At 35.6% G+C, this 144,179-nt stretch overlaps 8 protein-coding genes, 1 long non-coding RNA gene and 2 pseudogenes across 13 annotated transcripts; 4 read left to right on the top strand and 7 right to left on the bottom strand.

The window, feature by feature from the left end:
- Positions 1–20,858: 20,858 nt before the first annotated feature.
- On the bottom strand, positions 20,859–22,553 carry LOC142608707 (uncharacterized). Its single transcript, XM_075780398.1, has 3 exons — positions 21,811–22,553; positions 21,381–21,488; positions 20,859–21,085 (listed from the first exon to the last, which is right to left on the bottom strand). Exons 1-3 carry the CDS (start codon positions 22,551–22,553, stop codon positions 20,878–20,880), a joined length of 1,059 nt encoding a protein of 352 aa, XP_075636513.1. The 3' UTR covers positions 20,859–20,877.
- Positions 22,554–31,235: 8,682 nt separating this feature from the next.
- On the bottom strand, positions 31,236–35,440 carry LOC142610056 (putative glycosyltransferase At5g03795). The gene is made up of 4 exons (XM_075781768.1): positions 34,891–35,440; positions 33,304–33,566; positions 32,359–32,707; positions 31,236–32,133 (listed from the first exon to the last, which is right to left on the bottom strand). The coding sequence occupies exons 1-4, from the start codon at positions 35,218–35,220 to the stop codon at positions 31,456–31,458; spliced, it is 1,620 nt and encodes a 539-aa protein (XP_075637883.1). The 5' UTR covers positions 35,221–35,440; the 3' UTR covers positions 31,236–31,455.
- Positions 35,441–48,782: 13,342 nt separating this feature from the next.
- LOC142610275 (beta-galactosidase 15-like) lies at positions 48,783–53,833 on the top strand. Its single transcript, XM_075782056.1, has 18 exons — positions 48,783–48,944; positions 49,262–49,357; positions 49,468–49,580; positions 49,715–49,781; positions 49,868–49,960; positions 50,194–50,337; positions 50,531–50,619; positions 50,694–50,799; positions 50,930–51,017; positions 51,206–51,324; positions 51,416–51,574; positions 51,663–51,877; positions 51,963–52,066; positions 52,209–52,318; positions 52,406–52,678; positions 52,771–52,982; positions 53,064–53,340; positions 53,438–53,833. The coding sequence occupies exons 1-18, from the start codon at positions 48,783–48,785 to the stop codon at positions 53,540–53,542; spliced, it is 2,532 nt and encodes an 843-aa protein (XP_075638171.1). The 3' UTR covers positions 53,543–53,833.
- A 15,298-nt stretch (positions 53,834–69,131) lies between these two features.
- On the bottom strand, positions 69,132–71,468 carry LOC142610277 (uncharacterized). The gene is made up of 5 exons (XR_012839797.1): positions 71,006–71,468; positions 70,482–70,614; positions 70,250–70,301; positions 69,900–69,981; positions 69,132–69,383 (listed from the first exon to the last, which is right to left on the bottom strand). It is a non-coding gene; the product is annotated as an uncharacterized LOC142610277 (long non-coding RNA).
- A 451-nt stretch (positions 71,469–71,919) lies between these two features.
- LOC142610273 (TMV resistance protein N-like) lies at positions 71,920–82,420 on the bottom strand. The gene is made up of 6 exons (XM_075782053.1): positions 81,689–82,420; positions 75,696–76,797; positions 75,257–75,523; positions 74,737–75,165; positions 73,407–73,787; positions 71,920–73,311 (listed from the first exon to the last, which is right to left on the bottom strand). The coding sequence occupies exons 1-6, from the start codon at positions 82,180–82,182 to the stop codon at positions 72,490–72,492; spliced, it is 3,495 nt and encodes a 1,164-aa protein (XP_075638168.1). The 5' UTR covers positions 82,183–82,420; the 3' UTR covers positions 71,920–72,489.
- Positions 82,421–93,500: 11,080 nt separating this feature from the next.
- Positions 93,501–95,637, top strand: LOC142608705 (beta-galactosidase 15-like; annotated as a pseudogene).
- A 395-nt stretch (positions 95,638–96,032) lies between these two features.
- LOC142610276 (beta-galactosidase-like) lies at positions 96,033–97,601 on the top strand (annotated as a pseudogene).
- Positions 97,602–98,515: 914 nt separating this feature from the next.
- LOC142610274 (pentatricopeptide repeat-containing protein At5g03800) lies at positions 98,516–102,267 on the bottom strand. The gene has a single exon (XM_075782055.1). It carries the CDS (start codon positions 102,216–102,218, stop codon positions 99,453–99,455), a length of 2,766 nt encoding a protein of 921 aa, XP_075638170.1. The 5' UTR covers positions 102,219–102,267; the 3' UTR covers positions 98,516–99,452.
- A 2,247-nt stretch (positions 102,268–104,514) lies between these two features.
- On the top strand, positions 104,515–119,732 carry LOC142610208 (E3 ubiquitin-protein ligase UPL7). 5 transcript variants are annotated; one of them, XM_075781965.1, is made up of 16 exons: positions 104,515–104,649; positions 105,192–105,314; positions 106,039–106,279; positions 107,407–107,999; positions 108,612–109,392; positions 109,489–109,610; positions 109,692–110,026; positions 111,185–111,463; positions 111,554–111,806; positions 113,091–113,261; positions 113,340–113,432; positions 114,021–114,128; positions 115,126–115,242; positions 117,678–117,767; positions 117,912–118,008; positions 119,256–119,708. In XM_075781965.1, the coding sequence occupies exons 1-15, from the start codon at positions 104,626–104,628 to the stop codon at positions 117,993–117,995; spliced, it is 3,414 nt and encodes a 1,137-aa protein (XP_075638080.1). In that variant the 5' UTR covers positions 104,515–104,625; the 3' UTR covers positions 117,996–118,008; positions 119,256–119,708. The 5 variants fall into 5 exon arrangements, with proteins under 5 accessions (XP_075638080.1, XP_075638078.1, XP_075638079.1 ...); XM_075781963.1 differs by having other exon boundaries at positions 108,612–109,610; positions 119,256–119,732; XM_075781964.1 differs by having other exon boundaries at positions 109,489–110,026.
- On the bottom strand, positions 118,524–121,000 carry LOC142610209 (GDSL esterase/lipase At5g03810-like). The gene is made up of 5 exons (XM_075781966.1): positions 120,658–121,000; positions 120,439–120,569; positions 120,096–120,329; positions 119,244–119,499; positions 118,524–118,967 (listed from the first exon to the last, which is right to left on the bottom strand). Exons 1-5 carry the CDS (start codon positions 120,893–120,895, stop codon positions 118,777–118,779), a joined length of 1,050 nt encoding a protein of 349 aa, XP_075638081.1. The 5' UTR covers positions 120,896–121,000; the 3' UTR covers positions 118,524–118,776.
- A 2,388-nt stretch (positions 121,001–123,388) lies between these two features.
- LOC142610653 (threonine dehydratase biosynthetic, chloroplastic) lies at positions 123,389–130,732 on the bottom strand. The gene is made up of 9 exons (XM_075782528.1): positions 130,181–130,732; positions 129,407–129,586; positions 129,050–129,319; positions 127,632–127,838; positions 127,177–127,425; positions 127,025–127,095; positions 126,653–126,770; positions 124,045–124,179; positions 123,389–123,928 (listed from the first exon to the last, which is right to left on the bottom strand). The coding sequence occupies exons 1-9, from the start codon at positions 130,661–130,663 to the stop codon at positions 123,788–123,790; spliced, it is 1,854 nt and encodes a 617-aa protein (XP_075638643.1). The 5' UTR covers positions 130,664–130,732; the 3' UTR covers positions 123,389–123,787.
- Between the last annotated feature and the right edge of the window lie 13,447 nt (positions 130,733–144,179).

Raw genomic sequence — 144,179 nt, 5'->3', positions numbered from 1 at the left:
TTTAAGATCTTATGGGATGAACTTGTGCATTATCAATCTTTCTCTGCTTGTACTTGTGTTTGTACCTGTGGTTCTTAACGAAATCAACTAATGCTCAGCAAAAGGATTAAGTTTTTCATTTCCTTATGGGACTCAATGACAGTTACTCTACTGTTACTAGTCAAATCTTGATCACTGAGCCACTACCTGCTTTAAACAAAGCCTATTCTTTGATCCTACAAGAAGAAAAACGTAGGCAAGTTGGTCAAGCTGATTTGGTCATTGAACCAACAGCTCTGTATGCTAATAATTCTAATCAAAAGGGCTTTCAAGGTCATCAAGGTTGGAATCAGGGTGTGACTCATGGTGGAAAGAATGGAAATTTAAAGAAGGACAGGCCAATGTGCACTTACTGTGGTCTTGTTGGTCATGTAGTTGATAAGTACTACAAATTACATGGATATCCTCCAGGCTATAAGCACAAAGGGAATGCAGCATCTGCTAATCAAGTTTCTAGCAGTGGCAATTTTGGAAGCTTTCTTTGCATCAATGGTGGATTTAGGAATGTTACTTCTCAACCTATGCAAAGTTTTCCTACTCAACCTAATCTGATGCAGTGCTCCCCACAGCCTCAATTGTCCATGCCCCAGTCTCAATTTAGTGCACCTTAGTGTCCCATCACTCAAAGTCAATGTGAACAACTACTTTCCTACCTTGCTTCTCAGTCTTTCAAGGAAGCTAATGCCTCTCAGCCTTCTCACCAAGCAGCTTCAGTCTTATCTCCACTAACTCATACCACTCCTAATGCAAGTCCCAGCTCTTCCATGCCTTATTTTGCCAATTTTTCAGGTACTCCTTTTTGGTTACCCCCCAATCTTTCTCATTCTATTTTTCTACTAGTATAATAGATAGGCATCCTTATAAATCCAATGATTGGATTATTGACACCGGTGCTTCAGACCATATGGTCCATTCAGTATCTTGCTTGTCTTCCATTACATCCACAATTAACACTTATTTCTATTTACCCAATGGAGAAAAGGCTTTAGTTACTCACATAGGCACAGTTCATATCTCAGATCAACTTACTCTTTATGGAGTTCTCTGTTTTCCTTCCTTTACTTTTAATTTCATATCAGTTAGTCAACTCACTAAAACATTGTCTTGCTATCTTGTATTCTTTGGTGCTTTTTGCTTTATCCAGGACCTGGCCAATTGGAACATGATTGGACTGGGTAAAGCATCAAAAGGCCTTTATCTACTACAACCAAATCTTCCATCATCATTTGTTCTTGCTGCTTCTTCACAGATACCAGTTTCACTTGCTTTTGTCAATGTTACTTCTGTCAATAATACTTCTGTTTATAATGCTGATTTGTGGCATTTTCGTTTAGGGCATCCTTCTTATGCCAAAATGTCATTGCTCAATAAATTTGTATCTGGTTTGAACTCTAATAAAGCAATTTGTTGTGATATTTGTCATTTTGTCAAACAAAAGAGATTGTCTTTTCCTACTAGCACTCATGTATCTCATTGCCCTTTTGATCTTGTGCATTGTGACCTTTGGAGATCTTTTTCAGTTCCTACCATTGAAGGTTACAAATATTTTCTTACCATTGTGGATGATTACTCTAGGTGTACTTGGGTTTATTTACTTAAATCTAAGTTAGAAACACAAGCTCTTATTGAACAGTTTTCCAACATGATTGAAACTCAATTTGGTGCAAAAATCAAGTGTCTTAGAAGTGATAATGGCACAAAATTCTTTATGAAAGATTTTTTCAAATCCAAAGCATCTTGCATCAATTAACTTGTGTTGAAACTCCTCAGCAAAATGTTATTGTTGAGAGAAAGCATCAACACATTTTAAATGTTGTAAGAGCTTTGAGGTTCCACTCTTCTTTGCCTTTGAAGATGTGGGGTGATTGCATTCTTATTGCAGTCTATCTTATAAACAGACTGCCCTCAAAACATTTACACAATAAAACTCCTTTTGAAATGCTTTTTAAAACATCTCCTTCGTATGGCCATTTTAGGACTTTTGGTTGTCTATGCTTCACTTCTACTCTTTGTCAAAATAGACATAAGTTTGCACCAAGACCTAAGAAATGTGTTTTCCTAGGATATCCAAGTGGTATTAAAGGGTACAAGGTGATGGATTTGGAGTCTAATTCCATCTTTGTTTCTAGAGATGTGATTTTTTATGAGACTATTTTCCCTTTTGCATCTGGTTCTCCCTTTTCAATTTTTTCTGATTCTATCTCTTTAGATTCTACTTCACCTTCTTTTGTTTTCCCTCATTCTGTTCCTGATTCTTCTATTTCAGATTCATTGTTTTTAAATGACAATAGTGTTTCTATTCTTGATTCTGTAGACAATATTTCTGCAGATCAGATTCCTGCTTCACCATCACTTTCCCCATCCCCTCATGCTTCTCCTATTCTTGATTCTGGTCATGCTCTTATTCCTATGTCTGTTTCTAGGCCTACTTCTCCTTTGCCCCTTAGAAATCCACCAGACCACATAACCCTCCATCCTACCTAAAAGACTATACCTACAAATCTGCCACTTCCCCACATTTTTCTTCTAAACCTTCAACTGGCCTACCTTATGACATATTTGCTTGTCTTACTTATTCTAATCTCACTAAGCATTACAAGCAATTTGTCATGGCTGTTGATTCCACCTTACTAGACCCTACTTCCTTTCATGAGGCAGTCCAATCTCCTGATTGGAGAGCTGCCATGGATAAGGAAATTGCAACTCTAGAACTCACAAATACTTGGACTTTAACCACCCTTCCTCCTGGAAAGGTTCCTATTGGATGTAAATGGGTCTATAGGACTAAGTTTAAGTCTGATAGCTCTATTGAAAGGTATAAGGCTCATTTAGTTGCTAAAGGGTATACACAGAGGGAAGGCCTTGATTACACTGACACATTTTCTCTTGTAGCCAAATCAATCTCTGTCAGAATAGTTTTATCTTTGGCTGCTGTGAAAGGTTGGGTTCTTCATCAAATGGATGTGAACAATGCCTTCCTCCATGGTGATTTGGATGAGGAAGTTTATATGAGTCTTCCACCTGGTTTTCACAGCAACGGGGAGTGTGTTTCTAATCCTAATTGTGGTCCTTTGGTTTGCAAACTCAACAAGAGTCTCTATGGTTTGAAACAGGCTTTAAGAAAATGGTTTGCCAAATTTTCCTATATATTGTTGAATTTTTGTTTTGTCCAATATAAGGCAGACTACTCTCTCTTTACCTACACTAAAGGTTCTTCTTTCATTGTTTTACTAGTATATGTGGATGACATTTTGCTTACTGGCAATGACCCTGGCTGCATTATTGATTTGAAGCATTTGCTTGACACCAAGTTTGGACTTAAAGACTTGGGTTCTTTGAAATATTTTTGGGTCTTGAAGTTGCTAGAAGTGACAAGGGTATAAGTCTGAATCAAAGGAAGTATTGTTTGGAGATTTTACAATATACGGGCTTCTTGGGGTCTAAACCACTTAGAAAACTTGCATCTTTAAAAGGATGTAGGAAAGTTGTTGCCAGATGCAAGTCAATACAGGAAGTTGATTGGGCAATTGCTCTATCTCACTCTAACCAGACCTGACATTACCTATGCAGTGCATAGGTTGAGTCAATTTCTGGCTGAACTAAGAGAGCCTCATATGTTGGCAGTCAATAGAGTACTCCAGTATTTGAAGGGGACACCAGGCAGAGGTCTGTTCTTCTCTAGCAACTCAACAATGCAAGTGAAAGCATTTTGTAATGCAGATTGGGCAGGCTGCCTTGATACCAGAAGGTCAATCACAGGTTACAATGTGTTTCTAGGGGATTCATTAATCTCTTGGAGGTCCAAAAAGAAAAGTACAATCTCTAGGTCTTCAGCAGAGGCAGAGTACAGGGCAATGGCTACTACAACATGTGAAATTGTGTGGGTTCTTTGAGAGATTTAAGGATTGATCATCCAAATAGTGCTCAGCTATTTTGTGACAACTAGGCTGCATTGCATATTGCAGCCAATCCCATTTTTCATGAAAGAACAAAACATATAGAGGTTGACTGTCATTTGGTAAGAGACAAGATAATAGGGGGAGTGATTAAGACCTTCTATGTATCAAGCAAATTTCAAACAACAGATATATTTACCAAGGTTTTAGGACTTCCAGCCTTTAGCAGATTGGTAGATTGCTTGGGTTTAATAGATATTTACTCACGAAGTTTGAGGACTTCAACTAGTCAAGTTTGTGATCTTGTGGATCATGACTTGAGGGGGAGTGTTGAGAATAAAGTCAAGAACGAAGGCATGAAGGAAAATAGCACAAGAAAGAAGAAACAAGAACACCACAGTTGCAGTGGTATAAAGCCAGAGCAAAACGACAGTGTTTATAAAGAACCTAAGAAAGGAAAGTTAAAATAAACGGTGACGTTTCATTTAAGTGATTAGTACGTGAGGTAGTTGGCACGTGAGAAAGCTAAGTGTTGTACAGCTGTCAAATACACATTGCTTAGTTTGTTAAAAGTTAGTTAGAGTAGTTTGTTTTCCCTTTTTAGCTTTGTAACGTGTATATAAGGCAGAGCCTCAATGTAACGTAATTACTTTTACCATTTTAATCAATTCAATCAAAGATTTTCTCTCAAGCAGTTTCTAGAAGTTTTTTTCAATACAAACAGACATGTAACGAACTTTATTTGACACATTTTAGATTTAACACAAACTAGCTAGGAAATGTGGCGTAATATGAACTTTATGTCCCGTTCAAAGCAAAAAAAAAAAAGTAGCCGTGGAAGGAATACAAACATGTTCTTCAAGAATACGTGACAATTACCATGCTGTTTAAGCCAAGAAAAGTTCATTTTGATTACTTGACAGTTACCTCGTTTGTGTTGTAAGATTATCCCTTGCTTTTCCAAAAAGTCTAATCCTTTTTTTCTTTTTCAAGCCTTCTCTCTTTTCTTTTACGCGGGTAAAACCAAAAAACAAATCGAATAGATTTTACTTCACATATGTCCTGTTACGGCCATATATATATATATACATGATTGTGTTTAAAATTTCTATTAATTTTTTTTATGAATACAATAGAATTTTAATTTATAACATCCATTTCATGATTATTGCTTTTTGGTTGAGTTAATTTGAATTATTAGTGGGTTTGAGTTAGTCCATGTTGGAAATAAAAGAGAGATATTACCTGACTTTTCCTTGAAAATTACACAATATGATTTTAGCAATAGAGGTGGCAGAGATGAGATATGGACTAAGTCATTATCTTGAGACAAATTGTGCCGTTTATGGTATATCCGATGTAGTTAGACAAATAGTTTCTGCACGCTGTCTCAGGATACAACAGCCCAACCACTTTTGCTAATTATCCTTGCGAGCCTACATTGCTCATAGAATATAAGCTCTCTATAGTACTTTATTTTCCCAAAAAATTTAGTAAAAGATAAAATATTTTTGTGAATAGTAAGAAGCAATAGATGGTAAGTGTTTAGGACAATAATAAAAATTGTTTTTGAAAGTTGGTAGCTTTGTAATTCAAAAATAATGATGTATTTTAAAACTTTTATTTCTTTCCATATATATAGAGCCAGACATGTAATTTGTCCTTAACCAAAGAATAAAAAGGGTTTGATATCAATTAAATGGTCATAAAGTTATTGAAATCAATATATAATTAAGAGATTAAATTCTATAAAGATGGGGTGTAAAATTCATGTTTTACACCATCTAATAAGTAATTGCCACATCAGCATTTTACTTAAAATTCAATACATCCTACCACATTTAATAACATCTCGATAGATTCCCAATTTGGTTGGATTTATATATGGGTATTAAAATTGATTGAGTGTGATTGTGTTTATTCTTAAATATGTGATAAGATGATGTGACATGTTGGGATTGGAGGGGTAAAACATGGGTTTTACACTATGTCTCTATAGAATTTAATCTCTATAATCAATAGTTCTCTCTCTCTCTCTCTCTCTCTCTCTATATATATATATATATATATATATATATATATATATATATTATATAAAAACCGGACATGAACTTGTCTTTGCCAAAATCTATACGTTGAAAGTAATTGAATGGAGTCATAATGCTATTGAAAATAAATGTCCCATAAGGTGGCTGAAAATTAAGTGCCAATCCATTTAATACAATTTCAAAATATACATAAATATTGCCATCTTTTTTGACTTTCCATTAAACCAAATAGTAAGCACTTGTGTATATAAGGTAACTTATTACAACATAAAATAATTCAACAATAGCTGTATATGTAAGTGCTGAAAAAACCTTCCATATATGATGTTACCATATCATATTTAAATAAGAACGATTAAATACAAAACGTTTGGAATGGAAAGTATATATATGTAATAAAACCAAATAGGCTGGCAATTAATATCATGTTAATGTTTAGAAAATTTCTAATTAAAACAATTGATAATAATTATTCAAATTTTGAATTATATTTGAATTATAATATTTAGCCATTAACGTATCTGACATTAAGGAATAATTGATTTATTCAACTCACATAAATGAGTATTAATATAAATATGATTTTTTTTTTATAAAAATATTTAATAGTTTAATTAGTAAAGACTCTGATAGTTAAATAAGTTATGAGTTGATTCGGATCAATATGGAAATATCTCATTAATTAATAACAAGCCGAGTGTATAATCGGCTTTGGTTTATGGATCTCAATTATAAAAGCAATGTTTTTTGTGTATCCATACTCTAATACCATCCAATACCCACATGGTAAAATAAAATGAAGGATAAACAAGAGCTGCATTAATTTACACTTATGGGGGAAATCTAAAGTCACAGCTGACCAAAAAAATATATGTATTTTTTCTTGTTTCAGTGATGAGATTTATATGGGACAAAGGTGACAGCGACAATAGTTTGAAGTCGGTATGGCATGTAGTGGTATATATAATATCGATGTTGGTTGTGGTAAAATACTAATTAGATAAAAACAAGTGGTCATAGATTCATAGCTAGTTCTACTCCATGTTCAACATCACTGTGGTCCTTTATGAATTAGTACTCACCGGACCAGTCAAAGCAGTGTACACTTCAAAAATAAAAAAAAAGGCCTCTCATTTACCATTATACTGCCTAACTCAGATGGAACCTCTGATGATACTGATCCGTACTCTGTCATATATACATCGATGTTTCCTTTGTTTGATCGAATCGAACCTATTAACTTTAATTGAGAAAGATTCAAAAATATCCTTTTTTTTTTTTTTTTGATATGCAAAAATATCCTTTCGTTCCATCTTTTTCTTCATTAATGATTTGATTGTGCATGCGTTGTGGTCCGCGTAAAGTATGAAAGATTTCTGGCGATGGTCCATGGTCTTTCAAGCTTCTGTTTCTTTCTTTTCTTTTCTTTATCAAAAAAAAAAAAAAGCTTCTGTTTCTTTCCTTTCTTTTAGATGTGTTTGCAAATGAGGTAACTAAACTAATGAATTAAAATCATGAAAATTAAAAGTCTTATTGACGAGTAATTATTGAGTACTTTTGAAATACTATAAATGCGTATTTTTCTTTCTAATAAGGTTTTACTGATTAAATTTATAATGGGACCCACAATTCATATGAGATGAGAAAGTACACATTTATGGTACTTTCGAAATATTCAGTCATTTTTCCATAATGACATAGGGTTTTTGTTTAATCAAGGGAAAAATTAACATAGATTTTTTTTGTGATTTTTTATTTATTTATTGGAATCTAGACTCAATACTAAATAAATTAACGGGTTTGACCAGTGGCGGCGCCACATATAGGTCAGGGTGGTCCCAGGACCACCCTGACCTGAATTCTTTTTTTTTTTTAATATATATATAATAAAAAAAATTTATTTATCTACCTATAAAAAAAATTAAGAACACCCTCAAAAAAAAATTAGAAACACTCTCAAAAAAATTTTATGCCAATAAAATTAAATTTTGGTAGATTATTTGTTACATTTTGGCTGGTACCAGTTTTTAGAAGAAAAAAAAAAAAAAAACTCTTAAACTGACAAACTCGTCAGCACAACATGTCATTACTTGCGTCGAACGCCTAAAAAACAAATCTAACTATCGCAAAGGTCGGCTTCTTCTTCTTCTTTGCTTCGTCTCAGACGTTCTGCTAGTCTACCTCTTCTTTCTTTTTTTACTCTAGTTTTTGCTTTATCAAGTTTTTTCTTTAGTTTACTTTTTAGACTTTTAGCTTGCTCACCCCACCCACATGACAAAGCTTTGGAAATGACAAAACTCAAAAAGCTAACAAAAGATTTTGATTTCAAATTTATTTATTGAGTCTTGCCTCTTCCCAATATGATATACATATATACACTCTTATTGTACTGTTTTTTGTTGTTGTTTTTCATTATTCAATTACATATTTATTTTAATATTCTAAAACAAAAATTGTTATGTAATAACTAAATGATTTGAGTGTCAAAAAAGAAAAACTAATGATTTGTTTATTTGAGTTTTACTTATTTGGATCAATAATTTTATGTTGTATAAGAAAATATAAATATTTTTTTTTTTATTTTTTTTTAGAAATCCCGAAACACCCTGAAACGGTACGTCGAAATAGATCGGTACCAAAATATTTCGTTCTACTAAACAAACCGAAACAAGGTCCAAAACGGTATTCATAACATTGCTTTCAAGCAAAAAGAAAAAGCTAAAAAAAAATTTGAACTAAAATCTAAAAAATAAAAAAATTGTAATAGAAAATCTGAAGAAAAAAAAAATTGTAACAGAGCAAGCCCACCAAGGAACACCCTGAGAAACAATCCTGAAGCCGCTACTGGGTTTGACTTACCTTCAGTACTTTTTAAATTAGACATATCTTTTTGTTTTAAATATACTATAACAAGTGATGGTGAGTTTTAATTTACACATTTTATTTAGTTAGTGAGTGACGTGATAGTCCCTCATTAAAATAAAATGAGATTTTAATTAAAAAATATATTGGAGGTAAACTAAACTTAAATTAACATAGTTTTGTTTTGTGTTTTTTTTTATTGGAATCTGGACTCAATAATCACTACTTATTGTAAGGGGGAAAAAAATAGAAACTTGAAAAGGTTCAGTAAGTAGCGAATAGGATAAACATACAAAACATAACAAAAGTCTTATTTATTGATACTAGTTATATGAAATTTGATAATTGTGATAACTATTAATATATATTTAGTATCCTTGTGTTTGTATATATGGAACTTTATATTATAATATTAGAAATTTATTATAGTTGTGTTTATATATGAAACTATATATTCTACTATTTCTATTAGCAAATATATATATATATATATATATATATATATTTTCTTCTATTTTAAGAAAATGTGATCCGGTAAGATTTTAATGTAGTATTTAAGTGTAATGCTAGGACACAATTTTTGCCACAACTTGCTATGTGGCAAGTTGTGAGCAGTAGAGGTGTGGACCTACCATTTTACCTTCACCGTTCACAACTTATCACATGTCGAGTTATGACAAAAGTTGTGAATTTTTTGTGTCTCTAGCATTTTCTTGGGTTTAAATATGAATAGAATATAAAAATAAATAATAAAATAATAACGTGTAAAGTTATGAGACTTCAAAAACTTATGTTACAAAATATTGTGAGATCAACCAAAAGTCAAAAATTTCAGTTTTAAAGATATTTAGAGTGTGTTTGAATGAGTTTATTCTTGTTGGTTTCTTTGTTTAAAAAATAATTTGTGTGATTGTAAATAGAGAACAGAAGACTTTAGAAAATTTTAAATATTTGATTTAAAAAAAAATGTAAATAATGAAGCTGGCCACTATGAAAATAAATGAGTTGGTACTTTCCCAAACTTTAAAGGCATGAACTCCATGGACCCAGGTTTGAGCGGTCCCAAGGTGAAAAAGGGTAGGGTTATATTCTCGATTGTCAAAAAAAAAAAAAAAAAAAAAAAAAAAAAAAAAGAAGAAGAAGAAGAAGAAGAAGAAGAAGAAGAAGGGCACATAGCCTTTACTTCTTCTTTTTATGAGGGACACACAGCCTTTACTTGACAGTTGACACATTGATTTTTAACTTTGCACACATAATTTGCTTTGGCATGTCTAATTTTCCCCCGCATTATTGGTCTAGAGTAGTCTAGAGTCTAGACTGTAAAAGTAATTTCATAGTCACAGTCTACATCAAACCTAACGCAATTATTAATGTGTCTTACTTAGACTAATTTAATGATCATATTGAGAGAATGTAATCAGCTAATCATTATACATTTGTCACTAAGCAAGAGTTTTTTTTTTTTTTTTTTTAATTTTTTTGTTGAGAAAGTTGTCACCAAGCAAGTTGGAGGTTCCTAATACTTAGAAAATTTCTCTAATTAGGAACGAGTTAATCAACATTATTATATTCCCGATAAGGATGAAGCATTATAATAACGTTGCTTAACTCCTTTCTTTACAACTTGCAAAAGTGTACCTACCGAGCAAGAGTAAGATTTTTATTCCGGTTTGTAAAATTATCTACAACAATTTTTTTTTTTAATACAAATTTTCTATACAATTTTTTGTAAAGCTGAGTATTTTAGTTTTAAAATTTGTTTACAAAGTTACAACTGTAGCTCTATAAGAGACCGCAAGAAGAAAACTGTAGTCAATGCACATGATCAAAAATTGATAGTGAGAAACATTAGGCATACTATAAATTACAAGTGGATAATAAAACAAATCAAAGACAAAATATCCATGTTCATCCAAGTGACAAGATTCTGTTGCAACTTGTATCGTTGAACATTGAAAAGATGTGTCAATCAAAAGATGAAGCAAGGTTGTACATAAGAAAAATTGGTGACTAGTGACTTATATATTATAAGTTTACCTATATATATATATATATATAAATATATATAATAGCACATGGCTATGTATGACTCATTTTTGGCAAAACATTTAGGTAATTCCATCAAATTGCTAAGGGATTCAAAAATTGAAAGATAGTGAGAAAGTTCTACGATTCTCATAACAAAAATGAAGAAAGCACTTGGTACAAAATTTATAGCAGAAGCTTTTCAGAAAAAATTGAGCATTCCTTTTCATAATTTTTATTGGTATAAGACGAATGAAAATAAATTTGAAGAAATGACCTTAAATATTCTTTGGGCACCAACCCCAAATCGAATAAAAAAGAAGAAGAAACAATTAAGGGCTATTTTGTAGCATGTTTTTCAAATAGTTTTTATCGTTTAAGAAAAATAAAAGGTTCATTATGGTGTTTAATTGAGTGTTTTTTGTTTTAGTTTTTGAAAATTATTTGCAAAATTACACTGCTGAGAATAGGTTAAAAAAAAAAAAAAATCAAAACGATGTTTTCAAATTTGAGATATCTATTTTTTACAAATTGTAAAAAAATTGAATCCTAAAGTTCTTAACCATTTCTTCTTCCTAGTTTCTAGAGGCAATTTTGATTGTAAATCAAAGACTCAGAGCTCCTTTACCTAACAATCACCCTTCAAATCATAACAATTGCATTAATTCTTGTTGGTCACGGGTCAAAACTTCTTTACTCTGTCGACCACTTTGAGATCGAAGTCGATGGGTGCTTGATTCTCAATGGGTTAAGAGTTCTCTGCTCACATTTGAGTTCTCTATTCAAAATTTGATTTCGGTGATGACGGGTTTATGGGTTTCCTGATCGAAGAGGTTAGGTGCGAGTTGTTTCTATAATTGAATTGAGATTTTATTAAGGCAGTTGTGATGTTATGGTGATGAATTTGTAACATAGACTGTGTCTTAGTGATGATTTGTACTTTGAACTTCCAGTTTGGATATGTTGTTCATTTGTTGTTTATGGAAAGAACAAATTTTGGCAACAAATTTTGTTCGGGCCTAAAGTTATATCTCCATTCAATATCTTTTTATAAGATGTGAATTTTGATAGATCCGTTATTGGATTATATTCTTCTAATATTTTCCATGTTTACAAAATTTTCAAAAGATTAAAGATCAATAACTATGTTATCAATCAAATGTTTAAATTTTAAGTTTTTGTGGTATAAAATTATGTATAAAAAATAAATTTATATATCGAATAGTAAATAATATTTAATTGGCATGAAATTTGACATGTGTGCTAATAACAAAAAGTATATGAAATTCAATGATTAGATTTTCAAAATATTTTTTTAGACCACAATCAAGTTTGTTGCCAAATTTTGTCTGGCAAAAGAAATTACGAACAATCTTTTTTACCTATTCATCTAACTTTTGCAAGCAAAAAAAAAAAAAAAAATTACGAGTTACAAGATAACAAAAGGGTTTTTAATTTTAAAATAAAAAAATTTGGTTCCAAACGCGTTTGAAGTTATCTTACTCTAACCCATGATATGACAATTGAAGAAACTATACATGTGTAGTTTTTAGTCATGAGAATTTTTTAACATGTTATGTGACTTATTTAAAATTAAAATTTCAGTTTAAAATGGCAAAAATCAATTTTTAGGAAACAATCTTAAGATCAACTTTTAGTTTTTTAGGGCACGTTTGGTACACTAAATGACGATTACAATAAGAATTACAATAATTATTACTATGAATAAAATGTATTGTAATGGAATAACTAAATTTATTCATAATCATAAGTTTGGTTATGAGTTGTAACATCAAAATTTAACTTAAAATTTATTTTAGGAAATATCTTACTCATACAATTATATTTATTTAAAAATTAAAATTTATTAAATTTGAGAGAGGGATGAGTTATTTTTTATGATTTATTATTTTTATAATTGTTATGTGTATATTGGAAGTTGATTTATTTGGAAATATATTAATTAAAAAAATTATTAATCTACTAAGGAATCTATTACAACCCCGAGAGGAATAGTTATTTCTCATTTTGAAAAATAAATAATCATAAGGAAGACTATTCCTTATAATAAAAACTATTCCTTGTAATAAAAACATAACTAAATTAATGAATACCTAAATTATAGGAATAACTATTACGTTACTGTATATATTACAATTTACCAAACATGCACTTAGTGTTTTAAGACATTTTCCTAACAATTATTGCCATACAAACCCTTTAGGGAATGTTTAGTATGTCACTATAGATCCTGTAATGGAATATCTATTTATTATGAATGACTATTTGGTTATTTGTTATATCTATTCCTTACTTAGTAATAAAAAATGCAACTTTCCATATGCACATAAAAATTATTAAAATAAAAAATCATTAAAAAAAAGTATCTTTTTCCATTTGCACAAACTTTCCAAATGGCCAATTAATTTCATTCTAATTTTACAACCAAAGGTATGAATGGTGATAACTAATAGTTTAAGCTCTATTTGGTATACTAAACATGCCCTTACGTTTTGTTTGTTTCGACATTACCATTTTCTAGAAAATGAATCATTTTTTTTAAATATTTGGTAGCAAGTAACAACTTTGAAATGAGTTGGAAAACTTTTGCTTAACTTCCTTTATTTAGAGTAGCAACTTTTTAGAGAACAATTCTATCTCACGTGAAGCTAAATAAGAAAAATAATTATATCTATGTGAAACTTTTTTTTTTCTTTCTTCTCTAGAAAATTTTAGTGGAAAACAATTTTATCACATGTCAAGAAATATATTTTTTTTACTCATTTTTTATACTACCAAATATAAGAAAATGTGAAAAATTATCTACACAAGGTTTTTCATTATTGAAATATTGGAGTTTGAGCGTGAACACTCACATATTCCTATTGTAATGATCAATATATTTTCTTATTTCTCATTTTTTGAGACTTGTGTTTATATCAATAATGCTTTATCAAATTTTAACCGTCAAAATTTTGGTAATTTAAGCATTATAGAACCCACCCAAAATAAGTGAAAAAATAAAATAAAATAAAATAAAAAGTGGCCCCAGACGCCAAAATCAATCAATTCTTCTAGCTCTACTCCTCTATGGGACCTCAAAGCTATCATCTCTGATATTTACTTGCTGCTCCCCCGGTTCTCCCATGTTGTATTTAATTTTTGCTATAGTGCCTCCAAAGGCCTAGCTGGCTAGCCCATTCACTTGCCGATTGGGCTTCTTTTTGTTCAACATGGAGACCTCAATTCATCACATCCATCCATAAGTGCGTTTTTATTGATTATTTTGGGCAGGTTCTCCTCTTTTTGTTGGTGCCCTTTGTTGGGTCTCGTGATTAATGATATTTATTCATCTTAATTATTAAATAAAAAAAATGGTCAGAAACGCTCAGAAGAGTTTGATAGCTTAATTGGTTAAAACTTCTTAACGTTTTCTATTGATACATTCGAAATTTAAATCCATCATCTCTTAACTATCGAACTATGAAAAAGACAATGGTCACATACTACGTGACATATCATATGAATTATTAAAAACTTGTGGTGGTAAAATAACGAGATAGTACAACTAATATTTTTAGGACCACATCGAAATATCCTGCCCTGTAGTGGGTTGTTAGCTATAGACAAGCTAGAATTCTCATGTAAAAAATGAAAGAACACTCCAACATCAATTTCACGATCATCAACATGGTCCCGTAAGCTTTCCCAGCACCCAATTGTGACCCAATGAAATGAAATTTTATAGCCACTCATTTGAACCAAAACTTTTCCTTAGCAGATATAATAGATGGAGAAACTTTCTTGAGCCAAAATTTTGTCTTAATTAGTAGAGATAAAAAAAATATATATATGGAGTACATTTATTTACTAATACCTTAGCATGTACCTCTGGTGATTTGCCTTAGCCTTCTGGCTATGAATTTGTATTTCTCAGGTGAGCCCAGATCATAATTTGAAACTGCCCAGTAAATATCCTTCGATAAATACCAGGCACTATCCCACAACATTTTCAATAGCTCCAAATTGGCTGATCTAGCCAAAACTCTTCTGCTCTCTCTGTCTCTTGGGGCAGCCTAAAAGCACCGACTACAAGCATGTCCAAGACTCAACAAAAAGCTGTCTCAATAGTCAATTTTCAATTCTCACCACCTGAACATGTGGTAAAGAATAAAGATCAAGATTCTGATTTGAACATTTATTTATTTAACAAGTTTCTGATCTAATCAGGAAGGTAATATAATAATCAGCATATCATTAACTAAAACTGTCGGTATTACTTGGCACTTTTGGGTACAGTCAGGTGTACTATTAGTTAGTTCTTATCTGTCAGAGCAGTAGAGTTTTAACTATAAAGAATGAAGTACAAATAAGATATGCTTATTTTGTTTTTGAATATAGAGGCAGCAAACATTTAAAAATTGGACTAACGTCTTTGAGAAATGACAACACTCAAGCTCAACACTGACTCAATGAAAGAAAAAACAAGAAGTACGAACATCTTTTACATAGAATATAGATTGACAGCGCAATTGAACATGTTCAAAATAGGAATTGGGAATTAATTATTACAAACATGTCCAAGTCTGGTGCCTCATGAAAGGGTTGAGGACTTGATAAGTTAAACGAATTAGGGAGAGTCAAGTGCCTCATGAAAAGATTGAGAATGCTATGGTCATCATCAATCAATTTGTTGTTCCAACAAAGTGATTCTGTTCTTACGATTGAGCCTCTCCCCAATGAATGAAGAAACCTATCGAATACTTTTCCCCAGCCAATGCATTGGGCATATGTTTAGAGAAGCCAACGAAGTGTGGATGCTATTCAACGGTATTGTAGTCATAAACTGTTTTTACTGAGGTTTAACCTCTGCTAGCCCTTGATCTGGCTGCTTTGTACTTTTACTCTCTTTTTTTTTTTTTTTTTGGGGAAAAATACGTTATGTTCACTCTATTTGTTTCAAATAAAATATTTTACATGTAAAATATTTTCAGTATTTGTATGACTAGTAAAATTTTTCAACCAAACCACCAAAATTGGTGGCTCAACTAATGGAGTCACTAGTGCCAAAGGTCAAGTGACCGAACTGCCGCTAGGTGGTGTTTTTGGTGACCAATGACTTTTAATTATTAGACCAAAACATTAATTAATTTAAGTCTTAAATATATATATAGAACGCAAAATGTTGAGATTTCATGTCTTGCTCTCCGGGCCAACTTTTAGAAAATCTCTCTCACGCATGAAAGCAACTAAATTGGAGTTTAATTGATAAACCAGTGATTATAAACGTCTTTGTTTTTTGTTTTTTGTTTTGGTTTTGCAGTGTCTTGATGTTTGTCATTGCAACCTCATATCTCCATTATTTTTCCAAAAAAACACTAAGATCGCAATTTTTCAACACAACACATCATTGCGACCAAAGAATTCATCCCCAACGTTTGTCCTTGAATCATTTAATTAGGAATGAAGGCAAGTACAAAGCACATGTGTTAATAACACACTGTTTATGTTCCAATGTAATCCTGCAACATATCATTTTCGACCCCCCACTTTTTCAAAACCCCATCGAGTCATCTCTTAATAAAAACAACCTTCCCGAAGTGGAAACATCTTTTTTTTTAAAGTCAAAATGCCACTTGTTTTGTTTCCCTGGAAAAATTCAATAAAAGAACAAGTATCAAGTAGACACACTGGCCCATATGATGGCTTTGGATATGAACAAGCACTTGTTGATATCAAAAATTAAACACAAGTAGACATAACCTTAATTCTATTCTTAAATGGGTAGTGACAATTTTATATCAATAAAGTTAATTTTTTGCAAGATTTTTGACCAATTTTATGAGGTGTATAGCCAATAAAACTAACTTTTTAAATTTCATTTGTCAATTTAGTACTATTTTTAATCATTTTATTAATTTATACTAATTTTTTTTAGATGAACTTCACAGTAAACCATCTTAACGAACACTTACGGTGCAATTGAGGCCAAATGGGTGATGTATACATGGCCCTCCATACGAATCTGAATCACTGCAGCAAAGTCATCAAGTGAATTGACGACAAAAAGGAAGGCAATCATCAAAATAAGACAAAGGAGGCATCAATGCAAATATTGTTGAGTGCTATAGTCGCAGTTTCTAGATGTGTGGCACATTATCCTAATCCATATATATTTCATTAGAAGTGACATCTTTTACTTAACCCAATTCCAAATAAAATAAAAGTAGAGAGCGGCAGTTTAGAATAGCATTTTTCTTTTTAATTTGTTGTGTTCTTTTTATATATGTTGGTAAGTCTTAGTCTTTCAAATCTCACTTTAAATAAATTAAGTACTTTTATGATATCCTGGAAAATCATCAATCAATTCTGATGAGTAAGTAATTATTAGTTAGTAAGCCTCTTTTCCAGGGCGAAAATAGGAAACTAATTTCATTTTTTAAACATTATAATTAGTAGGCACTGTTTACAAACTATATTTTTTACTAATATCTCGAGTTTAAGAGACTCGATTTTGGTTTAGACTCAATTTTGGGGGCCAAAATCGAGTCTCCAAGACTTGATTTCCATGGTCTGATCACGTTTGATGTGGGATTTTGTCTACATGGCGTCCACCTAGAAATCGAGTCTTGGAGACTTGATTTATAAACCAAAAAAATTTCAAATCTCAAGTCTCTCATGTACAAGCCTGGAAACACAGAAATCCTAGCACAATGAAATACCAAAATTTTTTTAAAAAAAAATCCCAGAAACACAACAATTTCTGGGTTTCTATATTTTGACTAAAAACTGAAGTTGAAAACCCAAATAAGATCAGAGAGAGAAAGAATCCGAGGAGAGAGAGCTCACCTCACCTCGCTGGGTCGCGCGGCCTGGGTCGGCGGCGATGGGTCTGTGGCGGCTGGGCTTGTGCAAATCAGCGTGGAGGAAGAAAGAAGCAGATGGAGAGGTAGTAAGGAGAGAGACACGGAGAACAGATGCACAGAGTAAATGAAATGCAGAAAAAAAGAGGGGACATAAATCGAGCCTTAGAGACTCGATTTCCAGGTGGACGTCACGTGGAAAAAATGCCACATCAGACGGGATCAGACCATAAAAATCGACCCTCAAAGACTCGATTTATAGGCCCAAAATCAAGTCTTTTAGACTTGAGATGTTAGTAAAAAATATAATTTTGTAACAATGCCTACTAATTATATTGTTTGGAAATTATTTCTAATTTCCCATTTTGGCCCTTTTTCCAGCATAGTCATGGTATTGTATGTAGTGTGAAAAGATTACTTGTCTGTATCTCCCCTCCCTTTCACTTATTAGTGCAGTAAACAAGCCCGGTTTTAGATCCAAAAACGTGCTACATTTTATTGGGTATTTTTTTTTTGATTTGGGTATTATATGTTCAATTTTGGCTTGATAACAAATATAAAATGTTTAAGTCAAGTTTTAGTTTGAATTAAGTCTATAAATTATGTTTGAGCTTAAGCTTGCTAGATGGTTTAAAACCTCGAGCTCGCTTAATTCATTAGTCAAATTGAGCTCAAGCTTAATATCAAGCTCAAACTCTGACTTAATATCAAGCTTTTAAAAGTACATACAAGTATTTTATCAAACTTATATTAACCATATTATTAAACCAATTTTCATTTGGACATGTGGTCCAATTCCTAATTAAATAAAGGCGTACTAAAATATTAATTTATTTTTCAAACCTATATCGATCTTATTACCAAGATCATAAACCAAACAAGTTAATTCATTATAACTATTTTTTCATGCGCTCGACTCATTTATTAAACGTCTAAAATTAAGGCTCAAACTTAACTTATTTTTAAACAATCAAATATGAAAGAGTTTTTTACCAGCCTTTAGAGGAGAATCATACAACCCTGTGATGCATATAATTATCTTTGTTCCCTAATCTAACAACCTATAAACAGATCATAATTTAATTTAGACTAGGAATCTAGGATCCCAAAATCAAAATTTCATTTTTGTCATCTAAGTTAGATCATATCTCAATTCAGACTAGGAATCTAGGATCCCAAAATCAAAATTCCATTTTTGTTGTCTATGTTTCAAAGTAAGTGAGCTTTTAGATTATGGCTATAGGAAATTCTTTACGAACATGAATTTTCTCTATTCCTGGATATTTTCAAAGTAGGTGTTTCTCTGTTCATGGATCTTTTCAAAGTAGGTGAGCTTTTAGATTAGGACTTAGGAAGCACGGATGTGAATTCAAGTTTTGGCGCAAGTGCGGTGCGGCAACACAACAATTTTTGAAAAAATAGGATACCAATGCGACAAAATACGTTTATTAATAAATTATTTAATATATTTTTATTTATATTTTCTATATATTATTATGCATTTTTTTTCTTCATATAATGATAAACATATAACAATTTAAGAGCATTAGTAGATAATAAAGTGAGAGATAGAGGGAGTCTGAGGGAGAGTTGGACTATTGGAGCCATGGGTTAGAGAGAGAGAAGAAACGGAGAGAACGAGAGACTTTGAGATGATTTTATGGTTATTTCTTTAAAGTACACTGTCAAAATGATGTGTTTTGATGAAATATTTTACATTTTTTAAAACAACTATTTCGACCTATATCAGATCAATTTGGGGCTTGTTTTGGCTCGTTTTGGACCAAATCAGACTATATCAGCCCGAATCAAAAATGAAAAAACAAAAAATTCGACCACGGACACACCGCATTTATGCATATTCACTTAAGTGTACTGTCAGCCCAATGGACGCACCTATGGGCTCTAGATTATGGCTATAGGAAATTCTTTCTAGATTATGGCCATAGGAAATTCTTTACCAATAACGTAGAATTTTCTATGTTCCTTGATCTAACGAGTTGTGAATTATGAACGGTGTCATATCTCAGACTAGGATCCCAAAATCAAAATTTCATTTTTGTCTAAATTTCAAAGTGCGTGAGCTTTTAGATTATGGCTATTGGAAAATCTTTTTTTTTTTTTTTTTTTTTTTTATGAACATGGCTATTGGAAAATCTTTATGAACAGATGGGACTTTGAAATGATGTGAATTTAATTGTGGACAAAACAACAGAAATGCTTAGGTATTAATGAAGAGAGGAAGAAAAGTCAATTAAGGATGATTGCACAATGGAAAAAAGTGAGTCATAAAAAAAGAAAAGAAAAAGAAAGAAGATATTCCTAGTCAAAATACTGTTTGTTAATGTTGTTATACTTTCTATTTGGTAACGTTGTTTTAGTAATATGTTATTTAAGTATGGTAGAAATATGGTAATGTTGTTTTCGTAATATGTTATTTAAGTGTGGTAGAAATATTTACTAGTAAAAGAGTGTTGAGAAAATATAAAACGAAACTGTTGTTTAATAATCAGAATTTAGAATATGATGATTTTTTTTTTTCTTAACCTTCCAAGTTGGGCCTTCGCTATATTTTCTTTATTACCATCTAAAATACCACCTTCTCAAACCCAATAATGAGTTGGCCACCAGTGAAGCTATCATGGCCAGGCCCATATTTTTCATTTACCCCTTTCTTTTTTTCGAGAAACCAAACAGTGCAGCATTTTATTCAATCAAAAAGAGGAATTAGGAGTAGCAATCAAAGACATATGTGGAGAAACTCTCTTAGCTAAAGCATGATTACAGCATTTTAGCTAAAGCATGATTACAGCATTGTATCAAAAAGCATGTATTGCAGCATTACCCTGCCTTCTAGTATAATTTCTAGTATAAGAGAAAGAATAACTCAACTCAAATACGAGCCAGTAATGGACTTGGTGTTCAATAGAATGAGATCACAAGTCATATTATCAAACCTATAGAGCAACAAAATTCACTTCCAGCAACAAAGATAACAAGGTCATATTCATATATACCTCGAACTGGAAAGTGAAAAGGAACACAAACGATAGGACTTATATAAACAGTAACAAATTACACAAAAGAAAAACACCAACAGCATCATCATCATGCAAAATAACCGAATTGGTACATGATCACATCTTATCTTGGCGACCCCGCCTCAATACGTACTTTGCCTTCATCATCCAAATGCCCCACATCGTTAAAAGCCTGACCGCTAATTTGATCAGCCTCTTTCAGTTTTGAAGCTACATATCCTGGTCGGGTCTCTTCAACATCCACCTCAACCGTCCCTACTTCCCTTAATGCTCCGGTATCATCATCCAACACCACATACGCAGTAGCGGCCCTAATCCAAATAGCAAGTTCTCATTACCACCACGAAGCCAAAACACACACACACACAGCAATTCATGCCATGAAATTTCTCGCAAAACATTTTTCAAAACTTACTACAATTTGCTAAACTAGCATCTTATGATGAGAGCAAAATCACTTTCACAAACGTAACACTTTTGTTATACATCGATCAATCACAATATATTATGTCAGGATTATGACGAGAGTAAAGAAATTTGTAAAGCCAGATGATAACTTTAGCATTTGTCACTGTTGAATTATATCTTAAATGTTAATTTCAATACCTCTCAGCATCAGGCTCATTTCGGGTAGCTTCGTCCTTGTACTCCTGGCCCTTCAGCTTCAACCCTTCCATTTTCCGTCTCGCTTCCTCTGTTGTTTCGCTCAACTTCTACTGCATCATATATTGTCATTTTTTAACGAAACCTACATAGTAATCTAGGCACTGTTTGATATTTCAAAATAAATTTATAACTTTTGGAGTTGGCCATTTTTTTTATTGAAGGAGAAAAAGGGATGAATCCATAAAAAAAAAGAAAAAGAAAAGAAAGTGATCGATAATGTCTAGTACACAGAGTCAACAAAGATCAATGAATATTAGTTATTGTTTACTATGCCAAACAACTAAACAATTGTGAATTTTTTAAACGAAAAATAGTGAAATTTATTGTTAAAAAAAAATTGCGTCTGTACCACATGTATGATATTGTATGTAACTTGGTTGCCTCTTTAGTCTCTTCAGTCTTCTCCTTGACTTCCTCTTTCTTATCAGTCAAGAAACCCATAGCTCTTTTAGCAGCATCGGCAGCAGAGTCCTTAATCTCTCCAAGCTTACCCAACGTAGTATCCTTCCCCTCTATAGCTTTCTCCGCCCCGTAATCCTTATACTCACACTCACTTGCCTTTCCCACCGCAGAGTCCTTGGCTTGTTTTGCCTTCTCCGCCACCTCCTTTGCTTTCTCTGCTGCATAGTCCTTGTACTCCTCCGCCTTCCCCTTGGTAGAGTCCTTTGTTTCCCTAGCCTTTTCTGCAGCCTTCTCTGTAGTCTCTTTCGCCTTCTCAGTTGTATAATCCTTGTACTCCTTAGTTTTCTCAGCTGTAGTATCTTTAGCCTCTCTTGCTTTCTCTGCAGCTCTATCTTTAGCCTCTTTAGCTTTCTCTGCAGCTTGCTCTGTTGTTTCCTTTGTGGACTCTGTAGTCTCTTGGGTCTTGCCAACTACAGCTTTCTTTGCATGCTCGTATGTGTCATGAACTGCTTTCATCACTGACCCAATAACGCCAGGCCTTTGATCTTGCTCTTGGTGGTATTGTTGTTGTGAGTATTGTGTTTGCTCAGTCGTCTTAACACCTTCTTCACACTCTCTTCTTTCTCTGTTAACATCGCTGAGATCATCAGAGGCAGCAAGTTTCGCTGCTGCCTCGGCTCTCTCTTCCTTGAATTGCCTTGTAGACGCCATGGAAACAAATGTATTTCAGAATTATTTTTGGTTTTCAAAACTCTTTGTTGATTTGATTTCTCTAGCTACCTGTATGAGAAGCTAGTTCGTGCTTATATGTACGTATATGTGTGTATATATATATATATTTCTACAGATATAGACGATTTGATTGGTGAAGAGATGACACGTGGTGAATGTGATTGTTGAAGATGAACACGTGGCTGTGGGGAGTGACACGTAGTCTTTGCATGCATGCATGACACTGTAGTAAGAGGAATTCTAGGGGCGGATTTGGGTCTGTGCAATAGCTTCCGGGTGCAATTACACCACACCAACCCACATCAATATTTATTACTTTAATTTTTTAACTTTAATTTTTAACTCTTTCAACTTTTTTTTATTCAATGATTAAGATGATTGAAAGTTTATTTTTTGAACTTTCAATCTCAACCGTATATTACTATGGCATCAGGAGGTATTACACTTGATATGAATCCGGCTAGGGGCATTGTCGGTGCTAAGAGGTTATGTTCCACGTGTCCCCACACGTGTCATACTGGGCTTAACTCTGCTAGCTAGCCAGAGTGATCGATCTCCATCTCAATCTCATTGGTGGCCGAGTGAATAATTGCCATCTGTATATGAATCGAGCTCAGCAATATATTCCTTCATGAATACTCTATGTTCAGAAGAAGTTGAAGAAGATGAGGAGACCATTATTGAAGAAGTTGCTGTAAAATATATTTCAAAAACTTTTGCCATCAAAAGATTCAAAAACATGATTCTCAAAAAAAAAAAAAAAAAATTCAAAAACATCGATCACCTAGCTACTTGATATCTGCGCCTCTTTGCCAAACTTATAAGCAGGTCGTAGGACCTAGCAAGTGTGACCAATAGGTGGCAATGTTTGTTCATGATTATTCTTTTGAAAAATATTCAGGTCATAATATGATTCTCAATTTTTTTTTTTTTAAGCCAACTTAGATTTTTACCCTTTCTAAAGTCATTTTACTATTTCCGTCATTTGCAGGGTCGGAGTTATTGTTGGACCTGGGGGCAGTCGCCCCCCAGATTTTTTTAAATTTTTTTACTATATATATAATCTATTACTTTTAGCAATTTGTTTCAATAAAATTGCTCTTTGCTCCCTCAACAATATTATTAATATTTTTAAAAGCTATAAATATTAACTCAACAATAAAATTAAGCCTAGACATCAGCCCAAAACAAATAAACACAAGCAAAAAAAAAAAAAAAAAAAAACCTCAAATTGGATTCTAACTAGAAGGGGATTCCTAAGCCAACTTAAGGCAAGACACAATATATAATAAAAGGAAAAAACAGGGGATTTCTAAGCCACTACCAATAAAATAAAAAAAAAAATAAAAAAAAAAAACCTACAACCTAACTTACGGCAGAAGACCTCAAAACTGAGGACTTGGGTAGCAGCACTGCAGCAGAACAACAATGTAGCAGAAGCAAAGGCAGAACAGTGCACCATGCCTAACACCACCGGCCACCACTAGTCCACCGCCCAAAGGCCCCAAACCCGGTAACATTTTATCCCTCTCTCATATCTGAATCTCTAATCCTTGGTTAGTTGGCTGATTAACTTAGATTTAATCAAATGTGTTGACAGTGTTGTGAAGAAAATTGAAAGAGAAGCAGAGCTGAGAGACTCCACCACATTCGAAAATAGAAGAAGAGACTAGAAAAAAATAGTCAAAGAGAGAGAGGTAGACTCTGACTTGACTCCATCTTTGATTTTTCTCTTTCAATCTTTAATAAGGCCAAAGTTATATATATATATATATATTTAAGAAATAATTACATTTTACCCACCTGTAGTTTGCTCCTAATTTGATGTGCCTACCCGTGGTTTAAATTTTGACACTTTGCCCATATGTGGTTACCACCGTTAGTCTGTCGTTACCTACCCCATCACTTAAATGGTTACAAACACAAAAATATAACAAAATTAGAAAAAAAAAGATCAAAAAGTGATTTTCGTAAAAATATTTGAAGGCTTTATGAGCTTGAATGAGAACACTAACACAAGATTAAAAGTGGTTTATATTTACAACTCTCTCTCTCTCTCTCTCTCTCTCTCTCTCTCTCTCTCTCTCTCTCTCTCTCTCTCTCTCTCTCTCTCTCTCTCTCTCTCTCTCTCTCTCTCTACGCTTGTTGCAACACGTAAGAAACAAGCCACCCTTTCTTAGTGCAAGAGAGAGACCCACGAGAGACCCACAAGAACATGCATGTCGGCGCAAGAGAGAGACCCATGAGAACAGCTAAGATGTCTTGATGGTGAGGCTCTTCTCCAAGCGCAACAATGACTCGGATCAAAGGCAAGCAATTTTTGTATATTTTTTCTTTGGTGTTTTGAGATTTATTTCAGATTTGGGAGTTTTAATTGGATTTTGATATGATTTGGTTTGGTAAATGTTGATTGTGGTCGATTCCATTGTTGGGTTGGCTAAGTTGCGGTCAAATGGTGGTGGGTATGGGCGATGGTGTGACAAAGGAATATGAAGAAGAATGGGTGTTGTGATTGTCGTTGATTTTTTCTTTTCTGGGTTTTGGTTTGAGGTGGAAGATATTTTCTGGGTTTTGGTTTGAGGTGTAAGAGAGTGAAGAGTGGGTTTGAAAATTGTATTGGTTTTATTTGAGTTTTTTTTATTGCAATGGACTCCAAAACAAGATAAGGTTTTTATCATTTATTTATTTTTACAGCAAGACTGGGGTTTGTTAATTTTTCTGGAATTTTTTGAACTTTTTTGGGTTTTTAATTTTTGTTGGCAGGAACTTTTTTTTTTTTTTTTTTTTTTTTCCGCTAGAGCAATTGTATATGAATAGTTCATTGCTCTGTAAAAATTGGATCTAAATTTGGATTTATATTAAGTTGTTATTTTTCTTTTCTCATACAGCTTTATCATGCTTTGAGATTTATAATTTGTTGTTTGTTTGTAGTTGAGATGATAGCTTCAAATACAAGTTGAAAATCTAAGAAATTGCATAATTTTTTTTTACCAATAACACATTTTGATCTTGTTTTCTCTTAAATTTTTATGTTTTTTATATTTTGGGAGGAGAGAGACATAAAAATAGTGCAAAAATACATATTTACCCTTCTTTTTAACAGAGGTGGATAACAGGAGACTAACGGTGGTAACCACAGGTGGGCAAAATGTCAAAATTTAAACCACGGATAGGCACATCAAATTAGAGGCAAATCACACGTGGGTAAAGTGTAATTACCCCTTTTTATAATAAATGGTGGTGAGGTGGTGTCTTGTCTCTAGTCTAGTGATTAACAATTGTAAACTATGTAAAACAACACAATCCCGTTCTGTGCACTTTAGTGTAGATTTGCAGTTTTGTTTGGTAGTGATGTTGTCTTTAGTGTCTTTTGAAAAATTTGAAAGATTTTTTTTTTCAGGTAATAATTAAAGAGATTATTTACCATTTAAAAATTTGTTGGTTATTTGTTGACTACTTGTGTGCATGGTATTTTTTTTATTGTGTATAATGATTATAGATTATTGACCATATAATAACATGATAATTTCAAATTATATTTTATTTGTTAATTATGAAAAAGTCCACTACCATGTTTGATTTTTCCAAAAGAAAAACTTCAAATGATTTAGAAGCTAATAATAGTAGTGCAACATTACCAACTACTAATATTGAGGAAAATTTAATGTCTTATTTTCATAAGTAATTGCATTGTAATATCTTAAAAAACAATAATTTTATGTATTTTTCTTTGTTGATGGTTTATAAAATGAATATTTAGTTAGGGTTTCAATTTTTTTTGTTTATACTTTTGCCCCCCCCTAACTCCAAGTCATGGCTCCGTCCCTAGTCATTTGGCCCATAAAATTTACTATCTCCACATTTGAGATTTAGATCTTAATCCATGAGGTGTTGAATAATGCAAGTTCTATTGGGATTTCCATAATTATTGCTCTTTGGTTTTGAGTTTGAGAGTTGGGATTTCCATATTTATTGGTCTTTGTATCTAATTTGTGTTTGAGAGTTGAGATTGGGATTGGGATTATATATGAAAGTTTGGGTTTAGGGGTGGGTGCAAATGCGACAATTATTATTATCTTAAAGCATTTTGTGATTTAATTTTTTTTATTTAATGTTTTTGTTTTTGTTAGGCTTGAGAAAAGCGCTAATTACACTTATATCTTAGAATGCTTAGAATAGCTTGGTAACATTGCAATTGAGATTCCTTGTAATCACTTATAAACTTATGGTCTACTTTATAAACGTTCGATGTGAGATTTAGCTTACCCTCACATGATACCTATTCAAACTATCAATTACAAACATATAATTTAAGGTATTATAATCTTCTTTACTTAAAATCCTAATATTTGTTTAAAATCCTAATGTTTTCGTTAGGGCTAACGTTATACTACAGTGCCTTCAAGCCACATAATATCACTAGGTTTACTTTCATACCATTTATAACAACTCGAGTGCTTTCACTAGTCACCTCTATATGTGCTCAGGGATTCATAACTAGTCAATCTATTTATTGTATTCTTCATAGAGTCGTCATTTCTTATATAATTCTTTCTTGATGTTATTATTTAATTAGGTTGCTTTATGTTCTCATCAAGAACAAAACTAGTCTAGACTTCTCACGAAAAACAAAAGACATCTTCATATCTATTGTTATAATCACACGAAGCCTCAAACAAAATGTTGCCTTTACAAGGAGCAAAATAAGAGCAAGTTATAAATAAACCATTATGTGGTTAATGCTTTTACTTTACCAAGCCGTAAACCCACACAATAAATAAACAAATATAATATAATTATTTTTAAAGAATAAAATTCAAAATTTATATTTAAAAGTATATTATATTTTTATAAGTTTTAGAAAATGGAACATATAATCTATTTTTCATTTTGCATTCAACAACGTTATATATAATTTTAAAATTGTTTATATAAATAGAAAAGATGTTATTAAAAGGATTTCTTTTATAAAAAAAATACCACAATCAGTTGACTAATTTGAACATATCTAATTTTTTTTTTTAAAGTACATCTCCATTTCATGGAATACATGTAATATGTTACATTAAGTTTAAAATATTGTATAAATTTAGAATTGAAGCATTTTTTTTCTTTCCAAATATAAGTATAATGCTGATTTTATTGAGACTTGAATTTTAAGGTAATCTTGTGAATATTTATCATTTTTTAGGTCTCATATTCCTAATTTTCTAATATCTTTTTTTTTTTTTGTATTTTTTAGCCTAAAACTAAAGAGTTTAACCCAAATAGAATAAATTTCATACTTTTTAACCCAAAGATTAAAAAATAATAATAATTAATTGAGCCCAAAACTTAAAAGGCCTACAAAAAAAAAAAAATCAATTTAATGCCCAATTAATCCAAATTGTACCAAAATAGACCATAGTGGACAAATTGGACTAAAGTAGACAAAATATGACCGAAATAGACCGAATTGGATCAAATGACCAAAGTGGACCGAAATAGATTGAATTGGACCAAGACCGAATGGACCGAATTAGACCGAGTGATCAAATTGGACTGAGACTGAATGGACTGAAGTAGACCAAATTTGACTAAATAGACCAAAATGGATCGAAATGGACTAAATAAACCAAAATGAATCAAAATAGATTGAATAGACCAAAGTGGGCCAAATGTACACAAGTGGATCAAAATGAACCAAATTGGATCCAAGTGTACCGAAATGGACTAAAGTAGACCAAATTTGATTGAAATGCTATGTTAATATTGCTTAATAGGAGCATAGAAATAATAAATATTATATTGTTAATATTGCTTAATATCAGTTTTGAGATATTATATTGATGTGCAATGGTTTAACACCTTAGACTACACCAAGATATCAACATTTGTGCCTCTAACATAGCTGAAACGGTTTGGTTGCCTATAGTTATTTAAATATCCTTTCCAATAAACCCTATGGCACATGACTTTGCTCCCAATTCTCTCTTCAAAAAGAAAATAGATGAGTTTGGATACATTAAATATATGTGGAAAAAATTTGAGATTTAATTACTAAATTTTAATAGAACTTGGAACAAGTTTGAAATCTATATTTTTTTTAATAAATTCAGATTTAGAATAAGTACTCTCAAGTCTCAAGTCACCTTATTGCTGAGGCCAAATTCTACTCAGCTTCTTTTTCTTCTTTTCCATTTTCACATATCCATAGACATGGTAGTACTATTGCTCATAAACTTGCTAGACAGGTTAGTGATTTTTAAGTGTGGATGGAAGATATTCCTCCACGCATCAACTTTGTTCTCCTAGCTTATTTTGGTTAGGTTTTCTTTTTCCAATAAAACGGATTGATTTTCTTCTCAAAAAAAAAAAAAAGAAGTCTCAACTCAAATTTGTCTTTTCCAATTCTTAAGTGCATTGAAATGAATCAAAATAACCAAAGTGGACCGAATGCACTAAAGTGAACCAAATGGATAGAAGTGAACTAACACCCCTCTCCCCAAGCCAAGGCTGAAGCCATCTTATGCTTTGTCCAGCTCGCAAAGGCTCTCAATGTGGGAAACGTCTTGATCGAAAGAGAATAAAAACCGAGCATAGAGTTTATTCAGCGTAAGGTTGCAGAAACTCCATGGAGAAGCTATTGATCTCTTTGCTTTTTTTTTTTTCTCCTCCTGTTCCTTTATTCGGGGATGTAGAGAAGTTAACAGAGCCCCTCACCTCATGTTCTAGCGAGCTGGTCCCTCAAGAATAGGTATTGGGGTCATTTTGATTTGGGCAAATTACAATTTACTCACATGTGGTTTGGTCGAAATTTAAGTTGCCTACCTGTGATTTGAAATTTGACACTTTACCCACCTAAGGTTAAGTTAGTTAAATTTCTATAATCCATTTCTGTTAAAAGAGCTAAATATGTAATTTTGCTCAACTTTTATGTCTCTCTTCTCCAAAAACACAATAAACATAAAAATACAAGATTAAATAAGATAAAAAACTATTCATTGGAAAACTTTTATCATGAAATTTCAAACCACAAATAGGCAACTTAAATTTCAGCCAAATCACAGGTGAATAAGTTGTAATTTGCCCTTTTGATTTAGTATATGAGCCTCAAGCATTCCTTGAAGTCTAATTTCTGTGTTTGATGTTTATAAAATCTTTACCATTATTAAAAAAAAAAAAAAAAAAAAAGCCTAAAACCTCACGCACGAGCCTGCCATCAACAATTTAAATTATTATAATTAATAACCTATATGTGAGATTGTAGGCTAATTTAAGAGTGTTGTGAAATAATTGGTGTGTCCCTAAAAGGACTAAACCTAGTAATTAAATAAGACCTACGATATCATTATAGATAGATCAGTTCACTCATAATTAATACCTCAACTAAAATAATGTGATAGTATTTAATATTACTCCTAAGTGAGATAAATACTCCTAAAAAAGGTGAGATAAATACTGACCTTAATGAAATATTATGCACAGAAAATTGACATATAACTTTTTGGATCAATAAAATGAATTAAACGAAATTAAATTAATAAAAAAAAAATGGGATCAGAATAATGGTTAAAAACTGCAAAACTTTCCTAGAGTATTTTCATCAATGATTTTGGATTTTATTAAATAAAAAGGGGGGGGGGGGGGGAAGGGTGAGGGAGGAATAAGAGACTTGACTTTCTCCAATTTCATAGATGCTTATTGTAAAAGACCAGAATGAAGATTTGTCCAAGCCACTAAACACCACCATCAAAATGATCATGAATTGAAAATGGGATGGGAAGAGTTCTGTCAATTACCTATCAATTTCCTGTTTGTGGGAGTTGTAATCAATCAGGAATCATGTCCTGTTTCAATTGTTGCAGAATAAAAAGATTAGTGCATCAAGTAGAATCGGTTGACAACTTGACTTGTCCTGTTACAACTGGTGTATAATAAATTGATACAAGTGATGGTCCTATTTGGAAGTGATATTCCAACTACAATTTATATCCTTGACTGATTATTGAAAACTAGCCTCTTTTCACAATGCGTAATAATCTTCTATTTCTTTGAATATAGGTTAATAATTTGCATCTATTATAATTTAAAAATATATTTTTTAAACAAATAAAAATGATAAACTTTATAGATAAGCAGTAACCTTTAATTTCTTTTTAAAACGTGAAGGGGAAAATATTTAAAATATTAGGAATATTCTTTTTTTGAATTCAAAATGAAATTTGTTATTTGACATTTATGATACTATTTCTAAAGGAAGTTACCATTTATTAATAAGGGTTTTTTTGATAACATAAAAGTCTAATTAAAATAGATGAACTCTCTTATATATAATATAAATAATTATTCATCATTTTTATAATTAAAAAAAAAAATAGATGAATACCATCAGTTGCAACATGGTTTATCACCTTAACAGAGTACTGATAATAGTTATTCAGAATATCGTCATTTGAACATGGTTCACTAGACGAATAATTGGGTGAAGAATGAAAAAAATATCCATTACCCAAGCCACAATGGCCGTCATTTCACACAGAATCTAAAATGATAACGAATGAATTGAAAATTTTAGATAAGTTGTATTATTTACCTGTGAGGGTAAGAGTATGTTCTAGTGTCAATTGCCTACCAAACAAATACCCCTATGTTGTTATGACTTAAAAATATGCATAGTTCTTAGATGTGCGTCCAAAAAAGGACTGCATACAACCACAGCTATATTTTATCCAACAAAAGGACAAATTAATTTTTTTTTTCTTACACTTAACTAGTTAATCAAAATGTAAAGAATTCCAAAATCTAACATTTCTGCTTCTCTACATGGCCTATTGCCATTCTAGATGGTTCAACTTATAACCTTCGTGAAACTGTTCCAAGTTGATGATACACGAACCAATTACAAAATATGAACATTATTTCGGACCCTAACATTCAGTCTTCTAAGCCACACAGAATGTAGGACCATATGAAAGACATCAAAACGCTTAGGTGGAGAATGAACCTCAAAATGTCTCCTTACTTGTACCACTCTCCTTTGCATCCTAATGTACTGCCTTGTAGGAATGCTCATTAGTATTTTCTTCAAGTTGGGAACATCCTTCACAGGAACCTCAACAGAGAATGACTTCCAATTCAAAACATCACTAAATGGTAGAACATAATAATCTGAAATCAGCACAGGAACACACCCTGCATAAATGGCCTCAACAATTCTTGGACTGGCAACTTCATAGCCACTTGGACAAATGCAATACTTGCTCTTTTTCATCATGTCAAGGTAGGATACCCCTTTTGGAAGGTACTTATGCACCTGTATATCTTCGTCTTTGTTTTCCCAATGCTCAAGGAGGACAGGTCTAATGGGGCCATGGAGCCCTCCAGCAAAGAAAGCCAAGATTGGACGGTGAGATGGGGATGGACCGCCTATAAATCCATCTATTGAACCAGTTTGGAGATTGATCTCTGGAAAGGACACATCCTTAGTGGGGTTGAATCCCTCGGATGTATTAGCATTGCAAAGAACACGAATGGAGTTTTTGTGTAGGTAAGGAGTGGCACGGGACGCTTCTGGCCCCTGAAATCAAACAATAGTTGGTCAAATATTATTATCAGAACAATGGTTAAATGATTAAATTCGCTATTTCCTAACAATTAATCTTTGGAGCAAAACGTTTAGAGAAAGTGGTAATTTATCAATAATAACTTTTTAAACTTCTAGTATATGAACCTCATACTTGGACAGAAAGCAAGAAGGACTTCGTAAGAATGTTAGTTATGAAAGTAAAGCAGCTGTCCTTACCCAATCATGGCAAGAAAGCATAAAATGATCAGCTCCTAGGCTTCGATTCCAATAGGGGTATTTTCCTGAAATGATATTGACATAATCTATAACAGTGTGTTTAATGGGACCAAAATCATGTGAGTTTTGCACATAGACAAATCGGACCAGCATTGCCACACTGAAGGGAAGGAAGAACACATGTGCTTTCTCAGGATCCCTGGTTCTGAACTGGTTATTTATCTCAATCCCGTGGATTAAATTCCCTTCCGTGGAATATATGCTCTTGCAAGGACCATTATGAAACAATGGGTGCTCCCCTTCTTCATAGACATAAATCTTGAACTGCTTTTCCATTTCCAAGTAACTCCTGTAGTGATTACAGAGAAGTGTTACTGCATTAGAAAGCAGAATTAGAGCTAATATGCTCTAACTTAAAAGATCCCTTATGCAGCACTGAATGATGAGTTTGTTGTAGTAGGGCATGTTCTGTTTCATATTACATGATTGGAAAAAACCACCAACAAACTGGTAACATGGAAAGAAATTGAACATTTAATTTAATTATAATTTATAATACAAAGTTTGGATGGTACTTTTTACCCAAGAAAGTTATTGTATGCCCAACTGCTGAAGCCTTATTTATAATGTTTCATTCTTCATGAGGTCTATACCTAGTAAATGTTCTTTAATAAATTCAGTTACTTCTCAAGTAATTGAAGCCCAAGTTCAATTCTAGTGAATTGAATTGGCCAATGACTTTTGCGTCAAATGGCACCTCCATCACTTATAACGGTAGGGTGGTAGGTGAGATTGCAAGTTCATGTGATCATGTCCCTATGGGTGTGTGCCTAAATTTACCAAGACAAATGACATACAAAATTCAGACTTTTCAGTAATTTTAACAACACAAATCAACTTCGCCAAAAGAATGAATGAAAGCTTAATAAACCTCAATCGGGGTACCTGTAAAAGACATTGGCATTCCTATACATAGGACCTAGTGGAACAAAGCCAGGATCTTGAGTTTGGTTTGCACGTTTAGCTTCTCTTATTGCAGCTCGAGCTCTACTAAGACCGGCTTCAAGTGTATCTAAATTGCTGTGATCTCGTCTAGCTTTCAAGAGTGGATCAGGAGATTCGAGTACTGGGTCATAAGATTCATTCATGGGAGGAAAAATACCGGGTCCAGGCACAGAAAAATTGTAGATGCCTTCCTTAGTCCCATTCTGTCCAATTAATTTATGGTTAACATCAATAAAAAAGAAATTTTGCTTCAATCAAATTCATTTGGGTTGGGTAATTTCAATACACTTCTTACTTAAAAGAAAGCTTCAATTTTTGTCTTTAACAAATAAAATACTAAAAAAGTTAACATCAAAATGAAATGAAAAAAAATTCCAAAATAATATTCCGTTCCAATAAGAATTGAAAAATGTACAAATAACATAGATTTTTTTTTTGCTAACCGTACAAATAACATAGATGAAAGGCACAGTTGATAGACATTTCAGAAAATGTTCACTTTCTTCTATTTATTGTTTTGCAATGTAAAACGAATGCGTCACATCATGCAGGAATACCAAGTTTGCTTTTTAGCTCCACATAAAAAGGGGAATACCTTAGTTTTTTTCTAAAAAGGAAAAACAAAAATCAATGCAACGATATGAGAAGATGGTTCCTTTGGTTTCTCTATGCTTCTCTAATTCAATAGTGTCATAAAAGTAAAATCTTTAACTTCCATATTCATTTAAAGAAAAAACTTCCATATTCATTGAGAAAAAAAAAACTATAAATCCTTTGCTAGCTTAAAATCTTTTATTACCTTTTAATTACACCATTCACCAAATGCTTATCAACCTTTTTTTCTTTTTTCTTTTTTGGAGAAGAAATGCTTATATCAACTTAAGCATAACTGCTACTTTTCTTTAAAATACAAATTTGAAACAGACTAATTGTCTAATTTATTAAATAGAAAACCCAAATTATTTTCTTTTGAGGAAAATTCAATAAAAATATATAAAACAATATAGAGAACATTATTCGAGACAACAATCAAACATGCCTGCCAAAGACAACACGTTTTGACTTCACATGGTTTTACGAAATTCTTAGTAAAACAATAAACTTTACTCTGGGAAACTTCAATGATCACATATAGAATTTTTTAATGAAATTCAAAGTTTGCACTAACAAAAATCATGACATATGTAACAAAAGCAATATTACAGTATAAATTAAAGAAATAAAATTGAAGGTGGAGGATACAAATTTTAGAATTTCATATATGATAATCCATCTTCTAAGCAATATTTTTGAGATTTAAGATTGCTCAACATGGTCCTCAAAACAATTTTCTTAGTGATAACCAAAGAAGACTTTAAAAAAAAAAAAAGATTTTGCTTGTAAAAATGGAAACCAAACAAGAGTAACAACATAAAAGAGCAATTATCATAAACAGATATCATATATTTTCTTAGAAATTATATCATTTGTATATTAATTTTCTTTATAAAAAAAAAAAGAAAAAAGAAAAAAAGAAAGAGTTCTTACAAGTTGTACTCGTATAGCTTCTATAGTTTGTGGAGGAGTAGATGAGCGATTTAGCACAGAGTCATCTGAGATAGCTTCTTTCTTATCATTCACATGAATATTCTTCATAGAAGTGACAGCCCCAGCCCCAGTTGCTGAAGAAGAAGAAGACGACGACGACAAGAAAACCCAATTGGACTCTAGAGGACCCAATACAGAAACAAACCCACATGCCACAATCAGTGAAACCATACACAACAAAATCTTCACTGATGCTGATGATGATGATGATGATGATGACCACAAATCACATGCACAACCACACCACTTTCTGTCACCAACACTCCCCATGATCTCTCTCTATTAAGCTCTCTAGCTGAGGAAAGCTTTTATTTACAATGAAAACAAGAACTCCATGGATGAACTAGAACGTGTTTTTCAGATTTGAGGTTGGGACTAGGAAGAAGAACATTTGGTAATAAATGGTTGCACCACCACGCCAAGCGTCCTGTTGTTTTTGGCCTCTATTAACGAGTTCTTTCATGCAATCTTTTCCTATTTTTCCAACTCTACCCTTTCTTCTCACCGATTCCTTAATTAATGCAAAGCTTTCAACGCCAGCTGTAGAAGTAGAAGATTAATTTTTTACGGTTTCATACTTTCATGATTCATCCAATGTAACTCGCTTTTGTAGTAGAATCTAGCCACCAACAATGAAAATCATCAATGCTCTATTAGTCTATAGTGGGAAATAACAGCCACCTTCGTATTAATTCTCTAGAGATTATATTTGGCTCAGTGCATGTTTATCTTTTTACCATTTAAGGCCTAGCACCTCATCAAAAAAAAGCTTAGCACCATTAACTGTCCTCTAAAGTCTAATCTAATCTCTATGATTTTTATTTTTTTAAAATTATAGATAAATAGTGGGAAATGGGAAAGTTGGTTAATTTCGAACCATAGACATTATATACACTACAAAAAAGTATCATCTAATTTCTATGATCTGATTGTAATTGAATGGCCCAATTTGTTTTTGGCTTCAATATCATATAATAGTTCATAATATGATATGTATTATATATAGTTACAATTAATAGTAACTAAAATTATATATATATATATATATATACATATATAAGTTGAGATGTTTTTATTTAAGTTTAATATTATTAGATTCTTTTTTGAAAATTTTCAATTTAAAAAAAGAAACTATATGTTGCTCACATTCATAAATATTAATTACATACAAATGTAATAAATTATAATTGAGTCTTTTTATATTTTTTAAGTTTAAAATTCATGAATTTACACATAAAGAAATTAACTTAGAATGTACTTAACATTTAAAATATATTTAACATTAGATTAGAGTATAATTTAAAAATTAATCGGTAAAAAATTGAAATACCATACGTAAGAATCGTTTTCTTTGACAAAAAGGCGGCCATGATGCATTACTTTTGATGCGAATAGTCTGACTAAACTAGGCATTGCCACGTACGAGCAATTGATAATATTGTCTTTTTCAGAGCGGGCCACACAAACTAGGCTAACGATATAACTTACTATAATATAATATAATTGAGAAAATGTGAGGGTGTACTTCCTTTCAAAAAAAGAAAAAGAAAAAGAAAATGTGAGGGAGCCGTTTATGCTGTGCCATAGCCATAGGTGATAGGCCCCCCATAGATAAGATTAATAAAGACTCCAAATTGAAGAGCATATTCGTCTGTTTACAAATTAATAAATGCTGCTACGGCTTACATGCGTGGTCTATGTTTTGGTACATATCTCGTGCATGTCACCTCTCCTTCACAACACCAATTAAAGAGCTAGAGACTGAAGTCAATGCCTTCCCATTCCCATTCATGAATGGTTTCGGGTTAACGTATACTTTTTAAGTAATTATTAATAAATAATTTTATGAAAAATTGATACTATTTTTATTATTATGAAAAATATTAATTGATGTTTTAAGGGCATTTGCTAGTAAATCATTTTAAAAAAGTTTTTATGAGAAAAAAAACAATTAATGTTTTGAATGTATTTTTTATTTCCTATAAAGACAGTCTCAAAACTTTCTTAAAATATTGTTAACAATTGACCTACAAACACCGGTTAACAAAATTCTTTTATTAATACTAATATTATGCTTAATTAAGAATTATAATCATGTGTAAACCAAAAGAATTTTTTTATTAATTTAATTAAAAAATAAAATAGATGATAAAAATAAAGTAATCTTTTGCTTTAAGTTATATAATGAATGCATGTCCGGTAAGACTAAGGTTTTTATATAAAAAAAATTATATATAAGTCCAATAATAAAAGATGGTGGATAACTATGTAACTTAAAAAAAAAAACACTATGTAACTAATATAAAAGGAAATGCCTACAAAAACATTAAGGCTTGCATAATTTTAATTTCACCTTGGCTACAATAATCTGTATTAAGAGTAAAAGTAAAAGGATTTAACAATCATTAATCTCAAACTCTACACACACACACACACACACATATATATGAATCCATATTAGCAAAATATGGCTAGAAAGCAAGAAGAACATCATGTAAAAAATACATCTTATTATGAAATTAAAACCATTAAAAAAAAAAGCAACAACCACAAAAGAAAAGAAAAGAAAAAAAAAATCATGCGGATCAAGAAGATGAAGAAGAATTCTTTTTTTTTTCTTTTTTTTTGGAGAAGAAGATGGAGAAACATTATTGTGATTGAGAAGAAAAAAAAATTTAATCATGTCAAATTAATATCTAACTTATACAACTTGAGTAATGTACTTAATTTAAAATAATTAATATAAAAGAAACTCGAATAATTTTTTTTTTTTTTAACAAAAAAGACATAACTAATATTATTCACGTAAACCACTATATCAGCCTCAAGTACAAAATGAAGCTGTGAAAGAACATCCTCATCCATACAATAAATTCTGTTACATTTTTAAAAACCTAACCGGATTATAAGCAACCTTGTTATCTTCTCTCTTAGTATTGTTCTTTAAGCCGTAAGTAATTACTTCAAAAATATTTTGTAATTCAATAACTAATAGCCGTACAAATTTTCTAAAGGTTAGTAAAATTAAAGCAAGGTTAAACATGGAGAGACTTACGTAATAATTAGATGGTGGGTCTAACTCGATCGAGAAGTTCTCATGAGTCACATTGATATTTAATTCTACTTCACGTTGATGCTTTGACCTTTGAGTTGGAATTCCTCACCTCAATATATATGAAACTATCAATTCAAATCTTTTAGTTGAAAATATAAGGCTTACAATAATCAAATTGGCGAGTCCGATCTATTATATACAATTATACTACTGTTATTTCCCTCTCTTTTTTTCTTTTCAAGTTAAGTGTTCCTAATCTTTTTGTGATACAAGTGTTCCTAATCTTGTTATCCTATATCTTTCTATTTTTTGAAAAGATAGTTATCATCTTTCTTTTTTTTGAAAAGATAGTTATCTTATATCTAGTTTTAAGGAATCCATTAAAAAGAATGTTGATCAATTTTTGAAAGACCTCACATATGAAAGAAAAATAAATAAATAAATAATTGATAAGCACAAAACATATCTACGATCAATTTTTTTTTTTGTGTGGATGAATTACTAACTGTTTTTTATTTGTTTTTATCCATTTTATTTTTATTCTGCATTTATCTCAACCGTATTTTAATTTTTTAAATATATGGCTATTAGATGAGACTTACTTGTGGTTCTATACAAGTACAAAAGATGAACTATTGTGGGTAAGCTCAACTTTATCTAACGTGGCTACATTCTTGCTTCAGCAAAAACCTTAACAGATATCAATTGTATTTCTATTTCCCATATTCGTAGAATTGGCAATGTTGTTACTTATAACCTAGCAAAACATGCAAGACATGTCATAGGTTTTAAGGTGTAGATGGAGTATGTTCCTCCACATCTCCATTTTGTATTGTTAGCCGATTATGGTTGATTTTAATGATATTCAAAGTTTTCATTCTCAAAAAAATAAAAAAAAAAAAACTAACGTCGTTAAAATTAAATGAGGTTGTATTATATGTATGTATGTATTTTTAAATTCCCATATGTTGTAGTAGTACCGTGCATCTTTTTAGAGTCTTAGTGTTTGTTTGGTATGATTAATTTTGCCAGATTATTTTACTATTCAAGTTATTTTTGCTACTATTTATGGGTCTCACTGCACTTTTTGGTACTATTTATGGGTTTCACTGTACTATTTCGATCAACTAACTTTTTCCTTTATCTACAGTACTTTCAACAAAAAAATTTCAATTTCAGCAAAATAAGCAGATCTCAAACAGATCCTTAGTACTCGTGTATCTTGATATAGAGAGAAAGACTTACAATTAGCAACAAAAAAGTGATTATCTTATTATTTTATTATTCAACTTATTTTTGCCATTATTTATGAGTCTCACTGCATTTTTTAGTACTTTATGGGTTTTAATGTACTATTTCAACTAATTTTTACTTTTATCTACAGTATTTTTAATAAAAAAAAAATTTTAGTTTTAACAAAATAAGTGGATTCTAAACAAACACTTAGTCTAAGAATCGTAAGAGAGATCATCATCCTAACCAAAAAGAACCCTAAAAGACTTTAAAAAAACCAATTAATACTAAGAGCTTCCTTTTTATGGTTAAAAATTAAAATACAAATGCTTCACAGATGTGTACAAATGCACTAGACGCATTGAAATGTGAAAGCGTGTCCATATTTTAATGTGTTTAGAGCACTAATGCATTGTATACAAGCCGTGTCTTATACGTATTCGTACCGGATAAAAAAAAACCACGTGAGCTAGAAGCCAAAAATGTCACTCTCTTCAGGAAAGTAACATCAACTAGGACAAAAGAAAAAGAAATATTGTTTTTCATGCTGAAAAGAAAAGAAATGAACTACAAAACAACAGGCAACAAACGAGGGCCATGCATGATAGAGAAAGTACATATCATTTTCCTGAAAACAAAAGGGGATAGAGAGAGGGCACGTTTTTTCAGAGGTGCAAATTGAAATTGATCAACGTATAAATTGGGCAAAGTTGTGTGTACGTCTCGATCTCGAAATTAATTATCACATTCAATATCGTGTGGTACGCAGTCATGCACTCATGCTGCTATTTTTATTAAGCCTTTAACACACCAGCACCGGAGATATAGTCATATAAGATTAGTTTCTCAATCTCAAGTTCTCAATAACCACATTTTTTAATTCCAAAATTCCCAATTAGTGTCATTATTAGCTTTGATAAATAACATTGAAAACAAACATTTATGATATAACCCACCATGCTTATAAGAGAAAATTCGTTAAATAAGAGTGACGGGAATCTGTGTGTTAAGGAAATTAATCGAGGTGCATATTCTTGCATGAATGGTGTAGAGGAAATTGTATGTCTCCCTAGCGTAGACGGTGATATTTGGTACATAAATCTATTATGTTCTATTATTTTGTTAGAAAGACGGAAAAAGGAGAGTATAAAAACTAAAAAGTAGAACAATAGAAAATTAATACATATATTTTTTTATTATTGTGTATGTTTGATAGAAATGATAGACAAAATAAATTAAAGATTTTGTCAAAAAAAGAAGAAGAAATTAAAGAATAAAACACTATTATGCTCCCTTTTATATATAAACACACACACACAAGATAGAAATTCTACACTAGAATAATTTGAGTGTATATGTGTGTAAAGCTCCTTCCTAAAGACTTGAATCTCGATCCTTATCCCCCACCTTATAAGAACTCTGTACTTGTAAAGTGAACATCACGTCAAGATTGCGCAATGGTACTCAATATGCTCTTATTATTTAAAAAGATGGAAAAGTATTGGTAATTTTTTGCTTTTCTTCTTAATGCTAGCGGCGGCTCTAGGAATTTTTTCTAGAGTAGTCATTATGAAACTTAAATTATACAAAATCTAATTGTAGGGGAGTGGACCTAAATCTGCTCAGAGAACCTCAAATTGAAGAGAAAGTCCTAAGAAACCCCAACCGTGGAATAGGCCCTGACCCATGGGCCAACAAGGAATGAACAAGCCTCCCATTGAGAAATGATCATTTGGGTCCGTCACCAAGGTAATTTGAGGGATTCATCTTCGTGAGGAATAATAATTCTGCCAAGGAGCAGTCAGGTTTTTATTCGTGGACACCCCTTTTGCCTACCTTCTTCGGGGAACACATAGAAGAGCACGAAGAGCTCAATGTAACAATTACCTTCGCATTAATAAGCTACCTTTACCTAATGTTAGCCACATTAAATACTGAATAACTGACATGAATAGTAGAAACACTCCCCAAAAATCTATCTTCTTGATCAAGAAGTGGTAGGAGAAGGGGCTAATGAGATAAATATCCCCCTAAATCCAGCTAAAAGCTGAACAACTGGAAGATGGTGGAAGATGGCTATAAAAGGAGGAGGAGGGCAACATGAATAAGGATCCAGAAAAGACCAAGGAAAGTACAAGAGAGAAGAGTCTTTACTTAACGTGCATTTTCAATCTTGAAACTTGTCAGCACAAAGTTTCATTAAAAGTGAACTTTTGAATGATTGTTTCATTGTACATGTAGAGATTGCTAAAAAAAAGTTGGTCAGAATTTAATAAATAATTTTAGTACAATGAAAGAATATACTACACATTTTTAAGTTAATGAAATAAAACCTTCTCAAAAAAAAAAAGTTAATGAAATAAAATACAGTATTTGTTTTGAGTCATCATTTCTTTTCTTTTTTTTATATTTAGCTTGACCTCTTGAAAAATTTTCTGACACTTACAAGAAATGCCATTTCACCTGGAGGTCATTCGTTGGCAAACTGAGTTTGGTTAATCGCTTAATTGTACTTTCATTTTTCATTTTCTATGTTACTGCTTTTGGTTCTCTTCCCTTGTATAAAGTCTATAATAATCCAAGCAATTTTAACGTATGTATGGGTTGGTGACTTGGTTCTCTTCACTTGTATAAGTCTAACTCACAAGGACTAATGCTGGAGAACATGACAAGACTGATGACGTGATGATCCAAACAGATTTCCTTTTTATTATCGTCCTTACGTTTGTCCATTTTAATTATTAAAAAAAATGTCAAAGAAAGTTGAATTAATTGTTTAAAACTAAAAAACAAACAGGTCACAAGAATCTCCACCATATATACTCGATTATATACTCTTTAAGGTTTTTTTTTTTTTTTAATGAGAAACCATATATAGTTAAGGATGAAGAAATTGTATCTCACTTATCTTTGTAACAAAACAAGATTGTGAACTAAGAAAATCAGTGAGAAACAGTAAGAAAATGAGAATCAGAGAAAGAAAATGTAGAAGCAAGAGAGAGAGATTGAAAGGAAATCTTTATCAATGAAAGAGCTGAATTGATTGATTAATTACATCAAAGATACACATTCATATATATAGTTACAATTGCTGCTATAACAGAATAAATTAGATCCAAACTATGCGCTTAAATTCACAGAACAATAACTACTCAACCACAATTGCTCTTCGCGCCAATCAATTGATATTTGAACATCCCCAATACGACCCCGTATGGCACACTGTGAACACGCATTAGTCATTAATCAAAACAGTGCGCATCACTTAGGCTTTTAATGAAATGGTGCACATCATCTTCTGGGCTTTAATGAAACGGTGCGTACTGTTATTCTTTACAGTGAGCTTCATCTACTTTATTGTGAGCAGCTTCATCTTCAACATCCCCCCTTCAACGACAGGGGGAAGAATTCACCAGGAGTTTGTGTCTGAAGAGAAGGAAGGGAGGAGCAGGCAATGGTTTAGTAAACACACCAGCTAAATTGTCCCTACCCGAAACAAAACTGACACGAAGATCCTTGCAAAGAACTTTCTCACGAATATAGTGATAATCAACCTCCAAATGTTTAGTCCTAGAGTGAAAAACAGGATTGGTAGAGAGAGCAATGGCAGAAACGTTATCACACCAAATAATCAGAATATGAGAAAGAAAAATTCTGAGTTCTTTGAACAATATTCGAAGCCAAGAAAACTCGGCAACTGTAGTAGCCAAAGCTCGATATTTAGCCTCTGTGGAGGACCTGGTGACAGTGGATTGTTTCTTAGCAAACCATGAAATTGGACTACAACGAAGAAAGACTAACAAACCAGTGGTAGAAAGTCTGTTAGTTGGATTCCCTACCCAATCAGCATTTGAGAAAGCAGTGAAGGTCAAGGGTCCAGGTGAGAAGTGAATACCAAAATGTAAGGTGCCCCTAAGATATCTAAGGACATGTTTAGCAGCTTCCAAATGAGAAGAGGTAGGTCTACTCATGAACTAGCAGAGTTGATGAACACTAAATGCCAGATCAGGTCTTGTGAAAGTAAGGTATTGAAGAGCACCCACCATGCTTTTATACTCACTAGGATCAAACAAGGCAACACCAAAATGAGGCACCAAACGAGTGGAAGGGCAACAAGGAGTCTTTGTGGGCTTAGCATTTTCCATATGAAACCTATGCAAGACATCTGTAGCATATTTGGTCTGAGTGAGAGATAGACCATGCTTAGTGTGAGAAATTTGAATGCCCAAAAAATAGCTCAATGGCCCCAAGTCCTTCAGCTCAAAAACTTAACTTAGAGCAGCAATGAGAGAAGCAATCTGAGAAGGATTGTTCCCTGTAACTATGATGTCATCCACATATAACAGTAGGTAAATGAGAGTACTTGAGGACTGAAAAATGAATAAGGAGCAATCAGCAAGGGAAGCAGTGAAGCCCAAATGCAGAAGATGAAAAGTGAATCTTTCAAACCAGGCCCTAGGAGCTTGCTTAAGGCCATATAAGGATTTGTGAAGCTTGCACACAAATGAGGGATGAGCATAATCCACATAGCCAAGAGGCTGCTACATATATACATCTTCCTTAAGAACACCATGCAAGAAAGCATTAGATACATTTTGATTTGTCTCAAACTCCAATTGCAACTCATAGCAATAGCCAAAACAAGTCTCACAGTGGTAGGCTTGACAACTAGACTAAAAGTCTCATGAAAATCAATACCAGCTTGTTGATGAAAGCCTTTAGCCACCAATCTAGCCTTATATCTTGAGATAGAGCCATCACTATTAAGTTTCAGTTTGAACACCCACTTACAATCAACTAGATTAACATTAGGTGGAGCAAGTTCTCAGGTTCTAAGGACCATGTCTGTTGCCTTTGCAAAGCTTGAAATTCTACATCCATTGCCTCACACCATTTGGGATATTATACAACAATTTTATAATATGGGGGTTCAGTAAAGGTATAATCAAGAGTAGCTTTGTAACACAATCTAGACTTGGGATTAAAAATACCACTCTTTGATCTAGTTTGGATAGGATGGTGGTTGGAAGGAACTGACTGGGAGGGCAGTGACTCAAGTAAAGGATCAGATGGATGGGAAGCAATTGAACCAAGTGAGGTGGACTCAGATGGACCTAAAGGTGCAGATGGAGGGTCTGGGTGTGGTAAGGTAGGACTAGTGATGAGGTTTAGACAATCAGATGAGACACTAGGAGAGTGAGATATGGAAGTAGGACATGAACCAAGCAATGAAGGTTGGTTAGTAGAATGCATAAATAGCTTATTGGAAAACTAAGAGAGATCATAAGGTAGGGAAGATGGAGAAGGAGACTGTGATGGAAGATATGAAGAAAATGGAAATTTGGATTCATTAAAGACAACATGTCTGGAAGTATGTAGATGTTTGGTATCAAGGTCTAGACACAAATATCATTTGGTACCAACTGGATAATCGAGAAAAATGCATTCTTTGGGTCTGGGGGAAAGCTTATGAGGAACATAGGGTCTGAGATGAGGATATCAGGCACATCCAAATACCTTTAACTGAGAAAGGTCCAGAGGGGTAGAGTACAATTTGGTCTTGGGAGAGTGAAAGTTTAGCACAGGTGTAGGCAGAAGGTTAATCAATGTTATAGCAGTTTGAACTGCATAAGGCCAATAGGAAGATAGTAGTGTAGCCTGTGAAAGTAAAGTGATAGTGGTTTTAATGATGTGCCTATGTTTTCTTTCAACAATGCCATTCTGTTGAGGGGTATATGGGTAAGAAACATGGTGAGTAATGTCAAGTTGAAATAGGTAAGATCAGAACTCAGTGAAGGTGTATTCACCCCCACCATCTGATCTAAAGACCTTAATTTTGGTAGAAAACTGATTTTCAATCATGGCTTTGAACTGAACAAACTTAGTAAAGACCTCAGATTTAGATTTTAGCAAATAAAGCCAAGTAAACCTGGTGAAGTGATCAATGAACAAAACATAGTATCTAAACCCAGTAACAAAATTAAGTGGAGCAGGACCCCACAGATCAGAATGTATGAGTTCAAAAGGAGCTGAGGTAGTAAAATGAGATTTAGGAAAAGGCAAATTATGCATTTTACCATACAAACAATGTGTACAAGAAGTATTAACATGGGTACACTTATTTAAACCAATATTGGCATTAGGGAACAAATGCTTAAGAACTTGATCAAATGGATGACCAAGCCTTAAATGCCAAAGATTTTTATTGCAAAACATAAACACTAGCAACACTGTTACAAACTTTGGATGACAGAGAGAGTTATGAAGCTCTTTGAGGATAGATGGGGTAAACTCCATCTTCACTCTTGCCTTGGTAAAGGATTTTCCCTGTGGCCAAAGCCTGAATGGAAATAGTGTGTTCATCAAAATAACACCAACACTTATTGTCATGACAAATTTTATGAACTGATGCAAGATTTGATGCAATAGCAGGGACTCTAAGAACATTATTAAGATGCATTGTAGAGTAAGGAAGAGGAATAGACACATTACCTAAGTGAGTAATAGGAAGGCTTTGACCATTGCCTACAGTAAGATGATCTTGACCATTGTAAGGTTTGGGAAAGCTGAGATGGTTAAGGCTGGAAGTAACATGGTCTGTTGAAACATCGTTAGCTAGCCAAGGTTGATCTTGAGTGAGACAGGCATTGGATGCAGTGGCCATAGCTACAAGCTTGGTAGGAGGGTGCTTGCCTTGATAAGCATAGTCCATCCTATGGTAACAGTCAAGAGTTGAATGTCCAACCTTTAGTACAAATCTAACATATTGGTCCCTCTGATCTACCTCCACTAGTATTTGACTGAATTTGTTGAAATTGGTTGAAAGGAGGGGATTGAGAGGATTGACCACCATTAAATCCTCTACCACCTCTGTTGTTACAGTTGTTGCCTTTGCCCCTTCCTCTGTTGAAAGGTTGATTGAAGCCATTATTATTAGGTTTTTGATTTGTTGTTGCTGCCATAGCAAACATAGGGTTTTTGACCTCAGATCCCTCATTCAAAGATTCCTTTTCAACATTAAGCATAGTAGAAAATTCATCAAACTTTAAGGAAGTGCTTCTGGTCCTTATAGCTGACCTAAAAGCATTGTACTCCTTAGGGAGTCCCTTGAGGGTAATGTGGAGCAATTTTTCATCATCTACAACCACTCCAACAACAAGCAACTTATTTTTGACTACTTTAATTTTCTACAGATATTAATCTACAGAATCAGCTCCCTTCTTGAGATTGTGAAGCTCACCTTTAAAATTCATTACATGAGACCTTGAAATGGATGAAAATCTATTCTCCAAGACCTTCCAAACTTCCAAGGCTAATGAGCACCCTACAATGAGTGCTAGAATAGATGGAGACAAGGTTAAGCTCATGAAGATGAGTAAAGCCTTCTCTTTTGATTTCCAGATTAAGAAATCGAGATTCAGTACTGTAGTGTATACACCAGACAAATTTTTGAGATATTTCTCAGGAATCAATTGAGGCTCTTCAATCAATTCATATAGAGAGTATGTTTCTAACACCATTGTAATCTGATGCTTCCAGACTATGTAGTTAGAATTATCCAACTTGATAGTCATCATATTGGCCATTTTCGAGAGAAGAAGAAGTGGTTGATTAAGCACATTCATTGGAGAACTTGAGGAAGACGAAGATGTTGATGAAGAGGAAGAGGAAGCCATTGTTGTGCTTGTGGCTACCATTGTTGTACTCTGATAGCAGCAACAGGCTCTGATACCATGAAGAAATTCTATCTCGATTATCTTTGTAACAAAACAAGATTGTGAACTAAGAAAATCAGTGAGAAACAGTAAGAAAATGAGAATCGGAGAAAGAAAATGTAGAAGCAAAAGAGATAGAGAGAGAGAGATTGAAAGGAAATCTTTATCAATGAAAGAGCCGTATTGATTGATTAATTACATCAAAGATACACATTCATATATATAGTTACAATTGCTGCTATAACAAAATAGATTAAATCCAAACTATGCACCTAAATTCATGGAACAATAACTGCTCAGCCACAATTGCTTGTCGCGCCAATCAACTGATATTTGAACATCCCAAATACGACACCGTTTGGCACATTGTGAACACACATTAGTCACTAATCAAAACAGTGCACATCACTTAGGCTTTTAATGAAATGGTGCGCATCATCCTCTGGGCTTTAATGAAACGGTGCGTACTGCTATTCTTTACTGTGAGCTTCATCTACTTTACTGTGAGCTTCATCTACTTTATTGTGAGCAGCTTCACCTTGAACAAAGGATACTAAAAAAATACTAAAAAAAAATTGCAAAATTAAAGAACATGACTGTAAATATGTCTTACCATTGATTTAACTAAAAATGAAATTGATAAAATATATATATCTGGCCCAGTTTGTCTGGTTTCATTATACTTACTTATATTTATTCATGACTTTTTTATGTAATGCTAGACAATTTATTCGTTTAGTGATAATGTTAATGTGAAGGTACAAAGAGGAGCCAAATTGAATAAACCCTTGAACAAGGGCAGTGTGTTTATCACTTTAATCTCAACATTAATCCAATCAGTTTTTTATTTTTTTTTCTTTTTTATCCTTTCACAACAACCCTAACAGCATTCTGGCTCATTTATATTTTACATTATTATTATTATTATTATTATTATTATTATTTTGGGTAGAAAGTCTAGAAAGCCAAAAGATAAAGCTTAAAATTATCAATTTTTTATTGTAAGCTTAAAATTATTAACAATCCGATAAATTATCTAACAGAGCAACAGTAAATAAATAGACGGCCAAGAATTTGGTTAATCACCCCAAAAAAAAAATTGTAAGAGTCAGATTTTTTTTATTAAGATGGCCCAAAAAACGCAAAGACTTAAGGAAAATTGGCCCATCGACATCATCAAAATCCCAACAAGCGATAAGAAGGGTTGGGATTCCCTAGCCCATACAAAAAGAGGCCCAACTATCTTTTCAATTATCTATTTCATGGCGCACATTAAACACAGTCTTAAATATATACTTAGATTAGGTTAGAGTAGAAATTCTATCTTGTATAAAAGGAAAAAAAAATTGTTGTGAAAGAATACAAATATATATAAAATTGATTGGATTAATGTTGAGATAATTAAAAATTGAGATAAAGTGATAAACAATTTAAACCCATTACAACATCTAAGTCTTAACGATAATCTTATCTAATTATCTATTTCACATCAAATTAAACACAGTCCTAATCTAATCCAATAAATTTATCTCAAATGGACTGTTTTCTTTTTTCTTTTTTACGCTAAGATTAGAGAATTCTCAACTTATTAGGTAAAGTGTAAAAGTGTTGTATTTAAAATAGATGATTGGGTAGAATGTTTTATAAGAATTACTAATAGAACACGTAAAATTCTAATGAATAACAAATTTTGAGCTATCTATAATTCTATCATCGCTCGCACTTATCCAATTCAGTGCAACTCTTCTATAAATAAGATATATTCGATCGGTTTATTGATTATTTTTCACTTAACCTTTATGAGATTCATTTGTCACTTTTTGACAATGATGGCTTCTTTTACTAGATTTCTTTTGTTATTCACTGCTTTCTCATTGTTCATGCCTTCACTTTCTGTTGATGTTTCATATGATGGAAGATCACTTAAGATTGACGGAAAACCGAAAATTATACTTTCCGGTTCAATTCATTATCCTCGTAGCACTCCTGAAGTAAGTTGTAATCATACTATAGTGTTGCTAAAAAAATTTATTATGTGCTATAAGTAAAATTATTATTTTTTTATCATGTGTCTTTTTGTTTTTGAGGGGATTTTATTATGAGTTATAAAATTCTTTTAACGTGTCTTTTAAGCTTGGCATTATTTGGTATATGATATATTTTGTCATATAATAAATGGATCCGTGTATGTAACCATTTGAAAATCTTGGAATCACTAGGTTAAATTCTTATTGTGTAAATCTAAAATAAATTATTTTATAATCTTAAATAATTAAGTACAAGTTTAATATTTTGCTCTTAAGTACAGATGTGGCAACCATTGATCCAAAAAGCAAAAGAGGGTGGGATTGACGCAATTGAGACTTATGTGTTTTGGAATGCCCATGAGCCTCTACGTCGTCAGGTTAATTTTCTCTCTTTAATATAGTTTATATGATTTTATATGTACTTTTGAATTTGGTTTTATATGTACAAATTATGGTGATTGACATTTATTTATTTTTTATTCTATAGTATGACTTTTCAGGAAATCTTGACCTTGTGAGATTTATAAAAACCATCCAAAATGAAGGACTTTATGCTGTTCTTAGGATTGGACCATATACATGTGCAGAATGGAATTATGGGTAATAACATTTTATTTTAGTGTTTTTGTTATTATATATGTATTTATATATATATATATATATATATATATATATATATATATTGTATATATTTCTGATTTTTTTTTTCTATTTTCATTTGTGATTCGTGCCAGTGGATTACCTGTATGGTTGCACAACATCCCTGGGATTCAACTAAGGACAGCAAATCCTTTATATATGGTAATTTGAAATTTTTTATATTTATTAGTATTCATTTTTGGCTTAATTAAAAATATTTCTAATTGCTCTAAATTTAACTATTTTAGAGTGAGATGAAAACTTTTACTACATTGATCGTGGAAATGATGAAACGTGAGAATCTCTTTGCTTCACAAGGTGGACCTATAATTCTTTCTCAGGTTAGTAAATTATACTTAGTTTTTATTGTTTTCGTTAAAATTTACATATATATATATATATATATATATATATAAATATTTGCATGAAGTTCCTATTTATCTATTTTGAAATATTCATTTTATTATGACTAAGTAGAGTTATTATTACTATTATTATTTGCAAACTTATTATTGTTGTTGTTGTTATTATTATTTTTGCAAACTTATTATTGTTGTTGTTGAATGCTTGATAGATTGAAAATGAGTACGGGAATATTATGGGCCCATATGGAGAGGCTGGAAAGGAATATGTGAATTGGTGTGCTAAATTGGCTGAGTCTTTCAATATTGGTGTTCCTTGGATTATGTGCCAACAATCAGATGCTCCACAACCAATGGTATTTATTTTCCCATTTTACTATGACTAAAATGTTGCAATGTATGGATTCTCAAAAAAATAAAATAAATTAAATTAAAATGTTGCAATAAAATTATGTGTATATTTTAATTTAGCAAAAAAATATGTGTATATTTTAATTTATTATTAGTATTATTTTCACTTTTTTGAGCTCCCTTCACATTTTTATGCAGATTAATACTTGCAATGGGTGGTACTGTGATCAATTCACGCCAAACAGTCCCAATAGTCCCAAAATCTGGACAGAGAATTGGACTGGCTGGTATATCTTTTTACTATTTTCTTTGATTTACAATATATATAGGATTTTTAATTACATTGCATTTGAGAATTTAGGTACAAGGGTTGGGGCTTGAAAGATCCACACAGAACTGCCGAAGATCTTGCTTTCTCTGTTGCAAGATTTTTCCAGTATCGTGGCACCTTTATGAACTATTACATGGTACGCAAATTTTTAATTTTTGTATCGGTACAAAGTAGTCAATTTCATTTAAATTGTTTTCTAAGTTTTCTAAGTATTTAATATATTAATGAAATTCAAAATACTAATGTGATTTCTCCATCTTTGTTAGTACCATGGTGGCACTAATTTTGGACGTACAGCAGGAGGTCCATACATTACAACATCATATGATTATGATGCACCCTTAGATGAATATGGTAAATTATATATATATATATATATATATATATATATATATATATATATATATATAAATCCCTTAAACTTTTTTTCTCCAAAAAAAAAAATCCCTTAAACTTTATTGTTTTTTTTATTTATTTATAAAATCTGTTTCTTTTCTTTTTTTTTTTCAATTTTTATTTCTTTAACCTTATGATATGTGTAGGTAATTTGAACCAACCCAAGTGGGGACATCTAAAGCAACTTCATTCAATCCTAAAATCTATGGAGGATGTTCTAACTCAGGGTTCTGTGAGAGATATAAATTATGAGACTCTGGTTTCGGTGAGTGTTTTTTTTTTCTTTAAATACTTGAAAGAAGCAATTATATATCACTGATTCACTATATACATAATAAAAAAAATTTCAATTGTAGGCCACAATTTTCAGTTACCAAGGCAAATCAAGTTGTTTCTTCGGAAATGCGAAGTCAGAAGATACAACAATTAACTTTCAAAACACCATGTATACAATACCAGCTTGGTCTGTTACTATCCTCCCTGATTGCAACACTGAAGTGTACAACACTGCCAGGGTGAATGATTTTACAAAAATAATTGTGGTTAATTTTTGTTGTAATTCTTTACTTAATATATTTCTAACTACAAATTATTGTTTTATAGGTTAACACTCAAACATCAATAATGGTGAAAAAGGATAACCAAGCTGATGATTCTGAAGAACCTTTTGTATTGAAATGGAAATGGAGACCTGAGCATCATTTTGAGCACATAAAAAAGAATGGTTTTGTTGATGGTAGTGTAATGACTATTGAACAACTCTTGGACCAAAAAACTGTCACAAATGATACCAGTGATTACTTGTGGTATTACAACAGGTATTACGTTTGCTTTTGCTTCTCATTTTAAAAAATTCATTCGTTCATTCATAGCAACATTTTTATTTTTATTTTTCATTTTTAGCTTTGATCTCAAAAAGAGCAACCCAATTTGGGGTAAAGAGACAACACTACAAGTGCATACTAGTGGACATGCAATTCATGCCTATATCAATGGAAAACTTGTTGGTAAGTTTACTAGTATTTAAATTTCACCAAATCATATTGTTAATCTTTCCCTTTTGTTTAATCTATAACTCATCCATTTGTCAACCAAAGACATTATTTATATTTCACCTAATTATATTGTTTTATAACATTTGAATTTCAGGATCTCAATATGCTGATAATGGAAACTATGATTTTGTTTTTGAGAAAAAAATCAGATTAAAGGAAGGGTTAAATCACATATCATTATGCAGTGCTACAGTTGGATTAGCAGTAAGTATGATTTTCACGGTTATTTTCCTTTCTTTTTTTTTCCCTCTCTTTACATATCGTTTACCATTTAACACCCCATTTTGTTAGAACTATGGAGCAAACTTTGATATGGTACCCGTTGGAATTTCTTCTGGCCCGGTTCGTTTGATTGCCAAACAGAGACTTGATAATTTAAGAAAATTTGGGAAAACGAAGTATATTCTTGAGGACATTAGCATGGAATTGGATCATAGTAAATGGACTTATAAAGTGGGGTTGCATGGTGAAGAAGAACTAAAACTTCAAGACCCATATTTCTCACAGCACCAAAAGTGGTCTCAAGGCCCTGTGCCAACAAATAGGATGTTTGTTTGGTACAAGGTACTTTACTTTTTATGTTAAAATTTAGTCCTACACTTCAAAATTATACTAATTAATAATCTAACTCTCTCTCTCTCTCATTTGTCAATTAGACAACCTTCAAAGCTCCAATAGGAAGTGATCCAGTTGTGGTGGATTTGATGGGTTTGGGCAAGGGACATGCTTGGGTAAATGGTCATAGCATTGGTCGTTATTGGCCAAGTTACCTTGCTGGTGAAGATGGGTGTAGTTCAGAATGTGATTATCGTGGATCATACAGTGATTCAAAATGCTTGACTAATTGTGGCAAACCTTCTCAACGATGGTAATCTATCTTCTAATCATCAAAATTTTTTTACTTTCAAATGCTTCTGTTTATATTGATTTTTTTTTCCTTTCATTTTAGGTACCATGTGCCTCGATCCTTTTTGAGAGATGATGAGAACACATTGATTTTGTTTGAAGAGGCTGGAGGGAATCCATTTAATGTTAAGTTTCAAACTGTTACAGTTGGGAAAGCTTGTGCTAATGCTTATGAAGGGAACACTTTGGAACTATCATGCCAAGGAGGAAGTGCTATATCTGAAATTAAATTTGCTAGCTTTGGTTTGCCAGAGGGTGCTTGTGGATCATTTAGAACTGGCAGTTGTGAGTCTTCCAATGCTTTGTCAATCATTCAGAAGGTAAAAATCTCTAACTTCTTCAATTTTTTTTTATTTTTTATATTCCAATAAGTATTTTATCATCCTACTAAATTATAATTATTTTTATGAATTTCAGGAGTGTCTTGGCAAAGAGAGTTGTTCTGTTGATGTCTCAGAAAAGAGTCTTGGACCAACTGGTTGCAAAGCCACAAATAGGCTGGCTGTTGAAGTAACATGTTAAGAGTTGCATCGTTTAGGATTTTCTTGGATTAGTTGTGTAGTTTCGTTTTTTTTTCTCTTTTGAGGGTTTAGTAGGATATAAGTTTGTAGTTTGGTTTTTCCTCTTTTGAGGAAATAAATGGTTTTGGAATAGCAACATTATCATTTGTTTAGGTATCAATAAATTCAGTTTCGTTTTCCTCTTTTGCCAATTTAATTTTATGGCTGCGCAGTCTTTCAATTTTAAATTGTTAAATTTGTATTTTTAAACTATGTGCCTGCAAGAAATGGGGTTGCTAAATTTGTTTAATGTTAATAGTTATATTTCTGCTGCTTTATGAATATGGTATTGATCTAGCACCCTTTGGGCTGTAGATGCATTCTTTTTCTTTATCTCAATGCCAAAGGTTTTTTTTTTTTTTTTTTTTGATCCAGAGAAATAACTCTGGTAAAAATCTCCACAAGGGCCTGAGATGGAGGATGTGAAAAGTTAAAATAACTCAGGTTTTGGACTAATATTTGGCTGGACGAGAAGCTGATAATTTAACTTGCTCCTTTTCCAGATAGGCAGTTGAATAGAAGAAATTGTGATGATGTATTTAAATGTTAATAACAACACATGCTACTTGGTCTGCATAATTTTCAACTTTTATTTACATCAATCTCATTTGGGATAAACTTTTATTTTTCGCGTAAACTTTACCTTTTTCTTAATTGAACAATATTGAAATAACAAGAGATGCAAAGTTAAGATGAAGATCCATTATGAATGAACGACGATAAAAAGCTACAAATTCAATCTCCAATAGGAAAAAAAAAAAAAAAACATTATTCAAGAATTGAGTATTTGTGCAAGAGACCATTCATCCTAAAAAGAATATAGTTTCCTTTAAAGATCTGTTATGCCTTGACCATTCATCCAATGTTCAGTCATGGCCAATTGTACGCTGCTTTGTCTCAAATAACAAGCCCGAAGAACTAAAGATTTTAATAAAGAACAATGATGTACAAGTAATTCACATATTTTCGGATTAAATGAACTCATGGCTTATAAACTTGTTTGCATCATGGGCGGACTCATAAGCTGCATTTTTCTTTACATCGATCATACAGAATAATAGGATCATAGGCCACATTTCTTGATTTCACGAATTGAGTATAGAGTCTCTATTTTCTTTACACCAGAAATTGGGTTCATAGCCTAATGGAATGGCCTTTAAACCCAAATCTAGCTACTTCATGAAATGGGTCCAAAGCCTAATTCCTCCTATTTGATGAAATCATTTCAAAGCCCATATCCACTTCATTCATGAAGTAACAAGATTTGGGTCACAACGTGCCCATCACACGGTGGGCTTATGGCACTAATTTCTCTCACCTCATAGGATGGACTCGAAAGGTAAAACCTTTTTCATAAAGAAATCAAGGTTCCATTGCATCTAATTTCATGGTTTCATGATGGACTTTTCACTTAAAGTCCATATTTACACCAAATAAGTCTTTAAGTTAAAACTTGGACTTTAAGTGGACATTTGGATTGCACCGAAAGCTAAAGCGTTTTTTGTAGTTGTCATGTACTGTTTATGAGATCCATAAGTATTTTTTTTCAGCAAAAATAACTTTAAAACTGAGTCTCACGGTACGATTCACACATTTAAAAATTATTTTGCTACAGTGTTTTCAGTTTTCAGCAATAAATGGTATCTGTAGGGGCATTGGGCCCAGTAATTTACCAAGGATGGCCCAACGAAGTCTTTTGGGCTAGAAACCCAAATCCGAAGACGTCAAAATGATCTTAGAGTATCTGGATGTATCTCATAAAGAAATGTCAAATAAAGATATGATAAACAAATGACCAAGTTAGGTCCGAGGATAAGATGTGTCCTCGGATGGTTAAGCCGAGGACATTGGAAGAGAGGTTTAGTATCCCCGGGCTATATTATAAAGAATCCTACGACTACGGGAATACACAGTACACGTGGAGGACGATAGAAGGAGCGGTGGAAATATCTAAGGTAAAGCTGCTACCACCGCCCATACATTAAAAGGTCTGTAGTTGATACGCTGACTGCATAGATGGAAGGATGGGACCCCAGCATGGAGTTTGGAACTTGGTCCCTAACCCCAGCGGGCTTTAGGGAAGAATTGATGGGACAAGTATCCAAAATCAGCAGTGTAACCATGAGGTGGAAGATGATGAAGAGAAGAAGAAGAAGTATAAATAAAGGGGAAGACATACGAAGAAGAGGGAGGCTTTTTCAGTAAGAAAAAGGGCCAATAGTATATGATAATCAAGAATTGTATCCAAACTTGAGGAAATACTATTATAAATTATCCTCGGATTGTGTCCGAAGAAGAACTTTCAATCTTACTCTTGTAAACAACTCTTCATTTTGTGTCATTGGGCCCAAAGCCCGTTCTTTTCCTTGTCATCTAAACCATCCTTGAAATCTAGATTACAAACCCATCCTCTACAAATTTTATTGTAAAAAAGGCCTTTCAAGCCCATTTCCTTCCAGTTATAGTTTGGGAATTTGAATTGTGTCCTTACAATTGGCGTCGTCTGTGGGAATTTAGTCTTTAAGGAAGTTTAGAGCGTCATGGTAGGATCAGGACCACAACGCAGCGAGGAGTCCGTAGGCTCCCAGCGTGAGGATCACTCCTTGCATCCTGATCACGGAGAGAACCGGGAAGGCAGTGTACATACTACGCACACCATCAGGAGTGCGAGCCATTCACAAGGAGGAAGCAGAGTTCCTTATGAGAGGAATGCTAGGGCCATGCAGAAGGAGATCGACGGCCTAAAAAGAAAATTGCGTCACGAAAGGCTGAGGCGAACTCCTTCGGTCTCTGACCCCTCTTCGGAGGGATCCGAGGATGACAATTACGGGCAGAGATCCAGAACTCCCCCGGGTGAATCTTTTTCTTCTGGAGAGGACAATTTGCATGGGAGGCGTGGCAGAGACTACTCCTCTAGGGGCTTGGGAAATGACGCAATGGGCAAGGCATTGCACCAAATCTCCAGGTCACCCTTCACGCGCAGGTTGGAGGAAGGGAGGTTACCTCGGCGCTTCACACAACCGGCCTTCACTATTTACAATGGTCGGACGGATCCTGTGGAGCACGTGAGCCATTTCAGCCAAAGAATGGCAGTGCATTCCAAGAATGAGACCTTGATATGCAAGATCTTCCCCTCTAGCCTGGGGCCCGTGGCCATGAGATGGTTTGATGGCTTGAGGGTAGGCTCCATTAGTTCTTTCAAAGAGCTTACTAGAGCATTTGGTTCTCGCTTTATCACGTGCAGTAGAGTTCCTCGGCCATTGGATTCTTTATTATCGATGACCATGAGGGAAGGGGAAACCCTGAGAACGTATTCAGACAGGTATTGGGAAATGTTCAACGAGATTGACGGAGACTTCGATGATGTAGCAATAAGGACCTTCAAGGTCGGCCTACCGACGGAGCATGACTTGAGGAAGTCCTTGACGAAGAAACCTGTCAGAAGCGTACGTCGATTGATGGATCGCATCGACAAGTACAAAAGGGTTGAGGAAGATCAGCAGCAGGGAAAAGGCAAAGCAAAGGTTATCCCACAAGAAAGGAGGGATTTCAGGTCGGACAGATACAACAACAATAGGCCTGCAAGGGATTTTTCCAGACAGACTGGTCACATACCCCCACAGGTGGTCAACACCGTCTTTAGAGAACCAGTGCAGCAGCTGTTGGAGAAAATAAGGCATGAGCCTTTCTTCAAATGGCCAAATAAGATGGCAGGGGACCCTTTGAGACGTAACCAAAATCTCCATTGCCATTATCACCAGGAGAGGGGTCATACCATCGAGGATTGTCGCACTTTGTGGAATCATTTGGAACAATTGGTTAAGGAGGGAAAGCTGAAGCAGTTCCTGTATCAGCCTAATGGGCGAGGAAACCAATCAGGAGTGGCAAACCACGACGGCCCTTCGTCAAGACCTCCTTTAGGTACAATCAACATGATTTTTGCGGCACCTGGAAGGACTGGCTCAGCTCCTTTCAGGGTAATGTCTGTGGCTCGAACATTGGCCGAAGAGTCACGGGATCAGCCGAAGAGAATTAAGGCTAACATCCTACCAGTTCTAAGTTTCTCTGAAGAGGACAAGGTGGGGACTATCCAGCCTCATGATGATGCCTTGGTGGTAACCCTGAGGATAGGGGACTATGATGTAAGGAGGGTAATGGTTAATCAAGGCAGTGGCGCAGATATCATGTACCCTGACCTATTTAAAGGCTTGAAATTAAGAGTTGAAGATCTTACGGCATATGACTCACCCTTGATAAGCTTCGAGGGAAGAGCTGTCGTCCCAAAGGGACAAATTAGACTGCCTGTACAATCAGGCCCAGAGGTGGTAGACGTAGATTTCATCGTGGTCGATGCCTATTCTCCCTATACGGCTATTGTAGCAAGACCTTGGCTGCATGCGTTAGGAGCTGTTTCCTCAACCTTGCATGTCAAGGTTAAATTTCATTCTGGAGACCAAGTGGTGGAGTTACTTGGGAGTCAATCTGTGGCTCGACAGTGTGTCACGGCTGCAATTCTGCGTCGACCTGAGCCAGGGTCCTCGGCCTCGGCTGACGGAGAAGCATAGCAATCAAAGTCTTTTTCTGCAGCCAAGATAGATGAAGCGACATGTGAAGAGTTGGAGAAAATTCTCATAGACGATGACCCTGAGAAGTTCTTTCAGGTAGGAGTTCAATTGCCACAGGAAGAGAAAGCGGAGCTGATTTTATTTTTAAAGAAGAATGTGGATGTATTTGCGTGGAATGCGTATGAAGCCCTTGGGGTTGATCCGAGCTTCATATGTCATCATTTAAAGGTCAATCCAGCTGCTATACCGAGGAGGCAACCACCTCGGCAATCCTCCAACGAACATTCTGAAGCCGTAAAAGAGGAAGTGCTCAAACTCAAAAAGGCTGGTGCTATCAAAGAAGTGTTTTATCCTGAATGGTTAGCCCATACGGTAATGGTGAAAAAGAAGAATGGGAAGTGGAGAGTTTGTGTGGATTTCACAAATTTAAACAAAGCTTGCCCGAAGGACTCATTCCCAATGCCTCGGATTGATCAATTGGTTGACGCTACTGTTGGGCATCCTCGGATGAGTTTTCTTGACGCTTTCCAGAGTTATCACCAAATACCTTTGGTCGTAGAGGACCAGGAGAAGACTGCATTTGTTACTCCTACAGGAAATTATCATTATAAGGTAATGCCATTTGGTTTGAAAAACGCAGGGGCTACCTACCAAAGGATGATGACGAGAATGTTTGAGGCACAACTGGGAAAAACTATTGAGGTATATGTGGACGATATGGTGGTAAAGAGTAAAGAAGTTTCTGCACATCTGGAAGATCTGGGCAACACTTTTCAAAAGCTAAGAGAGTATAAATTGCGGCTCAATGCCTCTAAATGCTCTTTTGGTGTGGGATCGGGCAAGTTTCTAGGTTATATGGTGACTCACCGGGGAATTGAAGTGAATCCTGCTCAGGTCAAGGCAATAAACAGCTTACACCCACCTCAGAATCCTAAAGAAGTGCAGAGGCTAACAGGTATGACCGCTGCTCTCAACCGATTTATATCTCGGTCCGCAGACAGATGCAGACCTTTCTTTCAATTATTGAATAAATGGAAGGATTTTGAATGGACCGAGGAGTGCGCGGTGGCTTTCCAACAGCTTAAAGAATATCTCTCGCGACCGCCTGTTATGTCTCGACCAGAAGTTGATGAAATTCTGTTTGCATATATTGCAGTGGCTAACCATGCGGTTAGTTTGGTTCTTATCCGAGATGACAATAATATCCAAAGACCGGTTTATTATGTAAGCAAATCTCTGCATAAGGCCGAGCTGAGTTATTTGCCACTAGAGAAAGCTATCTTGGCGGTGGTACATGCTACACGAAGACTTCCCCATTACTTACAATCTCATACGGTTGTTGTTCTTACACAACTCCCTTTTAAATCGGTTCTGCGAAGTGCAGATTATATGGGAAGAATTGCAAAATGGGAAACTGTCCTAGGAGCTTTCGATATCAAGTATATGCCTCGCACCTCTATAATGGGGCAGGTCATCGCAGACCTTGTGGCGGAATTTGCTGAGCCTTCGCTAGAAGACTATGAAGAAAGTATGGGTAAAAAGTCAGTAGGCATGATTTCGTGCAAAGAGCCTCCATTATGGAAAGTGCATGTTGATGGAGCAGCAAATCAGAGGGGATCTGGTATAGGACTAGTTTTGATATCCCCAGAGAGAATTACTTTTGAGAAATCTTTGAGATTAGGATTCTCGGCCACCAACAGCGAAGCAGAGTATGAGACCGTCCTCGCAGGGATGAACATGGTTCATAAAATGGGAGGAAAGACGGTGCAAATGTTCTCAGATTCACTATTGGTGGTAGGCCAAGTAGAAGGGAAGCTAGAAGCAAGGGATTCCAGAATGCAAGAATACCTAACCCAGGTCAGGCATATGCAATCTAAATTTGAGTCTTTTTTACTATTACATGTATCCATATGTGGCAATACCCACGCCGACTCATTAGCCACACTTGCAACGTCCTCGACACAAAGTTTACCACGAGTTATACTTGTTGAAGATCTATTGAAACCCACTGGGACGGATGGTAACTCCACTCGAATTCTTCAAGTTAGGACAGGGCCTAGTTGGATGGATCAAATAGTAACATTTCTCAGAAATGACATCCTGCCTGGAGAAAAAGATGAAGCAAATAAAGTTCGCAGAAAAGCCACTCGTTTCTGGTTATCCGAGGACCAGAAATTGTACAAACGTTCCTTTTCGGGACCATATTTGTTATGTATGCACCCCGACGCAACGGAGCTACTCTTGGAAGAGTTACACGAAGGGATTTGCGGAAGTCACACAGGGGGAAGGTCCTTAGCTCACAGAGCCCTTACTCAGGGCTATTGGTGGCCAAATATGCAGAGGGAGGCGCAGGATTATGCGAAGAAGTGTGACTAATGTCAAAGATTCGCTCCAAATATACATCAACCAGGGGAAGTCCTTAATCCTCTATCTAGCCCTTGGCCTTTTGCTCAATGGGGCTTGGACATTGTTGGACCCTTCCCCAAAGCAACAGAAAACAGGCGATGGCTCCTCGTCGGAACAGATTATTTCACCAAATGGGTTGAAGCCGAGCCATTATCAAATATCAGAGACATGGAAGCGAAAAAGTTTGTATGGAAGAATATCGTTACCAGGTTCGGCATCCCTCATACTCTCATTTCAGATAATGGTTTACAATTTGATAGCAAAGCCTTTCGGAAATACTGTTGTGATCTGGGCATCACGAATAGATATTCCACTCCGGCTTATCCCCAAGGAAATGGGCAAGCCGAGGCTGTCAACAAAGTAATAGTAAGCGGGCTCAAAAAAAGGTTGGGTGACGCCAAGGGGAGGTGGGTGGAAGAGCTGCCACATGTCTTGTGGACGTATCGAACTACACCACGAAGATTCACAGGTGAAACACCCTTCGCCATGACTTATGGAGCCGAGGCAGTAATACCCTTAGAAACTGGGTTCCCAACCCTGAAGAAAAGCTCCTTCATTCTAGATAGCAATGATGATCTATTAAGGAGAAACTTAGACTTAGTTGAGGAACGACGAGAGAACGCCATGATTCAACTAGCTTATTATCAACATAAACTCAAGCAGGGGTATGATTCTCATGTAAAACTTCGACCTCTTGGACCTAGCGACTTAGTATTGAGGAAAGTTTTGGGCACGACGAAGAATCTTGCGTGGGGAAAATTGGGGCCCAACTGGGAAGGACTTTATCGTATTACTTCGGTCGCAGGAATAGGGGCTTACAATCTGGAAGATTTGGACGAACGTGTTGTACAACGTCCCTGGAATGTAAATAATCTACGAAGGTACTATTATTAAATAAAAGGCACTTCGGCCGTTTTTTTTGTTAAAACTACATTATGTTCATTGTCTTCGATCATTTAAGTATCAAACTGAAGCTGGGTATGCCTGGATCCTCGGACCACATACCTCGTCTAAATTGATATTCTTTTCCTAATGTTAAACAGAACCAAAGTTACGTCTGGTCCTCGGATCATCTACTTTGGGAAAATTAACATTGCAACTGTTTCATTTAAGTATCAAACTGAAGCTGGGTATGCCTGGATACTCGGACCACATACCTCGTCTAAATTGATATTCTTTTCCTAATGTTAAACAGAACCAAAGTTACGTCTGGTCCTCGGATCATCTACTTTGGGAAAATTAACATTGCAACTGTTTCATTTAAGTATCAAACTGAAGCTGGGTATGCCTGGATCCTCGGACCACATACCTCGCCTAAATTGATATTCTTTTCCTAATGTTAAACAGAACCAAAGTTACGTCTGGTCCTCGGATCATCTACTTTGGGAAAATTAACATTGCAACTGTTTCATTTAAGTATCAAACTGAAGCTGGGTATGCCTGGATCCTCGGACCACATACCTCGCCTAAATTGATATTCTTTACCTAATGTTAAACAGAACCAAAGTTACGTTTGGTCCTCGGATCATCTACTTTGGAAAAATTAACATTCCAACTGTTTCATTTAAGTATTAAACTGAAGCTGGGTATGCCTGGATCCTCGGACCACATACCTCGTCTAAATTGATATTCTTTACCTAATGTTAAACAGAACCTAAGTTACGTCTGGTCCTCGGATCATCTACTTTGGGAAAATTAACATTTCTTTTCTTTTTATTAAAGTATCAAAGCTTTGCATGCCTAGGTCAATGGACCAAATGTCTTATTTCTGACATAGTTCAACTAGAAGTCCAAAAGAAGAATCAATTACTTAATGCATCACTTAATGCAGTTCCTAGCATATTCATCCTGCCTGGAGTATCGATTCCAATTCAGGTTATGGCTTTTAACTTTAGTAAGAGCAAAAAGATACTACTTTTAGGAGTGATATGGACAAAACAAAATAAAAAGTGAGAGCCATCTAACAAGGAAAGTAGCATTCGTGCTTATATTAGATTCCAGTAATACTTTTGCAATTACAAAAAACTTGCGAAATTACACTTAAAAAAAAAAGAAAAGAAGAAGAAGTTAAACAGCAAAGGCTATGGAACAGAAGTCACTGTTTCAGCTTAATCTTCAGAGGGCCTTTGGGGTCTTGAGGGGGTGGAAGCTGCACCGAGGACTCATTGGCAATTCCTTTGCCTTTGGGATCATCCATCAAAGTTATTGGATTAGCCTGATCACCCAGCTCATCCTTCGAAGATTCTTGAAGGTCACTTAAAGGCTGTATGTCTCCTAGTGCCTTTTCTTGTGCTGGATCAGCATGTTTAAGAGCATCTTCAGGAAGAGCTAAGTCTTTAGCCAAATCACCTCTCTTATCCTCAGATGGTACCTAGGCAGCTTCGTGGGCAGTTTCAGGAGTGGTAGAAGCTCGAATTGCAGGAGGATAGTAGACATTCTCTGCTTTCCAAAGAGTGGAAGAGGCGTCAACCCCAGCTTGGGAAAGCGCCTCATTCCACACTTGGAGGCAGTAATGCCTACACACCTCGGGAACCTGAGCCTTGAAGGTTTCCGTTATTTCCTTCACACCTATATCGTAACCTTCCTGCTCAGCTCGGTCCCTTGAGATCTCAGCCTCTTCTTTTGCTTTTTCAGCTTTTTCCTTCTCCTCAAGGGCTTCCTCTTTGCCCTTAATGGCCTCCTCTTTGATCCTGTCAGACTCGTTCAAGTCTTTCTTGAGATCCTCAATTAGCCTTCGTGCTGCAGAGAGGTTGTCCTCAGCTTGGCGAAGCATTAATCTCTGGTCCTCGGCCTGTTTAGTCGTTGTTTTCAGGTCAGCCTCTAAACCTGTCTTCTCACTCTCTGCCTTAACCAGCTTGGCCGAGACCTCCTGCAGCTTCTTCTTCTGAAGGTCCGAAATCTTCTGGGCGGTTTCACGCCTTGACTCCTCGGCCCTCAGGGATTTATAGGAGCTAATGGCAATCTCTTCTGCCCTATGGGCAGATTGAACGGCCTATGAACGAAATTATAAAACTTATACAACAACAACAACAAAAAATAGCCAAAGTTTAGAAGAAAAAACTTACCATTGCAAGCTCCTTCTTCAACATCATAAAAACGTTATGGTCCCTTTTCTTTCTAAGTTCACCCATGTCCTCAGGGAGCAAAAGTGCCTGCTCCAATGCATCTGCAATGCATGCAGCTGTCCCCTCATCGGAGTTTCTGATGGACGCGTCCACAGTGATAGCCTGGTCATCCATAGACATGTCAGGAAGCCACAAAGGGGGGCGCACAGCCATCTGTTGTTCGGTTCTTTTTTCCGACCTAGTCTGCACGACCCGGGCCTGCTTGCCACCCCTTTCAATCTCGGGCTCCTTGGGAAGAGAGCCCTTTCCTGCCTCCACCACTTCCTTTCCTTTCGGCTGATCCCTTTTTCTTTTAAGGTCAGCTGTGTTGGTGCGTTGAGTTTGGGAAGGAGGGGAGAAGGAGGGAGCCTAGCTTCAGGGCCTTTGTCAGCACCCTTTTCTTAGGTCCGAGGGTGCACCTCTTTAGGAGGTTCTTGGGCTCTAAGGCCTGTGTCAGCGCCCTCAAGGACATCTTTTAAGCTGGGCTTAATCTTACGTTGAATGCCCATCTTATCAGGCTGTTGAGTAGTAGCTTGCGAGACTTGTGTGGTGGGGCCAAGGATGGGAATTGAATCTTCAGGAGAGTGGGGTTGATTAAAAACCTCAAACTCGTCCTCAGAATCAGCTACCTCAACTACTTCTTCTTCTTCCTTTACGGTAGTGTGGGAAGACGCAGATTCAGCAGGGACTGATTGTGTGGGGAAAGGGACTACGGGAATCCCAACTGGAACAAGTTGTGGTGGTTGGATTGGTTGGGTGACCAAAGTGCCTTGAGGAATAGGAGTCCCCTCCGGTAGCAGGAAACCTTCAACGGCAACGCTAATCCGAGGAAGGCGAGGGTCGTGGGCTTTGATCACGCACTTCGGCGCTTGAAAGGCTTTGGAAATCGGAGTGTAGCCGAGGATCAAATGAGCCGCTCGGAGTTGGCCGTCAGTATGCACGAAAACCTCAGCTTGTAAGATCCTGTCCAACCGTCCGAAATCGACAAGATTAGGATGACGATCCGCCGCGTGTGGATCTGTAGAGTTATCCAAATAGAAGAGGGTAAGAATAAGCAAAAAGACAAAAAACAATAGTGTGTATATAATAGTATAATGGTTTTTAAGGGTTCTATATAGAAGCAAAAACAAAAACTTCACCTGGAGTCCCTTCCCTTGTCGGACAGGGGAGGCCGTCGTGCCAATTTCCTGATACGATCAGGAAGTCATTTTTTAGGCCCTTATTAGATTCAGGCAGACACTGAATTAGCCTAACTTCTGGGTATCTAGATTTTAGGTAATATTCATCTTTCTTACTTAGGTAATGGAGGTTATAAACCCGGTTAACATCGTGGTGAGTGAGCCCTAGGTTCATTTTCTCATTTAAAGCATCTATGGAACCTAGGATCCTAAAGACATTTGGGGCGCACTGGGTGGGAGCTAATCTAAAAGTCCTAAGATAGTCCCTAGTCACGGTTCCCATGGGGATTTTCATTCCCCCTTCGATGAACGCAATCATCAGAATTACAACCTCCCCCGTTTTTCTTTTTACATAGTATTCCTCCTCGTTACAGTACCTAATAGATACGTCCGAGGGGATTTTGTACTTAACCTTGAACTGCTCTATTTTTTCGTTTGAATCCACCAGGGACGCAAATCTACCCATCTTTGAAGAAAGGGGGGTGTGAAGAAAACTAAAAAAGAATTACGTCGAGGATGAAAGAAACAGAGAAAAAGAAAAAAATGGGGAGGGAAAGAAACAAAGAGTTGATAAGGAGGGGAGAGACTATTGAAAAACTTACTTTAAAAGAGAAGAAAGGCACGATCACCTCGGACAGGGTATTTGATAAAAAGAGAAGATACGGGAAGATGGCAAGTGTGGCAGGTACGTTATAAGGTTACTGTAGTGAAGGATTTTGAAGGGAGTTAGTACTTATATATCAAAAGGAGTTATGAAGCGGGCGAATTCCCGCCTCAACACAGGAATCACTCTCAACCGTTGGATGTGTGTCACATCTTTTGAAATATGGGGGACATAGAGGCGCCAGTAATTAATTCGGGGGCGTTTCGCATACCGAGGCATCGGGAACACGCAACGGGTAATTCAAAAGTTATTTCCCCGTCAGCAATATTGCCAAAATTCCGCAGGATAAAAAGGTGTTTTAAGTCGAGATCCTATTTTTTCCTCCCGAGGTGAAGAAATAAAGAATCTCGAGGGGCTATTGTAGGGGCATTGGGCCCAGTAATTTACCAAGGATGGCCCAACGAAGTCTTTTGGGCTAGAAACCCAAATCCGAAGACGTCAAAATGATCTTGGAGTATCTGGATGTATCTCATAAAGAAATGCCAAATAAAGATATGATAAACAAATGACCAAGTTAGGTCTGAGGATAAGATGTGTCCTCGGATGGTTAAGCCGAGGACATTGGAAGAGAGGTTTAGTATCCCCGGGCTATATTATAAAGAATCCTACGACTACGGGAATACACAGTACACGTGAAGGACGATAGAAGGAACGGTGGAAATATCTAAGGTAAAGCTGCTACCACCGCCCATACATTAAAAGGTCTGTAGTTGATACGCTAACTGCATAGATGGAAGGATGGGACCCCAGCATGGAGTTTGGAACTTGGTCCCTAACCCCAGCGGGTTTTAAGGAAGAATTGATGGGACAAGTATCCAAAATCAGCAGTGTAACCATGAGGTGGAAGATGATGAAGAGAAGAAGAAGAAGTATAAATAAAGGGGAAGACATACGAAGAAGAGGGAGGCTTTTTCAGTAAGAAAAAGGGCCAATAGTATATGATAATCAAGAATTGTATCCAAACTTGAGGAAATACTGTTATAAATTATCCTCGGATTGTGTCCGAAGAGGAACTTTCAGTCTTACTCTTGTAAACAACTCTTTATTTTGTGTCATTGGGCCCAAAGCCCGTTCTTTTCCTTGTCATCTAAACCATCCTTGAAATCTAGATTACAAACCCATCCTCTACAAATTTTATTGTAAAAAAGGCCTTTCAAGCCCATTTCCTTCCAGTTATAGTTTGGGAATTTGAATTGTGTCCTTACAGTATCCAAACAGACCCTAAGGGTGCATTTAGTACACTAAATAAGGATTATGACATAAATTATAATCTTTATTACTAGGAATAAAATGTGTTGTAATGTAGTAACTAAACATATTCATAAATTTAGTTGTGAGTTATAACATTAGAATAAAACTTAAGATTTATTTTAGGAAATATCTTACTCATAGTTCATACAATTTTATCTCTTTAAAAATTGTTATTTTTTAAATTTAAGAGAGATATATGTTATTTTCTATAATTTTTTATTTTTATAATTCTCAGATGTATATGGAAAGTTTGTTTATTTGGAAATATATTAAGTTTTGAAATTATTATACTTACTAAGAAATAACTAATACAACCCTTTTAAAGAGGAATAGTTATTCCAACTATTCATAAGAAATTAATATTCTTTGTAATAAAAACATAGCCAAATAAAAAAATAGATAAATCATAGGAATAACTATTACATTACATATTTACAGTGCCTATTACATTCTACCAAACATGCCCTAAATACTCTGTTTGTTTCAGAGTAAAATATTTTCAAATGTAAAATATTTTTATTTTTAAGTGTTTGGCAAGTGTTGGTGTGACCTAAACATTTGAAAATGCAAACATAAACCAGTCACCACCAACCACCGCATACCCAGCCACCACCAACCATTGCAAAGCTAGCCAACCACCGCCAACCACCACAGTCATCGTCATTAGCTACTCAAACACCAAAGAGCAACAAAACAAAACCCAAACATTGCCGTCAAATCTCCATTTCAGACAAAACAGAACCCACAAAACAAAACTTATTTCAGAACCAACTCGCAAAGACCTATATCTCCACCACAACATCTCCCCTGACCGCCACTACCCAAATCATGCCAAAAAATTACCCTGACCACCACTGGCATCACACCTCTCCTCCAACAAGCCCTCCTCATGACTTTCTTTGTCTATGTGAAATGGGAAAGAGAGACTAGCTAGTGAGCCAACGAACTTGAGGGTGATGAGTGGCTCAGTGGCTTGGTGGCTCTGGTTTGTGTGAAGAGAGATCCTGAGAGTGATAGGGAAGAGAGAACTTGAGAGTGAGAGGGAGAGTTATCATGAGTGACAATTTTTTACACTAGATTCTAACATAAAACATTTTATGCTAAGGAGGCTTAATTTTACAATTTGACTATAAAATATTTTATAATTGACCAGATTTTATATCCATCAAACATAGTAAAATGTGTAAAATATTTTTCAAAAAATATTTTATTTTGAAACAAATGGAGCGTAAATGGAAGTTTGCTTCCTCAGGGCAGCCCACATTTGAGAGCCATAATTTAAGCTTTAGAGAATGGTCTACCATATGCAAACATAGGTTCCTATAGAATAGAAGGATCAATTTTAAGAACAAAAACTTAAGGGATAAAGATGTTTTATCAGTAGGTACAGTTGTTATCTCAATAGTGATGAAGTTGTGGTCTTGACATCACCATTAATTCAAATTAGTATGTAGTCCATGTGTAAGCACGAGAATGATCAATTGTAGTGATTCTATTGATGTTAAGCTTGGGTTACTAAACAAATTTCACGCACGAAAATTTTCAATTATAGTAGTCCTATTGATGTTAAGAATAAGTTACTAAACATATAGGATATTAGTTTTTGTCCTATGGACAATTATGTTCTATAAAAAATTATTAGAATGTGCTTAAATATATTAAAAAGAAAAAAGAAAAAAAAAAAATATATATATATATATATATATATATATATATATATATATATATATATATATTTACATTCCATATGTACACAACAAAAGTAAGTTCAGTTTCTTGTTTCTTTGATAATTCTTCTCAATCCTTCAAAAGATTAAATCTGTACATAATTTTTTTATTTATTATTTAGCTGTTAATCGGTTGGCAGCCTAAAGATTCTTTACAATTTCATAATCCGTTCTCTAAGACCATTTCCATCCAATAATATGTTGACAACTAAATTATGTAAATGTCGAGGTGGAAGGGATAGGGTAAAAATAAATAAATAAATAAATAAAAACTCTTTAAAAGAATTAAACGGTTATTAGTTGGTTATACTAATTGGGATCCAACTGAATTTCAATCAATTTTTGTATGCAATGAAAAATATAATGAACATATGCCATTCAGTTTGAGTAAGTTCACTTACAATCAGTAAGTAAAAATAATATAAAAAAAAAGTTAGGAAAATGATATGATCAAAATTAGTTAACTACACCTAAGCCCTTTGGTGAGCAAAATTAAGCTTTAACGATCACCCATAAAACAAATTTGATAATCATCAATTCTTTTCAAGCATATAATAGTGAACCTCTGTTGTGCTGCATAACCTGAGTCTTTTTGTTTCAGCCAAAGTTGAGTATACCAAAACCAGTAATAGATGATCCACACTTTATCAAATATTACACAAGCTCATTAGTGATTAAACCTTGCTCATAGGTCATGTGACTACCTTTTCAATATTCAAATATCATAAAATACATAAAATAGTTCTTGATAATGTAATAAACTACATAAAGTAGTTATAGACAATGTCATAAACCAAATAAGTTAAACTAAAAATTCCCAATAATGTTTTCTTTTTTACTAAACGCCATGAGCTTTTTCTTTGTCCTCCTCCCAAGTGACTTTTAGGCATTTGGGATACCTTCTGGATCTACAATGCAACGATTGACGTAACTTATACTATTGATTAAACAGTGGCTAGCCAAGTTGCAATTATCAATACAATAATGAAAGGTTAAATTGACAAAATTAAGGTGCTGTACAATTGAAAAATATATTATTGGGCTCCTTCTGGTGTAGCGAAGGGTCTTGCCTAAACAGCCTATTGCGATTTTTTTTTTTTCCTTTTTTGCTTATTCACATAATTTAATTTCCTAAGCTTATCATCAGAATTTTTTATTCTTAAGTTGATATGCAAAGAACAAAAAGATGTTTAATGGTCAGTGTTGTTTGGTTTGTTAATTTTGTGTCTCTAAATGGTATTTTGATTGTTTGTTAGTTTCATATCAAACAACTCAAGCCTTTCTTCAATTGTCTTTTTGACAATATTTAAATCACCCAAGCTCCACAATCGAGCAAAGCATTTTCTATCTCATACATGGTTAAAGTAATAGTTATAAAAATTTAGACCAAAAAGGAAGAACATGCAAATGAAGTCTTGTCATACCTAATTGGCAGATCTGTGTAGAAATTTAGACCAAAAAGAGTTCTAAAAGCACCTAGATTAGAGGAGAAAAAAGGAGCAATAACTGCAAGGACATTGAAGAAAATAAGAAATAAGTATAACATCCATATGCTGAGCAGCTGAGGTGAACAGTGCATAATAAGAAGCTAAATTTAAAAGTGTAGATGTAGTATCCTAATAAATGTAGAATCATTATCTTTTGCCAACTGAGAAGATAAGGAAGCCAAAGAAGACAAAGGCAGAACTCATGTAATTTTTCAATTCACTATTATAGAGGAAAGCACAAATAAGAAAAATAATAATATTAGATATTGCATGGCCCAAGACATCACCTGGTGGCCATGTCGTCAAATTGTGCCAAGGTTGTTTCACACTTTAGTGCAACTGTGCAACAGCAGCAACTTATTAAGAATTATTAAAAAATTAGACAATAGAATTATTAAAAAATATCAAGAATTAAATGCACAAACAACAAAAATTAGACAATAGAATAAGAGAAAATGGTGATTTTCATAATTGTTCTATCTAATTAGTTAAGTGGATGCAAAGAGAAAGTGATTGTACCCAAGATCCAAGTTGTTTTCTCCCTTGTGCACTGCCATCCAACACCAGAAGTGGGTCATCAAACATAAGTTTAAGTATTAGTAACTCAAACTGATGAAGTCATCCTCTAATCCCATACACTCTTTTCCTCAAGCTGCCATTAATATTAGTTTCAATGCTTTAGAAATATGGTGGTCTTATAGAGAATGAGTCAGGCAAACAAACATAATAAAGCACCAAAAATAATATGAAATATATATATATATATATATATATAAAGAACCCATAATTGAATGAATTGAACTGAAGGATTGCAACGGAATTTGAAGGAGTGTTGGAACGGCTGTAGAAGTTGACGGGGTGATGAAAAAGCTAAATTGAAGGAAAGGGAAAAGGGAGGTAATACCCATTGAGCATTCGTGCTTTCGTTTTCATTCATGTGAACATTGAATGGGACATAGATTGCCAAATAGTTAAATAAGAACCTAGAACATGTCACGATTTTGTATGTAGGAAGACAAGTACAAAGGAAAGTAGAAATAGACCTTTGCAAGAGTTCTGCTATTTGTATGGGTGCCTCATTCTTGTCCCCTGTAGACAAAAATAAAAACAAAAGAATACAATTGTACATCCCAAACAACAATTAGAATAGAAAAAGGCAATATAAATCAAACAGTTGGCGTGCAACACTCAACCCAATTTGGAGTATTCATCAACCTAGAAAGTTAACATTGACACCAAAACCAGTAAATACGAAAACTTGCTGAAAAAAAAAAATTATACCAAAATCAAAAGAATTTTTTTTTTTTTTTTGATAAGTAAATGTCCTCATTTAAGAAGCAACCAGTAGACACCAAAATCAAAAGGAATTAAAAAACAAATGATATAAAAATAAAAATAAAAAACAATTCAGAGAATGAAATTGAAATAAGGAGAAGAAGAAAAGAACAACATCACATAGGATGACAAACAAACAACGATAAAGCAAAAGAAAATTTCATGTTTCTCGGCAATACCTTTAATGGCTATCAACCCTAAGCTAAATGGGTTTCTAATGTGTGCCCTTCCTTTCTTCATCATTCAACCTTAATCAATCAGGGAAGAGAGTCCAGAAATAAATAGCTTTTATCTGATATTCAAGAAATGTTAGTGCTTTATATTCTACATAAATTGCATATTCTTTATATTTTTAATAAGCATGTCAAATTTTGTTTAAATAAGATTTTTTTTTTTTTTTTACTATTCGATCAATAAACTTATTTTTATATATGCAAAATTTTATACTACAAAAATTTGAAATTTAAATATTTAATTGATGACATAGTTATTAATCTTTGATTTTTTTTAAAATTTTGCAAGTATGGAGGATATAATAAGAAAATACAATTCAACAATTAGATTTTCAAAATTCACATCCAATCAAAAGATATAGGAAGAGTTTGAAGAGTTTTTTTAAAAATTTTTATTATTATTCTGGTAAAATAGTTTACTGCAAATTTAATTTTCATTTCTCCTGGTAACCAGCTCAATGCATCCTTGTCCAATTGTCATTTATCTTTTAATAAATTTATGAACAATCAAAGTAATATTATACAGTGACTCAATGAAAGCAAAGAAACATCAAAGAAAATTAAAAATATTAAAATTTAAAAACACACAAGAAAAGCAAGTAATCAAACGAAAATATTTTTTTTGTAGAAATTAAAAATAACACCTCAACAATTGAATCGACAAGTACCATAAGTCAAAAACATCTAAGCAAGCAGGCCTGAAGAAGCATTTCATCAAATAGCTTATGTGCTTTGGCTTAAATTTCAATTATGCACAAGAGGCAGACAAATAAAATGAATAAAAGACACATATTATAATAAAGAAAATAAATACTTGTTGTATAAATAATAATTACAAAACCCAGAAGCATGATTTCCCTGTTATTTACTTGAAACACAATATATACTATGAAAGAACCTTTATATAAATTTAGAGAAAGAGACATACCTTGGCATCAAGGTTGTTCTCCAAAGTTGGATCAAGACGTTCTTGTCTTCTTTGATGGTTGATACAGATGGGTGTTTGTATGATCATTGACAAAGTTATTGGGCATTGAAGATGAACCCCGATCATCACACCCAACGGTAAATCTTCGTCTCCAGGGTCTTGAGCTTCGTTTCCAGAGTCGGAATCGGATTTGAAGCCATCCAAAGCGGGACAGGTAGTGTTTCCTACCATGGGTTGGTCGATGCTTTCTTCTTCGCCGTTTGCATCTGCTTTGAACACGTCCTGAATCTTTTTCTCCATTGTTGACAGGCCATTGATAGTCAGGAGAAGTGGGGCGAAGAGGAAATAAAGGTGTGCAATCCGGAATCAAGGAGAAAGACCCACAACCATGCCTAGAAATATTGGGTTTTTGAGGACAACATGTGCATTCTACATAAAGCCTCATCCAATTTTGGGAATTAGCTATGTGATTCTGTATAGCCTCAACCTCAATGTGATTCTCTTCAGATGGACTTAATAGATTCACTTGCACATAAATTAACCACAAATGGTCATAAATGTTTTCCATTAAATTCTCACTTAAAGTTGTTTGCTTACTACCATTGATGGAAATGTTAATTGACCATTCGCCACATGTATTCACGCCCACCTCGTTCGATGGAAAAGCAATGCAGACAACCAAATTTGATAGTTTTGGACCAACGAAGTATGATATGGAATTGCCGACACTCTGATGGTTGAATTTGAACCGCTTTGGAATCTCAGTTGCTGGTAGTAAAAGATGAGAATAATGGACATCGCTTCTTGTAGTTTCGGTAACTCTATTTTCTAAAATCTCTAGAATTTCTCCAAACTGCTTGCATTTAGCAAATACAAAGAAATTTAAGGTTAACAAAAATTGTTTCTTTATAACTTAAACTTAAGATTGAGAGAGAGACAGTGAGATACCTGATTCCATAATCTGCTTGACGATTGTGCATCCAACCATTTGCAGTTCTCTGCATTCACAGTTCTTATAGATTGTGCAAGTCTTGAAATTTCCCGAAGCTTGTTGCAATTGCTTATGCTGAGATATACTAATCTAGTAAATCTGCTAATACTATCTGGGATGGTAACAATTCTAGTATAAGCTAGACATAACCTTGTCAATACTGGGAAGTAATCAGGTTGCATCCAAGAATCTAACTCTATTTTAATTCCAACACATCGGCTAAGATCCAGGGCAAAATTTTTTAAATAACTACAAAACTCAAACAATATCATTAGTAAGCAAAGGTTTGAAACAAATTTGGTTTCTAACAAATCGAGTCCTTTGGACTCGATTTTACTGTAGCAAATCAAGTTCTAAAGACTCGATTTCCATGAGATGCGTTGCTGATGTGGAGAAAAAAATCCACGTGGAAATCGAGTCTCTAAGACTCGATTTCCCTCAGAAAATACCACCACAATCACAACACACGGCCACCGTAAAAACCACCAAGAGAAAAAAAAAAAATCGAAGAACCCACCACGATCACAACACACGCCGATCTCCAACGCTGCACCCACGCCGTGAGTCCGTGACCACGCCGAATCCAACCCAACTCCGGTGGCATGCTTTGAACGAGAGAGGGAGAGATGTGAGAACCCACCACGAGGAACCACAAAGACACCAAAACTGGGTTACAAACCCACCACGCCACCGACTCCACACGCCCACTCGCCGATCTCCACACGCTGACCAGCAACCCCAAGCCGCCATCAGAAACCCACGCCACCGATTAGACAACCCACGCCGTCGATTAGCACACAACTCGCCGATCTCGCCACAAAAAATACCCAGAAAAACGCCATAACCGCCGGGAAAGAGGGACTGATCTCGCCGATCTCCAACGCTGCACCCACGCCGTGAGTCCGTGACCACGCCGAATCCAACCCAACTCCGATGGCATGCTTTGAACGAGAGAGGGAGAGATGTGAGAGAGGGAGTGCGAACTGACGAGGATGAAAGATAGGGAGAATCAGTTTTCTGCGTTGGGTTTGTTTTGAGGGAAATCGAGTCTTAGAAACTCGATTTCCACGTGGATTTTTTTCTCCACATCAGCAACGCATCTCATGGAAATCGAGTCTTTAGAACTCGATTTGCTACAGTAAAATCGAGTCCCAAGGACTCGATTTGTTAGAAACCAAATTTGTTTCAAACCTTTGCTTACTAATGATATTGTTTGAGTTTTGTAGTTATTTAAAAAATTTTGCCAAGATCCAGACTTGTCAAGCTTATAAACACAGGTCCCGAAATGTTATTGGCCCCAGTTGGAAAATCCCTAAGCTCGTCGCAGTTATATAGTATTAACTTTTGAAGTCCAGTGAGATACCACAGTGATGAAGGCAATTCTCTAATACCACTGCCTAACAAATTTAATTCCTTTAAACATTTCATTTCTGGGTGAATATCGGGGAACTTCTCAAGACTTGAGCAATAAATTAGAATAAATTTTTCAAGAGATTTTAACATGAGCCTACTTGGAAGAATTTGAAGTTGTCTACACCAATTGAGATTCCATACTTTAAGCTTATCAAGAGATCCAATAGACTCATGGACCTCAATTAAATTTAAACAACTATTAAGGTTCAATTCCTCTAAGTTTGGGGAGCACAAATCAGGTAATTTTGTAATGGATTCACACCAACTCAGATTGATACTTTTCAAATTTGCATACTGGAACCCCTATAGAAGAAAAAAAAACAATATTTATCATCAACAAGTTTTAAAAATAATATTTAAAGAAATTAAAATTTATAAATACTAATACTAATACCTGCTTGAATACGTTCTCCAATATAATGCTAGACATCTTGAGTACAACAAGATTTTGAAGAGGACTACATTTGGAAGATAAGGATAGAGGAAATACATGCCATTCAAGAAACCTTAATTCAAGAGGGACATATTCAAGCTCTTTACCAATGTGTACATTGCCTATTAGAAATTTGAGGTTTTTCATCCTTTTGAAAACTTTGGCTTTCAATGGCACCTTTATTGGTTCAGGTGAGCGCAGCATAATCCCTCGAATTCTCATTGATGCCTGCTTAAGACAAAGAATTAGTCACATTTCATAATAGGATTGACAAAAGTATAAAGGTTTTGAAACTTTAAAAAAAACATATATTGAGAAAATTATATTTTGTTCAATACTGAAAAAGAAATAATCCAGTGAAAAAATATTTGATAAAAAATGTGAAGCAAATAATGTATACCATATTTGTAGTCAGTAATTCATGAGCATCCTCATAACACCATATCCTACTACGTTGTTCAATCTTTTTTGATTCTTGTTGAACGATTCCTCTACCCATTTGTTGTAGCAAGTCATGCATTGACAATTTGCCATATTCCAAGGTTATGAGACACATATCAATAAGTATTTCAATACCGTGATCTGAATACAAATTGCAAGCACCTAATATATTTACAACATCATCCATTTTATAACCTTTAAAAAAACATGCAATATCGAGAAAAATATCCTTTTCATTTTTTTCCAATCCATCATAACTTATTTTGAGAATTTCTTGAATGTCTGGTTGTAGCATGTTTTCATACCTTTCTAATGCACTTTTCCATTCATGTATACTTCTTTCATACAAATCAGCACCTATTATTGCTATAGCTAATGGAAGGCCATCGGCATAATGTATTAACTGCTCTACAAGTTTTGAATAATCTTCCTCAGGTTTACTTGTTCGAAAGGCATGATGGCTAAAAAGTTCACGAGCTTCAAATTGATTCAATTTTTCAACCTCATAAATTGAATGATCTATTTGCATAGTCTTTAGTATGTTTTTGTCTCTGCTTGTTATAATGACTCTACTTCCTGAAGCAAACCAGTTACATTCTCCAAGCAAATTTTCTACAAGTTTTGTTTCATCCACGTCATCAAGAATTAAAAGAACTTTTTTACTATGAAGTTTTTCCTTTATCAAATTGATTCCTTCGGTTATACTTTCCACCTTAAAATTTTCACTTCGATTGATCAATGAAAGAAGTGTCTCTTGTAGTCTGATTATGCCATTATATGTATGTGATATTTCTCTAACATTCTCTAAAAAACAACTTCCTTCAAAATGTATAACAATTTTGTTATAAACAGCTTTCGAGATTGTAGTTTTACCTACTCCCCCAATACCATAAATTACTAATGTGCGAACATCATCTGATTCTATATCTAAAATCGATTCTATGGCCTTCACTTTAAAATCTATTCCAACTGGAAATTTGGCAACAAAAAGTGGCATGCATTTTAATTTAAAGCTTAATATCTCTTTAATAACTCTTCGGATAAGTTCAAATGCATCGCACCTGCAAAGCACATAGTATAAGAAAGACATAATGAGTTGGATTAGTTGTAAATATAAATATGAAGATGAGCCAAATTCAATATGTCTAGTTTTGTGCATTACAATTAACATATTATTATTAATTAAATTAAAGGGAATTTAAATTCAAAAAATTGAGAACTATCATTAATTTTAGCACATTCTTCATCTTCTTCTTATTTAGGCTTTTAGCAAATTTTTGGGTAGAAACTACCTTTTGTTGATGAGGAGATCCATGTGGGGAGTAAAAAGACCCCGATGGGTATATGGGCCTCTGGGCCATGCTAAGGAAGGCCGACCTGCTCCTGGGTTTATAACTTGTTAGTACTGTGGGTCGGCCCATACGCCGAGGGTCCAAGAGTACAGCCGAGGATGATTTTTCCCCTCGGACGGACATCGGAGATTCCGGGACTTCATTGTAAAGGTTAGGGAATGACACGGTCAAGACCAATGGTTAAAAGGTGTGAATTCTTGAATGTCCTAGAAGCACCGATGTCAGAGAAATACCAAAGATAAAGGCTGCCACCTCCACATTAAAGACCCTGCACCTACCACCCTGGCCGCATTAATGGGGAAGTGACACCTGAACAGTGGAAGGGAAACTTCTGGTTACTATTCAAAGGCACTGAGAAAAGAAATATCTAGGCTAAGGGGGAGTTGGGGCAACACGTGTACAAAGTATCAAAAAGAAGAGTATTTAAGGAGCAACCTAGAACAGAAATGGGGGGGACCTTTTGTAATCTAAAAAGAGAAAAAGAGAAAGTGATAATATAAGAACAACTCTTGGCTTACGTCCGAGGAGGTTGATTTACAATATTCCTTTTTGTCTCCAAGTGTTTATAGTCTTTGGCTTGTCATTTAATCCTAAAACACTTCTAACCTGGGTTTCAAGCCCACACTCTACAAATTCATATTGTTTAAGGCTCATTGGGCCTGAACCCATAACTGTTCTTGGGGCCAGGTGCAATTGTGCGCTTACAATCCACTTACTGGAAACTCAACAAATGAGATTAAGAAATTTTGTAAAATTTTTCTAAAAATTAAATGGGAGAAACTCTTGAATTGTAACATCAACATTAAATTATTTTATTGCTACCATTTAATTGTATAATATACAATAAATAAAATTTTTTGAAAAAAACATGTATACTTTCAAAATTGGAGATTTAATGGTCACAAAACCATTAAAAGTTTCTAAATAATGAAAGAAGAAGAGTTGTCAGATTTTTTTTTTTTTAAAAGAAGAGTTGTCTGAATATTTAACATTATGTGAATTAAAATTCTTCTATATCTACCATTTAGTACTAAAAGATATGATAGAAAAAATACTTTCATAATTTACTATTGTATAACCTGTGCATGTGCACGGTACAATTATAAACAATCACAATTACACATATATATGAGTTCAAAATATACTTGGTGTAAAAAGTTACATATTTTTTAAGTTATAGATGAGTTTTACTCTCTCTCTCTCTCTTTTATTTTTTTATTTTAGTTTTTTTTTTATATACACAGGAGTCTACTATTTTTTATAAAGTTTTTATGGTTTATTTATATTAGACTCTTCATCTTTTGCATAGTATTAGCTCACCTAGAACAAAAATTAAAAAAAAAAAAAAACTTAAATATGACATGTGACGCAAAATTAGACAACAATTGAAATCTAATTTAGAATCTAATTAGATTTTATTATAGTTTTGGCTTTAAGTGTGTGTGTGTGTGTGTTTTTATATATATATATATATATATATATATATATATATATATATATATATATATATATATATATATATATAACAAAAGCATTAAAAGCTTATAATGAATATAAGAACACAAATAATTGTCATAATTGATAAAATCATTCTGATTCTACGTTTGACCTAGAATATAAAGAAAGTATTCACATTAGCAATATCTAGTGGCCTTTACATCTTATAATACTAGTGTATAATCATGTGCATATGCACATGTAAATTTAAAAAATTCACAATTACACGCATATATGAGTTCAAATTATACCTAGTGTTAGAGTTACAACTTACACACTTTTTAAGTCATAAATTTTTAAAATATGTAATTATTTAAAATCTAATTGGATTTGGATTCTTTGGTTTTTGCACCAAATAATTTACTTGCCACAAAAATTAAAAAATTAGATAGTACACATAGCGCAAAATTGAACTCCAATTAAAATTCAATTTAGAATCTAATTGGATTTAGACTCTTCGATTTTTGCACCTAATAAATTTTTTTTAAAAAAAATGGGACATGTGGTGCAAAGTTAGACTCCAATTTAGAATCTAATTGGACTTTTTCTAAACTTTGGCTTTAACTATATATATAGACTAACTTATAACCCCATGCATATGTATGGATACACTTAAAGATATACAATAAGATGCATAATATAATTTCTATGTATAAAATTTAAATACTATTGATAGTCATTTTTATATTTTGTTAACTCTTTAAAAAATTTTGTAAGAATATTATTAGGTGTAAAATGTAAATTGTCCATTTAAAAAAAAAATTATTGTGAAGCAATTTTTTTTTTTTACGATTCATTTATTCTAAACTCTTTAGTTATTGTACTTAACAACTCACTTGGATGAATATTTATGATGTGGTCCCACAATTGATTCTAAAATTAAGAAATAGAACCCTTTAAGAATAAATAATTTAGGACACATGATGCAAAAGTGGAACTTTAATTTGAAATTCTAATTTGAGTTTCTCTCGGCTTCACCTATTATTATATACTAGCATGTAACTCCATGCAAACGCATGGATGCATTTAAAATTAAACAAAATTTTTATTATAAAATATAAATAATTAGTCAAAATTTTTTTTAAAACATGTAACACATGCATTCATGCATACATATAGATGCATTTAAAATTAAACACAATTTTTATCATAAAATATAGATAATTAGTCAAAAAAAATTTAAAAGTAAACGTAATTAGTCACATATTAAAATTCTTATCTAAATTTAATACTACTTATGATCATTTTTTTCTAATTTTTAATATGATAGAATGTGAGGCGATTTTTGTTATGTGATGATTTTTATTTTATTTATTTATTGAGAAATATGTGGTGATTTTTATTGAGTATATATGATTTTATTTTAATTTTATAGTTTATTAATATTAGATTTTTAATATTTTGCACTCATTAACTTACTTGACACAAAGATTAAAAAACTTAAGTAGGCACATAGCACAAGCTTAAGTGGATAATTATGGTGTAATTTCTACATAAATTTAGACACATGGCACAAAATTGGATTATAATTTCAAATTCTAATTCAGTTTTTTCTAAGCTTTACCTATTAATATATATATATATATATATATATATATATATATATATATATATATATATATATATATATATATATATATATATAGATGACTTATAAATTAGAATTTTTTTTAGTTATATGATTATGTTTTTTATGATTTATTATTTGGACTCATCATTTTCTACACTAAATTAACTAATTTGGCACAAAAATTAAAAATTTAGATTAGAATTGAAATTCAATTTTTACACTAAATTAACTCACTTTGCACAAAATTCTAAAATTTAGATTAGATGAGACACATGGCGCAAAATTAGACTATAATTAAATTCTAATTTGAAACTTAATTAGATTTTCTCTCTGCTTTACCTATTATTATATATATAAACTAACATGTAGCTCCATGAAAATGCATAGATGTATTTAAAATAAAACAAAATTTTTATTATAAAAATATAAATAATTAGTCAAAAAAAATTTTAAAAAAAAACATGTAACACATGCATTTATACATATATGTAGATACATTTAAAATTAAACAAAATTTTTATCATAAAATACAGATAGTTAGTCAAATTATTTTTTTAAAGTAAATATAATTAGTCACATATAAAATTCTTACCTAGATTTAGTAGTACTTATGATCATTTTTTTTCTAATTTTTAATAAGATAGAACATGTGGTAATTTTTATTTTATTTATTTTTTGAGAAACATGTGATGATTTTTATTGAATATATGTAATTTTTTTTTAATTATAGTTCATTAATATTAGATTCTTAGTATTTTGCACTCATTAACTCACTTAATACAAAGATTAAAAAACTTAAGTAGACACATGGCACATGCTTAAGTGGATAATTATGGTGTAGTCTCCACATAAATTTAGACATGTGCAAAATTGGATTATAATTTCAAATTCTAATTCAATTTTCTGTAAGTTTTACCTATTAATATATATATATATATATAGATGACTTATAAATTTAAATTTTTTTTAGCTATATGATTATGTTTTTTATGGTTTATTATATTGGATTCCTCGTTTTCTACACTAAATTAACTAATTTGGCACAAAATTTTAAAAATTTAGATTAGATGAGACACGTGGTGCAAAATTAAACTCTAATTGAAATTCAATTTTTACACTAAATTAACTCATTTGGCACAAAATTCTAAAATGTAGATTAAATAAGACACGTGGCGCAAAATTAGACTCTAATTGAATTTCAATTTGAAATTTAATTAGATTTTCTCTCTACTTTACCTATCATTAAATATATATATATATATATATATATATATATATATATAAATATATAGATTTTGTCATGTGATAATTTATTGACTGAGATCCTTGGCAGCAACCCAATTATAAAAATAAAATTAAATGAAAAAAAATTGCTCCCCTTCACCTTCACCATCCCTACGCCTCACTCCACCACCATCCCCATCTTTGATGTCAGCAATGATGATATAATTTAAAAAATATGTATAAAAAATAAAACACTAAAGTTTGAAAGTCATAAAAGCACACCAAAATAGTCATTAATTAAATACATACCTATCAGTGTAAACAAATCCAGACAAATTAGCTGCTTCAGTTAAAGTTTTCCTCCACGTATGAACCTTTCTTATGTCATTTTTGAATGTTTCTTCATGTTCAACTAGTGCTATTCCAAACTTTCCATCTTGTTTACGTATTTCTGATGGACTCACTTTGTAAAAAATTGGTAAATCGAATCGGTCTTTTCTCCGACACTCAAAAATCTTGACAAGTTCATTCAAACACCAAGTAGAAAATGCAAAATTTTCAGAGAATACAACGATCGAAATCTTTGACAATTCAATGGCTTTAAGAAGTTCCATTGAAATTTCTTCTCCCCTTGGAAGGTTATAATCGATGAAAGTGTTTAAACCATTGTCACACAAAGCCTTATATAAATGGCATGTAAAATTATAACGAATATCTTCACCTCGAAAACTCAAGAAAACATCATAGGTCCCTTGGTGAGTGGAAGAAGAAGAATAGGCTCCTTCATTGGTCAAGAAAGCCATTGATATGATCTGTTAATTGAAGATTGAGAAGATGTAAAAAGAGGAGCAGAAGATAAGACAGGTCAAAGATGTGATGAAATTAATGGGAATGCCAAGAGATGAGTGAAGACGTGCAATTTGAGTGGATGTTCACAGATGAATTGAGAGGGCACTAAATTTGAAAGGTTTCGAGTATGTGCGTTTAATTGGTAAATTGATGAAAGAATGATGATTTTCACAAGTGTGCTAGAATGGAATATCTGAGAGATGAAATCAAACTGGAAATATGAAAGAAGAATTGATGGCTATAGTACCTCCTAATATATACTCAATAATACTCAATAGTCAATAGCTGAAAGAATAATCTCAATATTTTTTTTGCTGAATTAAAGAATAACCTCAATAGTCAATAAAAGTAGAGATCCCTCTTCGGCGAAGTTTCCTCGATTGCAATTTTCTAAGGAGGATGCCTACACGGCTACACGTTCTGCATTTTTCCATTGAGTCAACGTGGAAATCATTTCTCTTTTTTTCCAACTTGCATTCATGCGCTGACATCTGTATCGCTATAGCTTCTCAGTTCTTTCCTAGAGTTTTCCGAAAATGTGAATACTCTCTCTCTTTCTGAATTTTTATTGTTTCTTAAACCTTAAGTTGACGAAATTTTATGTGTTTTTTATTATTTATAATTTTTGTTTGAGTTGATACATTTTAGTGTTGTGTATTTTAATTTTCCATCATAAATTCTCTCTTTAAATCATATGTTGATATTTGAGTTTAAATCAAAACACAATTTACATGGTTATATATTTGAATCATTGAATGTACCTACAGATTGTGTGAGTGATAAAGTATTATACCTCTATCTTTAATGCCTTCGGTTTAATTTTAATTTTGGTTAAAATAATATTATAATTTTGTGTTGACTTTTGATTATCATAATAATCTCTTTAAGAGAATAATAAATTTAAGTAATATATTTGAAACTTAAAAAGTTTAGTTCTAAAAAAAAAAACCGTAACAAACTATAATAGTAGTTAAAAGAATACAGACCTGTTTCTCAAAAAAAAAAAATACGGACCTAAAAAAATAATATCAATCTATTATCAAAAAAAAAATCACTCAAATACACCAAAATATAAAATAATAGAATGTTATACATATAGAAATAGAAAGATGGAAAATACTTGTAAAAATTGCTTCATTTTTAGAGGAAACAAATTTGCTTCAACAAATTTCAGATAACAAATTACACATTATACCATATTACAAAATAATTATATATTTTCACGCATTTAATGGTGATGGGTCTACGAGTAGTCTACAAATAATCTCAAGACAAGAGATAAAGTTTCATGCAACAACATCAAAACATATTATATCTTTAAAAAAAAGGGCATATAACACCCAAAATAGTAAAGAAAAAAGTTTACCTCCAATTAGTTTGAAGGAAAATTCTTTTAATTCACTACATGGCAATTGATAAAATCATCTATGTATACTTTTAGTCATATGACAAAATTTCAATACAAACTTGATTGAACCAACAATAGAAAGATGATACGTGTCACTCTCATGTAGAAACAAAACCATGATTTAAAATTTGATGTGCACTCACATTCGTGCTTGTATAATATAAAAATATCACATTTTAGCCAACCAAGCCAAAAATTTACCCATATTAAGCCTGTAAGTGCACAATTTGTACCCAGACCCAAAACGAGTGATGGGCTCAAGCCCAAAGAGCCTTATACAATGAAATTTGTAGAGTATGATTTTGAAACCTAAGTTTGGGATATTGAAAAGTTGATAAACAGGCTAGAATGTCGCAGTCTATGTAAGTAACAGATGAACGTGACAAAAAACCCTCCTCAGACGTAAGTCGAGGACAATTTGTATAGCCTTTCTTTCTCTAAGCAAAAGATTATAATTTTTGTTTTTCAAGAAGAGCCCCCTTTTTCTCTCCTCTCTCGTCTTCTTATCTCCTTCTTCTTCTTCTTCCCTGTTTCATCCACATGTAACACAGATTTTTCCCTTAGATACTTGTCCCATCCACCACTTTTTTAAAGTCTTCAAATAATAGCTGGAAGGCTGAATACTACTGTTCAGAGGTTATTTCTCCATTAATGCGGCCAGGAAGGTAGATGCAGGGCCTTTAATGCGGTGGTAGCAGCTTTTTCCTCAGATATTTCTCACTTGTTCCTGCCTCCAACGAGTGCTTGGATCACACCTTTACCCAACAGATCTTTCAGAATTCTGTCCCTAAACCGTTTAGCAAGTCTCATGGCTTTTACTGGGCCTGTCCGAGGAGATACTCCACCTCGGACTACTCCTCGAACCATTATAATGCGGATTAACCTATGGGCTTAGAAGACTCTGATTGGACAGACTTATGTCAACTAACCAGGCCCAAAGCCCAAACGTTTATTTAAGCATTTTTATCCCCCCACAAAGCCATATAAAGTTGTGTAAAAATACATAATTGCTACAATAACCATATAAATTTACACTAGTATTATTCATTTTGCGTATAGTTTTTTATTCTTTACTTATCTTGATGATGAAAGAAAAGAGTGGATAATAATAGTTGTGTGTAAAGAAAGATAAAAAAATCAAGAAAATTTGATATTTTAATAGAATGTAGTGTAAAATAGATAATTTGATATGAAGTATTTTGAAAAATATATAAAATAAATAAATAAATAAATAATTTTATGTTAAAAAAACAGAAATTTTTGCAATAAAAAGTACAGACTTAAATGAGGAGACTAAAATATGAAGAAAAAAAAATTAATGATAATCAATTTTTTAATACATTCCAATAAACTCTCTATTAAAAGATGGTAATAGTGACTACTAAAATATATGCCTAAAGAAGCAAATCAACGGTGCAGTTGATAAAGTGTCACTTTTTAGAATTTCCGTTACTTACCTCTACGGTTCAGGAGAATAAGCACAGTAGTTTCCTCAAAAAAAAAAAAAAAAAAAAAAAAAAAAAAACGTAATAATAATAAGCACAGCAGTCAATAAAGTAGAGATCCTTTCCTCAAAAAATAAAATAAAATAAAAAATAAAGTGGAGGTCCTTCCTCCACGAAGTTTCCGCAATGCAATTTTCCAAACCAGGGTGTCCTACACGTTCCGCATTTCCATCCACGCATTTCTGCGAACATCTTTATTACAATCACTTCCTAGAGCTTTCTAAAAAGGTTATTTCCCTCTCTCTCTCTCTCTCTCTCTCTCTCTCTCTCTCTCAATTTTTTTTTTTTGGATTTTTTTATTGTTTCTTACACCTCTATTTAAATTGATGAATTTTTTTATAATTCTACTTTAAGTTGATATGATTTAGTGTTGTGTTTTTAATTCTTCATTGATTTTAATTTGGATTAATATTTAGTTATTTTGAAGTGAATATTTGATTTGTGTTTATATCAAAACACAATTTAAATGGTTATATATTTGAATGTGTCTACAAATTTTATGAGTAATAAATTATTATGTTATCTATCTTTAATATTTTTGGTTTTATTTTAATTTGGTTAAGATAATATCTTACTTTTGTGAAGAATTTTAATTATTATTGTTGTTACCATATTTTATTCGGTTTCAATTTGCATGCCCAAATACTAATCTAAGCCCTAAAAAGTCACAAAATTCATTTTTAATATTTTAAAAAAAAAAGAAATTACAAGAAATAATTTTATATGTCTCGATCGGATGTTGGATAAATCCTTTTTATGGTTCAAGAATTTAGGGCTTGTTTGGTCTCCACTCTCAAACTCACATTTTCACATTTTAAACAACATTACACATTTTTTCACCTACACGTATTTCAAAAAACTACAAAAAATTACAAAAATCACATCTCAAGCTACTTTACCAAACACCCCCTTAAAATCTCAAGAATCTTTTCTTAGTTTTAAGTTTCGCTACATCAAGGTATGTTTTCCTATTCTTTGTTCTAGAATTCAAGTTTGAATATTATTTCTCATGAATGGAGCAAATCTTATATTTCATATGTTGTATTAGTTTGATTGTGATGAAAAATCATGCTTTCCAACAGGCTATAACCAAATTTGTAGCCAAACTTTGTTCTCAATCATATGACATTTTATTTTTTTGGAAACAGTTATATGACATATTTAGAAAGTCATGTGACTTGTTTAGGGATAAAATAAATAATAAATAAATAAAAACCCTCCCATTGAATCCTCCAAGTATTCTCTTCCATTTTTATTTAGGTGAAAGGCATATGATATTTAAAAAGGATAAAATATTATTTTGGTTCTTAAATTTTACCAAAAAAAAAAATTGTCCCTAAACTATTGATAGAAGTTCTTTTTTCATCCCTATTTTTGTCTCTAAACTATTAAGAAAAACACTTTACAATGTCTTAGGATGAAAAAAAAAAAAAGTTTAGAGATGAAAAAACAAACTTTTGGAAGTTTAGGGAGCAAAATAATATTTAAAAATCAAATAAATGCTACACATGTCACACATTAACATTTGATTGCAAGATTCATTTGGAGGAGATCTGTTTCCATGAAGAAAAACTTTTTGAATGGAATATAAAGTGGAACAAAAAGAGTGAGACTCCAATTATGATTAATCAATAATCATCATCCAACTTCTTTTTTTCTTTTTTTTAAGAAAGAATCATCATCCAACTTGGTCGGTGAATGCCCGCTCTAATAAAAATGGGAAATAGAGTAGAGATAGTGATCGAACTCGAAACCTTACATTTTGATATCATGATAAATTATCAATTACTTCAAAATCTTAAATTATTAAGAAATTGTGAATTTAATTACTCCATTTAAGAAACATTCTGAAACAGCCATTTGAAGGAAATAAGGTAGCAATAAAAAAGAAAATCACTCCAAAGAGCGTATGTGGACCATAATATTTGTTGTTTGTGTGACTTTTTATTGCGTGGATAAGAGGAAATCATTTTTTTCCCCTAGCTTATTTAGTTTACTGACAATTTTTTTTTTTTTTTTTTTTTGAGAAACACACACACACATATATAGGAAATGATGATGAGACAAGGGAATATACTCACACGCCAATACCAAAACTGCATGTTGTTGACAACTTTTTAAATATATATATATATATATATATATATATATATTTTTAAATGCAGCTGTATTCTATCCAGTTTATTTTGTTAAGCCCAATAAACCAACGAAAATACCCTTTCATAAAATATAAAAATAAAAACACTAATGAAAATAAATTCTTCCAATCGAATATGTAAGAATCTCATTGTGCTAATATGGATGAACCTGAATGATTGGTACATATAGAACAGGCTTCATATCTGCTGTATATACTGGTGAATAAATTGGTGGCTATTGTTTGAATTAAAAAAAATTGTTATAATATAATTATGTGTATATTTCTTCTTCTTTCCTTTTTGTTTTTGTTTTTGTTTTTTTCACTTTTTTGAGTTCATTTCACATTTTTATACAGATTAATACTTGCAATGGGTGGTATTGCGATCAATTCACGCCAAACAATCCCAATAGTCCTAAAATCTGGACAAAGAATTGGACTGGCTGTCATATCTTTTTAACTATTTTCTTTAATTTCTTTACTAATTTAGACCCTCAAAAAAAAAAATTATATCGAATTTTTAATTACATTGCATTTGAATTTAGGTATAAGCGTTGGGGCTTGAAAGATCCACGCAGAACTGGCGAAGATCTTGCTTTCGCTGTTGCAAGATTTTTCCAATATCGTGGCATCTTTATGAACTATTACATGGTATGCATATTTTTAATTTTGTATTGTTACAAACTAGTTAATTTCATTTAATTTGTTTTCTAAGTTTTTGTGGGGAGTAAAAAGACCCCGATGGGGATGTGGGCCTTTGGGCCATGCTAAGGAAGGCCGACCTGCTCTTGGGTTTAGAACGTGTTAGTACTACGGGTCGGCCCATGCGCCGAGGATCCGAGGATCCAGCCGAGGGTGAATTTCCCTTCGGACGGACACTGGAGAACCCGGGACTTCATGGTAAAAGTTGGGGAATGACACGGTCAGGACCAATGGTTAAAAGGGGGAACCCTTGAATGTCCTAGAAGCACCGATGTTTGAGAAATACTAAAGGTAAAGGCTGCCCCCTCCACATTAAAGACCCTGCACCTACCACCCTGGCCGCATTAATGGGGAAGTGACACCTGAACAGTGGAAGGGAAACTTCTGGTTACTATTCAAAGGCACTGAGAAAAGAAATATCTAGGCTAAGGGGGAGTTGGGGCAACACGTGTGCAAAGTATCAAAAAGAGGAGTATTTAAGGAGCAACCTAGAACAGGAATTGAGGCCCCCTTCTTTGTAATCAAAAAGAAAAAGAAAAAGATAAAGAGATAATAGAAGAACAGCTCTCGGCTTACGTCCGAGGAGGTTGATTTACAATATTCCTTGTTGTTTTCAAGTGTTTGCAATCTTTGGCTTGTCATTTAATCCTTAGACACTTCTAACCTGGGTTTCAAGCCCACACTCTACAAATTCATATTGTTTAAGGCTCATTGGGCCTGAGCCCGTAACTGTTCTTGGGACCAGGTGCAATTGTGCACTTACAATTGGCGCCGTCTGTGGGAAATCTAGTCTAGAAGAGGTAGGGATATTATGGCAGGCTTAGGCTCTTACCATGCAGAGTCACAGGGATCACAACCGGAGGACCATTTCGAGCGTCTTGAACATCGAAGGGATCGTGAGGGAAGTGTCCATACAGAGTACCCAGGCGCCAGCCATACTCATGGTGGGGGTAGCGCCCCCCAGGAGGACGGTTCTAAAACCATGCAGAAGGAGATCAACCGTTTAAAGAGAAAGCTACGCCGCGCCAGACGCAGGCTTTCATCATCCTCACCTAATCCTTCCTCGGAAGAGGATAGGCGAGCTGGCTACAGTTCGAGATCGTGCTCACCAGCCAGCTCAGTGTCCTCCGGTGAGGAGGACGACCGGCCAGCTCGCAGACGCAAGAATCTTCCTTCTAGGGGCTTAGGCAACGACGCTATGAGTAGGGCGTTACACCAACTCTCCAAATCTCCGTTTTCACGGAGGATTGAGAGGGGGAGGCTTCCCAGGAGGTTCACCCAGCCCGCCTTTACCATCTACAATGGCCGGACTGATCCGGTGGAGCACGTGAGTCACTTCAACCAAAGGATGGCAGTGCACTCTCACAACGAGACTCTGATGTGTAAAGTTTTTCCCTCCAGCTTGGGACCTGTGGCTATGAGATGGTTTAACGGCCTCAAATCGGGGTCTGTAAGCTCATTCGGGGAGCTAACTAGGGCATTCGCTTCGCGATTCATTACGTGTAGCAGAGTCCCTCGGCCATTGGACTCGCTGCTATCCATGGTCATGAAGGAAGGGGAGACGCTGAAAGCATACTCCGACCGATACTGGGAAATGTTTAATGAAATAGATGGTGATTTTAATGAGGTGGCGCTTAATACCTTTAAGGTAGGTCTTCCTACTAACCACGACCTAAGAAAGTCTTTGACGAAAAAGCCCGTCCGCAGCGTACGCCGCCTTATGGATCGTATTGATGAGTACAAAAGGGTAGAGGAAGACCAGCAGCAGGGCAAGGGAAAGGAGAAGGCTATCCCGCAGGAGAGAAGGGATTTCAGGTCGGACAGATATCACAACAACAAGCCGAGGAGGGATTACTTTAGGCAATCTGGCTCGGCAGCACTCTGTTGTAAATGCGTGTTCCGAGAACCGGTGCATCGAGTTACTGGAGAAAGTTCGTAAAGAGCCCTTCTTCAGATGGCCCAGCAAGATGGCAGGGGACCCTGCGAAAAGAAATCAAAACCTCTTTTGTCAGTACCATCAGGATGTGGGCCACACTACCGAGAACTGTCGGACCTTGTGGAACCATCTGGAACAACTCGTCAGTGAAGGAAAGTTGAAGCAGCACTTGTGTCAGCCCGCTGGGCAGGTCAGTCAAGTTGGCTCAAACAACCAGAGGAACAATTCATCTCGGCCAGCATTAGGAACAATTAATGTTATCTTCGCTGCACCTGGTAGAACCGGCTCAGGTCCCACTAGGGTGATGGCGGTTTCCCACCCTCAGGCCGAGGATGTGGGTAGCAGGCCGAAGAGGTTGAAGGGCACTTTGCCCGTCTTAGGTTTCTCCGAGGAGGATAAAGTGGGGACTATCCAACCCCATGACGATGCTCTTGTGGTCACCCTCAGGATAGGGAACTATGATGTGAGAAGGGTGATGATAGACCAGGGCAGCGGTGCAGATATCATGTACCCTGATCTATTCAAGGGGTTAAGGTTGAAGTTGGAAGATCTTACTCTTTATGATTCGCTGCTTATAAGTTTTGAAGGGAAAGCCGTTGTGCCGAAGGGACAGATTCGTTTGCCCGTTCAATCCGGCTCAGAAACGGTTGAGGTGGACTTTATTGTGGTTGACGCGTACTCTCCATATACAGCCATCCTTGCCAAGCCATGGCTGCACGCTCTAGGAGCTGTCTCCTCTACCTTGCATGTTAAGGTTAAATTTCCCTCTGGGGAATGTGTTGAAGAGGTCCTCGGCAGCCAATCGGTGGCCAGGCAATGCATATCGGCTGCTGTCCTGCATCAGACGGAAGCCGAATCTTCGGCTCTGATCACCAAAGGCTTATAGCAATTAACTGCTCCTGGTTCATCTGGGATGGTGACAGGGGAGGAGACACATTGTGAGGAGTTAGAGAAGTTTCCAGTAGCCGATGACCCTGAGAGGTTCTTCCAAGTCGGTGTACTTTTGCCACACCAAGAGAAGATGGAATTGTTAGAATTCTTGAAGGACAATGTTGATGTTTTTGCGTGGGATCCTTATGAAACTCCAGGCGTTGATCCGAGCTTCATTTGTCATCACTTAAATGTCAACCCAGCTATCGTTCCGAGAAGGCAGCCACCTCGGCGATCTTCCAGAAAACATTCCGAGGCTGTGAAGGAAGAGGTTCTTAAACTTAAGAGGGCTGGGGCTATCAAAGAGGTTTTCTACCCCGAGTGGTTGGCCCATACGGTTGTTGTTAAAAAGAAGAATAGAACGTGGAGGGTATGTGTGGACTTTACCGATCTGAACAAGGCCTGTCCCAAAGATTCATTCCCAATGCCACGTATTGATCAACTGGTGGATGCCACTGTCGGACATCCTCGGATGAGTTTTTTGGACGCCTTCCAGGGTTACCACCAGATTCCCTTGGCCTTAGAGGATCAGGAGAAGACCGCCTTCATTACACCGACGGGGAATTATCATTATAAGGTCATGCCATTTGGTTTGAAAAATGCTGGGGCTACTTACCAAAGAATGATGACCAGGATGTTCGAACAGCAGTTGGGGAAGACTATTGAGGTGTATGTAGACGATATGGTGGTAAAGAGCAAAACGATACCTTCACACATGAGAGACCTGGCTGACACCTTTCAGGTGTTAAGAAAGTATAAGCTGCGCCTCAACGCCTCGAAATGCTCTTTCGGCGTTGGGTCTGGAAAATTCTTGGGGTACATGATCACTCATAGAGGCATAGAGGTAAACCCAACACAGGTTAAGGCTATTCAGAACTTGCAGCCTCCTCGGAACCCAAAAGAAGTCCAGAAATTAACCGGAATGATTGCCGCCTTGAACAGATTTATATCTCAGTCGGCTGACCGATGCCGTCCTTTCTTTCAGTTGTTGAACAAATGGAAAGGGTTCCAATGGACCGAGGACTGCGCGTTAGCTTTCCAATAACTCAAGCAATATCTTTCTCGGCCGCCCATTTTGTCTCGTCCTGAGGCGGACGAGGTCTTATTTGCTTATCTGGCAGTGGCTGTCCATGCGGTCAGCCTGGTCCTTATAAGGAACGATGACGGGGTGCAAAGGCCGGTGTATTACGTTAGCAAATCTTTAAACGAAGCCGAGGGGCGTTATCTACCCTTGGAGAAAGCACTTTTGGCCGTGGTTCATGCCACGCGAAAGCTTCCCCATTATTTTCAATCTCACACAGTGGTTGTTCTGACCCAATTGCCCCTTAAGGCAGTGCTGCGTAGCGCCGACTACTCAGGAAGGGTAGCAAAGTGGGGAACCATCCTGGGGGCTTTTGATGTTAAATACAGGCCTCGCACCTCAGTGAAGGGCCAGGTCCTCGCTGACTTGGTGGCAGAGTTTGCTGAACCATTGCTAGAAGAAGCTCTGAAAGAAGCACACATGGATGCAAAATCAATTGGAGTGATCACGGCCGCAGTGCCCTCGGCTTGGAAAGTGTATGTGGATGGGGCTGCTAATCAGAGAGGGTCTGGTGTTGGACTTGTTCTGATGTCCCCTGAAGGAATTGTCTTCGAAAAATCTTTGAGATTGGCATTCTCGGCTACTAACAATGAGGCCGAGTATGAAGCAGTCTTGGTAGGCATGCAGATGGTACGTAGAATGGGTAGAAGAGAAGTCCATGTGTTCTCGGACTCTCAGTTAGTGGTCGGCCAGGTCATGGGGACCATGGAGGCTAGAGACCCCAGAATGCAGGAATATTTGGCCCAGGTCAAACGTCAACAAGCTGAATTTGACTCCTTTGCCTTAACTCACATTCCTAGGAGTGGAAACACCCATGCAGATTCTTTAGCCACATTGGTGACATCTTCGGCTTAGGGTTTGCCCAGGATTATCCTTGTGGAGGATTTGCTAAAACCAACTCTTATCCCCATCAATGTGGCTCGCATCCATCTAGTTAGGCCTGGACCTAGTTGGATTGACCCCGTCGTGTCTTTTCTTAAGAATGACATCCTTCCCGAGGACAAATCGGAAGCAGATAAGATACGTCGAAGGGCGCCACGCTTCTGGTTGTCCGAAGTATAAACGATCCTTTTTAGGACCGTATTTGCTTTGTGTGCACCCTGACTCAACGGAGGCACTTCTGGAAGAACTGCATGAAGGAATTTGTGGCAGCCACACTGGGGGAAGGTCCTTGGCCCACAGAGCGCTGACTCAGGGTTATTGGTGGCCCAATATGCAAAGGGAGGCTCAAGACTACGCCAGGAAATGTGATCAATGCCAGAGGTTCGCCCCTAACATCCATCAACCTGGAGGAGTTCTTAACCCCCTCTCCAGTCCTTGGCCCTTCGCACAGTGGGGATTGGACATAGTGGGGCCGTTTCCGAGGGCAGCAAGTAACAAAAGATGGCTGCTTGTAGGAACAGATTACTTTACTAAATGGGTCGAGGCGGAGCCCTTGGCAAACATTAGAGATGTTGATTCCAAGAAATTTGTGTGGAAGAACATCATCACTAGATTTGGAATACCACATACACTTATATCAGATAATGGAGTTCAATTTGACAGCAAAACTTTCAGGAATTATTGCGGTGACATGGGTATCATAAATAGGTACTCCACCCCATATTATCCTCAGGGAAATGGGCAAGCCAAGGCCGTTAACAAGGTCATAGTCAGTGGGCTTAAGAAAAGGTTGGACGATGCGAAAGGCAAATGGGTAGAAGAGCTCCCTCATGTTCTGTGGACGTATTGGACCACACCGCGCAGGTCCACTGGAGAAACGCCATTCTCTATGACTTATGGGGCCGAGGCGGTGATACCTTTGGAATATGGTTTCCCCACCCTAAAGACAAGTTCTTTTAGCCCGGAGAATAACAAGGGACTCCTGGAGAAAGGTCTTGATTTACTGGAGGAACGGCGCGAGGCAGCTATGGTCTAAATGGCTTATTATCAACAGAAGCTAAAACGGGGATATGATGCCCATGTGAAGCTAAGGCCGCTTGCACCTGGTGATCTTGTACTCAGAAAAGTCGTAGGGACTTCTAAGAACCCAGCTTGGGGTAAGCTAGTACTACGGGTCGGCCAATGCGCCGAGGATCCGAGGATCCAGCCGAGGGTGAATTTCCCTTCGGACGGACACTGGAGAACCCGGGACTTCATGGTAAAAGTTGGGGAATGACACGGTCAGGACCAATGGTTAAAAGGGGGGAACCCTTGAATGTCCTAGAAGCACCAATGTTTGAGAAATACCAAAGATAAAGGCTGCCCCCTCCACATTAAAGACCCTGCACCTACCACCCTGGCCGCATTAATGGGGAAGTGACACCTGAACAGTGGAAGGGAAACTTCTGGTTACTATTCAAAGGCACTGAGAAAAGAAATATCTAGGCTAAGGGGGAGTTGGGGCAACACGTGTGCAAAGTATCAAAAAGAGGAGTATTTAAGGAGCAACCTAGAACAGGAATTGAGGCCCCCTTCTTTGTAATCAAAAAGAAAAAGATAAAGATAAAGAGATAATAGAAGAACAGCTCTCGGCTTACGTCCGAGGAGGTTGATTTACAATATTCCTTGTTGTTTTCAAGTGTTTGCAATCTTTGGCTTGTCATTTAATCCTTAGACACTTCTAACCTGGGTTTCAAGCCCACACTCTACAAATTCATATTGTTTAAGGCTCATTGGGCCTGAGCCCGTAACTGTTCTTGGGGCCAGGTGCAATTGTGCACTTACAGTTTTCTAAGTATATAATATATTAACATTTCAAAATACTAATGTGATTTCTCCATCTTTAACCTTCTGATTTGTTTAGGTAATTTGAGCCAACCCAAGTGGAGACATCTAAAACAACTTCATCAGTCCTAAAATCGATTGAGGATGTTCTAACTCATGGTTCTGTGAGAGATATTGATTATCGGACTCTGGTTTCAGTGAGTGTTTTTTTTTTTCTTTAAAAATTGAAAGAAGTAATTATATATCACTGATTCACTATTTTTTTTTTCAATTGTAGGCCACAATTTTCAGTTACCAAGGCAAATCAAGTTGTTTCTTTAGAAATGCGAATTCAAACGATGTAACAATTAACTTTCAAAACACCATGTATACAATACCTGCTTGGTCTGTTACTATCCTCCCTGATTGCAGCACTGAAGTATACAACACTGCCAGGGTGAAAGATTTTACAAAAATTGAGGTTTTTTTTCTTTGTTTGTAATTATTTACTTCATATATTTCTAACCACAATTATTGTTTTATGCAACTTTTTTTTATAGGTTAACACTCAAACATCAATAATGGTGAAAAAGGATAACCAAGCTGATGATTCTAAAGAACCTTTTGTACTGAAATGGCAATGGAGACCTGAGCATTATTTTGAGCACATAAAAAAGAATGGTTTTGTTGATGGTAGTGTAATGACTATTGAACAACTCTTGGACCAAAAGACTGTTACAAATTATACAAGTAATTACTAGTGGTATTACACCAGGTATTATGTTTGCTTTTGTTTCTCATTTTAAAAATTAATTCATTCATAGCAACATTCTTATTTTTATTTTTCATTTTTTAGCTTTGATCTCAAAAAGAGTGTGGGTTTTTATTTTCATCAGCTGTTTCCAAAGTCTTTTCTTCTGAGTTGCAGGCGGCTGATGAGACATGTTTTTCTTCGTTCCTTATACCCACGAGCATGCTTCCCTGAGCTGTCCAGCTCCCAGTTGATTGTTTCCTACAGTTCCTGATGATCCCCTCCCTGGTTCTGGCAGCTTCTCGGTATCCTAGTACAATCTCTCTCTGGGCTCCTTGGGGGTTTTTCTCACAGAGGCTGGGCTAAGCTTTCTTTGTTTTTTCTTCCTTCTCTAAGGTCCAAGGCTTACCTATTCATGAGCTTGGGCTTCCTTTTACCCATTTTAAATGAGCCTTGGCTCACAGATTAGGCTTTTCCTATCCTTGAGTGCTCATTAGTTTTGGATTTTAATACTTGTTGGTAAGTTTACTAGTATTTAAATTTCACTAAATCATATTGTTAATCTTCTCCTTTTCTTTAATCTATAACTCATCCATTTGTCAACAACAGACATTATTTATATTTCACCTAATTATATTGTTTTCTAACATTTGAATTTCACGATCTCAATATGCTGATAATGGAAACTATTATTTTGTTTTTTGAGAAAAAAATCAGATTAAAGGAAGGGTTAAATCACATATCATTATGTAATGCTACAGTTGGATTAGCAGTAAGTACGATTTTCATGGTTATTTTCCTTCTTTTTTTTCATTTTTTCCTCTCTTTACAAATCTTTTACCATTAACATCCTATTTTTTTTAGAACTATGGAGCAAACTTTGATATGGTACCCGTTGGAATTTCTTCTGGCCCGGTTCGTTTGATTGCCAAACAGAGACTTGATAATTTAAGAAAATTTGGGAAAACGAAGTATATTCTTGAGGACATTAGCATGGAATTGGATCATAGTAAATGGACTTATAAAGTGGGGTTGCATGGTGAAGAAGAACTAAAACTTCAAGACCCATATTTCTCACAGCACCAAAAGTGGTCTCAAGGCCCTGTGCCAACAAATAGGATGTTTGTTTGGTACAAGGTACTTTACTTTTTATGTTAAAATTTAGTCCTACACTTCAAAATTATACTAATTAATAATCTAACTCTCTCTCATTTGTCATTTAGACAACCTTCAAAGCTCCAATAGGAAGTGATCCAGTTGCGGTGGATTTGATGGGTTTGGGCAAGGGACATGCTTGGATAAATGGTCATAGCATTGGTCGCTATTGGCCAAGTTACCTTGCTGGTGAAGATGGGTGTAGTTCAGAATGTGATTATCGTGGATCATACAGTGATTCAAAATGCTTGACTAATTGTGGCAAACCTTCTCAAAGATGGTAATCTATCTTCCAATCATCAATTTTTTTTTTTTTTTTTTTCAAATGCTTCTGTTTAGTTTTGATATTAATATATTGGTTTTTCTTCATTTCATTTTAGGTACCACGTGCCTCGATCCTTTTTGAGAGATGATGAGAACAAATTGATTTTGTTTGAAGAGGCTGGAGGGAATCCATTTAATGTTAAGTTTCAAACTGTTACAGTTGGGAAAGCTTGTGCTAATGCTTATGAAGGGAACACTTTGGAACTATCATGCCAAGGAGGAAGTGCTATATCTGAAATTAAATTTGCTAGCTTTGGTTTGCCAGAGGGTACTTGTGGATCATTTAGAACTGGCAGTTGTGAGTCTTCCAATGCTTTGTCAATCATTCAAAAGGTAAAAATCTCTATCTTCTTTTTTTTTTTCTTATTCCAATAAGTATTTTTATCATCCTACTAAATTATAATTCTTTTTATGAATTTCAGGAGTGTCTTGGCAAAGAGAGGTGTTCTCTTGATGTCTCAGAAAAGAGTCTTGGACCAACTGGTTGCAAAGCCACAAATAGGCTGGCTGTTGAAGTAACATGTTAAGAGTTGCATCGTTTAGGATTTTATTGGATTAGTTGTGTAGTTTCGTTTTTTTTTTTTTTTTTTTTTTTTTTTTTTTTTTTTTTTTTTTTTTTCTCTTTTGAGGGTTTAGTAGGATATAAGTTTGTAGTTTGGTTTTTCCTCTTTTGAGGAAATAAATGGTTTTGAAATAGCAACTAGCAAGACCATATTTGAGGAATACAACATTGTCATTTGTTTAGGTATCAATAAATTCAATTTCGCTCTCTTTTGCCAATTTAATTTTATGGCTGCGCAATTTTTTTTTTTTTTTTTTTTGAGGTAAAAGGTAGAAATTTTATTGATGATAAATATATATATGACATGTGACAACCCTAACCATTACAATAACACAAGGCCATCAAGGGAAGCAGCAACTGGTCTGCAAACCAGACAATTATGCAGAAACAAAACACAAGGCCGTGGCCAGCAGAAGCTGGTTCTCATTTCTGCAATTCTGCAGAAAATACAAACAGCCAGAGCCACAAAATGGCCATATGACCATTACAATAACACAAGGCCATCTGCATACCAGACAATTATGCAGAAGAAAACACAAGGCCGTGGCAACACACAAAGCAGAAGCTGGTTCTCATTCCAGCAATTCTGCAGAAAATACAAACAGCCAGAGCCATAAACTGCCTATGACCATTACAATACACAGTGCAGGAGCTAGTTCTCAGTCCAGCAATAATGCAGAAAATACAAACACAAACACAAAGGCCAGTGAAATACATTACAAAAAATGGGGTTGCAAAATTTGTTTAATGTTAATAGTTATATTTCTGCTGCTTTATGAATAAGGTATTGAAGAGGAGTTTTAGTCATGGCTAAGCAATAAACCAGATCCAAGACACGAGCATGAAAGAGGAGTAACATCCAAGTCACTTGGAATGGTAGATGTAACAAACAGATCAATAGAAGCCAAAGTTTGTTTCCTCCATTTCAGCTAAGACTGCAAAGGCACACAAGTTGGTAATAGACATCAAGCTTACAAACTCCAGCATTGGTTAACATACACAAATGGTTTGTGATTGTAAATTGAAAGCAAATATAAACACCACTAAGCAAAACAAGAGCACCAAAAATTTAACGCGTAATGTGTCCATTTTAAATGAGTGAAAATTATCACTAAAGATTGGATATATTACGATTTAAAACAAACACAAAATATACAGCTGAAAATAAATACAGGAATCACATTGCAAAAGTGGGGAAAAAAAAGACATGCTTGTACAAATTATGATCAGGTTGCCCTTCAATTCTGCACCATCCAATAAAATAGTTCAAAATCATGTATGCCTCGCCTTAGAGCCTTTAACTTTTCTAGAAACAAATTTGAAATCTCAAACACTCCCTGTATTACAACTTATAAGAAAGTGGAGAACAGGCAGAGTAGAGCACACAGGACACAGCACGGCCAAGCAAAAGCCAATTCAACCCTCAGGCATGTCTCTCTCTCTCCCCTCTAAACTATTCACTTCTCATTATGTAATTTTCTCTTTTGTGGTTGTGCATATGATATGTGTATGTTGGTAATTTTATCCACAATATTTTCAAACCAGGCCACCATCATCATCATGTTTTCAAGTTTCAGCTTTTCCTCCTTTTCCGTCCATTTTGGGCAGATACGGAAATGTGCTGGGTAGAAATACATCACTCCAATTCCCCCCCACTTCCTCTTCACCTCTGTAACCGAAAAGTAGAAATTTCTTCCTTTCCTTCCCTATCCTTTCCTTTCTTCCCTCTTTCCACCATTCCAAACAAAGTGTTAATTTGCTGCCAATTTTCCCGTGCTTCGTGGAAGTGCAGTGGTTCACAGCCATAGAGAATGGGTGCATGGGACAGTAGTAGTGGAGTGATTAGCAATAAACCAGATCCAAGACAGAAGCATGAAGTTATATACAAGACCATTGTCAGTAATTGAAGATCTACTTACTCAAATATTTCAACTGAATTTCTTCTAAGGAAAAAATTACACATATATATACAATTTTTTGACAATGGCTTGGTATTCTCAACAATAAGAATGGAAGTTAAAAGGTTGTAAGATGCAAGGTGAGGGGGATCACCAGTAATCTTTGCACGAGCACTGGCCATGAGAAAAGCTATGAAACCCTGAAGAATCTCTTAGAAATATTTCTCTCTTGGTAACAACAGAAACATGCTTCAGGAATGTGTGGCAGTCCCCACAAAGAAGGATGTTCTTCACAATCCGAATAGGTTTTCCTGGCCTGCTCATCAGAAGCCCGTAAGTTGCTGCTAGTTTTGCACTGTGATTGAACAAGAAATCCTTCTTTTGATGCTCCTCTACATCATGAAGAACAAAGCTTGTGTCTGGCACATACCCAGCTTTTAGACATTCTAAGATCAGAATTTCTAATCCACTATAGATGTCTTTTGTTTGGGGATGGGATTTGTCTCTTGCATAGAAAAAATGTATCTTGTTCTGAAAAATGATCCAACTTCGACCTGGGTGTTTCTGGAAACCCATTTCTCTCATATTTTCCCTAACCATTTCAGAGCAATGCCATCTCCCAGATGCAGAATACAGATTTGATACAAGTATGTAGGTGGATGGATCCTTTGGCTCGAGAGCAAGAATGCGCTTTGCAACCCGTTTCCCAATAGTTGTATTCAAATGGATTCTACAACTATCAAGCAAGGCACGCCAAATAGAGGCATCAGGCTCAAAAGGCATCGTACTGATCATCTCCTCTGCTTCTTCGAGTAGACCCCAGTAACCCAAAACTCCAACCAAGGATGCATAATGGTCTGAAGAGGGCTCAATGTCATAAACGCTTTTCAATGATGAAAAAAAGGTACGGCAATCATCAACTAAATTGGAGTTAGTGTGTCTGTAAGCTGAAATGATCAAAACAAAGGTAACTTTGTCTGGTTTCGTGCCCATCTTCTTCATTTTTGACCAGAGGGCCAAGGCCTCATCACCCTGTCTGTGGAAAAGATGGCCAGCAAGCAAACCATTCCAGGAAACTGTGTTGTGTGTAGGCATATTATTGAATATCTTAATTGCATCATCCATGTTCCAACACTTAGAATACATGGTAAGCAAGGCATTTCCAACCATTAAATCAGATAAAAAACCAGATTTGAGAGCATGGCAATGTATTTGCTTTCCCATGTTATGGTATCCTATATTTCCACAGAGACCAAGTACTGAAGTTGATGCAACTTCATCCACAACCATTGTTCCTTTGGATTGACTAATGTTGAATAGAGAAATTGCCTCATCTGGCTGCCCATTTCGAGCATAACCACATATCATTGATGTCCAAATCACAGAGGTATCCTGGTCAAATGACCACCGTCTGAATATCTTTTCAGCATCTGCCATCTTTCCACACTTTGTACACATATCAAGTAACGCTGCTTCAATACAAGCATTTGACTCAAAACCAATCTTGAAAATGAACCCATGAATCTGCTCACTAATTTTGCGATCCATGAGCAATCCACAAGCACTAAGAACACTTGTCAAAGTGAATTCTGTCAAGTCTACACCCTCCTCCACCATTTTTATAAATAATTCCAGTGCCCTTGACCCTTGGCCATTTCGACATAATCCTGTCAAAAGAGCATTATAAGAAAAAGAATTCCTTTCTGGCATCTTATCAAATACCTCCACAGCCAACTCCACCAAGCCAAAGTCCATATATGCGGTAATCACTTCCGTCCAAGTGATCATATCTCTTATGGGCATCCTCTCAAACAAAGCTGTCACATCTTTTACACCCCCACCACAGTTAGTGTAGAACCCAATCAATGCATTGTTGACACTTAAATTAGCCTCCAGCCCTATCTTGATTGCATGAGCATGCACTTCCCGGCCTTGCATTAAAGAAGAACTGCCAGTACAAGCGGTCAAAAGAGTAGAAACTGTAAAATGGTCTACTCTAAGCCCATCATTTCTCTGCATATCACGAAAGAATTCAAATGCCTTATCATACATAAACTCACTTACCATACACGATATAACAGTATTCCACGACGCAATGTCTCTGTGCAGCATTTCATCGAACAATTTGAGCACAAATAAGAAACACCCACATTTACCATACAACCCCATAAGCGCATTCGAAACAAAAACAGAATCTTCCAAAAACCCAAGTTTGATTATCATAGCATGAACTTGTAAACCCAGTTGTAAATCCAAAATCCGAATGCAGGCAGTCAAAATTGCCACAAAGGTATACTCGTTAGGCTCAATACCTGAATCCCTCATTCGAAAGAAAAGCTCCACCGCTTCGTGTTCTCGATTCGACTTCGAAAACCCAGATATCAACGCCGTATAAGACACCACATTGGGGCACGAAAGGCCGAGGAAAACATTGTAAGCTTCAGACAGAAGACCCAACTTGAGATATGCGGAAATGAGAGCATTGCTGAGATGGGTGTGCTCTTGGAGCTTGGAAATGCATGCGTGGACAGCGTTCACGAGCTGGGCATCGCTGTAGCGAGCTGAGAGGCGAAGCAAATCAAATAAGGTATCAATGAGAGAGTTTTGTGCGTCGTTCGGTGATGAAGAAGAGCCATGGGAAGACTCGGAGGGCAAAAGGGTTGGTGTTGAAGAAAGAGACTGGGTTGGGGAAGTGGAGAAGTGGGGTTGGTGGTGGTGAGTTTTGCGAAGCTTGAAGTTGGAGAGTGAAGAGGATAGTGGTGGTGGTGGAGTTTTGGGAAAGAGGAAGAATGGGCTATGGGGCGGAGAGGAAGAGTGAAGAAAGTGTGGAAAAGAGTAATAAGAAGTGGCGGTTGTGGTGGTGGTGGTGGTGGTGGTGACTGTGAGAGAGGGAGTGGATTGAATAACGGTGGCCATGAATTGTGAATGTGCAAGGCGCCAACCATAATCACCTTCTCTATCCAAAACATTTGGATGTTCTCATGTTATGTCATTTGCCAATCCCACGCGCCTTCACAATCTCTCTTTCTCTTTCTCTTTCTCTTTCTCTTTCTCTTTTTAAGTAAATAATAGTAAGAGGTAACTAAAATAGTAAGTAAGATCCATGAATAATATTAAAAAGTGCAATGATGTCTGTAAATAATAGTAAAAATAAGTTGAATAATAAAATAAGTTGGCAAAAATAATTTTTACCAAACGCTTAGCAAGTATAAAAGTAAATTCCATTGTCATGAAGTTTTGGATCAAGCCAAACAAGTCTAAGACACTTCAAAATTGACCAGTTTAATCCTTAAATCTAATATGGCCCACAAGAGATAAGAGAAAAATGACTAACAATGCTAACTATGTTTAAGGACTAAGTTGGATTTAAGGAGCAAATTGATCAATTTTGGACTTAGTTAGCATTAACTCAAAGCTCAAAAAAAGGTTAATAGAATTTACCCTATATTTAAAGAAGAAGAGCTCTGGTACCTCTAGTAAGGGACCTTATAAACGAAGATACCAACAATGGACCACCGCAGAGTGTGGCTTTGTGGTGGAAGTCCTCATATCAATTCATATGATACTTGATAGGAGCTATAAGCAGTTTGAATAAATATGTTGTATCCACAATGATAATTCATAATAATAATTGCATTAAGACCTTAGTGGTACACATGATGTTATCCATTTTCATCACGTGATGTAAAGTTGACAAATAATGAATCCACGCCACCTTTTTCATTCAGCAAATAAAAAAAGACACCAACAATGGGATTGAAAGCTAGTACACTATTTTTGAATGAAGGGCTATAGAAGATATCTTAAGAATTCATCTTGGCAATGTAAGTTCGCAGAATAGGTTGATATGGAAAGAAGTATGTGCTTTCTCAGTAAAACAGGGTTGCAGTATACCTTCAAATTGGTAGAGTGGAGAACATCGATCAAACATTCTTCCTACATGTGCTAACCTATACCAGGAAGAAAAAAATCAGCACGGATCTAATATTACTATCTGTTGCTAAACATTCAAAAACAGTTTTACATATCCTGTAGGATTTTCTCTTTCACAAGAAATTATGTATGAGCTCTAGTTAGAGGTAAACTACAAAAATGTGTGTATTCGGTGATCGAGATTTCATACTCTAGCACAAGAAATGGTTGAGAAGTTGTTTTTGCATGAGACATTTGACCTATTTGCTTTAGGTATGTCATGGTTGAGTTGTTTTCTTGTGGGAAACATGACACGACTTTAGCTGGTGGTTGTGCATATGTCTCCCTTTTAGCCAAAATGTTTGAATCTTCCATTTTAGGGTCCTATTGCTGCATATATTTAATTTTTAAATAAGATTTCTATCATTTCAGTAACAAAACAAACAAACAAACAATAAATAAATAAAAAAACGAGAGAAAAGGGAGAATTTTTTTTTTTTTTGGGAATTATATTATAATATTAGGCCTTATTAATATACTAGGGCATTAGGAAGGGCACATAAGGTGCAAGATCTAAATAAAAAATTTGCGTCGAAAAGGTTTTCCTCCATAGCACTACATGCCGGTTCATAAAACTATTCACATTTATTAATCATTAGTTCATTAAATCATTTAAATAAGTAACACAACTATTAAGTAAGTTATGTGATTAAAAGTAGATATGAATTAACTTTCAAGATATCCAGTAAAAAGTTGAATAAATTTTAAATTTATCACCTTTTAGGTGCTCTTTCGTATTCAATAAGTCATAGTTTAACATCTTCATCACTTAAAACCAATAATTTTAACGTGATTTCATACCAAAATTTTGAATCATTGTAATTAAAAACACAACAAAAGTCAAAATCGGAAACTGTATCTAGGAATTTACTCAATTTTTTTTTAGCAAGGGCTTGTGGAACCATCATTTGAAAATAGTTTGCTATTTTTAATAGGTTTATAAAGAGAACATCCAGCCGGTGTAATTTCTCAAAAATAGTTTTTTTTTGTTTTTAATTTAGTAAAATCATTTTTTACCTTAATTTTGGTTTTTTTTTTTATAATAATTTTGGTATAGTTATTGAAAGCCCTCATTGACTTTTCTTCTCATTTTATCACCAAAAATATTTTTAAAGATAATTACTATTTGATAATGTTCTCCTTCTCCTTATCAAATTTGCACCAAAATAAATAAATAAACATAAAACAAAGTATAGATGCGCGTAAGAATTTGGAAAACAAGGAACGTACATAAATAAAAAATAAAAAAAAATAAAAAAAAAAAGGTTGTCGTTACTTTGAAGAAGATATATAAAAGAATGAGATTTTCATTTCATAGCTTCGTTTCATAAATCCTGCGACTTCCACTTCCATGGACCAAACTCGCAAGCATCAGGTACTCTACACACACACACACTCTCTCTCTCTCTCGCTTTGTTAATCACCCAAATCATCAATCTTCTCGAGCTCCATCGTTTTTAAAAATTTTCCAAAATTCACTCTTTTTTTTCAGTTAACTTGTTCTGAAATAACGAGTTTTTGATCGTAATTCGTGATGATCAGTGCGCACTATTGCTGTTTCTTCTTTAATTTCCATTACCCACTTGGTTTTTATTGCTGGGTATGTGTTTGTCTCCTTAGAAATTGTGGAATCACAGAAATTGATGAATCTTCATGTTTAATCATTTAGGATTAGAGAAATCAGATACAACTAACTGACATATTTGACTTCATCTTTGCATTCCCTGCAGACCAAAATAACATGGGAACACATAAATCATCATAATTCTGTTACTTTTGTGTGTGTGTGTGTGTGTGTGTGTGTGTGTGTGTGTATGTGTGGTTTCTTATTTTGGTTCCTCATTGATCACTGAGCAATTTGAATTATAATTTTGAATAGTCATATAGTTTACTGTTGGTGTTTATGGGGTTGATCAGGTATCCTTGAGGGGAGCGAGTGTGAAGGAGATTACAAGGGATGCTCTTCTTGAGAAGGTATCTCAGGAAAGAGAGCTACGCAATTATGCAAGACGAGCTACTGCTGCTGCTCTCTTTATTCAGGTGCATTTCTATTTACCTTTTAATCATTATTATTATTAGTAATAATGAGTTTCATTAAGAAAGGGCAAGAAAGGGTGCAACCCCAATACATGGGATGTATAGTAGAGATTTTACCTTTTAATCATTAATTTGGTCCCTTTACTCTATTCCTGCTTTTGGTGGTACGGAACACATATTGTTATTGGGTGAATGACTTATATGATAAAACAAAACAAAAAAAAAGTTTTAATTGTTTATGAAGTTCAGCATTCCACAATGCATTTTACCATTTAAAACCCAAGAGAGTAAGGCTAAGGTTGTTATGCTGATACTCTTAGGTTTATAAGGCTTTGATATTTTCGTCTACAAGAAAATTTGATAAAATAAAGGACAACTGTTAGTATTTTGTTTGTATTCACAACACCAACATCATAGATGGGGCTGTAGAAAAATTGGATCCATCACTGTAATGGATGGGATAACTCATTTGTGCAAATTCATCAAATCCCCACTTCAATTTTTTTATTGATGTAAGTTGTGATTCTTGTATATTCCATGAATTGCCTACTCTTAAAGTTGAATTGTTCATTAAGGACTACAAAAAATGCAAATGGAACCATAAAAAATTTTGTGGGGAAACCAAACTGACCCCCCGATTCGCTCTTGAAGTCCCAATTTGTGTCAAATCTAGCTAATAGCTGTAGTTGAAAAATGAGAAAATGACCTGGTTTCTTTGCCTTCATAGAGAGTCTGGAGGCGCTACAAGGTTACAAAGGCGGTTGCTTTGCAGCTTCAAGAAGAATGGGAGAGCTTGTTGAATCGTAATGCTGGTGTGATGACAGGAACATGGATTTCAAATGCTGTGCTGAGGCCTTTTCTTTTCTTTACTGCATGTTTGTCAGTCCAGCGTCAGAAGATCCAAGTCAGAGATATAAATTGTATGCAAAAATGCTTTAGAATTCTGTTGGAAAGCTTGAACTCTACTGGTATGCCAATTTCCTAAATCTTATCACTGAATTTATTGGTTATGGCTTCAGATGCTTAACTTTATTTTTAACTGTGTTCTCCTTACCAGTTGTTGAGTTGAACATTCCAATAACTTCATTAAAAGCTGTTACATGTTGTGGGGTTCTTTCATCATCTGGTCATCACATGGGTCTTGGATATCAAATCTTAAATGAGTTAAACAAATGAACAGTCTGTTGGATCCCTTTTTCTCTCAGCTACCAATGTGGAAACTTGTTTTTTGAAAATGAAAACGTTTCATACGATGCACTCTCGGGAGTCTTACTGTAGAGAGCTGCAGATATTTAACCTTGACAGACCTCTACTCTTTGCCCTTTAGGCCCAGAGGAAATTCGGTTGTCATTGATTAACCCAATTTTTTAACATTCTTTGTTTTTCCTCAAGTGCCAAAGCAATAATTTCTTCTCCCATTGAATTTTCTATTAAACCCAAAGTTACAAATTTTACCATAATTTTGATTTTCTGGGGATCCTTTGAAGAAGTTATTTTTTTGGAGAAGTCACTTTTAGACCTCATTAGAGCTTGTAATAGACGATGCCCAATCGGGACAAATATAAATTAATTATTTGGTATAAACCTGGACCTATTTCTCTAATTTGCATTTGTGTTAAACATTATTTTGGGTGGTGTTTGTGAAGTTTCTAGACTAAAGCTCTATGAATCCCAATATGTCAGAATATTCATATGTGAGTAGTGTGGTTGGTTAAGTAATAAAGTCCCACATTGGATACTAATGAGAAGAGTGAGGGGTTAATATACATAGTCGAGCTCATCCTATTGGGTTTAAACCTTTTGTGTTAAAGTGGTGTCTCTATATGTTATATTACCTACTCAATGAGTCTCCTCATGTTGTTTCTCTCCCCAACAAAATAAATGGTTATTTTTTTAAATCCAGTTGCTTTATTAATATTGTTTTCTGCTATTATTCCTTGCTTCATTGATCTGCTTTATTTATAATTTTGATGTCCCCGAATTCTTAAAAGGCACCTGCTTAATACACCACAGTCCTTTTTATTTTCTTTATTATTTTATTTTAATATGCCACTATTTGGTATATAGCTGAAAATTTTATATTTTTATGGTCCAGATATAAAGGAAAACTTTTGCTCCTTGGCCACCAGTACCCTTGAAGAGAGAAGAGTATGGGCTTTTCAAACACGGAAGCTGATTTCTCTCTGCCTATTTATTCTTTCAGAGTTTAATAAATCCCACACAGGGTGTCAAGATATCATTGTTCTTACCTCCTTAGCAATGCGTCTGGTTGTTTTCCTTACTGATCTGAAAAAGTGGAAAAGCATTACTGCTGATAATCGTCAGGATGCAGATATAGCAGTGAAGGATTTAATTTGTTTTATGGGGAGTAGTAAAAGTGGTATTTACATATCTATTAGAAGATATATTAATACATTGGACGTTTCTTTTTCTTCACAAATAAACAGTATTGCCCAGACAGATGATAAAATTTTGATCACTGCAAGTGCAATAACTTTAGCTCTACGCCCTTTTCACATGACGAACTCAGATACAGATGGCCGTGTCATGTTGGATGTTCAAAATGCTGCTGAGCAGTACTGTGTGTTTCTAGTTACAATTCCTTGGCTTGTTCAATGTCTGCCATCTGTTCTTGTACCTGCTCTAAAGCACAAGTCTATTTTGTCACCATGCTTCCAGACTATACTGGTAAGGCTCATTAGATTTGGAAGAAAGAAAAAGTCTGTGAAATGTATATCATGTACAGATGTGCTTATGTTGATACTTATCCATATTGCATTATATTTAAGTAATTTCTGCAAACTGATCTGTAGCTGAGACCATGATTATAGAGGTATCAAATTTTAAAACTGCTGCAGAAGAGATTCCTTAAAAACTAGTCGCCCTACTTATTTGCCTTAAATTTTTGTAAATATTATACAAACTGACATTTTTAAATGAGACTATTTCTATACTGTGGCTTTTCTTGGCACTTTATGTGTTATATATGTGTGTGTGTGTATGTGGAAATTATTTGCCTATTGATGTCCAAGTGCCTCAATGCCCTTGCTTGGGTCGTTTAGTATTTTGGAAACTAGATTTGCATGTAAAAGCTTGTGTTATATATTGCTTTGCGTCAATCAATGTGTATTTTTTTTTTTATGTTGATATTGCAATAATTTCTATTTTATAATTGGGGAGCATTATTTTTCAATTATCCTCAAGTCAATTAAATCCAAATTTTCTCATTGATATAAGCTCTTACATTTTAGTATGATTCAAACATGTGGGGGCTGATCAAACTATGGCAGGCGTTGGCAGATCTTGAAAGAGAAAATTTTGACTGAGATGTCGGAGATGGATCAATCAGAAATTCATTCTTCTTCCAAGGTCATTCCACCAGTTGGTTGGGCTCTTTCAAACATTATATGCCTAGCAACAGGGAGTGAGAATGATTCTGTGGATCATGGCAGGTTTATTCAAGGTTTAGACTATGCATCATATGTCCACGTTGTTATCACACTTGCAGAAAACTTCCTGGGTTGGCTTGAGAATGTAGAATGGATGAGGAAGGAGAAGCAGGATGCCCTAATTGATGTATCTGCAGAGCCCATTGATACAATTTTGCACGAAACTGAGAGGATGCACGGTTCCTTAGAGATGTCATATATGGACATGTTCAGGCCTATATGTCAGCAGTGGCATCTTAAAAGTCTTCTGGCAATCATAGGCACGGATTCCCATACTCAGAGTGCTGAGACTGTGCCACCAAACAATATAGAATGCTTGAGGAAGTTTGAACTGCTTGATATTGCATATTTTTACTCATACATGCTTAGAATATTTACAGTCTTTAATCCCGCATTTGGCTCGTTGCCCATTCTTAACATGCTATCTTTTACTCCTGGATTTCTTGTAAATCTGTGGGGAAATTTGGAAAGTATTCTTTTTCCTGTAAGCAATCGCATTACTGAAAATAATCATTATCTTTGCGCTGGTAAGAGTTCAGGAAAAGAAAAAGGTGGGGTTTTTGTGAAAAAGCAAAAAGGTGCCAATAAGGATGGTGCTAATAAGTGGGTCAATGTACTAAATAAATTTACTGGTAAGTCACAAGCAGACGATGATTGTAGAGATTTAATTGATGATCATCCTAGTCCTAACCCAGTTAATGAGGACTCTTGTGATGTATGGAACATAGAACCTTTAAGGTGCGGTCCACAAGGTATTTTAAAAGATATGACATGTCTGCTTCATCTCTTCTGTGCCACGTATTCTCACCTGCTGCTAATTCTTGATGACATTGAGTTCTATGAAAAACAGGTAACAGCTTTTAAGAAATTTTTTATGGTCCTCTTGAATTTGTGGATGATACTTATTTTAGCATTTCATGACTTGAACCAGGTTCCATTCACACTGGAACAGCAAAAAAGAATTGCATCGGTGCTCAATACACTAGTGTATAATGGCTTGTCTAATGGAATTGGTCGGCAGAATAGACCTCTTATGGAATCTGCAATCAGATGCTTGCACTTAATGTATGAAAGAGACTGCAGACACCAGTTTTGCCCCCCGGTTTTGTGGCTTTCACCTGCTACAAAAAACCGGCCTCCAATTGCAGTAGCTGCCAGAACTCATGAAGTTTTTTCAGCTAATTTAATAGCAGATGATGCTTCAAGTAGTCGTAGCATGGGTTCTATTATCACTACCACTCCACATGTATTTCCTTTTGAAGAAAGGTAGGAACATAATTACTACAATGACTATTGCTGTTCTGCTGGCTTCACAACTATAGTTCTATATGTTTGTGGGCCACCCTTTTCAGCTCTCAATTTTTTGTGGTTCTCAATTTTTTTTACGGATTATTCATTCTTTCTATTTCTGTTCCAATCTACTTTTCTTCATTATTACAGTCTCTCTCTCAGAAAAGACCTGCCAAATCCCTTGAAATCAACTTTTGTATTGCTGGACATGGAGTCTCTAAATGCATGCACAAAAACAATAACAAGAAATCCACTATTTTCTTATAGTGTAATGTGTCTCTGAAGACCAATTAAGTTTTGACAGTCGTACTCCATCTAGTAGCATATGATTTTAACTTGTAAGAGGTTGTGGATTGTAATATGTCGTAGCTTTTTTATTTTTTTGTGATAATATAAAGTGTAATAGCTTTTGACAAACCAGTTTTCTCTTTGGATATCTCAAAAGTTAAGAATATAAACATGAAATCCAGCTTTTGGACACTTTGGAATTTGCTACCAAAGATTATGGTGAACCTTGTTAAAATGGATTCCCTGTTTGTGGAGCATATGTGCGTGTGTTCTTATGCGTGAGTGTGCATAGGTTTAATCATCTAGGAAGGAATTGTTTTCTTTAATCTTATGCTGTGTGGTTGCAAGCACGCATGGCATGGACGTAGATGTAGTATGGGGGTGCATGAACATGGGTGGGCTTTTGGGTTAGTGTGCCATGGCAAGCATGCAAACACATGAATATAGATATGGATGTGGGATCGAGGGATGCATGAGTGTTGGTGGGTAGGTTTATGGGTGTTATGAGGGCACATTTTCATGCATGTAGGATGTATGAGCATGCGTGTGTGTATTTGTGCATTTCCTATTTGCCAAGTCTTACCTTCAAGGTCTTCCCCCCCCCCCCCCTTCCTCCCGGGTTTCCCTTCCCCCGGAGGAAGTGTATGAACTTTTTTGTAGGCATGTGTGTGGATGCCAGTTAGCTAGCTGTTTCATCGCACCTTTTTGCTAACTATTAGCTTTTGAGATTTGTGTTTTTCTTTCCTATTGATATTATATATAAGAAACTAATCTATCCATTACAATTATGTTCAAACTTAGAAGTATAACAAAAGATGCTACTTGACATTGTTTACATCTTGGCAGAGTTGAGATGTTTAGAGAGTTCATCAAAATGGATAAAGCCTCCCGGAAAATGGCTGGTGAAGTTTCTGGACCTGGTTCACAATCGGTTGAGATAGTGGTTCGTCGGGATCGTATTGTTGAAGACGGATTTCAGCAATTAAATTCCCTGGGGTCAAGGTTGAAGTCATCCATCCATGTTTCATTTGTTAGTGAATGTGGCCTCCCGGAGGCTGGTCTGGACTATGGTGGATTGTCTAAGGAGTTTTTAACTGATATATCAAAAGCAGCCTTTTCCCCTGAGTAAGTTTGAAACTATGTATAAACTATTTTTGTCTTTCTTACATGGTTATCTGCTTTTCCAGAAGTTAGCTACCTTTTTCGTTCTCTTAGGTATGGGCTATTCTCCCAAACCTCAACTTCAGACAGACTTTTAATTCCTAATGCATCTGCAAGATATCTAGAGAATGGTATCCAGTTGATTGAGTTCCTTGGAAGAGTTGTTGGTAAAGCTCTTTATGAAGGAATTTTACTAGATTACTCTTTTTCACATGTTTTTGTACAAAAGCTGCTGGGCCGATATAGCTTTCTTGATGAACTATCAACACTTGATCCAGAGCTCTACAGAAGTCTCATTTATGTGAAGGTAAAATCCCTCCTATTATAATATTTTATGTAAAAATGTAAATACATACACATGGATGTTCTTTTCTCTTCTCCTTCAAATCCTTGCATAAGCATTGATAAATAATTTGTATGACTATGAGCATGAAACTCTACAGATTTAGTGCTTGGTGGCTAGGTTGAAATATACAACTGAGCCTTGTGCTTCAGTTGCATTCCTAACAAGGTACAAGGAAATGTATTCACAGAATAACAAAGCTGCTGTGCTTTATGGTGCTAATTGTTAGGCAACCTAGAATTAACAAGATGTGTCAAGTAGGAAGATTTTGAGGTGGATGAGTGTACTAGCTGTGGTAGATGATATATGAAGTTCACAACTTTCATGACAACTGAGGAAGGGAGCATTTGTTCGTGGCTGTATGACTATTGATAGCACAAATCAGAGTATGTGTATCAGCTGGCAAGAAGAGATGGATGATATGAAGATGACGTTTTAAATTATAAAGAACTTCACCATCTACTGGAATGTGGTCTTTCGCAATTCAAATTATTGAGACAAGAATGATTTTGTTCTCTCTATCTTTTTCCCCCCTGAAATAAGTTGAACAAGATTCTACATGTTTACTTGATGTGGCTAACTCCTTCCCAAGCTATATGATAATTCTTTTAAATGTATCTTAGGACCAGATATTGTGAATCCCTTTTTATATAAATTTTTTATTTATATATGGTAATGAGAGATGAGGAAATAGAGTGGAGGAATGGAGGATGAAGCATTTAATTATTAGAGAAGAGAGGTGAAGAGAAGATAAGAGAAGTCAAAAGAGAGGATAATTGAGAAAAAGAGAGAAAGAGAAGGGGTTTGGGGGTGGGGGTGGGGGGTGGGAGGCAACTGTCTTCCAATATTCTTCTATGAGCCCCTCTATTTGTTAACATATTAAGACTTGGATTTCCACTTTTAATAGTGCCATGTCATCCACTGTGGATCACACATCAAACTATTAGAATCCTTCCTGCATCATGACCAGTAAGGCATTATTGATTGCTTGGTTGAGCCCACTGAAGGTGGGCAGTCTCTCATTTCGTAATTATTTGGATGTTCTATACGAGTGGTTTGGACTTGGGGATTTACACATTATACTTCCATTCTTGAGTTTCTTAATTGTCTTAGTTTTTCAATTTGATTATTTGTAATTCTTTTTGATTCTTTGAGTTCAGCATCATGAACATGAAGTAATGATCTTTTTCAATAAAATTCCAATCTTACTTTTTAAAATTAGATGTTTTCTGTCTTTTATGCCTGCAGCATTATGATGGTGATGTCAAGGAACTCGCCCTAGATTTCACAGTTACTGAAGAATCATTTGGCCAGCGGCATGTTATAGAGCTTAAAGCTGGTGGCAAGGATGCCTCTGTGACAAATGAGAACAAGATGCAGTATGTTCATGCAATTGCAGATTATAAACTTAACCGACAGGTCTGTCATAGATACTGCATGATGTATGGAAACATATCTTCTTAACTATGAATTTACCTTGTTTTTAATAATTTGCAGATATTGCCCTTTTCAAATGCATTCTATAGAGGGTTGATTGATCTTATATCACCATCTTGGTTGAAGTTATTTAATGCAAGTGAATTCAATCAGGTATTTTGAATCTATATGTGCATTTAATACTTTTCTATCAGAAGATCTTTAGCTGCTGGATGTGGTTCTGTATGAATCATTATGAGATCACTTGCTTCATTTGCCATCCCATGTGCACTGCAATCCTAGGCTTAATGCAATAATTAAGTCCAAAAGTTAGGTGGATAATCTATTCTGGCCTGAAGTCTCAGATCTTTCTTGTTACTTTCTGAGGTTTACGTAGTGTGCTGTTTAGTTTTGTTTGAAAATATTATCAATGGAATTTTGAAAAAGATTTTAGTCTTTGAATGAGCAAGTATTTGATGCATTTTTTATAAACAGAGATACCCTTAAACCCTGGTTAATGAAAAAGAAAATTACTGAGTTTTCTTGTTGAATTGCTTTCTATAAATTGGCACTTCAGTTCATATGACTTGATAATATCGTTAGATGACTTCAATAGTGTTTCCCAACTAATGATTCCTTATGTTTTCAAAATCTCTCCCCAAAACCTTTTTCTTCTTAAATGACTCTGGGTTTTGTTTAAGAACATTTTCAGAAGTTCATTTTATTGGTCAAATGCTGATCCTGCATAATTACCATATGCAGTTGCTTTCAGGTGGAAACCATGATATTGACGTTGATGATTTAAGAAATAATACACGATACTCTGGTGGTTACTCTCAGGGAAGCCGGACAATTAAAATCTTTTGGGAGGTATTTGACTTCAGAATGGAATTTGAATGAGCTTTTTTCTTTTGTTTGTTTTTTTACGTTCACATTTTTCATAGGCTTCCATGCTACTTATATTCCAGTTCATATTTGATGTTTCATGTACTTCCAATTCTGCATTAGCAACCTCCTCATGTCTGTGCACAAATAGTCATTTTTAAGGAACGAGAAAGAATTAGGTATATAGTTTTTTTTTTTTCCTTTTCTTTTTGCTGATTAGAGAAAGTAAGGGACCCAACCGGTATTAACAACTAGATTTTAACTTCTATGGTTGGCTAGTAAACACTAATTTTCTCTCCATTGGTGGATATGCTTGACTTTGATTCTAATAGATATGCAGATCAGCGAAGAAGTAAAGATACAGTGGGAATTTATATGGAAAAGGGCTCTTTGGCTCTAAAATCAAACCTATCCCTTAAGCTATGAGGAAATGATGAATTTAATCATTATTCCAACACTCCCATTTATAAATGGGGCCCAAAGCATGAAACTCATGTGTTGGGCCCCATTTTTGAATTTTTTTTTGGTCAGCCCAAGCTATGTGGTCTATAAGCTTAAGCACACCAACTAGCATATATATTGGTCCTCTTTGTTTGGATAATGTTTAATGGATTAAAACTTCCAAATTTATGCTCGCCTGTATTGGAAAACTTATTCTTTTCTATAAAACTTGTAATAATGCATAATAAGTTCTTGTCTGCATGACCAGGCAGGAATTTGGCCATGCTATAATCCAATTATTGGATTCTAGATATCTTTCTTTATTGAATTCCAGATTTGTTCATATCTCTATATTTCTAGTTTACACAATGCCTCCATGCTGTTGTCATGTTCTTTTATTTCACTTCATGCTTTGAATTCCCTTCACCCTGCAATTATGTTGATACTTTTTGTATTCTTGTCTTAAAGGTGGACCTTAGTTGGGGAATTCTATAATCTTTTTTATATTTCCATTGAGTTTCTCCTGATTATCGTGTCATAGGTTATTCGAGAATTTGAACCAAAGGAACGTTGTATGCTTCTTAAATTTGTGACCAGTTGTTCTCGAGCTCCCTTACTTGGGTTCAAACACTTACTGCCAACCTTTACTATCCATAAGGTATAATATTGATCATTCATCTTCTGCATATAATCTTACATATTTATTTTTTCTAAATGATTCTGTCACCCTATTCCTCATTGGTGTCTGCATTGAACGTAATTAGGCCTCTGTGTTTACCGTTTTTAAATCTTCAGGTGCTCAAGATTGCATTTGGCTTGCTTTTCACATTATTTTAACTGTGTTTTGGGTAGATGCATATTTAAGATTGATTACGCTAGAAACCAGAAGGAGACTGAGATTTTTCTTATTAAGGTCCAGAGTACCCAAGCACCTCAAGTTTCTGTGAGAATAACTGTGTATGCTAATGGGGTGGCAGGGTCATGTGTGTAAGTTAAAATATTCGTTGGAAACTATAAAAACCTAAGATTAATACTCATATAAAATGTGCAATAAATAGGAGCACTTTACTTTCCATTGATTAGTAAGGGTTATGGCAATTAGTACCATGTCTAAAATAATAAGTAGCCTCTTGTCCATCTCATGCATATCCTATTTCTCTCTCTCCACAGCACATTCAATGTCAGCTCCATTTTTCACTGGCAGCTCTGTGTTGAAACATATATTGAAGTAGGGGCGATTGGCACTAAACATATTTAACCTGATTAAAGCTTTAACTTAAATTTTTTTTGGTTTTTGTGTTTTTTTCTCATAAGTTTTTATATAAATGGCATGAACAAGCATAACACTGTGGAGGTCAGATATGAGAAGTTTTTTAGCCCTTAATAGTGTACCATGTGAGTGTCTCGTGAAAATTCTGAAGATACATACAAGATGCCTAATTGTTTGCTATGCTGACTTAGCCACTTAGGGCTTTTGAATGCAGAATTGGTCACTTAGCTCTTAGGAATTTTGAATGGGAGAGTAGGACTTGTAATTTATATCAGACGTACGGATTCTATTCCATACAGTGAGAACACTTCATGATGTGTATGTCATGATAGGACCTTGCTCATGCGGGACATTTTTTTCTTTGGAAAGAAAAGGAGAAGGGTGAGGGGGGACCATTCATTGTGCTGTACAGCTGTTGCTGATCATAGGCACTTAAGTTATGGTGCTGGTCGGCATTGTAGCAGTTATTTAGGGGTATCGTTTTTGCTAGTAGAGCTAGGGTTTTTTTTTTTTTTTTTAGCTAATGTGTATGGTTAGGATTAGATTTAGTTAAGGGCTGTGATTTAAAGTTACTAGGGTTTTAGGAATCAGTCCTCTTATACATAGAGTTTTATAACAGCTTTGTAAGACAAGAGGCAGTCCCTACTGTACTTCTTAGCTCCTGCAAAATAAGGGAAATGAGCAGATAATGGTAATTTCTAGAACTGTTGGATTCCTTTAGTTTGCCATAGTTTTTTACTTTTGATCTCACTCCATCATGAAGTAATAAAGGGGTACTTCCCTTATAAGAGCTTCCGAACAACAGCAGCAGTACTGTGTTGTGACTAGGTGATAGTTTCCCTTGTATAAAATTTGTTTTGGTGTATTCACTGGTGCTCCAGTTTTGCTAATAGGTGTTGTTACTTGTGCGTATCACTCTATTCTTTTGATGATATAAAATGTTCTCATTCATCTATAATAATAAATAAATAAAATAACCTATCAAAAATAATAATAATAAATAAATAAAACAACAGCAGTGGAATGTAATCCAAAATTAGTTTATAGACTCAAACCTCAACCATTGTTACTGAGCTCCACCTCCTACCATAGTAAGAGCAAGGTGGAAGATGAGGTTGTAGATTCAAGACCTACCAAATGAGTCACTTAACCTACCCACTCAAATCCCCCCGCCCCCCCAACCCCTCTCCCCCCAAAAAAACCAACTGTAGTCTGACCAGAAGGAATTAAAAGGGTGTTGGGGAACTGGCAGCTCTTTCATGACAAATTTAACTACTCTTGATTTGAATAAAGGGGTACTTGCCCAACAGCTGCCTACTTATTTTGGTTGTAAGTCACCTATCCACTGTTTTGAAAGACTTCAGGTGGTTAATTAATATTTTGTCTAGCATGGCATGCCTTTGTAGACAGCTATTATGTTTTTGGTAATTTGTTGGTTTTTACATTCTATTTAAATATTTGTAGGTTGTAATTCAAGGTACAAGCATGGCATGCCTTTGACTTGCTTCATCCCCACAACCCTCCCCAATCAAGTAAATGAAAAAAGAGAAATGTAAAAAAAAATTAAGTAAAATCTAAGAATCATTATCATCAACAACAACAAAGCCTTAGTCTCAAAATTTTGCTATAAGTTATTGATCCCCAATTGACTAATTGGGGTCAGTCACATCATCACATGTATATTCCTAAAGTAGAAGACTAAGAAATAATAATCAAAAGAATGAGAAAGGAAAACTATCTCAATCTAATCGATCAAGAACTGCCCGGTATATGATGTTATTTAGTTTTTTTTTTTTTTTAATAAATTATATGATCTTATATAGGTTGCATGTGATGTCCCTCTTTGGGCAACAATTGGAGGCCAGGATGTGGACCGGCTTCCATCAGCTTCGACCTGCTACAATACCCTCAAGGTACTATTGATAAGGCCAAAGTTACCTGTTTTAATTTATTAGCATACATAGCAAAGCATTAAAATACTTTTTTTTATTCCTTACTTTTATCTCATCCAACCACTAAATCATTTGCACGATTCTTTTTCCATTTGATTCTTGCAGCTTCCAACATACAAACGTCCAAGCACTTTAAGAGCAAAACTTCTCTATGCAATCAGTTCCAATGCCGGATTTGAACTTTCTTAGGGATCTGATTCAGGTCATTTTTATTTGCCTCTAGTAATATAGTGAAACTAAACTGGATTTGATTGCCATTGATTTTTAGGATTTTTAATGCCAAAAAAAAAATTATCTTCAATTGGTTTATTTTGGATGCAAGTGTATTTATTCATCTTATCCATGCCTGATCTCTAACTTCAAACCTGAGGACCATTGGGGTTTACAATTTTTTTTAAAAAAAAAATAAAAATAACGCAATTTTGTGCATAAAAAATATATATATATATATATATATATATGTATATAATTGTTTGAGGTTTTTTTGTTTTTCTTAAAGAATGCTTATATGTCACAGCTTGCATTGAATAGAATCAAGGATTTCCATGGCATGTTCTTTTCAACAACTTAGCCTGACTAAGTAGAGATGATATACTCAAAACCCAACATAGCAATTCATTTGTGAGGATTAACACATAAAACTGTTTACCAAAGGGCAAGTATCAAGTGCGCTGCATCTGTAGCTAAGGAATTTTACTTACCTCACACCTCTAGGAATAGAGAACTTAGAAACTAAAACTAGCATAAGACCTACATAACCTTCATAACGTCTACATAAAATGTGTTTACAATCACAAGAGTGCCATTGTTTGAGAGAGCATATTTTCGTTGGCTTATTGGGCTTCAAAAATAAGCTGGGGAAAAGTACAGTTGTACCTAGAATGTTATGCATAAGCTAAATAATTTAAATAAAACAGATTAATTTCATTCTACCACTCATTCAGATGAAAGTGTTGTCAGCATAGCTTTACTAGATGAGGGAGATTCCCTGCGAAAGTAGATCACTAGCCAAGACCTTATTAGCGGCTTCAGAGGGATGGAATCCATCCCAAAACACATAATCTGTCGCATTGGAGCATGTCCCTGGTGACCTGGCATTGCAAAGCAGTGAGGTCTCTACTGTACCTGTTCCGCAGCAAGCTCTTCTTGATTCAAAAAACCCTGTGATCAGAGTAGACAAATCAGTACTAGTTTTTTCTTCATCGAGAAAGCAAAAGATTCCTAGTGAAAATTGAAGTTTTCTTTAATGCATAATAAGTTAATTGGTCACCAAAAAATGAAATTCAAGAAACTGATATATTGGAATGTTATATCACATGATATCTGCATGGTAGAACCTAATGGAAATTTGAGAATTTTCTGCCTATTCACTAGTCAATTTAGATAATTTATATGCCACTTCAACTTGCTACTCTTTTCAGAGTGTATTACTATTACCATTGTCAGCAGGCTTTGTAACCATATCTAACAGAGGCTGGTAGATATCAAACACCACGAGCTTGAGACCGGGAAGTTTTTTCTGCAAACTTTGAGATGTGCTGTTTATCTTTTTGTTGAAAGAAATGGCGTCTTTGTTCAATCTTTCAACACACTGATTGCTTCCTAAGCCAAATAGCGTGATGGCTGCTGGCAAACACCCAGTTGGCGGTAGGCCTGTCACACCAATCCTCCTTGCCCCCAGTCCATAGAGGTTCTGTCATAATACTGTTCATGTTAGAAAAAAAAAAGGATTTTTTTCTGGAGAAACCAAGGAGAAGAATGACTACCAGTTTCTCTTCTACATCGAATGTATTTGTGGTTCCATGTATATTTCAACATTTATCATTATGGAATATTATTATATCTTTTACTGTTAAAAGTGATTTTTTTGTATAATATAGTTAAAGCCTAATTTCTTGTTAATGGAATATAAACTTTTCTGGGTCCTGACTTTTGAAGCATGAACCTCCAAGAATTTGGAGCCTCTGCATCAGCCTGTAATTTGGTTTGAGCCTCAAAAACTACTTATGGAAAATATTGCATGCCATCACCAGAGACGTGATATTATTAAAACTTCCACTGATTCTTTTATTCTTGTACATTTGTTTGGTGTTTTGTTAGATTTTTAATTATCCTTTGAGGACAAAGTAAATTCAATCATGTGATCTTAACTACACATCCACTATGCTAGAACCTCCTTGGGCATTCAGTAAATGTAGATTAGATAAACAAAAGCATACTACATACACAATTGTATTGTAATGATATGTCATGAGTATAAATATGATATTTTATAATGAGTGAAGGGACCTGAATGAAGGTAGAATAGGATCTGATGAGGATGTCTGAGAATTGATCAGGCGAATACGCTCTATAAAGGAGGGGATTGATATAGTAGTTCTGAATGAAATCGCTGCTCCCTGCACTCAGGAGGTGGATTGCACCAGAAAATATGGATTTGGCTTTGGCTGATCCAACCATGTTCACAACTTTGGTCTGGTACTCCTGGTAGTAATTCAACTGCTGGCTCAATGAAATTGCATGCTACAAAACCAGAAGGCACCAAAGAAAGTCATTTTAGTGCTTGTGTGTGTGCAGCAAGATACCCCAAAAAAGGTGTGCAGAGGGAGAGAGATTTGGTATCAATGTTTACATATAGCTGGGCTGTACTGTCATAATAACCAGAAGAAGCTGAGGCAAAATTGGCTCCGGTCAAGAGGTTCTTGCCAGTGGCTTCCTGGCTAAGGTAAGCAGGTGGATATGAAGTGAAACCAAGGAACTCAGCTGTGCATCAAATAAATCAAGCAAATACATGAGGCCATTAGAGAAGAAAAAGAAGAAGAGGAGAATTTGAACTGTTGATGTATCTTACCAGTAAAATCTGTGGCAAGCTTTCCATTGCAAAATCTTCCAGTGGGACTGTGATTAACAAAGTCTCTGCCATAAGGAGGAAAGTTTGCCTTGACCAGTGTATAAAGGTTGTTATTGTTTCCCACATCAACCACAGAATCCCCAAATATGTTTAGTGCAGGAACAAGAGGATCCCCATGAGCTACTGAGAAAACCACCGCAACAAGAAATGAACCCAAGAGACAACTTGAAAACCTCATTTTTTTTTCTTTCCCTTGTTACAAAAATGAGAATCACTGAAGAGTAAGAGAGACTGAGAGAGTAAGAAAAGAAGAAAAAAATTTAGAGCATGGAAGTGTAGAGGATGCTGGTGGAGGAGAATTTAAGTAGGGTAAGTCATGTGAGTAAATGGTCAAAGTGACATAATTGTCTGAGACAGCATGGATCCAATGAAGTTGTTTCTTTCCAGTTAGTATACAGGCACGTTTGGCACCTATAAAGACAGAGCATTCACAATGAACTCAACAAATCTCCTATTTTTTCTTTAAATTTTAGTTAGCCAAACCCTCTTTCTTTCTCTCTTTTTTTTATCCAATAAACTCACCAGCCCCTCAGCAAAATATTTGCAAAGTGACAGAAATAATTTCTCTTCAAAATTTTTTATTTCCTCAACTAGCGGCACTCTTTTTCTATGGTGATTAACATATTAAAAAAAAACTAAAAAAAGAAGTTTGTTGTTGGATTGTATTTAAAATGTAAGTAGTTTAAAATAGAAAAATGACTTTCTAGCAAAATTTTGCTAAAAATTTACTGATGGAAATGCAAATGCTCTAATGAGTTTTTCTTCTCTGTTGGACCCTTTCTATCAAAAGTATCGTCATTTTGTTAATTTTGGCGAGAATGTAGGAGGTGATCAAGGACTTCAACACTTCAGAGACTTTAAGAAAAAGGGACCCAGTGGTTTCGGTCGCGTGTCACATTATGCACAATACCCTCAATAGTGAAGTGCCTTGAAAAACTGTTCCCAAAACCTTATTTCCTATCTCAAAAAAAAATACAAGGCATTATTGTCCATCTTTCTATGAACTGAAGGAAGTAACATTAACAAAAATAGACTGGTTTTTTAGTCTGATAATAAAAAGTTATCATTAAGAACAGATATCATAGGTTGAAACTTTTTTAAAAAAAATTTCTATGCATACAAAGTAGACCTTTTTGTAAATGTATTTACGTGTGACCAACATGACATGTTTACTATGTGACAATGACATTGTCAAATTCTCTTTATGAAATTTACTAAACAGCAGGCAAGAATCATTTATGACAAACCAACCTCTTTATCAAACGTACCATATAGCAATGAACAGCCTTAAATGAAGAACAGTCTGAAAAGTGTTGTAAATAGGCCTATCTTAAAGTGCCCTTTCTAGCCCTACTTCAAGGCTCACAACTTACAAAGTCAGACCAACTTACCCGTCTCTTTCTTTACTCAGCATCTTTGCCTAATTGGGTTAAAAGGGGTTACTTGTCCCTTTCCATTCTACCTCACACTCGGTTGGGCCTTTGGGATCTTTCTTTCATTCTAGAAATGTTTAGCTAATGCAGACATGGGATCACTAGGCATTATGTCACCCTACTAAGGTAAGCTTTGATTAATTCGTGCGAGTGACATTTCTTTACTTTCAGTTTCATTATTTGAGCTTTAAATTATGATGTACTCTTTCAATCTTTCGATCTCTTAACATAGTATTTGAGCCACCATGATGGTTTGATAGTAGGAAGTTCTCATGAGCATCACTTTGTGAGTCCAAGGTTGTGGGTTGAGTAGTGATATGCCTCATCTAGTACTTAGGTGGTCTCTACCCTGCACGATAGGGCTTAAGTGGAACGGAATAATGAACACATCTATGAATTCTTTTTTCTTTTTATTTTCTTAGCAAAAAAAGTATTAAGAGCCTACAACATCCATATCATAAGACAAAGTTGCCTTTTTTTAGTATTTTTTCTGCATTTTTAATTTGCAAAAAACATGTAAATCTTTTTGGTTATGCTCTTTTCACGAGCACAATGAACTAAAAGATTCACAGGGTAATAGTAATGGACAATTTCTTTTAGTTTTACCAACAGCTGCATGTGCACTTTATTGCATTTCCAGTTCCACTTCAACTTTAGAAATTTGACCTCGTCATACCCAGGATGTAACTTTCATCATGCATGGGTTCCCACTTCCCAACATATAAAAACATTTTCAACACCATTCTTAAGTTGCGTAACTTTCAATGATGAATCCCAACAGGCTTTTTTCGAGGGTTCTACGTTTTGTCAGAACCCAGCATCCTGAATGATAACATAAATGAGAACAGAACTGTATGAATACTCAGCAACATGATATTAATAATAACTATAAACTGTAACATATATAATTATTACAGGAATTATATTCTAACATCCTTTTAACATTTCCCAATAACATATTTAATTTTGCAATTAACAATCATTGAACCTTGATTTAAGCAACAATGCAAAGGTATCTTTCTTTCTCCTCTTTTTGTGACACCAACACTTTTTTTATTGTTATTATTATAACAGGAATTTTCTTCTCTCTCAAAAGATCAATATGAATCAAATTTCCGAACTTAGTTGAACAGACAAAAGCTCACTAGTACATTCGCTTCAATTTTTTTTTTTTTTACTTTGTAAACATTTCTAAAGAAAAGCCCTTTGACTCACTTCTGACCAGTAAAACTTCCGGATAACTAACCCCACCTGTCAAATTACTGAATTAGTTGCCAAGTAATCCAAGGACATTCACCACAAGCACATCCATCTCAGGTTTTCAATTGCATCAGAGGAGCAAAGCTCATCTTTTGCTCCTCTGATGCCATAGTCCCAAACATTAAAGATAGAAAAGCTAGTTAAACATCAAAGGGAATAGCTGGAGAACCCCAGAAACACATACTACACTAATCAATAAATTACAAAAATGAAAATAAAAGGGGCAATGGTAAAACATTACACAGAAACATGCTCTCTCTTCTCCATCACTAGAACCAGGTTTGGAGGTCTTCTGTCCCTCCCTGGCAATCTTTAGAAGTCTGGCATCAATCCCACTCCAATTGAACAGTTGAGCTAAGATCGCAGGATGGTTTTAATCAATGCATCAAAAGCTGGAAGTTATTGTCATTGGTTACCACCACATATTCGTATCCAAGATTGTTGGCACGATCATGAAATTCATCCATCTCACTACTTGCAATCTGCACGCCAACCAATACATTCGCACCAGTTTCACCCTGTTTTTTTGGAGGAAAAAAGGATAGATATCAGGTTCGATCAATTAAAAAACAATCCTAGGTGTAATCCTCCATATTAGAATATTAACAATGAACAGAAAGTTTTTGATACCAACCTGCCCACGGTAATGGAACAAACTTATATTCCAACGAGGACTAAAAGCATCCAAGAACTTCATCAGAGCACCAGGCCTCTCTGGGAAGATAAACCGACAAAGAATCTCATTTTGAACAGTTGATCTGCCTCCCATCTGAAAGAGATCCATAATGAAGTGAACTTAGTGCCATAATCCACCACTACAAGCACATACTCATGGGAGAGAGTGACCCACTACAGACTCTTTGTAAGTAGAGATAATGAGTGTAATACCCAGTTCAAAGCATAGCATTTCGTTATATTATTAATAATTATTTGATATTAAAACAAATTAAATTATATAATAATTGTTGAGGACAATCTCACGTTTTGTTTTAAGTTCCTGCAAGTCTGATTGAATTCACACATTTGTTTTATTATATTAAGTGTAGTTGGTATATGTAACTACTTGGCTGATTTTTTATGGAGTTCCAATTGGTGTGAGATTTATCTTCATGGGCCGAATTGGAGTGTTATTTTAGAGGGGCAATATTGATGGATTTGATACTTTACTAGGGTGGATGATTGATAGGAGAAGATCTTAATAGGTTCACGTCCAAAATATTAAATCAAATGATACATTGAATTTGCTAGTTCTACTATTTTTTCCTATCATCACAACTTCTTATTAGTTCTACATTGAATTTCCTGAGTGTGACAACTGTGTTTTGCAATTCCTTAAGTGCTAGCTTCAAGAGGGGGAGACCACAGAGGTATTCCTTTATTTGTTGAAGTTGATTCAATCTAACATGTGTTAATATTGATGGATTTGATACTTTACTAGGGTGGATGATTGATAGGAGCAGATCATAATAGGTTCATGTCCAAGATATTAAATCAAATGATACATTGAATTTGCTAGTTCTACTATTTTTGCCTATCATCACAACTTCTTATGAGTTTCAATATGAATGTTTAGCATGTAGTAAGGGAAGGCCTGATTGAATATTACAGAATAGTGCAAATGGTTTATATTTATAAGTATGTTAGGTTTGATACAAAATCATACAGAAGCTTTATATAGCTAATGCAAGGATTATCATGGTGGCTGGTTTATCTATTAAGAGGATTTTCAATTAGTAAGTTATCTAATTCTGTATTAGGTTCTAATGACATTGCTCTGAATAGTTCAGGCCAAACATATTCTGGTGATTCGAGGCAAGTAGACTTCGGAACATGATTCCTCTGAAGATATTGTATTATGTGTGTGTGTGTGTGTGTGTTTCTAAGAAGCTTTGCAAAATAGTGAAACTTTTTATGTAAAAGTTCTTTTCTGTAAGTATTGGAAATATGCAAAATAGTGATATATTGGAAATATGCTTTAATGTTTATACTGATCTGTTATCATACTATTGACATATATTTAAGGGTTTAAATATATTGCTCAATATTATATGCATTGTTGCTTGAGAGCATCATGTGGTGTGGTCTCTTATTGAGCTTCTAGCTCACCCCCCTCCTCCACCCCTTTCATATTAGAGCAGTGGAATCTCTTTTGGTGGATGATTGTTGAAGCCATAGATCGAAGACTCCATTGGGAGCTGAGTTAGTTATTTGACTATGCTATTATGTTTTCTTAGGACAGGGAACTTAGTATTCGTGAAACTATTTGAGATTGTATTAGGAGACTTTATTGTTAAAGTTCAGTTTGATGGATTTTATTAGAGTTTGATGGTTTGATTTCTTATTTGTGGATATTCAGTTAAGGTCTGTTCCATTATTTGAATTTTAGTACTTTGACAAGTTGAGTATCTAAATCCTGTTTATGGGTTTGGGTTGTGACAATAAGGTTCTTGATTGCCTGTTAACTTATTCTTCTTTCTTTCTTTCTTTTTTCAAAAAAAAATGGTAAACACAACTCAGCATGACCTTAGCCTTCACCCCCTTACTTTTAGGATGAGGAGATTCCACTTGGTCCAAATATCATTAGCCAAAACCTTAGTTGACATATTTCCACCATTCCAGACAAGTAGAAATTAGAACTTTTTCCAACATAAACAGACTCCCAAGGTTTTAGTCTCTCTCTCTCTCTCTCTTCAGGAATTTGAGAGAAAGGAGATCAAAAAGTGGAGCTTTCTTCTTTTTCTTCTTTTTTTTATAAGTAATCAAAGTTTTATTGCATAATAAGAACATCATGTTCACGATGGTGAACACTCTGTGCTTGAAACAAATAAAAGTAACTCAAAAAGAGATACGAACAGAAAGTAGAAAATCATAAATGGGAATACATTGTGTAAAGAAGGAAAGAAAGACAGACTAAAAGGGAACTAGCCTGGAGAGTTGGTATCTTCATAATTAGAAGTCATCTAATGCAACATTCTATGAAGCTCCAGTAAAAAAATCATTTCTTTTGGTCTATATAAGATGTCTTCATTACAGCATCAATATTTTTAACACCATAAGAACCCATGCATAATGTTTCTTTTTTGATAATTGTGAGATATGAACCCTGGTTCTCCTTGTAAAGAAGACCAGTCAATATAACTAAGCTTACAAGGCTTTTTTGGGAAGCCATGCCTAATGTATAAAATAAAATAGAGAAATCAAATCATGAGAAAAAAATTAAAATTCATCCAGAGAATATTTACCAAATATCGTAGGTGATCTTTAACCAAGTCACTTTTTGTAAGATTAAAAGTCTTAAGTTGAGAAGATTCCATCCGCTCTTGAAATTCTTCAAGTTCAGAAGCCTTGTGAACGCCAACACTGCACACAATATTGAAAATAAAAATCAGATTTTTTTTTTTTGCTTCCCATGTTACTTCTAACAACCAAATCATCTCTCACATATACCCTAAAAAAAAACTTTGTAAATTGGTGATGACATTTAAACCATACAGAAGAAAATGTTCCCAAATTCCAAAAGATGGATACCAGTAAAAGTTTGTTTTCATTGAAATAAATGTCACAGAAAGATTTAGAATTTGTTTGTAATTAATACAGATTGACAAGGGGTTTACCTGTACAGAACAATAGCTTCTTTGTCAGAGTTACACCTATATTTGAATTCAGTGATATTCAGTGGTCCTACCTGCCAATTCATAAGCTCATTACATACCATGGAAAAGAAAGCTGTTTGTAAGAAAAGTTCATCAAAGCTTCATTGACATACCAGTTCACAAAATCTTTTGAAGCTTCCAGGCTCCTCTGGCATAACAGTTGTAAGCACAGCTTCTTGTTGCCTACCAACATTAGCCAGTTCAGTCACCACCCTCAGTTTATCGAAATTCATGTTTGCTCCACTAGTTATTGCTACAACATTATCCCCCTCAAGACCATAATACTTGCAGTATGCTTCAGCTCCAGCAAGAGAAAGAGCACCTGCTGGTTCTAAAATGCTCCTTTTCTCCTCAAACATGTCCTGCAACATGAATATAATATTATTGCAACTCTCATATACCATTTTAAAGATTTAAGCTCTCCAATGAAATACAATTGAATCAGACAGAAATTCAACTTTCATCACTGTTTACCGCACTGCCTCACACAGTAACACCCACCAATGCATAATCATTATTAAAACAGAGAAGCTTGCAAACAAACCTTAAAACAAGATAGTAATCTCACCTTTATTGAGGCACAGATAGCATCACGGCTTACAAGTACTACACCATCTACCAATTCCTTACATAAGCGGAAAGTTTCTTCACCAACCTCTTTAACAGCTACACCATCTGCAAAACCTCCAACCTTGTCCAATATCACTCTTTGACCATGATGTAAGGACAGTGCCATTGCATTTGCATCAAAAGGCTCCACCCCAATAATCTTTACCTGAATAAAATATACCAAAAAAAGTGTCCATTATGAATTAGTCATGTCATAAGAAACAAGTCAACCACACACAAAATCAATCAAAAAGGGAATAACCAAGAAAATATATCTGTTAAGATTTTTTTTCGTATGGGTAAGTTACACAAGCACCCATAGGTATTGAACCTAAGAAGTATTCCCCCCCCCCCCAAAAAAAAAAAAAAAAAAAAAACCCCACCCATCCCATTATTGAGGGATGAGAAAGTGCCATTTGAGCTAGAGCTCATTGACAAATTTTGTGTTACATTATGAACAATAACTACAAGAAGGTGAAGTCCTTACAGGAGGTAAGAACTGAAGAAGGCATGCGTGGTATCAGTGGAACAAAGTTTGCTATTGGTTAAAAAAAGATAGGGCTAGAACTGTTGCAATAGTAGATTGCTTCCAACTCCCCCAACTCAGGCAAAGGGGTCATCACTTTTGATGATAAGACAAAACTATGAAAAGACTTATATAGTGGAAAAGAATTAACCTTAATTAATTTCAATTATCAATTGATGTGATCACATAGGTTTCCTTGACCATTAAATTCATGGAGTACGATATAAAAAGCATGTAGAGCCAAATCACATTACTCTTTCAGATTACTATACGTCATGCAGATCAGTTTGGGCATATTTATCTAAAGAAAAATACAGATCAGGTTGGACTTAACATAAAGTACAAAGCTGTCCAACAAGCTTTAGATGTATTCACATCGAGCACAGAAACTTGTAACAGCATAGCCTTCAAGGCTTTTTATACATAGCCCAGTCTACTTCTGATTATAAGATGCATGCAGATGGTGTCTTGCCTTAAGCACTTTACAAGATCTAAATAATGCTTCCAGGCATAACACAGTAACATAAAGGGTAAAAACTCATATATCAGTACATTAGAATACTAGATTCCCCGATTAAATTTTGAGAAGTAAATTCCCCAATTAAATTCAAACAGATGATTGCACTGCATTCAATTGTCCTTGGAAAGATAACATTGTTTGTACTTTATTAGTCAATGTAACCATGTGTTTGAATTTAATTGGAGAACCTAATGCACTGCACTTAAGGAACTGTGCCAAAATTTCACCCTATATATTAATTGCTTAGAAAATCATTAGGAAATCTTGAAAACATATCAAACCAATTTAAACCCAAAACTACATGAATTAAAAAAAAAAAAAATTAACATACCTCTGGAGCAACCCTCTTTACATAAGCAGCAATGCCAGCTATAAGCCCGCCACCCCCCACGGGCACAAATATTGCTTTCAACGGGCCTTTCATTTGACGCATAATTTCCATCCCAACAGTTCCCTGCCCCATGATGACATCCGGGTGATCAAAAGGAGGTATGAAGGTACGGCCTTCCTCGATTGCCCTTTTTTTGGCATATGCTTGTGCCTCATCATAGGCATCCCCCACAAGAACAACGGTGGCGCCCAGCTTCTTAACAGATTGCCACTGCAAAATGAAGAAATCCATAGCTCAATTAAGAAGCCATATTTCTCGATACAACCATAAATTTGACATTGTACAAGATGGGTGTACCTTGATCTCTGGCGTAGTAACAGGCATAGCAATCACGGCATCACAGCCAAGTTTCTTGGCAGCTAATGCAACACCTTGTGCATGATTTCCAGCTGATGAGCAAATGACCCCTCTATCCAACTGTTCTTTTGTAAGTTTTGCCATCATATTATAAGCTCCACGCAGCTTGAACGAGAAAACCTGCAAACCACAGCAACAAAACCATGAGCATTCCATTAACCTGAATTTTCTATTCAAACACAAATAAACCCATACCACCAAAAAAAAAAATTTGATAAAAGTTTTTAAAAAAGCAACAAGTAGCAACTGCATTTGACCATATAGACAATGGAACTTCTGCAAGGAAAAAGGAAAGGAATGAATGTATCATATAAATCACTTGAATTTAAACTCGGTTTGTTTCAGCATAACAAATTATCTGGAAAATGTTTTCTATATTTTTTTGTTGTTTGGTAACTAAAAATGTTTTACCAAAACTCTTTCCTGTTTTGTAATAGCGGAAAACGTTTTACCAAAAAATATTACTTCCCACCAGGAATTTTTGCATATATTCCGAATTTGGGGTGTGCTTTTCCCATTTGAAGCTTTGGCCCAAAATATGGAAAATGATTTCCTATTTAAATTCCTGCATTTGCTGAAATTACAAGAGATTCTAATGATTTCCCATGCAAACCAATCATTTTCATGGTCACAAATATTCTGAGTAATATCAATGAATTTCTTCGAAATTCGGCAAAAGTTTTCGAAAATTTAAAGGAAAAGAAAATGACTTACAGGCTGTAAATCTTCTCTCTTGAGCCAAACCTTGACGCCGAGACGCTCGGAGAGCTTGGTAGCGAACTGCAATGGCGATTCGATTGCCACGTCATAGACCTTAGAGGAGAGTATGTTGGTGAGGTAACCCATTGCTTCGAGAATATCTTCACCGCCGCCTTCTGTGACGGTACGCTCCGGTACAGCTCCGAGGAAACCCGGCGGGTATTGCAGTGACTCGGGCGACACTTTCATTCGAGGCGACGGCGGAGAAGGAGCTGACGTGGTCGCATGTAACGGATTTTCTCGGGAAGTTACGGCGGTTGAGGAGATCTCAGCCGTCGGTTTTGACAGAGTGGCGGCGATTGTCAAACGGTTTTTGTTTTTGGTGGCGGCGGCGGTAGTAGTGTGGGTCCCGGTGAAGGTTTGTGGAGCCAAGTCGAAGTGTTTGGGGCGGAGGAGAGAGGAATGGTATGGGGTGAGACGGAGTGTGGAGGTGTCCATGGTTTCTAGAGTGAGAAATGGTCGGTCAGAGAGAGAGAGAGAGAGGCGTCTTTGAGTTTTGAATCTTTTGATTTTGGGTTTTGCGTGTATTTATTGTGTGCCGAGGAGTCAGGGTTATTGAAGTGCGGGGTTTTTTGTTGGCGCGTATGGTAAGAAAGATCTTTTGGTCAAATTTTAGGAAGATAGCACCCAAACGAAATTATTTAATTATGTTTATGTAGTATATTTTTTGAAACTTAAGTTTTGAGTTGGGACTCGAGTTTGTTAAACTCTTGAGTTTTAAAAATGTGTTATATAATTGAATAATTTTGTTTGGGTTTTGTTCACTTAAAAATTTTTTAAAATTGTGTTACTCAACAAATTTTTTCCTCACATTGTTTAAATTTATAATTGTGTAAAATGTATCTACATTTAACTTTATACTAACACAACTGTTCTGATTGAAAATTTTATTGATATGTTCGAATGGCAGGATTTTGTCACATGAATTTGGATTTGGGTGATTAAAATATAAATATTTTGTTTGGATAGTTTAAATAGGGGTTAAGGATTTGGTTGTGAAGGGTTTTAAACCTTAAAATATTTAAATTTGTAATAACTTATAAACTCGGGCAAATTACAATATACCCACTTTATGGTTTGACCGAAATTTAAATTGTTTACTCATGATTTGAAATTTTACACTTTACCCATCTAAGATTGGCTCTGTTAGAGTTTTATAACCTACATTTGTTAAAAATATTGCTAAATATGTAATTCTGTTTTACTTTTATGCCTCTCTCCTTAAAAAACACAAAAAACATAAAAATACATGATCAAATAAGATAAAAAAGAATCCAACGGAACACTTTCATCATTGAATTTCAAATCACATGTAGGCAATTTAAAGTTCAGTTAAACCTCAGGGGAGTAAAGTGTTAAATTTCAAATCACGGATAGGCAACTTAAATTTTAATTAAACCATATGTGAGTAAGTTGTAATTTGTCCTATAAACTCATAGAATTTTAAAAATTCATAATATATACTTCAATATTTATAGATTTAGAATTAAGGCATTGCAAATCTATTTAAAGTTCTAATCAAAATTCAAGTATCCAAATGCAAGCTATATGAATATAATTTTTCACGTTTTCTTGTGTTTTGGTAATTTATAAAAAAATAAATTAGTTAAAAAAATTATATTTATGTTGAGAGGTGAGAACCCATGTACGATGAAAGTTACATTCTTGAAGTTTGTTTGGATACCACTTTTTGTTGTAAACACTGTAACAAAATAATTTTTAAATATGTAAATAGTGTCGTAAGACCCAATTTTAAATAAAAATTTGCTGAATTTCATACTTAAAGGTCCCATGAACAGTGTACAGAACCCACCATTTTTCAACAAAACGCAAGAACACTTAGAAAACGTGCGTTCCAAACGCACACTTGGTATGTCAAGGTCAAAATTCAAAAATGGAACTGTTGGTAAAACTAAAAGTTGTCCATTACAATTTACTATTACCTTGAGAATCTTATATTCATTGTGCTCATGAAAAGAGCATAAACAGAAAGATTTACATGCTGATGCCACCAGATATGCTCTTTAAAAAAAGATGTTTTGTGTTTTATTTTTGCAAAGTAAAAATGCAGAAAAAACCAAAAAAAAAAAAAAGGCGACTCTGCATCGTGTTAGGAATGTTATAGGCTCTTAATACATCTTTCTATAAAAAGAAAAAATAGATTTGTAGGTGTGTATTCACTATCCCGTTTCATTTAATACTATCATGTAGTTTGGGATCACTCGAGCACTAAATAGGGAATACTATTACTCGACTCACAGCCTTAGACTTCACAAGGCGACGACCTGCAAGGACTCCCATCAGGCCATAGCGATAGGAGTACATCATAACTAAAAAGTTCAACTAATGAAACCGAAAATAAAGAAGTCACTTGCAACCATATTTTCTGAAAAACAACTTTATCTCACATTAAATTAAATAAAAGAAGTTAAAAAATAATTTCTCCACTCATTTTAAGATTGCCATCAAATATAATAAAATAATATAGTTTTTTTTAAAATACCTTTAAAAAATGTTAATGTCGAAATAAATGATGATGATGCGAAGAAAATCAGTAGGCTGGATGCTTCGGACTGGAAAGGACTACTGGTTCTTTCTACGGCCTGAAAAAGAAAGAAAAGCGTATCAAAGGCGACCGGGGCTGCCGGCCGAAAATCCTCCGATGGCAAAGTTAGTTTTTTCCTCTAAGTTATTTGAGTTCCAACTTTTTTGGAGTAAAAACTGAACATACCTTGGGTTTGTCTGAAACAGCCTTTATATAGTGTTATCATAGGCGGTTACCAAAATTGGAACTTCTCCTGGCTTCAAGGAGAGATAGAAATCAAACGTAACTTGCATAACCGTTTGGAAGTTATGCTCTTGTTTCACAACGGATATCTGGCGGTTATGCGTGGGATAAGGGATTATCATATCTCATTTGGAGATTTTCCTAAGTGTGACACCCTCGTCCTTGAGTTCCTCAGTTGGGCGTGCTTTGTTTCACACGCGGGGGCTGCCTCGCCTAACGGGTGAATTTACTCAAGACGAGGATGTCGACACTCTGGACGAGTGCATCACCCTGACGGTGCGTACCTCGTCTTGAGTTCTTCTTCCCTGGACGAGGCACTTGTAGGTAAGTTTCTGAGGGCGTTTACGGTAGTAGGTGGGCTATGGACGACCTGTATGGACGACTTGGAGATGGGCTAATCATTCTCCTATCAGTTGCCCCCTGTTCTAAGGTCGTCCAAAGTTCTTTTGTTTCTTGGACTTGTTTCAACATATTACTCCACGTGTCTCAAAGTAAGGGACGAAGTTACAAAGGCTTCATATTATGTCACGTGTCATTACTTACCCAAGTTAACCGTTGTGTTGGTTTGGGTTTTCGAGGAGGTTGCCACGTGGTTCTTCCTGATTGGTCATTACGTTCTGAGTTTTACTTTTCAACGCCTATAAATAGTGGATTTCCTCCCCTACCCTCCTCATTTTTAAAATTCTCTCGTTTGACATCTCTCGTCCATCGCCTCGTCTAGGAGTATTCCAGCGTCCTTTAGTTTTCTTCGTCTAGAGCCAGGTATTTTCTCTACGCTCGTTTTAGGCTTCCCTTACATTTCCAAAATGTCCGAAAGTTTTTCTTCGTCTAGCAATAGCGTTGATAGGGAGATAGATGAATATCGCAACACAACTAGCTATAGTGGCTCTAGTAGTGACAGTAGTAGGAGTAGTGGTAACACCACAGACGAGTATGTTTCTGGGGTTCCTGGGGTTCCCTTAGAAGTTTTCCAGGAAGAATTTAGGACGAGGGTAGCATCTGGGTCTAGGGCTGGTCCTTCTAGAGCGCCCTCGTCCACTAGAAGGGACGAGGTTGAGACTGTATACAGCTGCGCTGTTGGGGTTCCAGCCAAGACAGACGAGAGAAAATTAGCGTCCCTTAGAAGTTGGTACCAAATCCCGGACGAGCTAAATCCTAGATTGGCCGTCCGTGATGAGTGGTGTTGCCAACCTCATTTTGGCATTGGGGTTTATGAAGCCTATCTTCTAGGGGGTCTTAGGCTGCCTCTCAATGCTTTTGCCAGGGAGTTGCTTACTAGGTTAGGTATAGGTTTATGTCAATTAAATCCTAATGCATGGAGACTAGTTGTTTCTATGCAAATTTTGTGGAGAGAGGTTTTCGAAGGGGACTGTCCTCTTACCGTGGACGAGTTCCTTTTTTGCTATAAACCCTCTGAAATTAGTCAATCTCGTGGCTTTTATCAATTCACGGCCAGGAGAAAAGACTGTAGGATAATTAAATCTTTGGTTACCTCAGATAGGAGTTGGAAGACGGAGTTCTTCTTCGTCTCAGGTTTTTGGGCAGGACGCCCTGCTGATGTGGGCAGGGATTCATTTCCCCCATATACAGGAGATTTAGGGAACCTTCGTCCTGAAGGTATGCTCACCATTACTGTAGCATCGCCTTCATTATATATCTTTCTGGGCTAATTTCTTCGTCTTGTTGCAGGTGTTGGGAGGCCGTCGTTGAGCAAGTTCCATCTAGGACGCGTTCAAAAGGCTCGTCTTCACCCAGAGAGGGACTTTCATACCTTAGTCACTCTCCAGCGTCTTGCGACTTGGGGACTTGGCCCCGAGCCCTCTCCAGAAGCCTTAGCCCACGAAATTACAGTCCGTCGACGTGAGTTCTCGTCTTGCACTTTCTCTTTTTCTTTTTTCTTTTTTTTTTCTTTTTTTTTTAATTAATTAATTAATTTTTTTTTTTTTTACACTTATTATTGCTATTTATTTTAGGGATGGCTACAATGAAGGAAAACAAAGGTAAAGGGGTCGTGGACGAACGTGGCAAGCAAGACAGCGAGGCTAGGGGTCGTCCTGCTGTGGGGGATAAGAGGAGCCTGTCAAAGGCCATCAACCTTGACAACCTCCCCAGCAGAAGAGCCAAGCACAGAAAGTCGTCCAAGGCTGGGGTCGTCTCTCCTGCTGTCCCTGTTCCTCCTCCACCACCGTCCGTCCAGATCTTCGACGTGGAGTCGTCTGAGCCTGCTCCCACTCCACCGTCCAAGACCAGCATTCCTGCCTCGTCCCAACCTCCCGTTGATGTTGTGCCCAACCTCCTCGAGAGTGAGGGCTTGGCTTGGGAGAGGTTCCAACAGGCAGTGTCTGACGAGGACGTGGCTGCATGCTACAACATGTCCTTGAAAGATTTTGAGCACTCGGGTGTCCACGATCTTTTCAAGGTAACTGACACAAATTTGTTCTCGTCGTTAGCTTTTTATGCTTGTTTACTTTGCTTGATACAAAAATTCTTATTTGTTTGTGCAGGCCATGTCCAAGTTTATAGCTGCGTCTAGGCAGGCTACTGAGTTGGACAGGACGAGGCTGCTGTTGGAGAGGAGGATCAAGGAGGTCAAGGATGAGTGCAAGAGCTGGGCTGAGACGGCTGCTGAGGCTAAGGACGCCGCCAAGGATTTGCTAAACCTCGTCGAGGAATTAAAGGCTGATGCAGTGAAAAAGGACTCTCGTCTTGACCACTTTCAAAAAAAGACCGACGAGCTAAGCAATTCCTTTGTGAGGGCTAAGGACGAGGCCGTGGAGGAGTTCAGGGCTTCGAAGCAGTTTACGGACCTTCTGGACGCCAACTATGCGGCTGGATTTGAAGACTTTCGCATGGAGGCGAAAGAAAAGTTTCCAGAAGTTGATTTCAGTCCTATCGTCCTTCAACTTGGAGGTGCTGCTAGTTCTTTTCTTCAGACTAGCTCTGAAGATGTCAATGTTGAAGACGATGCCTCTACCAAGCCTGCTGAAGACGACCCTAATGCCTGATGCCTGTTGTTTGAAAATTTTTATCATTTGTTCAAGTGTTTTCTTCTTTTTTTTTTTTTTTTTTTAAATGTATAAGAGTACATTTGTTTCGTCCTGAGTACTTTTGACTGCTTTATAAACAATGCCTTTCAGGGCTTACTTCTCAAGGGTTTTTGGACGGTGGTCGTCCACCCTTTTATTGTTTAATGGATGTTTATTTTCAGTTATCATTATTGTTGTTCCATGGACGAGTGTGTGTATTTTTTTTATTCAATTGCCTTTTAAGCAATGTTCCCCAGTGTTGGGTGATTGTTTACACGATGCCCTTATGGACGATTAGCTTAGGACGATCATGACCGTCTCGACCATATGCTCGTCGTTAGAACGCAGGTGTTGATGCCTACTTCCCTTCTTAGACGAGTAAGCCCTGGCTAAGGAAAACTTGGACGAGCATGGCTTAGCATTTTTGCTTTATCCTCATTCTTTTTTAAGGAAAGCTTGGACGAGCATGCCTTAGCATTTTTGCTTTATCCTCATCCTTTTTTAAGGAAAGCCTGGACGAGCATGCCTTAGCATTTTTGCTTTATCCTCATTCTTTTTTAAGGAAAGCTTGGACGAGCATGCCTCAAAGCTTAGACGAGTTTGCCTTCGTCCAGAGATTTTATTTGTCTAAGGCTTTTGCCTCGTCCGTGGATATTATCAGGGAAACTGGAATTCAAGTACGTAAGAAATCCAAACCATATTATTACATGAACATTGTTCACGAACTTGGCACACGCTTATAAGCTAGTGCCTTATTAAGATATCAAGTACATAGCATCGTCTTTCATAAGCTAGTCTGCAAGTAGTGCAAAAGTTTAAGAACTAGTGCACTTTTATTCATAACACACCATAATAATAGTAAAAGCACAAGTAAATATAAGCAAACACGCAAATCACAACTGTAATTTTGCCACTGACTTCCCTCGTCCCTGCTCATTACTGATAGTACTTTCGCAGATGTTCCACGTTCCAAGGATGTTCTAACTTCCGTCCATCCAGGGCTTCCAGGTAGTAGGACCCCTGCCTTTTGCAATTGATTACTTTGTAGGGTCCTTCCCAATTGGGTCCCAGTTTTCCATGAGTTGGGTTCCTGGTCGCCAAGGAGACCCTTTTGAGGACAAGGTCCCCGACACTGAACCGTCTGGGCCTTACCATGGCGTCATGCTGTCTGGCCATGAGATTTTTGTATCTTGCTGTCCTTTGCTCCGCATCCATTCTTACCTCATCAATGAGATCGAGGTCAAGGCGAAGTTGTTCCCCGTTGTCTTTCTCCTGGTACTTCATCACTCGGTGGCTTGCCATATGAACCTCTGCCGGTATAACAGCTTCACTCCCATAGGCTAGTTTAAAAGGGGTCTTTCCTGTCGGAGTTCGTGCAGTCGTCCTATAGGCCCACAGAACACCAGGTAGCTCGTCTGGCCATATCCCTTTTGCCCCCTCAAGCCGAGTCTTGATGATTTTTAGCAGGGATCGGTTTGCTACTTCCGCTTGCCCATTTGCCTGTGGATGGGAGGGTGAAGAATAGTGATTCTTGATTCCAAAATGATTGCAGAAATCCCTGAAGGGTGCATTGTCAAATTGACGTCCGTTGTTAGATACTAATACCCTGGGTACTCCGAACCTGCATAGGATATTCTTCCATACAAAATTCTTCACGTTCTGCTGAGTGATTGCTGCAAGAGGCTCAGCTTCTACCTACTTGGTAAAGTAATCTATCCCTACCACCAAAAACTTCATTTGCCGAACTCCTATTGGAAAAGGACCCAAGATATCCAGTCCCCACTGTGCGAAGGGCCATGAGGCTGTCATTGGGGTCTGATACTCTGACGGCTGTCTGGGCACATTGCTATAACGCTGGCATTGGTCACATATCTTGACATAGGCTTTAGCGTCTGCCTGCATTGTTGGCCAATAGTAGCCGGCACGGACGATCTTATGGATGAGGGACCTTGCCCCTGAATGATTTCCACAGGATCCTTCATGAACCTCCCTCAGAACATAGTTTGACTCGTCAGAAGCCAAACATCTTAAGTAGGGTTGAGAAAAGCCTCGCTTGTACAACACCTCATTTATGATGACATACTTGGCCGACCTGACCCTTAACTTTCTCGCTTCATCCTTGTCTTCTGGAAGTCTCCCATCTTTGAGATAGATTATTATCGGACTCATCCAATTCTCTCCTCCTCCTATCTGCTGTATGTCGGGGATGTCTATGCTCGGCATGTACTGGATGTCGTCGAACTCGTCTATGACTCCTGCCGAGGCGGCTTTTGCCAATGCGTCAGCTTCAGCGTTCTCCTCCCTAGGAAGTTGAATAAAACTTATGGCTGAGAATTTCCGGGCAAGGCGTTTCACTTTGTTAAGGTACTTCTTCATTCGATCTTCTTTGACATCGCACATCCCATTTACTTGGTTAATGACCAGTTGAGAGTCTCCTCTGATTGTTAACGACTCCGCCCCTAAGGACTTGGCCAATTCCAACCCCTTGAGTAGAGCCTCGTACTCAGCCTCGTTGTTGGTAGTTGGATATTGCAGACGGGCCGCATACTCCAGCTTGTCACCCTCAGGGGACTTCAGTACAATTCCAATCCCTCCTGCGTACAGTGTGGACGATCCGTCTACATTAACCACCCACATTTCATTTCTTTCGTCCTTGTTCAGGTCGTCCTGACTGGGAGTGAATTCCGCAATGAAATCTACCAACGCCTGCACTTTTATCGCGCTCCTTGGGAGGTACCTGACATCAAACTCGCTGAGCTCTACAGCCCACTGTACTAGCCGTCCAGCAGCTTCCAACTTGCTCATTGCCTTTTTTATGGGATGGTCCGTCAGGACGTTGATGACGTGTGCCTGAAAATAATGTCTTAACTTCCTGGAAGCCGTGATTAGTGCGAAGGCTAGTTTCTCCATCATTGGGTATCGCCCTTCTACCCCTCTCATCGCGTGGCTTGTGTAATAGACCGGCTTCTGGACTTTCCCCTCTACTCTGACTAACGCTGAGCTTACTGCGTGTGTGGACACTGCCAAGTACAAATACAACTCTTCCCCAGGTACAGACAGACTCAACAGTGGTGCCGTCATTAGATACGTCTTCAAGTCTTGGAAGGCCTTCTGACACTCGTCCGTCCATTCAAAAGCCTTCCTAAGGACTTTAAAGAAAGGTAAACATTTGTCAGTAGCTTTCGATACAAACCTGTTGAGGGCGGCGACTCGTCCAGTAAGAGACTGGACTTCCTTGATATTTTTTGGTGGCTCCATGTTCAGTATCGCCTGGATTTTATCTGGATTTGCCTCAATTCCTCTGTGCGACACCATAAACCCCAAGAATTTACCCGATGAAACCCCGAAAGCACACTTGCTCGGATTTAATTTCATGTGGTACCGTCGCAATGTATCAAAAGTCTCTTGAAGGTCGTCAAGATGTTTATCCTCGTCCTGGCTCTTTACTAGCATGTCGTCCACGTAAACCTCCACATTTCGCCCGATTTGAGGACGGAACATATGGTTAACCAGCCTTTGGTAGGTCGCCCCCGCATTCTTCAAACCGAAGGGCATAACATTGTAGCAATACAACCCTTGGCTCGTGACGAATGAGGTTTTCTCCTGATCCGCTTCATTCATTTGAATCTGGTTATACCCTGAGAAAGCGTCCATGAAGCTAAGTATCCTGTGGCCGGCCGTCGAGTCCACTAACTGGTCAATGCGCGGCAATGGGTAGCTATCATTGGGGCATGCCTTGTTTAGATCAATGAAATCCACGCACATCCGCCACTTCCCATTGGCTTTCTTGACCATGACTACGTTCGCCAACCAGTCTGGGTAATGAACTTCTCGGATAAACTTCGCAGCGACCAACTTCTGAACCTCTTCCTTAATGGCGTTGTCTCGCTCGGGAGCAAAAACTCTTCTCTTCTGACGCACTGGTTTCGAATAGGGACATACATTCAGGCTATGGGTAATGACGCTCGGATCGATGCCTGGCATGTCCTCATGACTCCATGCAAAGACATCGAGGTTTTTCTTCAGAAACCGAATCAAAGCGTGCTTTGCCCCCGTTTCCATGCTAGCCCCCACTCTGGTAGACTTCTCGGGCTGGTTATCGTCCAAAGGGACATCCTCTAATGCTTCAGTGGGCTCAGCCACAACCCTCCTTCCGTCTATACTCATAGCCTGCATATGCTCGTCCATGGCCAGCATAGCTAAGTAGCATTCTCTGGCAGCCAGCTGGTCTCCTTGTACCTGGCCTACTCCGTGCTCTGTCGGGAATTTGATGGACAGGTGGTAGGTAGAGGTCACTGCTTTCCAGCTGTTCAATGTTGGCCTTCCAATAATCGCATTGTATGACGATGCACAATCAACAACAAGGAAATCCACCTCCTTGGTTATCTGCTGCGGATATGTTCCGACGACCACTGGCAGTGTGATGGTGCCGACAGGTTGCACCTTCATTCCCCCGAATCCTACCAACGGCGAGTTCACTGGTCGAAGCTAATCTCGTCCTAGTCTCATTTGTTGGAATGCGGGGTAGTAGAGAATGTCTGCGGAGCTGCCATTGTCTATCAGTACCCTCCTGGTCGTGTAATCAGAGATGAGTAGGGTGATGACTATCGCGTCATCGTGGGGGTGGTGAACTCGTCCTGCCTCCTCGTCTGTGAAAGTAACAGCATGTTGGTCTAACTCCCTCGTCCTGAGAGGTCATCCAGACTGTTGGATGTTCTGCACCACCTTTAGGTATGTCTTCCTTGACTTGGACGACTGCGCCGTCGAGCTTCCTCCTATAATTACCCTTATTTCTCCTAGTGGGGGGCGTGATGATTCTTCCACCTTGGCCTTCATTTTCTCATCTCTCTGGTCTCGTCCAAGGAAGTTCCTCAATTTTCCCTGTCTAATGAGATTTTCTATCTGCTGCTTCAAGTCAAAGCACTCGTCCGTATCATGTCCATGGTCCCTGTGAAAACGGCAGTACTTGCTCCTATTACGCTTGTTGGGGTCCCCCTTCAATTTGTCCGGCCACTTCAAGGACGGATCATCCTTGATCTGCATAAGAACCGGCTCTAACGGCATAATCAAAGGCGTGTATTGCTGATTCCTCGCGGAGGAACTGGCCTTCTTACCATCCTTATCTTTTCTCTCGTCTACTCGAACTTTCTTTGGACGAGGTCCCTGGTCCGGATAGCGATGGTGGCCCATTTCCGAGCGTTCTGCCCTTTTTCTTTTCTTGGCTATGATAGCGTCTTCAGCATTCATAAAATTCTGGGTTGAATGGACAAGCTCAGCCATAGTCTGTGGTTCCTGCTCGTAGAGCTTATGAATGAACAAGTCAGAATTAACCCCATTGTGGAAAGCGGCCAGCAATAACTTGTCATCCATCTCGTCCACCGTTAAGGCTTCTCTGTTAAACCGGGTGATAAAAGACCGCAAACTCTCATTGTCCCCTTGCTCTATGGTCAGAAGGCTAGAGGAGGAACGCTTGTGACGCTGTCCTCCAATGAAGTTGTTGACAAACAGTTTACTTAGTTCTTCAAATGATCCCACTGAGTTTTGGGGAATCTTGCTGAACCACACTCGCGCTGGTCCCTTGAGTGTGGTGGGAAAAACTCTGCACATGATCTCATCTGGGACCCCCTGTAGGTGCATGGTCGTCTTGAAAGTTGCAATATGATCACAAGGGTCGCGATTTCCATCGTACGAGTCTAGAGAAGGCATTTTGAACTTTGGGGGTAAAGGGTGACTGTTGATGGAAGCTGTGAAAGGGGAGTCCGTTCGGTGGACCATATCATCTACTGGGTTTGCTCGCCTCATATTTTTCCTCATTTCCTCCATGGCTTTTCTCATCTGGTCCATTTCTTTTTCCAAGTGCGGCACCCTTCTTGAAGCGGTACCCCTTGTTTGATCTTCGGACTCTACATCTTCCCCTCCTCCTTCCTGACTTGGGGCCCTCCCCTCCGTATGTCCTTGACGTTGCCTCCTGAGGTTGATCTCCTTATTCAACTCCTGATTCTGACGCGTCAGTTCTGCCATAGCGGCAGCCATGGATTGTATGTGCTGAATAGAAGGCGGTTGCATTACAGGCGCTGATCTGCGATCGCGAAGGGGATTGCTGGAGGCATCCCTACTCTCCTGGTGGCCTAGGCTGGTAGCCCTTGATCTTGTTCGAACCATTCAGTCTTTTGTCTGGGATAGTATAACAAGTGATTCCCACAGACGGCGCCAACTGATGATGCGAAGAAAATCAGTAGGCTGGATGCTTCGGACTGGAAAGGACTACTGGTTCTTTCTACGGCCTGAAAAAGAAAGAAAAGCGTATCAAAGGCGACCGGGGCTGCCGGCCGAAAATCCTCCGATGGCAAAGTTAGTTTTTTCCTCTAAGTTATTTGAGTTCCAACTTTTTTGGAGTAAAAACTGAACATACCTTGGGTTTGTCTGAAACAGCCTTTATATAGTGTTATCATAGGCGGTTACCAAAATTGGAACTTCTCCTGGCTTCAAGGAGAGATAGAAATCAAACGTAACTTGCATAACCGTTTGGAAGTTATGCTCTTGTTTCACAACGGATACCTGGCGGTTATGCGTGGGATAAGGGATTATCATATCTCATTTGGAGATTTTCCTAAGTGTGACACCCTCGTCCTTGAGTTCCTCAGTTGGGCGTGCTTTGTTTCACACGCGGGGGCTGCCTCGCCTAACGGGTGAATTTACTCAAGACGAGGATGTCAACACTCTGGACGAGTGCATCACCCTGACGGTGCGTACCTCGTCTTGAGTTCTTCTTCCCTGGACGAGGCACTTGTAGGTAAGTTTCTGAGGGCATTTACGGTAGTAGGTGGGCTATGGACGACCTGTATGGACGACTTGGAGATGGGCTAATCATTCTCCTATCAAATGATGTGTTAGTTTTTCTTTTTGTGTGGCTTCTGTCCAATGTCCTGTGACACTGGACCCGTTACGATCATCACACGTGTTCGAAAATGGACACATGTCATGATCGTAGCAGGTTCAGTGCACTGATCATCACATGGACACATGATCATGATCGCAGCTTCTGTTTAGTGCCTAGGCACTGAACAGAAGCTGCGCCCATTTTTTTTAGTGTCCTAAAATTGAAGGAAGAAAGTGAATTGTGATTATTATGTGTGAAGTGAAAAAAAAAAATAGAAATCAACAAAAAATAATATTTTATTAAAATAGAGTTTTAGAATAGATAATACGTGTGTTTTTCTAAAGTGATTACATAAAGTAAAAAAAAAAAAAAAAAACAATCTTGTACTAAAATAGACAACAATAAAAAATTGCAAGAGCAGTTGCCAATGCTCTATTTTGCATGTTTTAGTGTCTATTTGGTAAGATTATTTTTGCTACTATTTATGGGTCTCACCGCACTTTTTTGTACTATTCATAGGTTCCACTATACTATTTCAGTTAACTTTTACTTTTATCTACATTACTTTCACTAAAAAATTTCAATTTCAGCAAAAGAAGGGGATTCCAAACTTTTACCTTTAGACTGTTATTTTGAAAGCCCAATGAAAAGATATCTTCATACGTTGTGGAATTGAGTTACTCACGCGTTGCCCTTGTTTAGTGCACGAGCGGAAGTGGTGTTTGGTTTTTTTACTTCGTAAAATCTAGGCATAAATGCACTTTTTGTTCCTACATTTTGACGTTTTTTTCATTTTAGTCCCTATATTTTATTTTTACCACTTTTAGTCTCTAAACCAATTTACGCGTGTTATTTTCGTCATTTTCGTCAGTCAACCGACGAAAATAGTTGAGGTGGCAGCCGGAGACATTAGAATATTATTAAAAATGTCACGTCAGCATGACACATCAGCATATATTTGTTTTTAATAAATAATTTCTCAATTTTAACTAAAAAAATAAAATAAAAACACAAACATAAACTCAAATTTAAAAACATAAACCCAGAAAATCAAACCAAAAACACGAATTCAAAATTAAACCCATTAACAAAATATCACTTCCTTCTCTCTCTTCTTTTAATCACACAGTCACTCTCACTCCTCTCTCTCATTTCTCATCTTCCTTTCTCTCTTCCCTTTCTCTGATTCGGTGGCTCTCTCAGATCGGCGTGGACTGGAGATCGAAATCGGTAGCATGGACTGAAGATCGACGGCAATAG

The sequence above is a fragment of the Castanea sativa genome, chromosome 9 (assembly GCF_040712315.1).
Source record: "Castanea sativa cultivar Marrone di Chiusa Pesio chromosome 9, ASM4071231v1".
Lineage (NCBI taxonomy): Eukaryota > Viridiplantae > Streptophyta > Magnoliopsida > Fagales > Fagaceae > Castanea > Castanea sativa.
This window is presented reverse-complemented; position numbering and strand designations above follow the sequence as displayed.

Bases quoted from the DNA above. Each gene is read 5' to 3' on its own strand.
- LOC142608707 (XM_075780398.1), bottom strand. From the start codon at position 22,553: ATGGCGTCTACAAGGCAATTCAAGGAAGAGAGAGCCGAGGCAGCAGCG. The intron at 21,489-21,810 runs ACATACAATATC...TATGATGCAGTA, and splicing joins ACTAAAGAGGCAACCAAGTT to GAAGTTGAGCGAAACAACAG. The intron at 21,086-21,380 runs GTATTGAAATTA...TATTTGGATTAG, and splicing joins AATGAGCCTGATGCTGAGAG to GGCCGCTACTGCGTATGTGG.
- LOC142610273 (XM_075782053.1), bottom strand. From the start codon at position 82,182: ATGGCTTTCTTGACCAATGAAGGAGCCTATTCTTCTTCTTCCACTCAC. The intron at 75,524-75,695 runs GTATACATTATT...TGTCTTAAGCAG, and splicing joins AATTACTGACTACAAATATG to GCATCAATGAGAATTCGAGG. The intron at 73,788-74,736 runs ATTTCGGGACCT...TTGATTTGCTAC, and splicing joins TTCCAACTGGGGCCAATAAC to AGTAAAATCGAGTCCAAAGG.
- LOC142610209 (XM_075781966.1), bottom strand. From the start codon at position 120,895: ATGAGGTTTTCAAGTTGTCTCTTGGGTTCATTTCTTGTTGCGGTGGTT. The intron at 120,570-120,657 runs GTAAGATACATC...TTTGATGCACAG, and splicing joins GCTTGCCACAGATTTTACTG to CTGAGTTCCTTGGTTTCACT. The intron at 120,330-120,438 runs GTAAACATTGAT...CTGGTTTTGTAG, and splicing joins ACAGTACAGCCCAGCTATAT to CATGCAATTTCATTGAGCCA.
- LOC142610274 (XM_075782055.1), bottom strand. From the start codon at position 102,218: ATGGCCACCGTTATTCAATCCACTCCCTCTCTCACAGTCACCACCACC.
- LOC142610056 (XM_075781768.1), bottom strand. From the start codon at position 35,220: ATGGGGAGTGTTGGTGACAGAAAGTGGTGTGGTTGTGCATGTGATTTG. The intron at 33,567-34,890 runs GTAAGAACTCTT...TTAATTGGACAG, and splicing joins AAGCTATACGAGTACAACTT to AATGGGACTAAGGAAGGCAT. The intron at 32,134-32,358 runs GTAAGGACAGCT...GTTTGATTTCAG, and splicing joins TGCTTTCTTGCCATGATTGG to GGGCCAGAAGCGTCCCGTGC.
- LOC142610208 (XM_075781961.1), top strand. From the start codon at position 104,626: ATGGACCAAACTCGCAAGCATCAG. The intron at 104,650-105,191 runs GTACTCTACACA...GGGGTTGATCAG, and splicing joins ACCAAACTCGCAAGCATCAG to GTATCCTTGAGGGGAGCGAG. The intron at 108,000-108,611 runs GTAAGGCTCATT...AGGCGTTGGCAG, and splicing joins CATGCTTCCAGACTATACTG to ATCTTGAAAGAGAAAATTTT.
- LOC142610275 (XM_075782056.1), top strand. From the start codon at position 48,783: ATGGCTTCTTTTACTAGATTTCTTTTGTTATTCACTGCTTTCTCATTG. The intron at 50,620-50,693 runs GTATATCTTTTT...TTGAGAATTTAG, and splicing joins ACAGAGAATTGGACTGGCTG to GTACAAGGGTTGGGGCTTGA. The intron at 51,575-51,662 runs GTGAATGATTTT...ATTGTTTTATAG, and splicing joins AAGTGTACAACACTGCCAGG to GTTAACACTCAAACATCAAT.
- LOC142610653 (XM_075782528.1), bottom strand. From the start codon at position 130,663: ATGGACACCTCCACACTCCGTCTCACCCCATACCATTCCTCTCTCCTC. The intron at 127,839-129,049 runs GTATGTTAATTT...TATTTTATTCAG, and splicing joins TAAAGAGGGTTGCTCCAGAG to GTAAAGATTATTGGGGTGGA. The intron at 123,929-124,044 runs GTTGGTATCAAA...CCAAAAAAACAG, and splicing joins TGTTCCATTACCGTGGGCAG to GGTGAAACTGGTGCGAATGT.